The sequence below is a fragment of the Oryctolagus cuniculus genome, chromosome 16 (genome assembly GCF_051225735.1).
Source record: "Oryctolagus cuniculus isolate XC-2025 breed Fujian yellow rabbit chromosome 16, ASM5122573v1, whole genome shotgun sequence".
Taxonomy (NCBI): domain Eukaryota; kingdom Metazoa; phylum Chordata; class Mammalia; order Lagomorpha; family Leporidae; genus Oryctolagus; species Oryctolagus cuniculus.
Genome location: NC_142882.1, coordinates 7589134 through 7733312, shown reverse-complemented (window position 1 = coordinate 7733312; position 144179 = coordinate 7589134). Strand labels below are relative to the sequence as shown.

The 144179-nt window shown below is 39.7% G+C and overlaps 1 protein-coding gene and 3 pseudogenes across 1 annotated transcript; 1 reads left to right on the top strand and 3 right to left on the bottom strand.

Moving 5' to 3' along the window:
• Positions 1-51411: 51411 nt before the first annotated feature.
• Positions 51412-61957, bottom strand: LOC127489292 (vomeronasal type-2 receptor 116-like). The gene is made up of 6 exons (XM_070067595.2): positions 61842-61957; positions 58629-58914; positions 57455-58261; positions 56538-56765; positions 56066-56189; positions 51412-52346 (listed from the first exon to the last, which is right to left on the bottom strand). Exons 1-6 carry the CDS (start codon positions 61955-61957, stop codon positions 51412-51414), a joined length of 2496 nt encoding a protein of 831 aa, XP_069923696.1.
• A 6983-nt stretch (positions 61958-68940) lies between these two features.
• LOC127489058 (vomeronasal type-2 receptor 116-like) lies at positions 68941-69874 on the bottom strand (annotated as a pseudogene).
• Positions 82323-84133, bottom strand: LOC100352373 (selenoprotein T pseudogene; annotated as a pseudogene).
• Positions 84575-122825, top strand: LOC127490092 (mRNA export factor pseudogene; annotated as a pseudogene).
• Positions 122826-144179: the final 21354 nt, after the last annotated feature.

Sequence of the window (144179 nt, the reverse complement as noted above, 5' to 3'; positions counted from 1 at the left end):
AACAGATGGATAGAACAATGGAACAGAATGAAACACCAGAAATCAATCCAAAAAAACTACAGCCCACTTATATTTGATCAAGAATCCAAAACCAATCCCTGAAGTAAGGACAGTCTATTAAATAAATGATGCTGGAAAAATTGGATTTCCACATGCAGAATCATGAAGCAAGACCCCTACCTTTCACCTTACACAAAAATTCAATCAACATGGATTAAAGACCTAAATCTATGACCTGACACCATCAAATTATTAGAGAGCATTTGAAAAACCCTGCAAGATATAGGTACTGACAAAAACTTCTTGGAAAAGACCCGGGAGGCACAGGCAGTCAAAGCTAAAATCAACTGTTGGGATTGCATCAAATTGAGAACTTTCTGTACTGCAAAAGAAACAGTCAGGAAAGTGAAGAGTCAACCGACAGAATGGGAAAAATTATTTGCAAACTATGCAACAGATAAAGGGTTGATAACCAGAATCTACAAAGAGATCAAGAAACTCCACAACAACAGGACAACAGTCCACTTAAGAGATGGGCCAAGGACCTCAATAGACAGTTTCAAAAGAGGAAATCCAAATGGCCAACAGGCACATGAAAAAATGTTCAAGATCACTAGCAATCAGGGAAATGCAAATCAAAACCACAATGAGGTTTCACCTCACCCTGGTTAGAATGGCTCAAATACAGACATCTACAAACAGTGCATGCTGGCGAGGATGTGGGGAAAAAGAGACACTAACCCACTGTTGGCGGGAATGCAAACTGGTTAAGCCACTATGGAAGTCAGTCTGGAGATTCCTCAGAAACCTGAAGATAACCCTGCCATTCAACCCAGCCATCCCACTCCTTGGAATTTACCCAAAGGAAATTAAATCGGCTAACAACAAAGCTGCCTGCACCATAATGTTTATTGCATCTCAATTCACAATAGCTAAGACCTGGAACCAACCGAAAAGCCCATCAACATTAGCCTGGATAAAGAAATTATGGGACATGTACTCTATAGAATACTATACAGCAGTCAAAAACAATGAAATCCAGTCATTTGCAACAAGATGAAGGAATCTGGAAAACATTATGCTGAGTGAATTAAGCCAGTCCCAAGGGGACAAATATCATATATTCTCCCTGATCAGCTACAACTAACTGAGCATCAAAGGGGAAACCTGTTGAAGTGAAATGAACACTATGAGAAATGGTGACTTGATCAGCTCTTGTCCTGATGGTTGATGTACAATGTAATACTTTATCCATTTTAGTATTTTTTTTGTTCTAGTACTATTGGTTGAACTCTGTAATTAACACACAATTATTCTTAGGTGTTTAAATTTTAACTGAAAAGTGATCCCTGTTAGGAATTTGAAAACATTATGCTGAGTGAAATAAACCAATCCCAAAGGGAAAAATATCGTATGTTCTCCCTGATCCATGACAATTAACCGGGCACTGAAAAGGAAACCTGTTAAAGTGAAAGGAACACTATGAGAAACGGTTACTTGATTAGCCCTTGCCCTGACTGTTGATGAACAAGTTAATACGTTACCCCTCTTAGTATTTTTTTGTTTGTTCTACTTAATACTTTTGGTTGAATACTGTAATCAATACACAATTCTTCTTAAGTGCTGAAACTTAACTGAAAAGTAATCCCTGTTAAATATAAGAGTAGGAATAAGAGAGGGAAGAGATGTGTAATTTGGGACATGCTCAAGCTGACTTGCCCCAAACGGTAGAGTTAGAAACATACCAGGGGATTCCAACTCAGTCCCATCAAGGTGGCATGTACCAATGCCATCTCACTAGTCCAAGTGATCAATTTCTATTCACAATTGATCATAATGATAGGACTAAGAGCCAAAGGGATCACATAAACAAGACTAGTGTCTGCTAATACTAACTGATAGAATAAAAAAGGGAGAGAAGGATCCAACATGGGAAGCGAGATACACAGCAGACCCGTAGAATGGCAGATGTCCTAAACAGCACTCTGGCCTCAGAATCAGCCCTTAAGGCATGCGGATCTGGCTGAAAAGCCCATGAGAGTATTTCAGGCATGGAAAGTCAAGACACTCTGGAAAAAAAAAAAAAAAAAAAAAAAAACACCTAAATGAAAGATCTCTATGAGTGAGATCCCAGTGGAAAGAACAGGTCTTCAAAGAAGGAGGTACCTTTCTCTGAAGGGAGGAGAGAACTTCCACTCTGTGTACAACCTTGTCTAAATATGTTCAGATTCGGTGAACTCAAAAGGCTTCCATAGCCTTGCCCACTCATGGCAAGAGCTTAGGGTGATTATTGATGCCATAAACAAGAGTGTCAATTTGTTAAGTCAACAACAGGAGTCACTGTGCACTTACTCCTCATGTAGGATCTCTGTCCTTAATGTGCGGTACATTGTGATTTAATGCTATAACGAGTACTCAAACAGTATTTTTCACTTTGTGTTTCTATGTGGGTGTAAACTGTTGAAATCTCTACTTAATATATGCTAAACTGTTCTTTTGTATATAAAGAGAATTGAAAATGAATCTTGATGTGAATGGAAGGGGGGAAGGAAAGGAAAGTGGAGGGTTGCGGGTGGGAGGGAAGTTATGGGAGGGGAAGCCATTATAATCCATAAGCTGTACTTTGGAAATTTATATTCATTAAATAAAAGTTTTAAAAAAAGAAGAAAATTAGCAGTTTTCAAAAAAGATGTTCAAAGAATAATTATGCCTTCCTACAAGATACAATATTCTGTAGGCATGAAATTTTGATGTGTTTGTGTGTGTGTGTGTGTGTGTGTGTGTGAAACATTTATATTTAGCTAGAAAAAGAAAACCTATTAAGGAGAGATAGAAAAAATAATCCTCCTTATTAAATGTCTATTTTTGTCTAGATAAATAAAGGTGCAGAGACTCAACCTGAATTTTGTATTTTGGAACCATTAGAGTTCACATGGGTCACATTTACCATTAAAAATATATTTAATATTATATTTTTTCAGAGGTGTTGCCCTATGATTACTATTAACTGGTAAAATTTTACTTTCTTATGTATTCTTTCTTCTTCAGGACTGTAGGAGAAATAAAGCATTCTCATGGCCCCAAATCTAGTACATACCAGAAAAGTTTGTGAGCACATGTGGAAGAGCTCATGGTAACCCAGGTTTCTCATTCATTTCAGTGCACTGGTTATGAAAGTCTTCTGATGAGCACAATAGGTCCCTGAGCTGATGAACATGGACGGGGGGACAGGAAGAACACCAACGAGACTCTCCTCTCCTCCTCTGATGAGACAACCTTTTCCTGAACCATTCAGGTGCCAGGAAAAAAGAAAATGTCTTCATCATTCCCCAAATTAATTATCAGCAGTTTCTAGGAGGGACAAAAGATGGACAAGGCAGGGACACAGAGCACATTTTTCCAACCATCTGCAGACCATATAAAAAGCTAATATGTAAATCAAGGAAAAATGATTAAAACCAAGAGAACTTTCCCTTCACATATGAGATTCTTTTTGAAAACATTCATGAATGTATCAGTGAGATATGTGTAAATGGGGAAAAATGCAGCAATCACAGTATCCCCATCCTTGTAAAAATTGCGTTCCACCTTGAGAAAGCAGTTGGGATCATCATGATAAGTCGCAAGGAAAAATACCTGCAGAAAGAGCAACAGAAAAATCAAAGCAAACATCTTAGAAGTTTGTGAAAATCCCTAGGACACAATGGCAGTGGAACATGCAGCACTAGGCAGGAGTATACATGCAGCATATGTCTGGGTGTGTGTGCCTGTGTGGAGTATGCTCTCATCATATGTGTTTGTGACTGAATCAAAGCTACTTTAATATGGCTCCACCTGACTTCTTTCAACAAGCTGTCCATCCATCCATGGGGTTTCTGGAACACTTTCTGCCCTGAGGCTATGCAGCTGAGGTCTGCTGTCCAGCTGAAAATTAAGGAAAATATGTTTGGAAAACATCCTCTTCACCCTCAGGGGCATAATTACCTACAAGTTCATGAATACAAAGACCCAAGTGAGGAACTCCTACTAGTTACATGTGGTCCAAAGGCATTGACAATAAACTCTCCATGAAAACTTTTTCCAATTGTGCATGTGGATTACCACAGAAACACTATGGGAGGCATGAGGTGAAGGTCTGTGATGGCCCATCTCAGGATTCAGACAAGAAAAATCCAGTATCACACACTCCAAAGGCCCAAAGAGGAAGGCAGCATCCTCCCACACCCAGGGTTCATGGCAGCATACACAGCCTTAATGTACGCAGACCCCAAACCAATCCTGTTTACAGAGATACAAGTACGTGTGGGTCAGCAGAGTCCTAGGATGACATTCGCAGTGAATAACACTCTGACATCAGAATTAACCTTTAAGGCTTCCTGGTCAGGCTGAAAGGCCTGCGAGAGCATTTGAGGCATGAAAAGCCAAGACTCTATGACAAAAAATATCCTGCATGGAGGATCTCTGTGAGACCTCATAGGAAAGATAGTGTTGTCAAAGAAGGAGACATTCTTCTCTGAAGGGAGGAGAGAACATCCACTGTGCTTATGGCCGTTTCCAAAGACAAATGGAGTCTATGATCACAAAAGGCTTCCATAGCCTTGGCAGCCCATGGCAAGAGCCTCAGATGATCACTGATGTCATAAAAAGAGTGTTATTTTTTTCTTTTTTTTAACTTTTATTTAATGAATATAAATTTCCAAAGTACGGCTTATGGATTACAATGGCTTCCCCCCATAACGTCCCTCCCACCTGTAACCCTCCCCGTTCCCACTCCCTCTCCCCTTCCATTCACATGAGGATTCATTTTCAATTCTCTTTATATACAGAAGATCAGTTTAGCATACGTTAAGTAAAGATTTCAACAGTTTGCTCCCACACAGAAACATAAAGTGAAAAATAATAGATGATTTTTTAAATGATGATGAAATCAGATCAGACCTATTGTCATGTTTAATCCCAGTGAGAGTCAAGTTGGGAATTGCTAATTTCTTCTTTTTTTTTAACAGAAGATCAGTTTAGTATACATTAAGTAAAGATTTCAACCGTTTGCACCCCCATAGAAACACAAAGTGAAATATACTGTTTGAGTACTCGTTATAGCATTAAGCCTCAGTGTAAAGCACATTAAGGACAGAGATCCTACATGAGGAGTAAGTGCACAGTGAATCCTTTTGTTGACTTTACAAATTGACACTCCTGTCTATGGCATCAGTAATCTCCCTATGCTCCAGTCATGAGTTTCCAAGGCTATGGAAGCCCCTTGAGTTCTCTGACTCTTATCTTGTTTAGACACAGTCATAGTCAAAGTGGAGGTTCTCTCCTCCCTTCAGAGAAAGGTACCTCCTTCTTTGAAGACCTGTTCTTTCTACTGGGATCTCACCCACAGAGATCTTTCATTTAGGTTTTTTTTTTGTTTTTTTTTTTTTTTTTTTTTTTTTTTTTTTGCCAGAGTGTCTTGGCTTTCCATGCCTGAAATACTCTCATGGGCTTTTCAGCCAGATCGGAATGCCTTTAGGGCTGATTCTGAGGCCAGAGTGCTGTTTAGGACATCCGCCATTCTATGAGTCTGCTGAGTATCTCGCTTCCCATGTTGGATCAAAGAGTGTTATTTTTTTAAGGAAAGGTAGTTACTGTGCACTTGCTCCCCATGTAGGACCCCCGTTCCTATTGAAGTATAATATGGGAATCGACTGCAAATTCTCTCCCCAAACTGTATTATTTTTTTGCATTTTTAAAAAATTTTTATTTAATGAATATAAATTTCCAAAGTACGGCTTATGGATTACAATGGCTTCCCCCCCATAATGTCCCTCCCACCCCCAACCCTCCCCTTTCCCACTCCCTCTCCCCTTCCATTCACATCAAGATTCATTTCATTTCTCTTTATATACAGAAGATCAGTTTAGCATACATTAAGTAAAGATTTCGACAGTTTGCTCCCACACAGAAACATAAAGTGAAAATAATAGATGATTTTTTAAATGATGATGAAATCAGATCAGACCTATTGTCATGTTTAATCCCAGTGAGAGTCAAGTTGGGAAATGATAATTTCTTTTTCTTTTTTTTTTTACAGAAGATCAGTTTAGTATACATTAAGTAAAGATTTCAACAGTTTGCACCCCCGTAGAAACACAAAGTGAAATATACTGATTGAGTACTCGTCCCCAAACTGTATTCTATATGTTGTGTGTGAGTGTGGGTGCAAATTGTTGAAGTCTGTGATTAGCATGGAGTTGGTCCTCTGTATATAAAGTCATACAAAAATGCACCATAATGAAGAAGGAGATGGAAGTGGCAGAGGGAGATGGGATGGGAGCTGTGGGGGAGGAGGTATGGGGGAAAGAACCACTATATTCCTTAAGTTGTATCTATGTAAAAATGCATTCATTAAATAAAAATTAAAAAAAACAAGTGTGTGTGGGTTTTAATTACTGTGGAACCAGTAATCACCCTGAATTCTGAGGTTCCCAATCAATATGTCAAATCATTGCTCCTTCAGTTCTAAAACATGAAAAGTTTCCAAACTGCTGTTACCCATGCTAACATTCGTTCTTGCACCTACAGTCTTGATTTATGCTCTTATGAGAACTATGGAATACTTGAGGAACTCTCCCTTTTTAATGGAAAGCAAAAAATGACCTCTAGAAGTGACTTTATTCCCACCACCATAAATACCAAGGGCAGAATGGTGCCTGAGGATACCTTCATTCTTTAATGCAAGCAATTTTCAGTACTACTATGTAGGACATAAGCATGGCAGCTACATACTGTGAAACCTTTCTCAAAACCTGTGGCGAACACAATGTATACTATGTTCTGTACTCAAAAACAATAATCAATATTGATTAATCATTTATGCTACCTAGCATACCAGTATGAGATGTTGCTAATGGAGAACAATCTAACAAAGAGGGAGACAGGAGGGAATATGTGACTATTCTAGTCACAATTTTTCTCAACTCAAACTGCTGTAAATGACATGTCTAATAATTTTAAGCCAAACGTTTTCCATCACCTAGGCAATGCCATTACTGAGCATTTGAATAGTGTCTAGTGCAAATAGAGATGTAGGATAGACACAAAATACATAACAGAATTCAACAACTTCCATAAAAGTGAAAAGATAATGTCGTGAAAACATGATTTAGATCACTAATACAATGAATAAAAATATTATCTATTCAGTTGAATACAAGTAATTCTAAATCAGAGAGTGAGTATCACCTGTTCTTGCTAATGTTAGAAACTGTAGAGTTGATCTGAATGCACACGATGCACTGAGCAAATGCTTGGAAGGGAGAGGATGAACTGCATGCACATAGGGATTATTCAGAAAATTCATGGATACTAGGTATTATGAAAAATTACTCACAGATTTCAAAATACTTTGCACCCAGATACACTCATCATTAATATCTGTTTCCATAGTTTCTGATGTCCTCTGTACACACTCTACACATCGACTGAAATATCACAGCACGATTACTAAGTGTTCATCAGAACTTAATATATGTGTTTCAAAGGGGTTGGCACTGTGGCATAGTGGGCTAGTTCTCCTCCTGTGGCACCAGCACTCCATATGGTCACCCACTCTTGCTCCAGCTGCTCCTCTTCCATTCTAGATCCTTGCTTACAGCCTGGGAAGGCAGTGGAGGATGGCCCAAGTGCTTGTGCCCCTGAGCTTGTGTGGGAGACTCAGGGAAGCTCCAGCTTCTGACTTCGAATCTGCTTTGCTGCAACTACTGCAACCATTTGGGGGTGGAATCGTGGATGGAAGACCGTTGTCCCTGTTTCTTCCTCTTTCTGTCTGTAACTCTGCCTCTCACATAAGTAAATGTAAAAAATCTTTCTAAAACATGTGTAAGGAGATAAAAATGTTAACTTGATTTAAGCATCTGCTAAATACATGCATGTCATGTTTTTCCATGACTGAAGTGGTTCTGTTCATTTAGGAAGTAAGTTCACTGATGTAGACTACATGAACCTAATTTGGTCATGGTATACACTATTTATAGAACATATCTGGAGATGGAATAGGATATGTGAATTTCATTCAGGAAAGGAAACAGTCTGTCAATTTTGTCTTGTAATCATGTGGTCAGATATGGATACAAAAGTTTAGCTATTTTCATGAAAGGAATGTATGTCTTAAAAATTATTTGTTTATTTATTTGAAAGGCAGACATAGAGAGCAAGGGAATGATCTTCCATCTGCTGGATGGAAAGTGGGACAACTGAGACTTAGAGTGGCACCCACATGAGACTCTCATGTCACATACAGTGGCTTATCTCACTACGCCACAACACTCACCCATCAAACGAATTAATTATAACAAAAAATATGGTAAAATGCCTTAAAAATAATCTTGATGAAGAAGTAGAAAGTACACCTGATCTGGAACACAAAACTTTGAAATTTTTCGGTGAGGAAAAAAAAGGAATAAAATGGAAAAATTAAGTGTTGGAAACTTATGGGACATTATCAAATGACTGATACAGGTCTCAGGAACTGAGAGGCGGCGGTGAGGCAAACACAGCTCCCTCCCCGCGGCTGGGCCAGCCCGGCTAGGACCCAGGACCCCATGATGCAGCCTGGAGACCAGAGGAGACCAATGGGGCAGCGCCGCCATTTCCCAGCGCCTCAGCCAACTGCTTTGGATTCATTTCCTGCCTCCCTTCTCTCTCATGAGAAGACTTCAGCACCTCCCAGGCCTTCTGGCATTGGCTGAAGACCCAAACGAGGAGCTACTGATGGCCGGTGTGTGGATATCTGCAAACTCCCAGCATGACAGGGAGGCGCCAACTTGAGAGGCTCCTCAGCAAAGAGTCCCTGGGGGGCCCCTTTGGGCGCCTTCACGCAGTCGCGGGGCCAGATTCCAACCCAGCACCATGGGCGCCCTCTGGCGGCTGTGGACGGCACTGACCCCGACGGAAAGGCAGAAAGGCGGGGACAGGCCTGGCTGAGGCAGAGGTCAGAACCGCAGGAACGTTGCCCTCAGCTGGCGACATTTGTCCCATTTCACTCAGGGGGCTCCTCGGCACCGCTGCGGGGCCCCTGAAGAGGTGAAGCTGAGCAGGACACCTCTGACAAAAGACTGTGTTGGGTGCACCTCAACAGTAGGATCGTGGTGGTTTTCCTCTACAAATCTATCAATTTGGATTTAGTTGCCCTGTGCCTACTACTTGCACCACAAAGGCAGGAAAATGAATTCCACACGGAAAACAAAATAAATGTATGTTTTCATTTAAAAATACGTAGAGGCCTGTGGTAAATGTGAAAAATGATGCGAGGTAATGCACGGAAGAATATATTCTTCAGATAATGCATAAACACTAACAACCCAACTAACAATACTAAATAATATATCATCAAGGAGATACCATTTGCATGTCAAGTCAGGACATTGTATAAAAAGATCAATGTGAAGGGAATAGCATTGTTATCCCCAGGTAGTATCAATTAGTATATTTCCAGAGGGTTCTATGAACATTGCAGCTAACAACCATTATCATATGCATTGCCTTACATCCACACATTGCATTTCTCAGGATATGTTTGCTTTAGTGATGATGAAAAGATCTATATACTAATATGTATCTTCCATCAAGATCTATATACTCAGGGCCAGCGCTGTGGTGTAGCGAGTAAAACCGCCGGCTATACTGCCAGCATCCTATATGGGTGCTGGTTTGAGACTCAGCTGCTCCATCTTCGATCAAGGTCCCTGCTATGGCCTGGAAAAGTAGTAGAAGATGACTCAAGTGTGTGGGCCCCTGCACCTGTGTGGGAGACCCAGAGCAATCACCTAGCTCCTGGCTTTGGATCAGCACAACTCCAGCTATTTTGGCCATTTGGGGAGTTAACCAGCAGATGGTTAACTAACTCTCTCTCTCTCTCTCTCTCTCTCTCACACACACACACACACACACACTCATACTGCCTCTGCCTCTGCCTTTCTGTAACTCTGCCTTTCAAATAAAATAAATAAATCTTCTTAAAAAAGATTTAGTTGTATGTTTTCCTAGACTTAATTTTTTTTAAAATATATACTCTGCTCCTATTTCATGTAACCTGCAAGGAGAAGCCAATCCAAAAATTGGCATCCTTGAAAAAATGATGTATGTATCAAATTTTACTAGACCTACAGGATATACTACTCTGTAGGCCTGAAATCATCATATAACTCTTTACATAGAGAAATATTTATGATATTTTGCTATGGAAGGAAAATATGTTAAAGAGGGTTGGAAAGAGGTTAATTCCACTTTTGAAATATTTTTGTAATTATGTGTAGAAAAAGATATGGTCCACACCTTGAAATTTGTACATGTGAACCATTAATGTGCACCTGGGCTACATCCATCATAAAAATCTATTGAGCATTAGATTTTGCACAGGTGGTGGTATGAAGACATGTATTAGCTTTATTCAGTAACACATCTTCTTTTTGGGAAATTCTTTTATTTTATTTCTAGATGATTTTAGAAGATATAAACAGTTCTCACATACCACTGTACTTTGCAGAAAGTAGGGCAGCACATGCAGAAAAGCTTACCTAACTGCACCTGTTGCAGTGCATAGGCTTGGAGAGAGCCCTTTGCTAAGGCACAGGAGACTACTCTGCTTAAGAACAAGGAGACTGAGGCTGCAATTGTGGTGCAGTGGGTAAAGTTGCTGCCCGTGATGCCAACATTCAAATGGGCACCAGTCTGTGTGCCAGCTGTGACACTTCCAATTAAGCTCCCTACTAGTGGCCTGGAAAAAGCAGTGAAAGATGACCCAAGTGTTTCAGCCCCTGTCACCCACATGTGAGACTCAGATGAAGTCCCTGGCATTTGTCTGGCCCAGTGCTGGCCACTACAGACAGCACGGGAGTGAATTGACAGTAGAACTCTCCTTCTCTGTCTCTCCCTCTTTCTCATTAACTCAGACTTTTGAATAAAATTTAAGAACTTTTTTAAAGATTCAGTTATTTATTTGAAAGTCAGAGCTACACAGGGAGAGAAGGAGAGGCAGAGAGAAAGGTCTTCTATCTGCTGGCTCACTCTCCAATTGATTACAATGGCTGGAGCTGCACTGATCTGAAGCCAGGAGCCAGGAACTTCCTTCGGGTCTCCCATGCGGACGCTGATCCAAAGCCAGAGCCAGGACTCCCATGCAGGTGCAGGAGCCCAAGGACCTGGGCCATCTTCTACTGCTGTCCCAGGCCACAGCGGAGAGCTGGATTGAAGTGGATCAGGCAGTACATGAACTGACATCCATATGGGATGTCAGCAGTGCAGGCAGTAGCTTTACCTGCTACATCACAGTGCCTGCCCCAAGAACTTTTTTTTAAAGAATAAGGAGATTGAAGGACAAGAAGAGAGTGGACTGTCCTCTCATTATAGTCAATCACTCACTCCACCATTGAGAGAGTGAGGCTGAAAGCCCATGAGTGTATTCAGGCATGGCAAGCCAAGACACTGTGGCAAAAAATGACCTAAATGAAGATCTCTGTGAGTGAGATCCTCGGGGAAAGAATAGGCCATCAAAGAAGGAGGTACCTTTCTCTGAAGGGAGGAGAGAACTTCCACTTTGACTATGACCTTGTCTAAATAAGATTGGAGTTGGCAAACTCAAGAGGCTTCCATAGCCTTGGCAACTCATGACAAGAGCCTCGGGTGATTACTGACAGAAATAAGAGTGTCAATTGTTAAATCAACAATAGGAGTCACTGAGCACTTACTCCCCAAACAGTATCTCTGTCCTTAACTTGTTGTACTATGAGAACTAACAGTAAAACTAGTTCTCAAACAGTACCTTATGTGTCTGTGTGGATGCAAACTGTTGAAATCTTTACTTAGTATAGAGTTAGTCTGCTGTATATAAAGATAATTAAAAATGAATCTTAATGAAGAATGGGATGGGAGAGGGAGAAGGAGATGGAATGGTTTGGGGGTGGGAGGGTGGATATGGGGGGAAGAACCATTATGATCCAAAATTCATACTTTCAAAATTTATAGTTATTAAATATGTTTTCTATAAAAATTGGAATTTTTCATTCCCTTTTGGGAAACTTTGGGAGTTTATTAACTTTTACTGAGAAATTGTAAACTTCATCTAGTTTTTAAAATACACTGAAAGATTATTCATATTATATTTGTAAGGTTAAAGTATTTCTTTTCTAAACATTCATTTATTTATTTGAGAGAGTTACAGAGACAGGGAGAGAAAGAGAAAGAGTGATCTTCAATCCACTGGTTCATGCCCAAATGGCCACAATAGCCATAGGTGGGCCAATTTGAAGCCAGGAGCCAGGAGCTTCTTTCAGGTCACCCATGTAGGTGCAGGGACCCAAGGACTTGAGCCACCTTCCACTGATTTCTCAGGCCATTAGAAGGGAGCTGGATAAGAAGTGAAGCAGCCATGATTCAAATCAATACCCATATGGGACACCAGCACCACAGGCAGAGGCTCCTCTTGCGATGCAGCTCTATGCTATGGCCTGGGAAAGCAGTAGATGTCCCAAGTCCTGGAGCCCCTGCACCCACATGGGAGACTGGGAAGAAGCTCCTGGCTCCTGGCTTTGGATTGGCAAAGCTCCAGCCATTGCAGCCATCTAGGGCATAAGCCAGCAAATGGAAGACCTCTCTGTGTCTCTACCTCTCTCTGTAACCCTGTCTTTCAAATAAATAAAATAAATCTTTAAAAAGAAAAAGACATGAACTGGAGTCGGCATGGTGTTATAATGAGTATAATCACCACATGTAACAGCAACATCCACTATGGGTGCCAGTTCATGTTCTGGCTTCTGCATTTCTAACCTGGGAAAATCAGTGGAAGATGGTCTAAGTGTTTGGTCCCCTGCCACCCACCTGGACGCCCAGATGAAGCTCCTTGCTTTGGCCTGAACCAGCACTGGGCCATTGCAGAAATCTTCAGAGGGAATCACCAGATGGAAGATTTATCTCTCTCTTTTCTGTAATCTGCCCTTCAGAATAAACAAATTTTTAAGAAACCTGAAAGTTCTTCAGAGGAGGTTAAATTTATAAGTTACTTTATAACATTAGAATGCACAATCAGGTTTACAAATTTTAGTTTCAAATCATAGAAAGTGAGAGTCTTAAGAGCTACTCTTTAGAACATCTGTTGCCTGGGAAACTATTCTATCCCTTAATCCTTCCAAAGAGTTCTTCTCAGATATAATGAGAATAATGTAGAGCCTTTAAAACCCCCTTTATGGGTTACTGCTCTAGGCTAGGGGAAGATAGTTTTCTAAAAAAAAGTAGAGAGGGATCACATTTCAGTTAATTTTCAACACTTAAGAATAACTGTGTGATAATTACAGAATTAAACCAGTCATATTAAGTATAACAGACAAAAAAAATACTATGAGGGATAATGTATTAAGTTGTCCATTAGCAGTCAGGGCTATGCTGATCAAGTCACCATTTCTCATAGTGTCCATTTCACTTCAGGAGGTTTCCTTTTTGGTGTTCAGTCAGTTGTCACCGATCAGGGAGAACATATGGTATTTGTCCCTTTGGGACTGGCTTACTTCACTCAGCATGATGTGTTCCAGATTCCTCCATTTTGTTGCAAATGACTGGATTTCGTTGTTTCTTACTGCGGTATAGTATTCTAAAGAATACATATCCCATAATTTCTTTATCCAGTCTACCATTGATGGGCATTTAGGTTGGTTCCAGGTCTTGGCTATTGTGAATTGTGCTGCAATAAACATTAGGGTGCAGACCGCTTTTTTTTTTTTATCAATTTAAACTCCTTTGGGTAAATTCCAAGGAGTGGGATGGCTGGGTCGAACGGTAGGGTTATATTCAGGTTTCTGAGGAATCTCCAGACTGATTTCCATAGTGGCTTGACCAGTTTGCATTCCCACCAACAGTGGGCTAGTGTCCCTTTTTCCCCACATCCTCGCCAGCATCTGTTGTTGGTAGATTTCTGTATGTGAGCCATTCTAACCGGGGTGAGGTGAAACCTCAGAGAGTACTTTCTCAGGGGAGAGATAGGGATACTGTTGCAGTGCAAATTCTACAGGAGGAAGTGGGATGCTGTGGACCTACTTAAAGGGTACAGACACACAACACAAGCAGGGACATAACACAAGACCCCAGAAGCCAACATCCTGAGAGTGTTAGCCTTGGAGAGTTAGGTTATTTCAGAGAGCAGAAGCATGTGCTACTGGCAATAGAGCTGGGAGAATAGCTTGGTGTGAGTCTGGCCTGGAGCGCTGGACACAACCAGCACATGCCTCTTGGTATTCCTGAAAGAGCAGACACTTCACTAAGCCAAAGAGACTTAGTCCAAAAACAAAAGCCATCAGAGGAAAAAAATCATGTATTTTCACAAATGCCTAAAAATAAATGCAGAAATTCAAGAAACAAGAATAAGGAAGAAACATGCCAGACCACAAAGGAAGACAGCAATGTTTCAATATTAGAATGTGAAGATGAGAAGATTGTTGAAATGCCTGAAATGGAATTCAAAAGCTTAATTATAAGATTACACAGAAACAATGAGAAGCAAATTCATGAATGACAACTTGAGATTTTGATGCAAAATAAAAATGAAAATTTACAAATGAAAATTCAGTAAGTCAAATAAAAAATACAGTGGAAAGCCTTAACAATAGATTTGATAAGGTAGACAAGAATATCTGAGCTAGAAGACAAGTCTTTGGAAGATTTTTAGTCATACGAAAAAGGGAGAAATTAGAAATATTAAAAAGAGTGTTGGACAGCAGACTTAAAGTAACACTCTAACCTCAGAATCAGCCCTTAAGTTATTTCATATGGCTGAAAGATCATAATGAAAGGACTAAGAGTCAAAGGGAGCACATAAACAAGTCTAGTACCTGCTAACACTAACCGATAGAATAAATAAAGGGGAGAGTGATCCAACATGGGAAGTGAGATACTCAGCAGACTCATAGAATGGTGGATGTCCTAAATAGCACTCTGGCCTCAGAATCAGCCCTAAAGGCACTCGTATCTGGCTGAAAAGCCCATGAGAGTATTTCAGGCATGGAAAGCCAAGACACTCTGGCAAAAAGATCTCTGTGAGTGAGATCCCAGTGGAAAGAACAGGTCTTCAAAGAAGGAGGTACCTTTCTCTGAAGGGAGGAGAGAACCTCCACTTTGACTATGACTGTGTCTAAACAAGATAAGAGTCGGAGAACTCAAGGGGCTTCCATAGCCTTGGAAACTCATGACTGGTGCATAGGGAGATTACTGATGCCATAAACAGGAGTGTCAATTTGTAAAGTCAACAACAGGATTCACTGTGCACTTACTCCTCATGTAGGATCTCTGTCCTTAATGTGCTGTACACTGAGGCTTAATGCTATAACGAGTACTCAAACAGTATATTTCACTTTGTGTTTCTATGGGGGTGCAAACGATTGAAATCTTTACTTAATGTACACTAAACTGATCTTCTGTTAAAAAAAAAAGAAATTATCAATTCCCAACTTGACACTCACTGGGATTAAACATGACAATAGGTCTGATCTGATTTCATCATCATTTAAAAAAATCATCTATTATTTTTCACTTTATGTTTCTGTGTGGGAGCAAACTGTTGAAATCCTTACTTAAGGTATACTAAGCTGATCTTCTGTATATTAAGATAATCGAAAATGAATCTTGATGTGAATGGAAGGGGAGAGGGAGTGGGAAAGGGGAGGGTTGTGGGTGGGAGGGACGGTATGGGGGGGGAAGCCATTGTAACCCATGAGTCGTACTTTGGAAATTTATATTCATTAAATAAAAGATAAAAAAAAATAAAAAAAGAGCGTTGGACAGCAGACTTAAAGTAACACTCTAACCTCAGAATCAGCCCTTAAGGTATTTCATATGGCTGAAAGCCCATGAAAGCAATGCAGGCATGGAAAGCTAAGACACTGTGGCAAAAATATCCTAAATGAAGGATCTCTGTGAATGAGACCCCACTGGAAAGAAGAGGCCATCAAAAAAGGATATACTTTTTTGTGAAGGGAGGAGAGAACTTCCAATTTGACTATGGCCTTGTCTAAATACTGACGGCGTTTGTAGTCACAAAGGCTTCCATAGTCTTGGCAGCTCATGACAAGAGCCTCAGGTGATCATTGATATCATAAATAAGAGTGTCAATTGTTAAATCAACAACAGGAGTCACTGTGCACTTACTCCCCATGTAGGACCTCTGTCCTGAATGAGTTGTACTATCAGAATTAACTGCAAAATTGTTGTTTTCAAACAGTACTTTTACATTGTATGTGTGTATGGGTGCAAACTGTTGAGATCTGTACTTAGTATAGAGTTGCTCTTCTGTATATAAAATTAATTAAAAATGAATTCTAAAGAATGGGATGTGAGAGGGAGTAGGAGCTAGGATGGAAGTTGGAAAGGGAGAGTGTGTATGGGAGGGGAACCACTATAATCTTAAAGTTGTACCTATGAAAATTGCATCCATTAAATAAAAGCTTTAAAATAAAAAAAAGTAGTGTAGATGTATGGGATACTATCAAATGACCCCATGTTGGGTCTTAGAGATTCCTGAAGGTATGCAAAGAGAAAATGGATTAGAAAGCTGATTCACTGAAACAATTACAGAAACCTTCCCCAATTTGGAGAAAGGGACAATCAAGTATACTAGGAACATTGAGCTCCTTATAGACTTGACCAGAAAAAATATTCACCACAACACACTGGAGTCAAATTTTCTTTTTTTAATTAAAAACACTTTTATTTAGTAAATATAATTTTCCAAAGTAGTTTATAGATTACAATGGCTTCCCCTCCCATAACTTCCCTCCCACCTGCAACCCTCCCATCACCCGCTCCCTCTCCCCTTCCATTCACATCAAGATTTATTTTCAAATATCTTTATATACAGAAGATCGATTTAGTATATATTAAGTAAAGATTTCATCAGTTTGCACCCACACAGAACATGAAGTGTAAAATACTGTTTGAGTACTAGTAATAGCATTAATTCACATTGTACAACACATTAAGGACAGAGATCCCACATGAGCAGCAAGTGCACAGTGACTCCTGTTGTTGACTTAAAAAATTGACACTCTTGTTTATGGCATCAATAATCACCCTAAGCTCTTGTCATGAGTTGCCAAGGCTATGGAAGCCTTTTGAGTTCACCGACTCTTATCTTATTTAGACAAGGTCATAGTCAAAGTGGAAGTTCTCTCCTCCCTTCAGAGAAAGGTACCTCCTTCTTTGATGGTCTGCTCTTTCTATTGGGATCTCACTTGCAGAGATCTTTCATTTAGGGTTTTTTTTTTTTTTTTTTTTTTTTTTTTTGCCAGAGTGTCTTGGCTTTCCATGCCTAAAATACTCTCATGGGCTCTTCAGCCAGACTTAATGCCTTAATGGCTGATTCTGAGGCCGGAGTGCTGTTTAGGATAACTGCCATTCTATGAGTCTGCTGTGTATCCTGCTTCCCATGTTAGATCATTTTCTCCTTTTTTTTATTCTATCAGTTAGTATTCGCAGACACTAGTCTTGTTTGTGTGATCCCTTTGATGGAGTCAAATTTTCAATGTAAAAAATTAAAAAAAAAATTCTAAAACCTGCAATAGAGAAACTTCAGGCCGGCGCCGCAGCTCACTAGGCTAATCCTCCACCTGCGGCACCTACAACCAGGGTTTTAGTCCAGGTCTGGGTGCCGGATTCTGTCCCGGTCACTCCTCTTCCTGTCCAGCTCTCTGCTGTGGCCCAGGAGTGCAGTGGAGGATGGCTCAAGTGCTTGGGCCCAGCACAGACATGGGAGACCAGGAGAAGCACCTGGCTCTTGTCTTTGGATCAGCTGCGCTGGCCACAGAGGCACTGGGGGGTGAACCAACGGAAAAGGAAGAACTTTCTCTCTGTCTCTCTTACTGTCCACTCTGCTTGTCAAAAAAATTAAAAAAAAAAAAAAACACGGGCACTTCTCAAACTTGTGAAGGTCATCTCCTCCAGGATGTAGAGATTAGGAAATCTTTCAAATAAAAAAATACATAAAAATGTACAGAAACTTCAGATTACTTTCAGGAAATATCCAATTACATTCACAGCTGACTTATCAGAAACAATACAGGCTCAGAGAGAATGGCAAGACATAGTACAAATGTTAAACAAAAACTGTCAACCCAGAATACTATACTCTGCAAACCACTTTTATTTAAACTTTTATTTAATGAATATAAATTTCCAAAGTACAGCTTATGGATTACAATGGCTCCCCCCCCCAATGACTTCCCTCCTTCCCGAAACTATCCCCTTTCCCGCTCTCTCTCCCCTTCCATTCATGTCAAGATTCATTTTCAATTCTCTTTATATACAGAAGATCAGTTTAGCATATATTAAGTAAAGATTTCAACAGTTTACACACACATAGAAACACAAAGTGAAAAATACTGTTTGAGTACTCGTTATAGCATTAAATCACAATGTACCGCACATTAAGGGCAGAGATCCTACATGAGGAGTAAGTGCACAGTGACTCCTGTTGTTGAATTTACAAATTGACACTCCTGTTTAAGGCATCAGTAATCTCCCATTGCTCCAGTCATGGGTGGGCAAGGCTATGGAAGCCTTTTGAGTTCACCGACTCTTATCTTATTTAGACAAGGTCATAGTCAAAGTGGAAGTTCTCTCCTCCCTTCGGGGAAAGGTACCTCCTTCTTTGAAGACCTGTTCTTTCCAATGGGATCTCACTCGCAGAGATCTTTCATTTAGGTCATTTTTTTGCCAGAATGTCTTGGCTTTCCATGCCTGAAATACTCTTATGGGCATTTCAGCCAGATCCGAATGCCTTTAGGGCTGATTCTGAGGCCAGAGTGCTGTTTAGGATATCTGTCATTCTATGAGTCTGCTGTGTATCTTGCTTCCCATGTTGGATCGTTCTCTCCCTTTTTTATTCTATCGGTTAGTATTAGCAGACACTAGTCTTGTTTATGTGATCCCTTTGACTCTTAGTCGTTTCATTATGATCAATTGTGAATAGTAATTGATCACTTGGACTAGTGAGATGGCATTGTTACATGCCACCTTGATGGGATTGAATTGGAATCCCCTGTTATGTTTCTAACACTACTATTTGGGCAAGTCAGCTTGAGCATGTCCCAAATTGCAAATCTCTTCCCTCTCTTATATTTAACAGGGATCACTTTTCAGTTAAGTTTCAACACTTAAGAATAACTGTGTATTAATTACAGAATTAAACCAATTTTATTAAGTAGAACAGACAAAAAATACTAAGAGGGACAACGTATTAATTTGTTTATCAACAGTCAGGGCCGTGGCTGATCAAGTCACCATTCCTCATAGTGTCCATTTCACTTCAACAGGTTTCCTTTTTGGTGTTTAGTCAGTTTTCACCAATCAGGGAGAACATATATTTGTTCCTTTGGGACTGGCTTATTTCACTCAGCATGATGTGTTCCAGATTCCTCCATCTTTTTGCAAATGACCGTTTTCATTGTTTTTTACTGCTGTATAGTATTCTAAAGAGTACATATCCCATAATTTCTTTATCCATTCTAATGTTGATGGGAATTTAGGTTGGTTCCAGGTCTTAGCTATTGTGAATTGAGATGCAATAAACATTAATGTGCAGACAGCGTTTTTGTTTGCCAATTTCAATTCCTTTGGGTAAATTCCAAGGAGTGGGATGGCTGGATTGTATGGTAGGCTTATCTTCAGGTTTCTGAGGAATCTCCAGACTGACTCTCATAGTGGCTTGACCAGTTTGCATTCCCACCAACAGTGGGTTAGAGTACCTTTTTCCCCACATCATCACCAGCATCTGTTGTTGGTAGATTTCTGAATGTGAGCCATTCTCATCGGCATGAGGTGAAACCTCATTGTGGTTTTGATTTTCATTTCCCTGATTGCTAGTGATCTTGAACATTTTTTCATGTGCCTGTTGGCCATTTGGATTTTCTATTTTGAAAAATGTCTATTGAGGTCCTTGGCCCATCTCTTAAGTGGTTTTTTTTTGATGTTGTAGTTTCTTGATTTCTTTGTAGATTCTGGTTATCAACCCTTTTTCTGTTGCATAGTTTCAAATATTTTTTCCCATTCTCTCAGTTGTCACTTCACTCTCCTGACGGTTTCTTTTGCAGTGCAGAAACTTCTCAATTTGATGCAATCCCATGAGTAAATTTTGGCTTTGACTGCCTGCACCTCCAGGGTTTTTTCCAGGAAGTCTTTGCCTGTGCCAATAATTGAAGGGTTTCTCCAGTGTTCTCTAATAATTTGCTGGTGTTGGGTCTTAGATTTAGGTCTTTAACCCATGTTGAGTGGATTTTGTGTAAGGTGTAAGGTAGGGATCTTGCTTCATGCTTCTGCACACGGAAATCCAGTTTTCCCAGCATGATTTATTGAATGGATTGTCCTTGCTCCAGGAATTGGTTTTAGATCCTTGATCAAATATAAGTTGGCTGTAGATGTTTGGGTTGATTTCTGGTGTTTCATTTCTGTTCCATTGGACTATCCATCTGTTTCTGTACAAGTACCATGCTGTTTTGATTGCAACTGCCCTGTAGTATGTCCTGAAATCTGGTATTGTGATGCCTCCGGCTTTGTTTTTGTTGTACAAGATTGCTTTAGCTATTTGAGGTCTCTTGTGCTTCCGTATGAATTTCAGTATCATTAATTTTTCTAGATCTGCGAAGAATGTCTTCGGTATCTTGATTGGTATTGCATTGAATCTATAAATTGCTTTTGGGAGAATGGACATTTTGATGATATTGATTTTTCCAATCCATGAGCATGGAAGATTTTTCCATTTCTTGGTATCCTCTTCTATTTCTTTCTTTAAGGTTTTGTAATTTTCATCGTAGAGATCTTTAACGTCCTTGGTTAAGTTTATTCCAAGGTATTTGATTATTTTGGTAGCTATTGTGAATGGGATTGATCTTAGAAGTTCTTCATCTGCCATGGCATTGCTTGTGTATACAAAGGCAGTTGGTTTTTGTGCATTGATTTTATACAATGCTACATTGCCAAAATCTTCTATGAGTTCCTATAGACTCTTATTAGAATTCTTTGGATCTCCTAAATAAAGAATCATATCATCTACAAAGAGGGATAGTTTGACTTCTTCCTTCCCAATTTGTATCCCTTTAATTTCTTTTTCTTGCCTAATAGCTCTGGATAGAACTTCCAGAACTATATTGAATAGCAGTGGTGAGAGTGGGCATCCCTGTCTGGTACCAGATCTCAGTGGAAATGCTTCCAGTTTGCTTAGAGTCTTCATCATGTAATGGTGTTGTATTTTATCAAATGCTTTCTCTGCATCAATTGAGATGATCATATGGTTTTTCTTCTGCAGTCTGTTAATGTGGTGTATCACATTGATTGTTTTGCGCACATTAAACCACCCCTGCATACCAGGGATAAATCCCACTTGGTCTGGGTGGATGATTTTTCTGATGTGTTGTTGCATTCTATTGGTGAGAATTTTATTGAGGATTTTTGCATCTATGTTCATCAAGGATATTGGTCTGTAATTCTCTTTCAATGCTGCATCTTTTTCTAGCTTAGGAATTAAGGTGATGCTGCCTTCATAGAAAGAATTTGGGAGGACTCCCTCTTTTTCGATTGCTCTGAACAGTTTGAGAAGAATTGGAGTTAGTTCTTCTTTAAATGTCTGGTAGAATTCAGTAGTGAATCCATCTGGTCCTGGGCTTTTCTTTGTTGGGAGGGCCTTTATTACTGTTTCAATTTCTGTCTCAGTTATGGGTCTGTTTAGGTCTTCTATATTTTCCTGGTTCAATTTAGGTAGGTTGCATTTGTCCAGGAATCTATCCATTTCTGATAGGTTTCCCTGTTTGCCGGCATACAAGTCCTTGTAGTAATTTCTGATGATTCTTTTCATTTCTGTGGTGTTTGTGGTTATGTTTCCTTTTTCATCTCTGATTTTATTGATTTGGGTCTTTTCTCTTCTTTTTTAGTTAGTTGGGCCAATGGGTGTCAATTTTGTTTATTTTTTCAAAACAAACAGCTCCTCGTTTGGCTGATTTTTTTCTAATGTTTTTTTGGATTCAATCCTGTTGATTTCTTCCCTGATTTTCTTTTCTTTTTTTTTATCTTTTATTTAATGAATATAAATTTCCAAAGTACGACTCATGGGTTACAATGGCTTCCCCCCCCATACCGTCCCTCCCACCCACAACCCTCCCCTTTCCCACTCCCTCTCCCCTTCCATTCACATCAAGATTCATTTTCGATTATCTTAATATACAGAAGATCAGCTTAGTATACCTTAAGTAAGGATTTCAACAGTTTGCTCCCACACAGAAACATAAAGTGAAAAATAATAGATGATTTTTTTTAAATGATGATGAAATCAGATCAGACCTATTGTCATGTTTAATCCCAGTGAGTGTCAAGTTGGGAATTGATAATTTCTTTTTTTTTTTTTTTTACAGAAGATCAGTTTAGTATACATTAAGTAAAGATTTCAATCGTTTGCACCCCCATAGAAACACAAAGTGAAATATACTGTTTGAGTACTCGTTATAGCATTAAGCCTCAGTGTACAGCACATTAAGGACAGAGATCCTACATGAGGAGTAAGTGCACAGTGAATCCTGTTGTTGACTTTACAAATTGACACTCCTTTTTATGGCATCAGTAATCTCCCTATGCACCAGTTATGAGTTTCCAAGGCTATGGAAGCCCCTTGAGTTCTCCGACTCTTATCTTGTTTCGACAAGGTCATAGTCAAAGTGTAGGTTCTCTCCTCCCTTCAGAGAAAGGCACCTCCTTCTTTGAAGACCTGTTCTTTCCACTGGGATCTCACTCACAGAGATCTTTTTGCCAGAGTGTCTTGGCTTTCCATGCCTGAAATACTCTCATGGGCTTTTCAGCCAGATACGAGTGCCTTTAGGGCTGATTCTGAGGCCAGAGTGCTATTTAGGACATCCACCATTCTATGAGCCGGCTGAGTATCTCACTTCCCATGTTGGATCACTCTCCCCTTTATTTATTCTATCGGTTGGTGTTAGCAGATACTAGACTTGTTTATGTGCTCCCTTTGACTCTTAGTCCTTTCATTATGATCAATTGTGAACTGAAATTGATCACTTGGAATAGTGAGATGGCATTGGCACATGCCACTTTGATGGGATTGAATTGGAATCCCCTGGTATGTTTCCAAATCTACCAATTGGGGCAAGTCAGCCCGAGTATGCCCCAAATTATACATCTCTTCCCTCTCTTATTCCCACTCTTATGTTTAACAGGGATCACATTTCAGTTAATTTTCAAAACTTAAGAATAACTGAGTGATAATTACAGAATTAAACCAGTCATATTAAGTAGAACAGACAAAAAAAATACTATGAGGGATAATGTATTAAGTTGTCCATTAGCAGTTAGGGCTATGCTGATCTAGTCACCATTTCTCATAGTGTCCATTTCACTTCAGGAGGTTTCCTTTTTGGTGTTCAGTCAGTTGTCACCGATCAGGGAGAACATATGGTATTTGTCCCTTTGGGACTGGCTAACTTCACTCAGCATGATGTGTTCCAGATTCCTCCATTTTGTTGCAAATGACTGGATTTCGTTGTTTCTTACTGCGGTATAGTACTCTAAAGAATATATATCCCATAATTTCTTTATACAGTCTACCATTGATGGGCATTTAGGTTGGTTCCAGGTCTTAGCTATTGTGAATTGTGCTGCAATAAACATTAGGGTACAGACCGCTTTTTTGTTTATCAATTTAAACTCCTTTGGGTAAATTCCAAGGAGTGGGATGGCTGGGTCGAACAGTAGGGTTATATTCAGGTTTCTGAGGAATCTCCAGACTGATTTCCATAGTGGCTTGACCAGTTTGCATTCCCACCAACAGTGGTTTAGTGTCCCTTTTCCCCCACATCCTCACCAGCATCTATTGTTCGTAGATTTCTGTATGTGAGCCATTCTAACTGGGGTGAGGTGAAACTTCATTGTGCTTTTGATTTGCATTTCCCTGATTGCTAGTGACCTTGAAGATTTTTTCATGTGCCTGTTGGCCATTTGGATTTCCTCTTTTGAAAAATATCTATTGAAGTCCTTGGCCCATCTCTTAAGTGGGTTGTTGGTTTTGTTTTTGTGGAGTTTTTTGATCTCTTTGTAGATTCTGGTTATTAACCCTTTATCTGTTGCATAGTTTGCAAATATTTTTTCCCATTCTGTCAGTTGTCTCTTCACTCTCCTGACTGTTTCTTTTGCAGTACAGAAACTTCTCAATTTGATGCAATCCCAATAGTTGATTTTGGCTTTGACTGTCTGTGCCTCCCGGGTCTTTTCCAGAAATTCTTTGCCTGTGCCAATATCTTGAAGGGTTTCTCCAATGTTCTCTAATAACTTAATGGTGTCAGGACGTAGATTTAGGTCTTTAATCCACGTTGAGTGGATTTTTGTGTAAGGTGTAAGGTAGGGGTCTTGCTTCATGCTTCTGCACGTGGAAATCCAGTTTTCCCAGCACCATTTATTGAATAGACTGTCCTTGCTCCAGGGATTGGTTTTAGATCCTTGATCAAATATAAGTTGGCTGTAGATGTTTGGATTGATTTCTGGTGTTTCAATTCTGTTCCATTGGTCTATCCATCTGTTTCTGTACCAGTACCATGCTGTTTTGATTACAACTGCCCTGTAGTATGTCCTGAAATCTGGTATTGTGATGCCTCCGGCTTTGTTTTTGTTGTACAAGATTGCTTTAGCTATTCGAGGTCTCCTGTGCCTCCATATGAATTTCAGCATCATTTTTTCTAGATCTGCGAAGAATGTCTTTGGTATCTTGATTGGGATTGCATTGAATGTATAAATTGCTTTTGGGAGAATGGACATTTTGATGATGTTGATTCTTCCAATCCATGAGCATGGAAGATTTTTTCCATTTTTTGGTATCCTCTTCTATTTCTTTCTTTAAGGTTTTGTAATTTTCATCGTAGAGATCTTTAATGTCCTTGGTTAAATTTATTCCAAGGTATTTGATTGTTTTTGTAGCTATTGTGCATGTGATTGATCTTAGCAGTTCTTTCTCAGTCATGGCATTGCTTGTGTATACAAAGGCTGTTGATTTTTGTGCATTGATTTTATATCCTGCCACTTTGCCAAACTCCTCTATGAGTTCCAATAGTCTCTTAGTAGAGTTCTTTGGATCCTCTAAGTACAGAATCATATCGTCTTCAAAGAGGGATAGTTTGACTTCTTCCTTCTTGATTTGTATTCCTTTGATTTCTTTTTCTTGTCTGATGGCTCTGGCTAAAACTTCCAGAACTATGTTAAATAGCAGTGGTGAGAGTGGGCATCCCTGCCTGGTGCCAGATTTCACTGGAAATGCTTCCAACTTTTCCCCATACAATAGGATGCTGGCTGTGGGTATTTTATAAATTGCTTTGATTATATTGAGGAATGTTCCTTCTATACCCAATTTGCTTAGAGTTTTCATCATGAAAGGGTGGTGAATTTTATCAAATGCTTTCTCTGCATCAATTGAGATGATCATATGGTTTTTCTTCTGCAGTCTGTTAATGTGGTGAATCACATTGATTGTTTTGCAAATGTTGAACCATCCCTGCATACCAGGGATGAATCCCACTTGGTCTGGGTGGATGATTTTCCTGATGTGTTGTTGTATTCTATTGGCCAGAATTTTATTGAGGATTTTTGCGTCTATGTTCATCAAGGATATTGGTCTGTAATTTTCTTTCAGTGCTGCATCTTTCTCTGGCTTAGGGATTAAGGTGATGCTGGCTTCATAGAAAGAATTTGGGAGGATTCCCTCTTTTTCGATTGTTCTGAATAGTTTGAGAAGAATTGGAGTTAGTTCTTCTTTAAATGTCTGGTAGAATTCAGCAGTGAATCCATCTGGTCCTGGGCTTTTCTTTGTTGGGAGGGCCTTTATTACTGTTTCAATTTCTGTTTCAGTTATGGGTCTATTTAGGTTTTCTATGTCTTCATGGTTCAATTTAGGTAGGTTGCATGTGTCCAGGAATCTATCCATTTCTGATAGGTTTTCCTGTTTGCTGGCATACAGGTCCTTGTAGTAATTTCTGATGATTCTTTTTATTTCTGTGGTGTCTGTTGTTACGTTTCCTTTTTCATCTTTGATTTTACTGATTTGGGTCCTCTTCTTTTTTTAGTTAGTTGGGCCAATGGGGTGTCAATTTTGTTTATTTTTTCAAAAAACCAGCTCCTCGCTTGGCTGATTTTTTGTAATGTTTTTTTGGATTCAAGCCTGTTAATTTCTTCTCTGGTTTTAATTATTTCTCTTCTCCTACTAGATTTGGGTTTGGTTTGCTGCAGTTTTTCTAGGTCCTTGAGGTACGCTGAAAGCTCATTTATTTGGTACCTTTCCAATTTCTTGGTATAGGCACCTATTGCTATAAATTTGCCTCTCAATACTGCTTTTGCTGTATCCCATAAGTTTTGATATGTTGTGTTGTTGTCTTCATTTACTTCCAGAAAGTTTTTGATTTCTCTTTTGATTTCTTGAATGACCCAGTGTTCATTCAGGAGCATGTTGTTCAGTCTCCATGTGTTTGCATATGCTCTAGGGATTCCTGAGTTGCTAATTTCCAGCTTCATTCCGCTGTGGTCTGAGAAGCTGCATGGTATGATTCTAATTCTTTTAAATTTGCTGAGACTTGCTTTATGGCCTAGTATGTGATCAATCCTAGAGAAGGTTCCATGCGCTGCTGAGAAGAATGTGAAGTCTGTAGATGTAGGGTTGAAAGTTCTGTAGATATCTGTTAGATCCATTTGGGCAATAGTGTCAATTAAATCTGCTGTTTCCTTGTTGATCTTCTGTCCGGATTATCTGTCTATTTCTGAGAGTGGAGTATTGAAGTCCCCCAGTACTATTGTATTGGAATCTAAATCTCCCTTTAAGTCCCTTAACATATCTTTTAAATAGACTGGTGCCCTGTAATTAGGTGCATATACATTTATAATAGTTACATCTTCCTGTTGAATTGAACCCTTAATCATTATATAGTGTCCCTCTTTGTCTCTCTTAACAGTTTTTGTATTAAAATTTATTTTGTCTGATATTAATATGGCTACACCTGCTTTTTTTTGGTTTCTGTTGGCATGGAATATCTTTTTCCAACCTTTCACTTTCAGTCTGCATGCCTCTTCGTTAGAGAGATGTGTTTCTTGTAGGCAACAAATAGTTAGGTTGTGTTCTGTGAGCCAGTCAGCCAAACGGTGTCTTTTAACTGAAGAATTCAGACCATTAATGTTCAATGTGACTATTGATACTTAGTGACTTTGCCCTGCCATTTCCCGGAGATATTTTCTAGTATATGCTTTGAGCTTCTCATGCTCTTTTACTGGTAGGTGTTCTTCCTTTCCCTTTTTTCATATTGATGGCCGTGTTTCTGTGTTTCTGAATGTAGCACATCTTTAAGTGTCCCTCTTTATCTCTCTTAACAGTTTTTGTGGTAAAGTTTATGTTATCCGATATTGAGATGGCTATGCCCGGTCTTTTTTCATTTCTGTTGGCATGGTATACCTTTTTCCAGCCTTTCACTTTCAGTCTGTATGCATCTTTGTTGGAAAGATGTGTTTCTTGTAAGCAGCAAATAGATGGGTTTTGTTCCTTAACCCAGTCAGCCAATCAGTGTCTTTTAACTGGACAGTTCAGGCCATTAACGTTCAATGTGACTAATGATAAGTAGTAACTTTGCCCTGCCATTTGCCAAAGATAAGTTCTAATATATGCTTTGAATTCCCTGTGATCTTTTGCTGTGAGGTTTTCTTCCTTTACCTTCTTTCATATTGATGACCGTGTTTCTGTGTTTCTGTGTGCAACACATCTTTAAGCATCTGTTGCAGGGATGGACGAGTGGCAACAAATTCTTTCAATTTCTGTTTGCTGTTAAAGGTCTTTATTTCACCTTCATTCACAAATGACAGCTTTGCAGGATATGATATTCTGGGCTGGCAGTTGTTCTCTCTTATTATCTGGGCTATATCTCGCCATTCCCTCCTAGCCTGTAGGGTTTCTGATGAGAAGTCAGCTGTGTGTCTGATTGGAGATCCTCTGAGAGTAATCTGACGTTTCTTTCTTGCACATTTTAGGATCTTTTCTTTATGTTTCACTGTGGTGAGTTGAATTACAACGTTTTGTGGTGGGGATCTCTTTTGGTCGTGTTTATTAGGGGTTCTGTGGGCTTCCTGTACTAGGATTTCTCTGTCCTTCTCCAAACCTGGGAAATTTTCTGCTAATATCTCACTAAAAAGGCCTTCTAATCCTTTATCCCTCTCCATGCCTTCAGGAACTCCTAGAACCTGAATGTTGGTTTTTTTAATAGTATCCTGAAGATTCCCGACAATATGCTTCAGATTTCTAATTTCCTCTTCTTTTCTTTGGTCTGACTGTATCCTTTCCTGTTCTCTATCTTCTAAGTCCGATATTCTCTCTTCTGCTTCACCCATTCTCTTTGTAAGGTTCTCTAATGTGTTTGTCATTTGATCTATTTAATTCTTCACTTCATTATGATTTCTCATCACTATCACAGTTTCCTGTTCTACTAGTTGTTTCATTTCATTTTGATTCCTCCTTAATATTTCATTTTCACAAGAGAGATTTTCTATCTTGTCCATTAAAAGGATTTGTGTAGTTCAAGAATTTGTTTTTGAGAACTTCTTAATGTTCTTATCAATTTTTTGAGATCTGCTTCTTGCATTTCTTCTATCTCATCATCTTCATAATCTTGAATTGGGGTGTTTTTTTTCATTTAGGGGCATCATAGTGACTTCCTTGTTTTTATTACCACGGTTTTTGCGTTTGTTATTTGGCATATTGGAGATATTTGGTTTCTTCACTGTGGTGATTTTTCTTGTTATACTATGACTCTAGATTAAGTGGACTGTCTGTTTTTGATGGAGCCTTAGAGGCTTGAGATGGGTGTGGCCTGAGAGCTCTGTTTGGTGTGCCAAAGGTGACACTCCCAGATTAGGCATGGTAAATCTCTCTCCCTCTCTCTCTTTCTTTTTGATTCAAAAGGGAAGTAATTCCGCACAGCTGATCGAAGTTGGAGGTAGTTAGCAGGCAAATGATATACCCACAGGAGCCAGAGATGGGAAGCTCTTTCATAAGGACCACACAGGGAATCTGTTCTGCCCTCAGAGTGGGCTCAAATTGTCCTTCAGTCTCCCACTGGGTTGCCAAAGTTACCGAATTGTAGTGTCTCTGGAGAGTACTCACGTGAATTCTGTGAGTTCTCTCCCCCACCGTCTCTTTTTTCACAGTCTCAGTTCAGTAGCACCACAAATTCACTAGGTCCTAATCTCCTGTTAATTCTCCCCACCCAGAGTCAGGTTTTTCTGCTAGTCTCAGGGCCGGTGCAGACCTGAGGTCGCTCTACTTATGACGTATGTCCAAGATGGCGCCTGCTCTTTGTCTTGCTCGCCTTTGAGAGGTGAGCGGAGAGAGAGAAACCCGTGTCCATATGAGTCACTTTTTTTTTCTCTCTCTCTCTTCTAGTTAGCCTGGTGAACTTTTCCCCCTGGGGTCGTTCCCTCTAGTCTCCTCTTTCTGCTTACCTGCTGGTGTCTCGGGCTATTGAGGTTCGGCTCACCATACGTTCCAGCGCTGGTGTGTTGAGTCTGCCACTGGTGTCCCGAACTGTGGGCTCCCACACTCTCCACACAGGTCCACTGTGAATCACTTGTTCTGGAAGAGTTTCTTCTGCTGTTTCTCCCCCTACTCTTCCTTGAACCTGCAGTATCTCCACTTTTATTAAACTCTCTCTCCCTGGACTATCAGTGTGCTCCCTTCCTATTCCACCATCTTGCCAACTCCCTCTATTTTTTTTTCTTACCTGTGAACTAGAGAAGAGCATGAAATACAATCTCCTCACTTGGAATATGGTATATCATAAACATGTTTTACACATCAGTAATACATACCAGTAAATCAAACACAACCTTTATAAGCACCTGCTCCACTGAAAAACAGTGCCAGGTCCTGGGAAAATAAGGACTTGTAGTATTTATTTCTTCAATGTGATCTAAATGTAGTTTCACACTAAATGAAAAGTAGATACATATAATACCTGTGTTCACTCCATGATGAAGATGGAACTTAGGAGACTGAGCGGTGGTCAAGAGGAGTTTTATAAAGACAGTAATGCCTGCTGTACGTGTAAAATAATGCCTGAAAACACATATGTCACTGAGTGAATGTTTAGACTATTGGTGAATGCACACCTGTCCCACATTTAAGTAACCGGTTTGATTCCCAGATATGGCTCCTGTTCCAGTTTCCTGTCATTGAGGACCCTGGAAGGCAGGGGTGAAGACTGAAGTGGCAGGGTTCCTAACACACACATGAGAGCTCTGGACTCAGTTCTCAGCTCCTGATTCCAGGAATGGTCCAGCCCTGGCCACTGCAGACATTTTGGAACTGGACCAGAAGATAGGAGATTTGTTTATTTCTGCCTGTCTTGTTCAAGGCAGATGCAAAGTAACATAATAGGGTAAATATTTATAATAATAATTTCATTATTAACTTACAAGTGGAGATCCTTGTCTCTGCAGTTCTCCTCTGGGCCCTTTCCACTTCCTTGGATGGATGGGGGAGAATAAAGGAGAAATGAGGAATTTCTCCAAATAGGTACACTTACCTGTCTGATTGGAAATCTCATTCTCTTGGCATGGAGTACAATGAAAACAACAGGCAGCCATTCCCTCTCAAGGGGTCTTCCTGAATCCAGGGCTACAATTCGCACTGCATATGGACTGGGGAGGCTGAGGACAATCAGATATGTGTTGGTCACTACTGAGAGTACCACCCATTCTTCTACCAACTAGGGTGTTTTACAATACTGAAATCAAAATAAACTTAACTTGCACGTACATCTACATCCAATTTTATGGACTGAATGCCATGTTTATTGTATGCTGTGAAATGTATGAGAATTGAGAAATATTATTGAACAGCTGTGTTCCCTTCATATCCAGCAGAAATACAGTAAGAAAAATCTCTTAGTTGGGAAGGTGTATTGTTAAATGGCATAAATAGCCATTTACTGTGCTATGAGTAAACAGAAACCTCCACAACAAGGTTAATCATTTGGGGCTAGCGATGTAGCATAGTAGGTTAAGCCTCTGCCTGCAGCATCGGCATCCAATATGGGTGCCAGTTCACATCCCTGCTGCTCCTCTTCCAATCAAGCTCCCTGAAATTGGCCTGGGGAAGCATTGGATATTGGCCCAAGTCCTTGGGACCCTGCACCTACGTGGGAAACATGGAAGAAGCTCCTGGTTCCTGCCTTCAAGTAGACCCAGCTCTGGCCATTGTGGCCAATTGGGGAGTGAACCACTGGATGGAAGACCTCCCTCTGTCTCTCCCTCTTTCTGTCTCTAACTCTGCTTTTCAAATAAATAAATCTTTTTAAAAGATATTTTAAAAATATCTTATTATTTTATTTACTAATCTTATTTATTTATTTGAAAGGCAGAGTTAGAGAGAGGCAGAGGCAGAGACAGGTCTTCCATCCACTGGTTAACTCCCCAGTTAACCAGTGGTGCAAGTGCTGGAGCTAGGCTGATCCAAAGCCAGGAGCCAGGAGCTTCTTCCCAGTCTCCCACATGGGTGCAGGGGTCCAAGGACTTGGGACATCTTCTACTGCTTCCCCAGGCCATAACAGAGAGCTGGATCAGAAGTGGAGCAGCTGGGACTCGAACCAGCACCCATATGGGATGCTTGGCACTACAGATGGCAGCTTTACCCACTATGCCACAACACTGGCCCCAGTAAATATTTTTTTGAAGATTGGCTATTTATTAGTAGTGCAAAGAATTATTATTAGTTCCAATACACCTGTTCAATTTTTGTGCCCAGTCTATCAAATCTTCATATAAAGACAGGTGTTGACCATGTGGAGCATATGGAGAAAACTTCCCTACTTTCACCTTAATTCCAACACCATCTGGGAAATTCCAATAGTTGAGAATGTCATACTCTCCATTCAATTTGTGTCCCTGATTGAAATTCACTGTGTCACCAGTAGGATTGTTAAACTGGAGGTTCTTCAGAAAAGGGTGCAGCTAAAAGAGATGCATCATCTGATGCTAAAGGGCATCCCAAGGTTCAGACACAAAGCCTAAATTACTGAAAGTCTCTTATCAATTGAAATGCCTTGCTGAAGATGTCAACGTATTACAGGCACACAAGGGAGTAACAGAAATGAAAGGCCCCAGAAAACTAATCATAATGTTTCTAAAATATCAGTAAGAATCAACAGAAAACTCCCAAACATGCACACCTACACAGTAAGGAGGCTGACTGCTCAGACAAATCTCAGCTATTGAGTCAAACCCACACCCTTTTCCTACTGAAGTATCCAGGACATCAATCTGCAAAGCGAGGTTATCAGTGACTGATTTCTGCTTAGTTACATTATATGATAAGGCTCAACATCTTTTATCAACTTAGAGAACTAATCCTCTTCCTGTTGCGAGGAAAGTACGGTTATCTTTTCAGAACTCTATGAAATATCTGAAATCTGTTCTCTGAAAAATTTTTAAAAGAACTTCACAGGAAACCTCTAGATTTCTTCTATAGAAAGCAGTAGAAGGGCAGGCTGTTGAGGCCTTATATAAAACAAAGCATCAGTCAAATTCACAATGCCTTTCTGCTTGCCCACTTGGCTCCATGCTCTTGACAATCACTTATACCAAGTCTACATTTATGTCCTGGGCAATACATACAGTCATATTCCCCAATGCTTTTGGAGAAGGATTATAAATGATCTGGTTTGCTTAAAACATCTTGGCAACAAGTGACAGTATGTACCATCCAATGGCAGAGCCATTACCTGCCAAGGAGAAAACACCAGTCCTTTTCCATTTCCTCCTGGTGACATTTCTACTCGTTGAAGAATCATCTCATGTATGGCATGAGCCACAGCATACACAGCATTGTATTATTGTAACTCTCTTCTGTCATGGTCATGTCAAAATGGTGCCAAGGCAACCATTCCAAGGATGCACTGGGTGGACAGTTCTCCAAAGCTTTACAGTCAAGTTTAGAAATCGAGCAATTAAAATATGGCAACCACAGGTCAGCAAGGAAAGGGTCCTCTGGGTATCTGGATGGATTGGCTATTCGGGTAAAATCTGTGAAACCAGAAATTTCACCATGGTGATGTGAGAAAATGAGTGCCCCATGGAATGAGTCAAGTAGGCAATGCCTCCTCCCAGTGGTGATATCCCATTATGAAGTTGTGACCAACACTTTCCACATCATTATATGTTCCCTCTTTCCAAAGGTCAGGCCTAAAAAAGATTCATTGTCACCAAAAATAATAACAACATTTGCTGATGATTTCATGATCTTCCATTGATACAATGAGGTTCTTGAGTAATACATCAACACAGAAACAGGGATAATTTTCAAAAAGGCTACACAAACTCCATTCCTGTCCATCTCAGCTCTCAATTATGAGAGAAATTGCATACCTTTCTCATCGTCTGAGATGGCCAGCCCCACCCATGTCCAACCGAAATGAAGCATCAGAGACACCATGCCATGCACCAGAGTCATTTCCTTGGGAGCCATCTGATAGAAGGGAGGAAAATTGCCATTGTCACTCAGAATAGGATCAAAAGGGCCGAAAGTTAGCTAAAGGGAAAATAAAATATGAAGCAACATGAGGAACAGGCTTTCCAAAAATCATAATCTCAGTTCTGACAGGCGTTAATCAAAAGCTGGTCAGAGGGGGCTGGAGCTGTGGTGCAGCGGGTTAATGCACTGGCCTGAAGTGCCAACACATATGGGTGCTGGTTCAAGACTTGGCTGCTCCACTTCCAATCCAGCTTTCTGCTATGGCCCAGGAAAGCAGCAGAAGATGGCCTAAGTCCTTGGGCCCCTGCACTCACATGGGAGATCAGAAGAAGCTCCTGGCTCCTAGCTTCAGATCAGTGCAGCTCTAGCCATTGCAGCCAATTGGGGAGTGAAGCATTGGATTAAAGAATTTCTCTCTCTTCCTCTCTCTCTCTCATTCCCTGTCTCTCCCCTCTCTGTTTAACTCTGACTTGCAAATAAATAAATAAGTCTCTTTAAAAAGCTGGTCATAACTCTTTAATTAACAATTATTCTTAGGTGTTTAAATTTAACTGAAACATGATCCCTGTTAAATAGAAGTGTGGGAATAAGAGATGAAGGAGATGTACAATTTGGGGCATGCTCAATCAGACTTGTCCCAAATGGTAGAGTTAGAAATGTGCCAGGGGATTCCAATGCAATCCCATCAAGGTGGCATGTACCAATGCCATCTCACTAGTCCAAGTGATCAGTTTCAGTTCACAATTCATCATAATGATAGGATTAAGAGTCAAAGGGATCACATAAACAGGACTAGTGTCTGCTAATACTAACTGATAGAATTAAAAAGAGAGAACGATGCAACACTTGAAGCAGAATACACAGCAGACTCATAGAATGCTATGTGTCCTATTGTTAAATAAAAGTAAGAAAAAAAACTGGTCATAGGAAAAAAACAATCAATCATTTATTTTTATTTTTATTTTTTTTGGGGAGACATATTGGTTTTTATTAACATTTATAGCTGAACTAAAGTTACATGATCAAAATGCAATAGAATTCTTTCATTGGCAATAACTGGTTATATTGTATGATTTTTTTTAATTTAAAGATTAACCGTTATGTTCACAAATACTTTCTTTTTTTCAGATTCCATTGATAGATTTATTTTTTCAACTTTCATTTAACTAATCTTTTCTTTTTCTAGTCATCCTCACTCCTTTAGAATATTCTAGGGAAAAATTAACAATATAATAGTTCCAGGAAAAAACTCTGTCTTCTCTCTCTCTCTCTCTCTTCCTGTATTTCAAAAAGAAAATATGGCTTTTCCACCAGTTTCCTGAGTATTTGCCCTTTGAGATTATGTACTTTAACAGATGCTTAAATCCAGTCTCCTCCTCTCACCCTTCAAAGCACCAGAGATTGGCATCAGCCAAAAACAGCTCTCTCTCCTCATGACACCCCGCTCACCTGTGGAAACTTGTAGAGTCCCAGCAGTGTCCCAATTTGGGCAGAAGTTGCCCACATTGTCCCTTTCAGTACTGCTGCAGAACTGCTCTCTCTTCCCTAAGTGTAATTCGGGATGCTCTCAACCATCCCTGAGAACCAAAGGAAGGGAGTCTGTAACATCCTTCGATTACTGTGTAGGACACTGAAGATATCATATCCCAGACATGTTGGGTAGAAGATGTGGGCTCCTGTTGATCACTTCAGTGGTGAAAACCAAAACCAGAACATGCTGATAGGTCTTAGACTCCAACCTGCATACAGGGCACAGGAGTCCTTAGGGAAAAGGCTCCAAATATGAATGGCCTCAAATCCAATTCAGTGACTTGTGTGGCCTGAAAGTTTGTAAGATTCTTTCCAAATACATCATTTATGAAGTTTTCAGTTTGGTGTTTGCCTTTAACTGCATCTTTGCTTTTATGTGGTCTATTTCTATATTTCTTTATATTCTGAGGTGAGTACATTAAATGCCTGCAGGTTTAGGGGTATAATTCCATTTCTTTTTACTTTAATACCAGTTACTTTACTGACACTCAAATTTTAAAGAGCTCAGAAAATAAGTAAATATTATTCAGAATAATCATAAGGGGAGAATACAACTTTCCAAGGGGAAGAAAACAACAGCAATGACTTCTTATGTGCAACATTTTAAACAGATTGGCAATAGTTCCAGAAAACCCTGCAAGATATAGGTACCGGCAATGACTTCTTGGAAAACACCCCAGAAGCACAAGCAGTAAAAGCCAAAATTAACATTTGGGATTGCATCAAATTGAGAAGTTTCTGTACTGCAAATGAAACAGTCAGGAGAGTGAAGAGGCACCCAAGAAAATGGAAAAAAAATTTGCAAACTATGCAACAGATAAAGGGTTGATAACCAGAATCTACAAAGAAATCAAGAAACTCCACAACATCAAAACAAACAACCTGCTTAAGATATGGGCCAAGGACTTCAATACACATTTTTCAAAAGAGAAAATCCAAATGGCCAACAGGCACATGAAAAAATGTTCAAGATCACTAGCAATCAGGGAAATGCAAATCAAAACCACAATGAGGTTTCACCTCACCCCTTTCTGAATGGCTCACATTCAGAAATCTACCAAAACAGATGCTGGTGAGGATGTGGGGAAAAAGGGACACTAACCCACTGTTGGTGGGAATGCAAACTGGTCAAGCCACTATGGAAGTCAGTCTGGAGATTTCTCAGAAACCTGAAGATAACTCTACCATACAATCCAGCCATCCCACTCCTTGGAATTTACCCAAAGGAAATTAAATTGGCAAACAAACAAGCTGTCTGCACATTAATGTTTATTGCAGCTCAATTCACAATAGCTAAGACCTGGAACCAACCCAAATGCCCATCAACAGTAGACTGGATAAAGAAATTATGGGATATGTACTCTTTAGAATACTATACAGCAGTCAAAAAAGGAAACCCAGTCATTTGCAGCAAGATGGAAGAATCTGGAAAACATCATGCTGAGTGAATTAAGCCAGTCCCAAATGGACAAATATCATATGTTCTCCCTGATCAGCGACAACTAACTGAGCACCAAAGGGGAAAGCTGTTGAAGTGAAATTGACACTATGAGAAACAGTGACTTGATCAGCTCTTGTCCTGTTGGTTGATGTACAATGTAATACTTTATCCATTTTAGTACTTTTTTTGTTCTAGTACCATTGTTTGAACTCTGTAATTAACACACAATTATTCTTAGGAGTTTAAATTTTAACTGAAAAGTGATCCCTGTTAGGAATTTGGAAAACATTATGCTGAGTGAAATAAGCCAATCCCAAAGGGACAAATACCACTTATTCTCCTTGATAGGTGACAACTAACTGAGCACCAAAAAGGAAACCTGTTAAAGTGAAATGAACACTATGAGAAATGGTGACTTGATCAGCATAGCCCTGTTGATGAACAACTTGATATGTTATCCCTCTTAGTATTTTTTTTTTGTTTGTTCGACCTAATACTTCGGTTGAATACTGTAATCAATGCACAAGTCTTCTTAAGTGCTGAAAGTTAACTGAAAAGTGATCGCTGTTAAATATAAGAGTGGGAATAAGAGAGGGAAGAGATGTGCAATTCGGGACATGCTCAAGCTGACTTACCTCAAACGGTTGAGTTAGAAACATACCATGGAATTCCAATTCAATCCCATCAAGGTGGCATGTACCAATGCCATCTCACTAGTCCCAGTGATCAATTTCTGTTCACAGTTGATCATAATGATAGGACTAAGAACCAAAGGGATCACATAAACAAGACTACTGTCTGCAAATACTAGCTGATAGAATAAAAAAGGGAGAGAAGGATCCAACATGGGAAGTGAGATACACAGCAGACCCATAGAATGGCAGATGTCCTAAACAGCACTCTGTCCTCAGAATCAGCCCTTAAGGCAAGCGGATCTGGCTGAAAAGCCCATGAGAGTATTTCAGGCATGGAAAGCCAAGACACTCTGGGAAAAAAAAAAAAAACCTAAATGAAAGATCTCTGCAAGTGAGATCCCAGTGGAAAGAACGGGTCATCAAAGAAGGAGGTGCCTTTCTCTGAAGGGAGGAGAGAACTTCCATTTTGACCATGGTCTTGTCTAAATATGATCAGAGTCGGTGAACTCAGAGGGCTTCCATAGCCTTGGCAGCTCATGACAAGAGCCTAGGGTGATTACTGATGCCATAAACAAGAGTGTCAATTTGTTAAGTCAACAACAGGAGTCACTGTGCACTTACTCCTCATGTAGGATCTCTGTCCTTAGTGTGCTGTACATTGAGAGTTAATGCTATAACGAGTACTCAAACAGTATTTTTCACTTTGTGTTTCTATGTGGGAGCAAACTGTTGAAATCTTTACTTAATGTATGCTAAACTGATCTTCTGTATATAAAGAGAATAGAAAATGAATCTTGATGTGAATGGAAGGGGAGAGGGAGTGGGAAAGGGGAGGGTTGCCGGTGGGAGGGACGTAATGTGGGGGAGCCATTGTAATCCATAAGCTGTACTTTGGAAAATTATATTCATTAAATAAACTACCTGAAAATAAAAAAAAAGGCAGAAAGTAGAGGACACAAGATTTTTACATTTTACTCTTCTTTAAAGTTCATGTTTGTTTCTACTGTAAAGATCCCACACTCAACAATATTTAAGATAAGCAGAAACTTCATAATAACATTGCACAAAGTTCTTTAAAAGGGAAATAACAAGTTAAAATTAAGATAAAAATAACAAGAAATCAAAGAATATATGAAGACATGAGGTATACATATGATCAACCTATCTATACCTATCTATCCACAAAAAATACTAATATAAACAATGAGAAACAATTTGTACATGGATAACGAGGAATAAATCCCTCTTTTAAAAGTAAACATGAGTGCCAGTGCCACGGCTCAATAGGCTAATCCTCCAACTGCAGCGCTAGCACACCAGGTTCTAGTCCCGGTTGGGGTGCTGGATTCTGTCCCAGTTGCTCCTCTTCCAGTCCATCTCTCTGCTGTGGCCTGGGAAGGCAGTGGAGGATGGCCCAAGTCTTTGGGCACTGCACTCGCGTGGGAGACCAGGAAAAGCACCTGGCTCCTGGCTTCGGATCAGTGCATTACGCCAGTCGCAGTGCACCAGCCGCAGCGACCATTGGGGGTTGAACCAACGGAAAAGGGACACATTTCTCTCTGTCTCCCTCTCTCACTGCCCACTCTGTTTGTCAAAAAAAGAAAAAAAGTAAACATGAGGGACTGAAACTATGACATAACAGGTAAAGCAGCCATCTGTAGTGCCAGAGTCACATATGGTGCCGGTTCAAGTCCCGGCGGGTCCACTTCTGATCCGGCTTTCTGCTATGGCATGGGATAACAGTGGAGGATGGCCCAAGTCCTTCAGCCCCTGCACACATGTGGGAGACCTGGAGGAAGCTCCAGGATCTTGGCTTCAGATCAGACCAGCTTTGACCATTGTAGCCATTTTGGGAGTGAGGCAGCAGATGGAAGATCTCTTTCTCTCTCTGCATCTGCCTCTCTGTAACTCTGCCTTTCCAATAAATAAAATCTTATAAAAAAGTAAACATGAAGTGGTAATTCTCTTCTGTATAGTTTTTGAAACAGGATATTTCCCTGGGTCAGGGCCAGGGCCAGGGCTAGGGGGTTCTTAGACTATATTCCTCTAACTGCTTTACAATATAGATAACTCTGACTGCAACCAGTGAAAATTGTTGCAGATTAATTAACTTGACTTAATTGTTCTCCACAGTGTGGTCAATTTTACTCTCTAAAAATATGAAATTCTAATTTATCCATGTATAATAAAGTAAAACTAAATATAAATAGCAATGTACTGAGCTAGTTTCCATCTTAGAAATTCATTAGTTTTCAAATTATACTGTAGATCTCTTTGTTATAATCGATCTTCAATCAAAGATCTTTCTACTGGAGCAGGTGTTTATCAAAGTAATTAGGACAATATTGAGATACCCACATCCCAAATTGGAGTGCCTTGGTTCCAGTTTGCTCTACTTCAGTATCTAGTTTCCTTCCAAGGCACACGCTGGGAGGCAGTAGGTGTTGGCTCAAACATTTGGTTCCCTGCCACCCATGCCCATGGGAGACCTGGATGGAATTTCTGGTTCCTTCATTTGGCCTGACCCAGATCTCACTATGTTGCCAATTTGGGGAGTGAACCAGCAGATGGATGATTTCCTTCTCTGTCTCTCTGCTTTTCATATAAAATACCTAATTATAGTACTGCTAATTACAGTACCACAAACTAGGAATGCAATTAGAAAACTTAGAAACACCCAAAAATTGGTGAGAAACTAAAATTATGCTAACCCTACAAAGTAAAGTAATAATAGGTATAAGATATAATTATGTGATCCCACTTGTCATGTCTTAATATTTACATGAAGAAATAGAAAGCATAAGATCAGGGTGATGTGATGATTTTGTGGAACTGAGGCATTTACACTTAGGTAGGCCTCTTTCTCCAATAAAGACAAATTGAAAATTTCATTTCACAAAAGTATTGAACTAAAGACAAATATATTAATTCTGCACATGGAAACATCCTCCCTGTCAAAAAATCCTTCTGTTTCCCTATCTGAATTATAAGGTAACGCATTCTCATGGGCCCATAAAGGCTTCTAGCTATTGGATAACATGGTGTGAACAGGAGGACCTTGTGTAGCTTCAAATCTATGCACTTCAGGCATGGATAGGGCATCCAGCACATGGGTCTGGAGAGAAACACTGGCCCAGGCACCTCGGGCCCCTGAGCTGGGGACAGAGAAAATCAGGACAAGAAGAGCAGGAGGTTCACCGTGGCTATGATGAGAGACAACTGCCCTCTCCAGCACCCTAGGAAACCCTGCCTTCTGCCCTGGCCAAGATTCATTTCATCAAATTTGACTCAGCCTCCCCTGAATTGTTTTCATTTTACTACTTATTTTTATTAATATAAAGAGAACAGATTTAATATAGTTTATCGATAAAATTCTAATATGATACTTCTCACTTCCTCCCTCCCTCCCTCCCTTCCTCTCCATCCCTGATGCTTGTCCTTTTTAATTTTTGTGATAACATTTTTAATTTATTGTACAGTACATGAGGTGTACATAACAGTTTCTATAGGGACATTAGGAATTGTACACTTGATGGAAACAGTCTCAAGATGCTGTGGAAAGAACACTTCTCTGTTCCTCTTAGAAATGAACTCATGCAAATAGACTGCATTGTCATCCTAAGGAGCTTGGTTTGACCTCTGGCAGTGGTGGAGGGTCTAGATGACAGGGTAAGATGTAGAGTGATTGCTCACTCAGACCCAAGCCCTACAAATGGGGAAAAACAAAGTATTCTGCCACCTCCTTTTAACGGTGGAAACACAGTCTGCCAAGGGAGAGAGAGAATACATTATGGACAGATGCTAAAGAGAAGGGCACCAAGAGCACTATTCTATCTAGGATTGAAACATGCAAGAAGGGCATAGGGATCCTTAGGGAAATGTCTCCAACCATGATTATTATCAACTCCAATGTGATAACCTCTATAGAATGAATGATCTCTGCTAATATGCATTGGCTGAGATACTGCTCTTTAGTACGATCATATTTGATGTGGTTTCTGGGAGGTAAGTACAATTTTTTATGACTTACCTAACTACTTTCTTAGAAATTTTCAATATGAGATTGTGCAGTGAGATTGCTACATCTCTCTAACTGGTGAAGATAGTGAGAATAGGAAAGGAAAAATGTCTCTCCTTGAGGCAGGAAATGTGTCTTTCACAGACGCCAACCTCATGTATCTTGATCCTGGTCTTCCCAGACTCAGCAATTCTAAAAAATAAATTCCTGTTGTTAAGTCACAAAGTCATGGTATGTTGTTATGTGGAAACTCTAGGTGACTAACACAACAATGAAATGGGGAAGAATGCAGGTTAATTTCATTTGTGTCAACAGCTGGCTATCCCAAGTCCTTGGATTTTGTATTTTTAGCAAATGGCAGAAAGGCTCTGGAATATTTTGTCTAAATCCCATGAACCCTGAGGAAAAGAAACTGATTTTCAAGGGAAAGCAAAATTAATGGAATAGAAATCAGTCTTTGTTTTTGCACATGTTCTACTCATGACCAAAAATGGTTATTTATATTGGCATACCATTAAATGATTCCCAAAACAGCATCAACATGAACATGACTCAGCACAAGGTCATGGGATTGGTTACCTCACCTGAAGGCTAAGGGGCCAGCAGAGGCAGGATATCTAAGTGTGGAGAATGGTGGAGTGCAAGACTTGGCATTTATAACTCAAGCTTCCTCCTTATCAAACCTGAGCATCAGCTTCCATCCCAAATCAGGAAACTAACTCAAGTTTAAAGCTTAAAGGAAGGAGAATCATGAAAATGTAGAATATTTAGAAGATGTCAGAATCATTTATTGGGGGAATGTCAAGTACTATAGATCAAAAGCATGCCACCTAGTGAAGTTTAATGGCTGTGATCTATTTTTCTTTTTTTTAACTTTTATTTAATAGATATAAATTTCCAAAGTATAACTTTTGGATCACAGTGTCTCCCCCCGCAACTTCCCTCCCATCTCCTGCTCCCTCTCCCATCCCATTCACATCAAGATTCATTTTCAATTATCTTTATATACAGATCAATTTAGTATATATTGAGTAGTTTTCAACAGTTTGCACCCACACAGAAATACAAAGTGTAAAGTACTGTTTGAGTACTACTTATACCATTAATTCATATAGTAAAGCACATTAAGGACAGAGATCCTACATGGGGAGTAAGTGCACAGTGATTCCTGTTTTTGACTTAACAATTGACACTCTTATTTATGACATCAGTAATCACCCTAGGCTCCTGTCATGAGTTGCCAAGGCTATGGAAGCCTTGTGAATTTGCCAACTCCAATCTTATTTAGACAAGGCCATGGTCAAAGTGGAAGTTCTCTCCTCCCTTCATAAAAAGGTACCTCCTTCTTTGATGGCCTGTTCTTTCCACTGGGTTCTCATTCACAGAGATCTTTCATTTAGGTCTTTTTTGTTTTGCCACAGTGTCTTGGCTTTCCATTTCCATCAACAGCAGATGGGATAAAGAAATTATGGGATTTGAAATCTATACAATACTATACAGCAGTAATAAAATGAAATTCAGTGATTTGCAACAAAATGCAGGAATCTGGAAAACATCATGCTGAGGGAAATGAACCAGTCACAAAGGGACACATATCATATGTTCTCCCTGATGGGGGATAACTAACCTAGCACCAAAAAGGAAAACTGGTGAAGTGAAATGGACACTGTGAGAAACAGTGGCTTGATCAGCCCTTGTCCTAACTTTCGAGGAACAGCATACCGTTTTATTGCTATTATTATTTTTGTTCTACTTAATACCATTGGTTGAACTATTTAATTAACACACAATTATTCTTAGGTGTTTAAATTTAACTGAAAAGTGATCTCTGTTAAATATGAGTGGGAATAAGAGAGGGATGAGATGTATAGTTTTGCACATGCTCAATCGGACTTGTCCCAAACAGTAGAGTTAGAAATGTGCCAGGGGATTCCCTTTCAATCCCATCAAGGTGGCTGCTATTTATTTTTCTATGGAAATCTGAAAAGTATGTTCATATAAATAATGCTTATTGGTAGCAGTTCTAACGCCAAATAGGTCTTATTCTCTGAATCGTTCCTTGAGACCTGCATGCAGATAGACTTGCAGGCCAAGAAAAAACACCACACATTTCTACAGGCACTGACAGAAAACTTCCTCAAGGAGGGAACGCAGATGCCCCTTGTATTTCAAGTGTCCCCCGTATTCAGTCATGATGAACTGTCTGCTTCATGTTGATGGCTTGTTCATGCCCACTGTGTGCCAGACAGAAAGAGGCAACTTTCAATTATTGGGTACAGGGTTTTATGTGTTTCCAAGAAATCCAATTGTGCACTTGATTTTTCAAGCATCTTTTTATTACCTATGTTGTTTTCTGGGTGAGATACGTTGAAAATCCTCCTTCTAAGAAAAATATATTTTCTGGGGCTGGCGCTGTGGTGCAGTGGGCTAACACCCTGGCCTGAAGTGCTGGCATCCCATAAGGGCAGTGGTTGGAGATCCAGCTCCTCCACTTCTGATCTAGCTCTCAGCTATGGCCTGGGAAAGCAGCAGCACATGGCCCGAGTCCTTGGTTCCCTGCAACTGCATGGGAGACCTGAAAGAAGCTCTTGGATCCTGGCTTCAGAATGATGCAGGTCCGGCCATTACAGCCAACTGGGGAGTGAACCATTAGATGGAAGTACTCTCTCTCTCTGTCTCTCTCTCTCTCTCTCTCTCTCTCTCTCTGCCTCTCCTCTCTCTGTGAAACTCTTTCATAAATAAATTAATATATTAATATTTTAAAAAAGAAAAAAAATATTTTCTCATGTCTCTATTCTTCCTCTTCTCCTTTGACATTTTCTAGTGTTTCTCTAATCCCTCTGCCCTCTTCATCTCCTCATCCTCATCCTCCACCTCCTCTTCTTTATAAAGCTATATATGATCTCTGCCAAACAGGCTTTTGCAGACAGTTTGCATGTGGATACATTATATAATTCCATCCTTTATCTCTTTGAACAGGTAATCAGTAGTAAGAGATATTCTGATGCTGGGAAATGTAACAGTTGGGAGTTTAGAGTCTAAAGCAGTTATTTTAAATTCAATGTTGTTTTATTCTGCTGTCATCAATAATGGCCTATTTTTCTTCCATGTGTCTAATAAGGCTGCTTTATAAGGTCCTTATTGAATGATTTTTCACCTGTGAAGTACCTGTGTTCTTATCACGGTCTTCTCCTCCACTTAAGAACCATGTTGGTTTCTCCGGATCATGGGATGATCCCATGTTGAATGATTTCATGTTCTTCTTCAGACTCAGTGTTTATCTGGGATTCCACATTAATTTGCTCCAGCTTGATGGGGACCTACACACAAATCTTTTCCTATTTGGATGGCTCTTGGCGTTTGTCTGTTGTTGGTTCATGCAAAAATGGACAAGTGTTAACAACCCACTTCCCTTCTTTCTGGGATTTTCTTCTCAAGCAAATTCAACAAACGAATCAGAATAATATTGTTTGAAAGACCTTGATGTTTTGTTGTAGAAACTCTCATGCTTTATTTGAGAAGAAAGAGAAGGGAATTTCAGATCAATAAACTTGCATTTTTATTTAATGAGGAATAAGGGAAATCCAAAACACAAGGAAGCAGAATTGGGAGAGGCTCCTAGTCACTGCATGTGGAGCTGAATGCCACACACCCCCAGGTCTACCAGATAAGGCATCGCAGAGTGCATCCCAGCAGTGTCCCTGTTTCAGTTAGTGTTCAAGGTGATTCTGAGGGTTGCAGAAACAAGGAAACAAACAAAATTACCCTCCTCTTAAAAAGTTGGCATCTCAGTGAGGTAAGACTTCCTATTCCAGAATTTAAAACTTCCATAATATACTGTTCAAGTAAGATGTAAATTCCTGGCCCAAGGGATACAAGGTGCATTAGAATTATTTTACATTACAGGATTACTAGGTTTCACCAAAACAGTGGGGAAGAAACCAGAAGGACTCGCCCTCCTCACAATTCCCCAGGAGAACCCTCAGAGTCACCAACCCAGCTCCTCTCCAGGTCTCACAACCTGGCACAGAGCCTGGAAGGGTCTGTTGAGCTGCAGAGCAGGGAGGAGCCAACAGGGGGTAGTGGCGGGAACACACTTTGCTCCTCTGCAGCTCGGCCATCAGGGGTCGCACACGTAAAGACCCATATCCTCATATACTGCACCAAAAGAGCAAGGTGGGTTGGGGCCTTTTCTCATTCCTCGTGACACATGACCCATATTCCTGTACAGGACATGGTTCCTGCCTCTGTCCTCTCATGAGAAACTTGTGCTCACAGTGCTGAGCCTCCTGACTTTGGCTGCAGATTGATGTGGGGGTATTCATTATGGCTGATGTGTGGCTCTCTGCGAATTTCAGGTGTTACTCTGGAGGAGCTGACTTGAGAGGTTCTACAAGAAAGAGCCCTATACCCACCCCAAATCACCTCAGTTGCATCACTGCATTCTTGCAGGAATGTTCAAATCCATCCTTGGCCTCAGGTCCCTCTAGTGTTGTGGTCGGTATTGACCTGACTGAAAGGAAGGGAGACCTGGGCATAATAGCAGTAGACAGCTCCAAGTCAAGACTGGGTGAACTGAAACATCCATGTAATGGAAACGATCTCCATGGGAACACCAGATGGCCCTGCAGAAATAAACATGTGTGTGTACAGGAAGTCTGAAAGACTACTTAGATAGGAGCTGCCTCTGAGCAATGGGATTGCAGTTGGTTTTCCTTTCTCCTTTATAAGTGCTTAGATTAATTTGCCTTAAGGATATTATGGAACAGTAACTGAAAACAGGCCAATTTCACATTGAATTCAAAACTGAATGCCAACGTGTTTCATTTTAATGAAATAAACAAGCCTATCATACAACAGACAACTCATGAAAGGTAAGTCAGCATGGAATATGCTACTCAGAAAATACATAAACATATGATCTAGCTATGGATGATAGAATTATAATGAGATATCATTGGCACATTAATTCGGGAATTAGTTTTTACATGCAAAAATATAGAATTTCAATTCCAGTGACCTTGCCTTTACACACACACACATACACACACAATTGTAAAATGCAAGGACTCAGATACCAATTGACTTGGATATTAGGAGACACACATGCTAATGGCTATTCATACACAATTGAGTATGACTCAGGAAGTGTTGCTATGTTCTGAGACAGCCACATAAAGTTATGATAACTCCCACTAAAGTGCTTCTCAGACTATAACTGCTGAAGACACTGATGGAGGTTTTGGGGAGAAAGAAGTAATTCTAAGAAAAACTGATAACTGTACTGGAGAGGATGGGGCCATTTAATTTAAGAAACCTCTATTGGGGTAAAGGCTATCAGAAGATGATTAGAATCCACGTGATCTGGTGCTTCTCCACTTATCTTTAAGAATAATGGAAACTGGAGCTGGGCTGTGGTATAGTATGTTAAGTTTCCACCTTGAGTGCTGGCATCCCACATGTCCCCCCTTGTTCTACACCAAGAACCCTGTAAGGGTGAAAGGAACTCAACAAACTAAACAACAAAAAAAAAACTAAACATCCAGATAAGTAATGGGAAACACCTTCATCATGCATTTTTCAAAAAGAAGAAATTGAAAAGGCCAAAGTCACTTAAAAATTCTCAGGACTACTAGCCATTAGGGAAATGAAATCAAAACCACCATCAGGTTTCACCTTAGCCATCAGAATGGCTCTCATACAGAAATCAACTAACAACCTATTCTGCAGAGGACTCAGGAAAAAAGGTAGGCTAATCCACATTTGGTGAAAATGTAAACTGATGCAGTCATTGTGGAATACAGTATGGAAATTTCTGAGAAAGAAAATAGATCTGCCATGAGACCAAGCCAACTGACTCCTAGAAAGTTACCCAAACTAAATGAAATCAGCATGAAAAGGGGTCATCTGCACCCCCAAGTTCATTGCAGCTCAATTCAAAATAGCTAAGATATGGAATCAACCCAGACATTCATCAACTGATGACTGGATAAAGAAATCCTTGATCAGCATAGCCCTGACTGTTAAAGAACAACTTAATACATTATCCCTCTTAGTAGTTTTTATTTGTCTGTTCTACTTAATATGACTGGTTTAATTCTGTAATTAATATACAGTTATTCTTAAGTGTTGAAATTTAACTGAAATGTGATCCCTGTTAAACATAAGAGTGGGAATAAAAGAGGGAAGAGATGTACAATTTGGGACATACTCAAGCTGACTTGCCCCAAATGGTAGAGTTAGAAACATACCAGGGGACTCTAATTTAATCCCATCGAGGTGGCATGTACCAATGCCATCTCACTAGTCCAAGTGATCAATTTTAGTTCACAATTGATCATAATGAAAGGACTAAGAGTCAAAGGGAGTACATAAACAAGTCTAGTACCTGCTAATACTAACCGATAGAATAAATAAAGGGGAGAGTGATCCAACATGGGAAGCGAGATACTCAGCAGACTCATAGAATTGTGGATGTCCTAAACAGCACTCTGGCCTCAGAATCAGCCCTAAAGGCATTCCAATCCAGCTGAAAAGCCCAAGAGAGTATTTCAGGCATGGAAAGCAAGACACTCTGGCAAAAAAAAACACACACAAAAAACAAACAAACAAACAAACAAACAAAAACACCTAAATGAAAGATCTCTGTGAGTGAGATCCCAGAGGAAAGAACAGTTCTTCAAAGAAGGAGGTACCTTTCTCTGAAGGGAGGAGAGAACCTCCTCTTTGACTATGACCTTGTCGAAACAAGATAAGAGTCGGAGAACTCAAGGGGCTTCCATAGCCTTGGAAACACACGACTGGTGCATAGGGAGATTACTGATGCCATAAACAGGAGTGTTAATTTGTAAAGTCAACAACAGGAGTCACTGTGCACTTACTCCTCATGTAGGATCTCTGTCCTTAATGTGTTGTACATTGAGACTTAATGCTATAACGAGTACTCAAACAGTATATTTCACTTTGTGTTTCTATGGGGGTACAAACGGTTGAAATCTTTACTTAATGTATACTAAACTGATCTTCTGTAAAAAAAAAAAAAAAGAAATTATCAATTCCCAACTTGACTCTCCCTGAGATTAAACATGACAATAGGTCTGATCAGATTTCATCATCATTTAAAAAATCATCTATTATTTTTCACTTTATGTTTCTGTGTGGGAGCAAACTGTTGAAATCTTTACTTAATGTATGCTAAACTGATCTTCTGTATATAAAGAGAATAGAAAATGAATCCTCATGTGAATGGAAGGGGAGAAGGAGTGGGAACGGGGAGGGTTACAGGTGGGAGGGACGTTATGGGGGGAAGCCATTGTAATCCATAAGCCGTACTTTGGAAATTTATATTCATTAAATAAAAGTAAAAAAAAAAAAAAGAAATCCTGGCATATGTACTCTAAGAATGTTGATCAGTAGGAGAAAAAAAAACGAATCCTCTCTTTTGCAACAACATTGATGCAACTGGAATCCATGATACTTAAAGAAATGAGCCAGTATCAGAAAAGACATATGCCATGTGTGTCTAGATAGAATCTAGAAACAACTTAAAACACAAGGTCAATAGTTCTAAGAAAATGGACAGCAGACTGGTTATTGTAAAAAGAAAGAATCATTATTTGACTTACGATATAAAAATGGGATGGTTCAACTATTGCAAATCAATCAATGTGATACACCACATTGACAAGATGCAGAAGAAAAATATATGATTATCTCAATAGATGTAGAGAAAGCATTTGATAAAACACAACACCCTTTCATGATGAAAACTTAGCTAAAGTTTTCATGATGAAAACTCTAAGCAAATTTGGTGTGGAATGAACATTCCTCAACACAATCAAAGCAATTTATGAAAAACCCACAGCCAGAACCTTATTGAATGGGGAAAAGTTGGAATAATTTCCACTGAGATCTGGTACCAGACAGGGATGCCCATTCTCACCACTGCTATTCAATATAGTTCTGGAATTTTTATCCACAGCCATTAGTCAAGAAAAAGAAATTCAAGGGCGTACAAATTGCAAAGGAAGAAGTCCAATTATCCCTCTTCACAGATGATATGACTTTATTTAGGGGATCCAAAGAACTCTATTAAGAGACTATTGGAACTCATAGAAGAGTTTGTCAAAGTAGAAGGATATAAAATCAATGCACAAAAATCAACAGCCTTTGTATAGACAGGCAATGCCATGGCTGAGAAATAAATTATATGATCAATCCCATTCACAATAGCTACAAAAACAATCAAATACCTTGGAATAAACTTAACAAAGGACATCAAAGATCTCTACAATGAGAATTATAAAATCTTTTTTTTTGACAGGCAGTGTGGACAGTGAGAGAGAGAGAGAGACAGAGAGAAAGGTCTTCCTTTTTGCGGTTGGTTCACCCTCCAATGGCTGCTGTGGCCAGCGCGCTGCAGCCGGAGCATTGCGCTGTTCTGAAGCCAGGAGCCAGGTGCTTCTCCTGGTCTCCCATGTGGGTGCAGGGCCAAAACACTTGGACCATCCTCCACTGCACTCCCGGGCCATAGCAGAGACCTGGCCTGGAAGAGGTGCAACTGGAACAGAATCCGGCGCCCCGACTGGGACTAGAACTTGGTGTGCCAGCGCCGCAGGTGGAAGAAGAGCCTATTGAGCCATAGTGCTGGCCAGAGAATTATAAACTCTTAAAGAAAGAAATAGAAGAGGATACCAAAAAATGGAAAAATCCTCCATGTACATGGATTGGAAGAATCAATATCATCAAAATCTCCATTCTCCCAAAAGCAATTTATAGATTCAGTGCGATACCAATCAAAATGCCAAAGAAATTCTTCTCAGATCTTGAAAAAATGATGCTGAAATTCATATGGAAGCATAGGAGACATCAAATAGCTAAAGCAATCTTGTACAACAAAAACAAAGCCAGAGGCACCATAATAGCAGATTTCAAGACTTAGTGCAGTGGGTCTATAATCGAAACAGACTGGTATCAAAATGGATGGGTAGAACAATGGAACAGAATGGAAACACCAGAAATCTATCCAAACATCTACAGCCAATTTATATTTCATCAAGGAGCTAAAACAAATTCCTGAAGAAAGGACAGTCCATTCAACAAATAGTGCTGGCAAAATGGATTACCCATGCAGAAGCATGAAACAAGACCCCTACCTTATATCTTACACAAAAATCCACTCACTATGACCCGGCACTTTGAAATTATTAGAGGGCATCAAAGAAACCCTGCAAGATATAGGCACAGGTAAAGATTTCTTGGAATAGACCCCAGAGGTACAGGAAGTCAAAACCAATATTCACAATTAGATTACATCAAAAATCACTTTCTTATGTCTGGTATTGGCAAAAGTAAATCAAAGCCAGGTTGATAATAAATAGCAATGAACAGATGGAAAAGTAGTTTACAGAATCACTTCTACATATAATGAAAACTTGGTGTGTGATTATCACATCATTTTAAATTCATATGAAATGATATATAATTCAGCATTTTCTTGACAATGAATTACACATTGCAATGATTTAACATGTCTAAAGATTGTGCCGAAGTATTCCAACTATATTAATAAGCTTATTTTAATTTAGACTCTAATGCATGAATAAAAACAGCAAAGAAACGTGTAACTCATTTTATTAAAATATGAATATGACAATGTCAATGAGTTGACATTGAAAATACAGGATTGAAAAGAAATGAAAAGTTTCAAGGGGAGCCTTTATCTGAGATTGGTTTTGTGCTTATGAACATAAAACCCAGACTAAGAAATTAGTTCACAGTATTATTTTGAAGAGAGAAGGAATGGGTCCAGCATGGGGGTATAGTGGCTATAAGTAGCACCTATAACCCCGACATCCCATGTTGATGCCAGTTCATGTTTTGTCCACTCACTTGCAACCCAGCTTTTTGTTAAGATCTAGAAAATGCTTTGGAAGATGGCCTAAGCCTTTCTGTCCCTGACACTCACTTGGAAACCTGAATTAATCTCCTTGCTTTGGCATGAACCAGCACTGGGCCACTACAGATATCTTCAGATGCCACTATCACATGGAAGGTTTCTCCTACTCACTATCTTCATTTTCTGTAAATTGGTCCTTCAGAACAAAAACATATTAAGATAAGTATAAACTGTTCATAAGGAGGGTACATTATGCAAGTGATTTTTTAATATCAGAATGCAAAATCAGTTTTATAATTTTAGATTCTGACCAATAAAAACTGAGAGAGCCTAAGAACTACTCCTGAGAACATCTGTTTCCTTAGAAATTATTCTATCCCTTAATCCTTTCAAAGCATTCTTCTCAGGTCTGAAGAGAATAATGTAGCACTTGGGGACAAAGATGCAGCCCAGGAACCCTGCACCAGAGGCCAAGATGGAGAAGACCTCCACAGCCACCATGACCTTCCCCTTGGTGCTGTGGTAGACAGGCAAGAAGGTCACCCAGACACTGCAGAACACCAGCATGCTGAATGTCAGGAACTTGGCTTCATTGAAGGTGTCAGGCAGATTCCTGGCAAGGAAAGCCACAGTGAAGCTCAGCAGGGCCAAGGAGCCCAGGTAGCCCAGGACACAGTAGAAGGCAGTGATGGAGCCCTTGTTGCACACCAGGATGATGTGGTCATGCTCAGAGTGTGCATCTGTGTCAATAAAGGGAGGAGAAGTCCCAAGCCAGATGGCACAGAGAGCCAGTTGGATGAGGGAGCAGATGGGAATAATGGAGTTAGGTACCCCTGATAGCAGCCAGTGTCTCATCCTTCTCCCTGGGGCAGTGACCTTGAAGGCCAGAACCACAGTGATAGTTTTGGCTAGGATGGTGGAAACAGCCACAGTGAACACCACTCCAAATGTGGTCTGCTGGAGGACACAGGTGGTTGTGTTGGGATGACCAATAAACAGTAAGGAGCAGAGGAAGCAGAAGATGAGGGCAATGAGCAGGATGTAGCTGAGACAACGATTGTTGGCCTTGACTAGGGGAGTGTCTCGGTGCTTCACAAAGACCCCAAGAACCACAGCAGTGAGGACAGAGAAGCACAGAGCTGTGCAGACCAAGGTCATCCCCAGGGGATCTTCAAAAGACAGAAACGTCACTTTTTTGTGGAAGCACTGGTTTCGCTCTGTGCTGGCATACTGATGATCCAGACACTTCATGCACTGGTCCATATCTGGCAAGAAATGTACAAGAACATCATCCTGAGTTCAGTTATTTCTGATTCACAAGGACCTTCTGGAATAACGGACATAGCTAGTTTAGGCAAATAGCCCGTATTTGATGTTGAAATAGCATATAAAATAACATCGAGCAAATTATTGGCCATTATTCATGCCCATCTTCCTCATGTTAGCCAAAGTTATTACTTCATCTCTCTAACTACCTGACATACTGATGAGTACATATTCTTTTTCTCCTAACAAAGCCCTACAGGCTACTCTCTGAAACTACTCCTGGTGCTTTAAATCCTGCCTTTTTTGCCTGTATCATTTTAACACCACAAATTCATTCTTCATGGTTTCTCCACACTGTGAAGTGGTGAGCAAGATTCCAGAGGTTTCCATGTATTATAAAGACTACTCTGACCTTTATATATGGCACATGCTTGCTGCATCCTCACTTTCAACAAGAGCAAGCAGCACTCCTTGTTTTCTTAAGTTTTTATGTAGTGATTGCATTTTTTCATAATTTTTTATTTTAAAGTTTTTATTCAACAAATGCATTTTTCATAGAACTTTAGAAACATTGTTTCTTTCCCCTAAACCCACCCTCCCATCCCAACTCTCATCCCACCTCCCTCACCCTCTCCCATCTCCTTCTTCATTATGTTACATTTTTATTTGATTTTATATACAGAGGACCAACTCCATATAACATATAGATTTCAAGAGTTTGCATCCACACAGACACACTACATATAGAGTACAGTTTGAGAAAAAATTGTAGTCGATTCTCACAGTTCAACTCATTATGGATGGAGTTCCTAAATGGGGAATAAATGCACAGTGAATTCATTGTTCCTTTAACAATTAACACTCATACGTATGATATCAGTGATCACCCAAGGCTCTTGCCATGGGCTGCCAAGGCTATGGAAGTCCTCTGTAACCATAGACTCCATCAGCATTTGGACACTGCCATAAGCAAAGTGGATGTTCTCTCCTCCCTTCTGAGAAGAGTATATCCTTCTTTGACGATCATTTCTTTCCACTGGGGTCTCACAGAGATCCTCCATGTAGGCTATTTTTTGGCCAGAGTCTTGGCTTTGCATGCCTTCAGTGAGCCCTTGTTTTATTGGTGTTATTCCCTCTGTACTCTCATTGCCTAATCAATGACCAAAGGGCCCCAGTCTTTATTTCTAATGAGTGTTTTTATTTATTTATAATTTAATGGAAATGCAGAGTTTCAGAAGGAGGCAGAGAAGTATGAGGGAGAGAGAGGGAGAGGGAGAGAGAGAAGGACAGGAGGGCAGGGAGAAAAAGAGAGGGAGAAAGGAAAAGAGTGAAAAAGAGAAAGAAAGACATCTTCCACCAGTGATTCACACCCCAAATGATGGCAATAAATGGAACTAGGCTGTCTTAAGGCAATAAATGGGAGCTTCTTCTGGGTCTCCTACATGGTGTGGACTCAGAAACTTGGGATGTCTTCTATTGCTTTCCTAATCATCAGCAGAGAGCTGCATTGGAAGTGAAGCAGCTGAGACTGGAACTGCTGCCCAACTGGGATGGTGGCATGCCAGTCAGAGGCTTCAACTACTATGATGTAGCACTGGCCCCAGGTTCCCACTCTTAGTGTCATGCACTGGGAGATTGACTTTGTGAATTTTGGGTGCACAGAAAGCACACAACGATCTCACTAAACCACATCTCTCTAAGGTAGCATCTGGATAGTCATTCTATGGGCAAGCACTGATTGAGAGATCACCATTAGAAAACAGATGATCAAGCTCTAGAGAAACACAGAAGAGTTGTGCACTTGATACCTTCTGGATAAGATGCCACCCTTGAACAGATTTCCACCAAGGAACACACTGGGATGCTGCCTGTAATCAAAGTCAGTCTGGAGATCACCTTGAACCCTACTGGCATATTTCCACTTTGCTGCCTTTTGATTCTTGAACATGAATTTTATCTCCATCTCTGCCAGTATCCCCTTCTTTTTCCATACATTTCTCCATCAATGTCAGTTGTCACAACTTGCAGATGTCTTCCAAAGTTTAGGTGGTCTTATTTTTGGATAGTTCATACTTTTGAGACATTACATCTGCTCATCTTTCAGAGCTTTGTTTTCCAGAATTGATAAGCAAAAATATCTCTTTTTGTATTTAATCTAGTATTCCAGCACTACTTAACTCAATTACTGATTTTTGATTGTATTACATCATCCCAATATCAGTTGAAAATGATGCCATTTGAAATCTTCCTCTATAATAAGTTGAATGGCTTTCATTTTTATTATATGCACAAACAGACCAATGGGTAATTTCCTGCAGAAGTTGCATTCTTTATTCAACTTTGTATCCAATCTTCAGCCATAACTTCCATGTTTTTTAGCATTCTAAAATACACTTTAGGATTGAAAACTGATCCTCCTTTTTGGCATTTTGTGTTGTTTTGTTCTTTTTTTATAATTCTTAGATCACTTAAATTTATTAAATGTTTTTCTTCAGAAATGCTAATTCTTATTACTATTTTTCAAGGATTATAAACTGAATTACACTTTATGCAAGACATTGGGCATGATGTAACCTATTTAAAAATACTGTTGGGTTTACATTGTTTAAAATTTCTATGTGTGAATTTATTTCAACAACAGTGTCTTACAATTTCATTTTGCTGAAATATCTGGCAGTATTTGATCAAACAAGTTAAGATGTTCCTGTAGAAGAAACAGAATTTTTCCTATTCTGTACAGTAGTTGAGAAAGAGTTCCTTTCCTATGTGAACATTTGATAAAGGTGTTTATCACAATAAAAGTATTGGGAATTATTTTAATAACTATGAGGTTACTTGGATTTTTCAAATATTTCTCAAAGTTTTTATAATGTTTCTATCTGGAAATTTCTGAATTTCTTCTATATTCTTCAATCTATCACCATTAAATGATTCACATGTTCTAGTATTAGTATCTTTTATATCTGTGCAGAGATCTCTTCAGCTCTCTTTGTGTAACACACACAGACATTGTAATCTTGTTTTTAGTACTGTTCCAACTGGTTGAGGTTCATAAATTTTACTTGTTTTATGATCACCAACTGTAGGCTTTTCCAATTTTTATTTACTTCAGTTTCCTTATAATGTCCACATCCTATCTTCAAGGGCTTGTGTTGAATTTGCTGTCATTGACCTACCTTGATATGCATACTTTTTACCATGGAAGTCAGCCTGTATTCTTTCAAAATAAATTTTACTCATGAGTGTGTATGAGTGTAAGCATAATACTGTTCCTGAAGATTTATATTTTGATACACAATGATTTTGCTCAAAGGCTAAGGTTAGCTCGTTTATGATATCTGATGAGTATTATCCTCAGCATGATATACTGTATAATTTCTAACACAGTTTTTCAAATTATACACAGTTTGATGAGAGTAGTGCTTTCTCACTCCAAGCATGCTATACTTGAATTAGGTGAAAGCATTTTATCTATTCATGTACAAGGAACACAGACGTGAATTTACCTAAATGATTTTGCAAATACTACATGCAGTAAAGTATAGTGTGCAAATTTTTATCATTTTAAGGGTTATTACTGAATATAAGATTTAACTTCTACCAGAAGGTGAAAAGAATCTTCTGAGCAGTCATACTCCACATCCTTTTCTTTCCATGGAGAAGAGGAATATTTTAAGAAACAGGTGTTAACTTCTCCATGAGGCTGGCATGGACTTACCTGTCTGATTGGAAATCTCATTCTCAGGACAAGGTGTGCAATCAAAACAACAGGTAGGCTTTCCCTCCAGAGGGGTTTTCCTGAATCCAGGGCTACAACTCTCACTGCATACTGAGTGTGGAGTCTGAGAAAAATCAGATGTGTGTTGGTCAGAGATGGGACTATTGCTTATGTTCCATGTAGAGTGTTTTCAAGTCCTGCACAACCTGTTCACTTAAACTGTAAATACCTATTTCTGACACAATGATGGCATGCAAGTTTATTTTCTAAATAAATAGATTCAAAACATGTGGAGGAACAAGTGCATGTAGTGTCCAACCTCAGACACTAAAAACATAAGAAAGCATTTAGATTGGAAGGGGTGTAGTTTAATGTCTCTAAGTGTGTTTTTAATAAGCCAAGTGGCACAAATCCCCATATGAATTGTGGGTAACAATGTGCATTGTGAACCTTATGATCAGCTGCAACTTACCTCTGTAATTCCTGTGGCCCACTCTATCGAATTCTCAGAGAGAGACAACTTCTGGCTCTGTGAGGCATAAGGGGAAAACTGTCCTACTTTAACCTTACGTCCAACACCATAAGGAAAATTCCAAAAGTTGAGAATGTCATATTCAGCTTCCAAATTCCTCAAGTGATTCAAATTCACTAGGTCACCCACAGGATTGGTAAATTGGAGGTTCTTGAGAAACGGGTGCAACTGAAAAAATACATTATATTCACATGAAGACTGCCCAAGCAATAACACATCAAACCCAGTTTAAAGAAAGCCTTTTGTTTGTAATCACAAATAAACAAAGGGAACTTTTTATAGCCACCCAAACTAAAACATGATGAGAACTACATCAAAGTAAGTATGAGTAAGTATGATTTCACTCATTTTCATCTAAAAACTAGGGCAATCAAAAAGATCTAACTGTGAGATTCTGATCATTTCCAACTGTGGAGTCCATGCTACTAACACTCACTTATTTTCTCAGTGTACCTAGGAAAACCATCTGTAGTACAGTTACCAGGATAAAAAATATGCAATTTAATGAGATGTCTTATGTACATTGTGGCTGAACATACTCAACAACATTTGACACTAAAAAGCAATATTTTTTTTACCGTTGAGATAGAAAATGGAATGACACAGTCTAGGTATGCACAAGTCATAATTAAATTGACAGGATGGGAGAGTACTTTTTAAGACACAGCACTGAAGCTTATCCAAGTTACCTTCCCACTTGTCAATGGAACCCTGTGTCTTATGACAAATTACAAGCAGAGGCTCATATATATCTCGTGATTGGAGAAAGGATCCCAAGCTACTTGGTTTGAACACCGGCAGAAGCTGTTAAAGGGATCACTTCAGGAGTACATGTCATGCAATGGAAACCAAATTACCTGCCAGGGAGAAAATGCCACCTTTTCCCCCTTGTTCCCTGGTTGCATTTCTAACAATTGTAGAAGCATCTCATGTATGCTGTGGGCCACAGCATACACGGCATTATATATGTTGTAACTCCCATCACTCATGCTCATATCAAAATGATGCCATGTCAACGATTCCAAGGAGGTATTCAGTGGACAGTTTTTCAAGGTTTTGCAGGATGCCCCAGTAACTGAGCAATCAAAAACCAATGACCAGAATCTTAAGAGGTAAATGTCTTCTGGGTATTTGGAAGGGTTAGCTGTCCGAAGAAAGTTTTTGAAACCAGAGATCTCACTATGGTGGTGTGAAAAAATGAGAGTCCCATGGAATGAGTGGAGCAGAATATGACGCTCATCGCTGGCAAAATCCCATTGTGAGGTGGTGACCCAGACTTTCCATGTCATTACACGTTCCCATGTTGGAAAGCTGATGCCTATGAGTGAATCAGTGTCACAGAAAAGAATCACCACATTTGCTGATGATTTTAGGATCTGGATATGAAACCTATTCTGGAGTGAAATACGAGACTCCTCAGTAACTGGAATCAATTCCACAAAGTCCACACAGATGCCATTCTTCTGCATCTCTACTTTCAAATTGGACATAAACTGAATACCTTTTGGGAGGTCTGAGATGGCCAAACCCACCCAGGTCCAGCTGAAATGAAGCATCAAGGAGACTATGCCATGGGCCAGAGAAGTGTCTTTGGGGGCCATCTGATAGAGGGAAGAAAACTGACCACTGTCACTCAGAAGTGGTTCAAAAGACCCAATTGTCAGCTAAGGGAAAATGCAAGAAATATGTGTAAGTATATTGCCATAGTGTACTATCTTATTCCTGAAGAAATTAAGCAGATGATGGAAGCATCAGAAGATTTTAGAATATTTCATTTTTCTCATCCACCTTGCATGAAAACATCCTAGTTCCTGAGACATTACATTCACAGATTAAGGAAAACATTTCTCCTTTTCACTCGCCAACACTCAGCTTCTGATAATATGTGGCTAATCCACCTAATCTCTATACGCCTTCCCTTTTGATCACAAGCTGTGGCAAGTGTATTTGGTTCTGTCACTTAAATTTTTGGGTCTAAGTCAGGCACCTCAGGTGATGTGTTTTATCCCTCTCTTTCACTTACACACTCACCTGTGGAATTTTGTAGAGTTCCAGCAGTGTCCCTACTTGGACAGCAATGCTTGTTCCTGATATTACAGCTACAGACTTGCTCTGTTTCCTACATGTGTAATTAGGAACATCCTCTTCCAGTCCTGCAAGCCAGATGAAGGGATTCTGCAGCACCATCATGTCACTGTGCATGACATTATAGAGATCAAATCCCAAGGTCACGTTGGGTAAAAGCTGGGGGTTCTTGTTGATCTCCTCAATAGCAAAAACCAAGGCCAGAGCATACTGGTAGTTTTTGGACTGAAACCTGTATGAAATGCACAAGGGTCTTTAAGGGAGAAGCCTCCAATCCAGATTATCATCAATTCTACTGTAATAACTGTAACAGATGGATTGGTCTTGGCCAAAGATTCATATGTTCTAATGATTATCTGCACATTTGCTGAGGACAGCGTGTTAAGAGTGTTGCATTTGCAGGACACATGTCCTCACCAGAACCATAGCTGCTACTCCCTTGATCTCGGTCTCCCAGCCTAAATGATTCTGAAAATAAGATCTGCTTTTACATTATAATGTCTTGGGCATGTTATCACATGGCTGTCCATGCAGCCAAAGAAAATGATCTTATTTTTAATATAAACCTATCAATTTAAATCATCTCTGGCAACAACTACGTCTTCTAAGTTTTTATATTTGATATCTAAATACTATAATATGCTCTGGAATGCCCTTTCGAATGTTTATGCACACCTAGAAAGAACATTCAAGTTTCAAAGAAAACTTGACAAGGAAAGGTGCATCTTTAGCACTGCCTCTACAAATACTCCTATATTTGGAAACTACAATGATGCTTCATCTTATCCCATCATTATATGCTTCTTGAAATAGGAGTCCTATGATCATAAGGCTGCAGGTTGTAATGGGAAAAGAGAGTAACTCAACTGAAGGCTATGTGATCACATAGAAGGATTACGTCAAAGCACTGAGAATGGTAGATCTAAGTCTGGATATATCCTGAAAAATCTCTTCCCCAACAAACTCACCCATCAACCACCATCACAAGCCAGGAAAATGAAATCAGATTCAGAGCTTGAAAGAAGGAAATCAGTGAAAAGGGAGGAACACTTTAGAAAAGCCTGAAACACTCCCAGGTTGGATTTGTAATGCTTTACAACTAAGACAGTCATGCATTTATTTTGAACACTAGGTATATATTAAAGTAAATCATTATCAGTGGTATAAGTATATACTCCAAACTGGCCTTATTCACCCAATTTTCCCTACAGAACCAAACATAAATATCCTTCCATGCAAAGAACATGAAACATTTCTACTTTCCAGGTTCTGACATTTCACAAAGTGTGTAAATGAGGAGCCCCTTGTATGTATTTCAGATTTACTGTGTGTTGAGTCATTATGAATAGACTAGGTCATGTACACTGATATTAAGGGTCACTGTGTGCTCCAGAGGAAGTGAAAGTTTTTCTTTTCTTGGTTCATGTTGCAACATAATATGTATGCATGCATGAATATTATATACATATTCTTCCTATATATTTATATATAGGTATCCATTACCATGTAAAGAGTTGCTCAATATCTATTGTTTTATATAAATCTAATTTCTATAAATATTTGTTATCCAAATATTTCACTCATACTTTGTATATAATGAAGAACTTTAAAAATCCTTGCTAAGAGTATCAAATAATATTCCATTTTGTAGTTCATATTTCTCTGTTCCCCTCCTCATTCTTTACATTTCCATCAATTCCTTAACCTCTCATTTCTTATTCCCGCTGCCATTGGTAGAAAAGGTCTAAAAGATTTTTGGACACACTGGGCATTTGTGAGAGTTGCCTTTTCAATCTGTTTTATGTTGTGTTTCTTATCTCTAAGAACAGTTTATAAATAATTATTGGGTATTCTAAAGTTGTTGAATCTTATATTATATTCCCAAATATCATTAACACAGGCATTTTCTCCTGGGTTTGTTAAGATTTGGTTATGATCTCCAGTTGGCAAGGTATACATCTTGGAGGAACCTGGGCTCTATTCATAAACTCTATTCCTACTACGGGAAATTTACACTCTTCTGGTCTCCATCATTTAGGGTACATGTAAATGATGTACTGCATGCATAACCATGGGAAATACCACTACTACTAATAAATAAATATTTCATAATTGGGATGTCATGTGCACTATCAAAATAGGCAAATTCATAAAAATCATGTGAAGTGAATAATATCATTATACCAAGCTGGTATCCATTAGATTTTTTCTGGATAGAACTTAGGACAAATGCCTAAAATACTTGATCAGTTGTTTCACCTTTGTGGCACCAACTATAGTTCTAAATTCCATTGGCTTTAATGATACTGCAATGATATATGTCCTAATATCTACCTTCTATCAAAGATCTATGTATCATCAACCAACTTTTATAGCTTACAGTAGAAACCAATTAGAAATTAGCACCAAAATAAACAGATGTGAGGAAAACAATTTCACTGTCCTACAAGATACTATATTCTGGAGGCATGAAATATTCATATATAAATATATATGAAACATTTATATTTAGCTACAGGTAGACCGTATCTTAAAGATGGGCAGAGCAGAATAATCCCTCTTCTGAAATGTATTTTTCCAGAAAAAGAATCAGGGGTGCATCCTGAATGTGTAGATTCCAACCATTACAGTTCTTATGGGTATATTCATCATTAACATACAATTATTATACTTGTGGCCTGAGGTTACTTTTACCTAGTAAAATCTTACTTTCTTGAATATCTTTTCTTCTTTTTGACTGTAGAAGAAATGAAGTGAGCTCATGGCCCCAAATCTAATATGTAGCAGAAAAGTTTGTGAGCACATGTGGAAGAGCTCATGTAACTCAGGGTTGTTCATTTCAGTGCATGGGTTCTGTAAGAACCTGCTACTGAGGCACAATAGGCCCCTGAGCTGATGAACGTGGACAGCGAAGGACAAGAAGATCCCAACCAGACTCTCCTTTCTCCTATGATGAGATAACATTTCCCTGAACAATTCAATGTGCCAGGCAGAAAGAAATGTCTTCCACATGCCCCAAGTTAATTATCAGAACTTTTTAGGTGGGACAGAAATGGAAAGGGCAGGGACACACAATGCATGTGTCTATCCATCTGCAGACCCAATAGCAAGCATCTATTATGTAAATCAAGGAAAATGATTATGGCAAAGAGAACTTACCCTTTGAATGTGACATGGTTTTTGAAAATATTAATCATTCTGTCCACAAAGTATATGTAAATGGGGAAAAAAGCAGCGATCTCAATATCTCCACCCTTGTAATAACTCCGTTCCATCTGGAAAAAGCAGTTCTGATCATCATGACAAGTCACAAGGAGACACAATTGCAAAAAGAGCAACAGAAAATTCAAAGGGAACATCTTCAAAGTCTGTGAAAACCCTAGGACACAACCATAGTGGAACTTGAAGGGTCATGCATGTGCATACAAATAGCATGTGTGTGTGTGTGTGTGTGTGTGTGTGTGTGTGATTCCTCGCATCAAGCCATTTTAATACTGCTCAATCTGATTTCTTTCTACCATCTGTCCGTTCTTCCATGTGGGAATCTGGAACCCTTTCTACCCTGAGGCTCTGCAGCTCAGGGCTTCTGTCCTGATAAACAACACAAGAAGGAAAACATGTTTGTGAATCATCCTCTTCACCCCAGGTGCAAGTATTTCCTCCAAGTCCATGGGTACAAAGACTCAAGGGCATAAATTCTATTAGTTACATTTGGTCCATGGGCTTTGTCAATAAACCTCTCCATGAACTTTTGGCAATTATGTACTTGGATTGCATCAGAGGGCATGAAGAGAGGCATCAGGTGAGTTTCTCAGAAAGTTTTCAGACCAGAAAAATCCAGTGTAACACACTTCAAAGACCCAAAGAACAATAGGGCAGCCTCCAGACCCCATGTTCTGGGGAGCCACACATTGCCTTGATGCCACACAGACGCAAAGCAGACCCTGTTTACAAAGATACCCAATAGGCCTTCTGATTCTCAAGCACTGTGGAACCAGTAATCACCCTGAATTCAGGAGTTTCATTCTGTATGTCAAATCATCACATCTTCAGTTGTAAAATATGAAACCCTTCCACATTGCTGTTAACCATGGTAATCTCATGGTAATCTGTTTTCACACTAAAACCTTGGTTAATACTCTCATGAGAACTAGGGACTACTTGAGGACTTCTCACTTTTTACTATAAGGCAGACAATACTAGCTGGAAGTCATCACTTTATTCCCACCACGACAAACACCAAGGGCAGGATGATGCATACAGATACTTGTACTTCTTGAATGTAAATGACTTTAAGGACTGATGTAGGACACCATCAGAGCAGCTACATATCTTTAACACTTTGCACAACCAAGAGACTGCACAACACAACTGAACAAAATGGATAGCATGTCTTGCAAGCAGTAATGATGATCAACACTGACTAATCATTTGTGCTTGCATATCAGTGTGAGGTATCACTAATAGAGTAAATCTAATGAGGAGGGAAACAAGAGAGCATGGAAGAGAACTCTGTTATTCCACTCAGAAGTTTCCTAAACTCAAACTGCTATCAATGAGTTCCCTAATATTTTAAGCAAAACACATTCTCCATTGCCTAGTCACTGCTCTGATGCCATTAGTGAGATTTTGAATACAGGCTCATGCAAATTGAGATAAAGTATAGACACAAAACACAGAAAATTCACTGACTTGCATAAAATTGAAAATATAATGTCTTGATGAGTTAGATTTATTACCAGTACAATGACAAAACTTGTTGTCTATTCAGTTAAACAAGAAAAGTAAATCTAAATCAGAGAGCAAACATCTCCTGTTCTCTCTAATGTGTAGAAACTAAAAGTAGAGTCAATCTGAATGCACAAGATTCACTGAACAAAGGTTGGGACTGGAAAGGATGGATTCCATGCAATGAGAAGGCTTCGAAAATGTATTGAAAATGTGTGTTATGAAGCATTATGCATGAATTTCAAAAAATTTGGCACCCAGATCTATTCATAATTTTTTGCTTAACTATTTCTTTCATATTTATCACATATCTTCTACATTCTTTTTTTATAGAAAACTTTTATTTAACAAATGTAAATTTCAAAAGTACCACTTTTGGATTACAGAGGTTCTTCTTCCCATAACAACCCTCCCAGCGGCATACCATCCATCTCTTAATCCCTCTCCCATCCCATTCTTCACTCAGATTCATTTTGTTATCTTTATATACAGAAGATCAACTCTATACTAAGTAAAATTACAACAGTTTGCACCCACACAGACACACAAAGTATAAAGTCCTGTTTGAAGATTAGTTTTACCGTTAATTCTCATAGTACAACACATTAAGGAGAGGTCCTATATAGAAGCAAGTGTACAGTAACTCCTGTTTTTGATTTAACAATTGGCACTCTTATTTATGATGTCAGTAATCACCTGAGGCTTTCGTCATGAGCTGCCAAGGCTTTGGAGCCTATTTTTTTATGAATAGAGTTAGACAGTGAGAGAGAGAGAGGCAGAGAGAAATGTCTTCCTTTGTTTGTTCACCCCACAAATGGCTGCTGTGGCCGGAACTATGCTGATCTGAAGCCAGGAGCCAGCTTCTTCTTCCTGGTCTCCCATGTGGGTGCAGCCACCCAAGCACTTTTGGCCATCCTCCACTGCCCTCCTGGGCCAGAGCAGAGAGCTCGACTGGAAGAGGAGCAACCGGGACTAGAACCTGGCACCCATATTTGATGCCAGTGCCACAGTGGAGGATTAACTAAGTGAGCCACGGCACTAGCCCCTGGAAGCCTCTTCAGTTCACAAACTCCAATCTTATTTAGACAAGGCCATAATTAAAGGGGAAGATCCCTCCTCCCTTCAGAAAAAGGTACTTCCCTCTTTGATGGCCCATTATTTACGCTGGGATCTCACTGACAGAGATCTTTCCTGTAGGCTTTTTTTTTTTTTTTTTTTTTTGGCTACAGTGTCTTGGCTTTCCATGCTTCCATGCCTCTCATAAGCTTTTCAGCCAAATCCAAATGCCTTGAGGGCTGATCCTGAGGCCAAACTGCTGTTTAGGGCATCTGTAATTCTATGAGTCTGCTGTGTATCCAGCATCCTATGTTGGATTGTTCTCTCCTTTTTAATTCTATCAATTATTATTAGCAGACACTGGTCTTATTTATGTGATCCTTTGACACTTAATCCTATATTTATGATCAATTATGAACTTAAACTGATCACTTTAACTAGTAAGACGGTGTTTATATATGCCAACTTAATGTGATTTTGAGTCCCATGACACATTTTTAGCTTTACCCTTAGGGATAAGTCCGAGGGAGGATGTGCCAAACTGTATATCTCCTCCATCTCTTATTCTCACTCTTATTCTTTTTGAAAGGCTTATTTTATTTATTTGAAAGACAGAGACAGAGTTACAGAGAGAGGTAGAGACAGATAGAAAGGTTTTCCACCCACTGCATCACTTCCCAGATGGCCGCAACGGCCGGGGCTGGACCAATCAGAAGCCAAGAGACAGGAGTTTCTTCCATGTCTCCCACGTGGGTGCAGGGGCCCAACAACTTGGGCCATCTTCTACTGCTATCCCAGGCCATAGAATAGAGATGGATCCAAAGAAGAGCAGCTGGGACTCGAACCGGCACCCATGTGGGATACTGACACTTCAGGCCATGGCTTTAACCTGCTGCACCACAGGTTTGGCCCCTCCCACTCTTATTTTAACAAGGATCAATTTTCAGCTAACTTTAAACACCTAAGGATAATTCAATGTTAATTCAAGAGTTCAACCAATGGTATTAAGTAGAAAAAGAAAATACTAAAAAGAATAAAATAGTAAACTGTTGCTCAAAGCACTAATCAAGTCATTGCTTCTCCTAGTGTCAGTTTCACTTCTACAGGTTTCCTTTTAGGTGCTCAGTTAGTTGTCACAGATCAGGGAGAACATAGGATATTTGTCCCTTTGGGACTGGCTTATTTCACTCAGCATGATGTTTTCCAGATTTCTCCATTTTGTTGCAAATAACCAGATTTCATTTTTTGCTTTTGCCACTTTGTAGTATTCTATAGAGTTCATATCCATAGTTTCTTTATCCATTCTTCCATTGATGGGCATTTAGGTTGATTTCACCTCACCTGTCCGAATGGCTCTCCTACAGAAATCAACAAACAACCTGTGCTGGAGAGGATTTGAAGGAAAATGTACCCTCATCCACAGGTTGTGGGAATATAAACTGATTCAGTCATTGTGAAACACAGTATAGAAACCTATGAGAGCTGAAAATAGATCTGCCATATGACCCATCCAACTGATTCCTAGGAATCTCCTCAAACAAAATGAAATCAACACGAAAAAGTGTCATCTATACCCCCATGCTCATTGCAGCTCAATTCAAAATAGCTAAGAAATGGAATCAACGCAGATATCCATCAATAGCTGACTGGATAAAGAAACCATGGTATATATACTCTAAGAATATTAATCAGCAGGAAAAAAAAAGAAAAGAAATCCTGTCTATCACAACAAAATTGATGCAGCTGAAAACCATGATACTTAAGAGAAATCAGCCAGTATCAAAAACAGACATAAACCATATGTATTCTCTTATCCATCATAACAAGTGCCTAAATGTAATGTTGGAGTAAAATTGACAATTTGAGATTCCATGCTTTTTTTTTATAGCCTTTGTCTTTATTTTGAGGAATAGTGTTGGTTTCTTCATACCGTTTGTAGAACACATTACATATGGTAAGGTTAATCTCCTGAGTATAAAGTAAACCAGAAAACAGTTCTTTGCAAAAATTAAGAGTGGCGATAGGAGAGGGAGGAGGAAGAAGAATAAGATTGGGGCTGGCGCTGTGGAGCAGTGGGATAACACCCTGGTCTGAAGTGCCAGCATCCTATATGGGCACCAGTTTGAGACTCGTTTGTTCCAATTCCTGTCTGGCTCTCTGTGTGGCCTGGGAAGGCAGTGGAGGATGGCCCAAATCATGGGAGACCTGGAAGGAGCTCCTGGCTTTGGATCAGCACAGCTCTGGCCATTGCGGCCAATTGGGGAGTGAATCATCAGATGGAAGACCTCTCTCTCTCTCTCTGCCTCTCCTCTCTCTGTTTAACTCTTTCAAGTAAAATATATAAATCTTTTTTAAAAAAAGAAGCTTCAGATTTTTGTGGACAGGACAAATGGATAGGTGGGAAGTATCTCTGTGATCTAAAACTGTATATATGATATTCATGAAACTTGTATACATCAAGTAAAATTTGAAATATAAACAAATTGAGTAACTTACAAACAAGAAAATATATTTTTAGAAAGCAGAAGTAACAACAAAATATAATTCATGAACAATGGGAATATAATATAATGGATATTTCTGCACAGATAAATAAATGACCAAAGGACATTACAAATGATGCTAATCAGTACTAAGTATGGACAAGCCGTTCCACACCAGAAGGAACCTCTACTTCACAAACACTAACTGGCTATAAAAACTTTCAAAGTTGTCAGGTGTCAGAGATGCCATAGGGAATTTGGAATCTTGAAACCATGCTAGAAAGTTACAACACATATGGTATGGAAGACAGTTGTCACCTCCTTAGCAAATTCAACATAAAATTCATTGATGACCAAAACATCCCACACCTAATGGTACACTCCAAAATTAGAAAATAGGCAAAAATCTCTTGTACATCAATGTGTGTCTCCAAACAGCCAAAGTGAAAAATAACACACAAGTCAGTGTACAGAGACACAAAACTCAATGAATTACTACAAGGAATTATCAGTTTGTCATGAAAAATGTAGATACCCAAAATGATGTGAATGTTCCTTGAAAACACCATGCAAAATCAAAGGCCACCTAAATCCACAGAGTCTAATATTTAATTTATACAAAACACTCAGGACATTAAATCCATGGAAACAGAAACAGACTGGTGGTTGTGTGACTTACAAGAGAAGGAACTGAGAGTGACCATTAATGGATAAGGAACCTGATTTGTAGCAAAGGAAATATTTTTAAAATATGACAGAGATAACAGTTGCACAAGAAAGTGAATGGTCCAAATGCCATTACTTCACTTTAAAATTGTTACTCTTTGTTTAATTATTTTCTGCTGAAGAAGATATAAAAATCACTTTCTTATGTCTCGTATTGGCAAAAGTAAATCTAAAGCCAAATTGATAATAAGCAGAAATGAGCAGATGGAAAAGAAGTTTGTAGAATCAGTTCTACATATAATGAAAACTTGGTGTGTGATTATCACATCATTTCAAATCTATATGAAATGATAACATAACTAAGAATTTCCTGAATAATGCATATACATATTTAAATAATTTAACATGTCTAATGATTACATGAAAATATTCCAAGTATATTATAAATCTGAAGTTAATATAGACTCTGAATGAATGAAAACAGCAAATAAACATGTAACTCATTTTATTAAAATAGGAATATTACGAAATTGACCAGTTGACAATGAAAATGCAGAAATGAAAAGATTCAAGGAGAGCCTTTATCTGAGATGGGTTTCATTTGTGAACTTAAAACCCAGGCTAAGAAATTTGTACACAGTATTATTTTGAAGAAGAGAGGATGATTGCGGCCTGTGTTGGGGTGTAGTGGATATAACCTTCACCTGTAACCCCGACATCCTATGTGGGTGCCAGGCCATGTACCGGTTGTCCACTTGCAATCCAGCTCCCTGCTGATGATCCAGAAAAAGCGGTGGAAGATGGCCTCTTGCAGTCCCTGACACCTACATGGAAACCTAACTGAGCTCTTTTCTTTGGCCTGAACCAGCACTGTACCACTGTGGATATCTTCAGAGTATATCACCAGATGGTTTTTCCCACTATAGCTCTGTTTTGTTATTCGATGTATGAGAATTAAAAAGTTTCTAAGAGAAATGTAAGTTGTTCATAAGGTGATTAAAATGTTCAAGTTATTTTATAGCATCAGAATGCAAAATCAGTTTTGTAAATACTCGTTTCAAATCCTTGAAACCGAGAGAGCCTCAAAGGCTTCTCTTCAGAACCAACGCTGGGCCACTTAGACATCTTCACAATCTATCAGCAGATGGCAGGTTTGTCCCATTCTCCCTTTCTTTTCTGTGAATTGGTCCTTCGGAGCGAAAATATTTTAAGACAAGTATAAATTGTTCATAAGGCCTTTACATTCTGCAAGTTATTTTATAACATCAGAATGCAAAACCAGTTTTTTGAATTTTTGTTTCTAACCATGGAAAACTGCGAGAGCCTTAAGAGCTACTCTTCAGAACATCCATTTCCTTGGAAATTATCCTATCCATTAATCCTTTCAAAGCATCCTTCTCAGGTCTTAGGAGAATAATGTAGCACTTGGGGACAAAGATGCAGCCCAGGAGCCCTGCACTGGAGGCCAAGATGGAGAAGACCTCCACGGCCACCATGACCTTCCCCTTGGTGCTGTGGTAGACAGGCAGGAAGGTCACCCAGACACTGCAGAACACCAGCATGCTGAATGTCAGGAACTTGGCTTCATTGAACTTGTCAGGCAGATTCCTGGCTTGGAAAGCCACAGTGAAGCTTGCCACGGCCAAGGAGACCAGGTAGCCCAGGACACAGTAGAAGGCAGTGACAGAGCCCTTGTTGCACACCAGGATGATGTGGTCATGATCAGAGTATCGTATCTGTGTCAACAAAGGGAGGAGAAGTCCCAAGCCAGATGGCACAGAGAACCAGTTGGATCAGGGAGCAGATGGGAATAATGGAGTTAGGTAACCCTGATATCAGCCACTGTCTCATCCTTCTCCCTGGGGCAGTGACCTTGAAGGCCAGAACCACAGTGGTAGTTTTGGCCAGAACTGTGGAAACAGCCACGGTGAACACCACTCCAAATGTGGTTTGCTGGAGGACACAGGTGGCTGTATTGGGATGACCAATGAAGAGTAAGGAACAGAGGTAGCAGAAGATGAGGGCAATGACCAGGATGTAGCTGAGACAATGATTGTTAGCCTTGACTATGGGAGTGTCTCGGTGCTTCACAAAGACACCAAGAACCCCAGTGGTGAGGACAGAAAAACATAGAGCTGTGCAGACCAGGGTCATTCATAATGGGTCTTCATAAGCCAAGAAGGCCACAGCTTTGTGCAGGCAGCGGTCATGCTCTGTGCTGGCATACTGATGATCCAGACACTTCACACACTGATTCATATCTGGTGAGAAACTTACAGTAACATCATCCCCCGTTCAGTTATTTCTGATTCACAAGGACCTTCTAAAATACCCGACTGAGCTAGTTTAGACAAATACTCATTATTTGTTGTTGATGACAACATATAAAAATGACATCTATGAAATTTTTAGGCATTATTTATGCTTTTCAGGGGCAGGCTAGTGGCTCAGTAGGTTAATCCCTTGTGGGTGCCAATTCTAGCCCTGACTGCTCTTCCAATCTAGCTCTCTGCTATGGCCTGGGAAAGCAGGAGAGTATGGCCCCAGTCCTTGAGCCCCTGAACCCCTGTGGAGATGGGAAGAAATGCCTAGCCCCTGGCTTTGAATAAGCACTGCTCTGATAATTGCGGCCATTTGGGGAGTAAACCAACAGACGGAAACCTTTCTATCTGTCTCTCCCTCTACTGTCTGTTACTCTGTTCTCAAATAAAAAAAAATTATTAAAAATTAAAAATAAAAAATAAATAAAAATTCATGTCCATCTACCTCATATTAGTCAGTTATTACTTACTCTCCCTAAGTACCTTACATACTGATGAGTACATTCTCTTTTTCTAATAACAGAGCCCTAAGACCTACTCTCTGAACCTCTTCATGTTGCTTTAAAAGTATATCTTAATCTGTGCCATTTTAACACCACAAACTCATTCTTCAAGATTTCTTAGGATTGGGAAGTGATGGTCAAGGTACCAGAGGATTCCATGTGTGGTGAGGACTACTCTGCCTTTATACATGGTGCATACTTGCTGTGTCCTCACTTTGAACAAGAGCAAGCAGCAGCCCTTGTTTTAAGGGTGCTATTCACTCAATAATATGACCTACTCAACCAGTCAAGGTTCCTTGTGTTGGTTTTTAGTGAAAGTTAGTTGTTTATTTATTTATTTATTTATTTTTAATTTTTTGACAGGCAGAGTGGACAGTGAGAGAGAGAGACAGAGAGAAAAGTCTTCCTTTGCCGTTGGTTCACCCTCCAATGGCCACCACGGCTGGCGTGCTACTGCCGGCGCACCACGCTGATCCGATGGCAGGTGCCAGGTGTTTCTCCTGGTCTCCGATGGGATGCAGGGCCCAAGGACTTGGGCCGTCCTCCACTGCACTCCCTGGCCACAGCAGAGAGCTGGCCTGGAAGAGGGGCAACTGGGACAGAATCCAGCACCCCGACCGGGACTAGAACCTGGTGTGCCGGCACCGCAAGACAGAGGATTAGCCTAGTGAGCTGTGGCACCGGCTTATTTATTTTCAATTACTTGAAAGGCAGAGTTACAGAAATAGGAGAAGTAGAAGGAGGAAAGAAGAGGGAGAGTGACAGGGGGAGGAGGAGAGGAAAGGAAAAAGAGAGAGAGGAAGAGAAAGGGAGAGAAAATCTTTCACCTGGTGGTTCATACCCCAAAAGACTGCAATGGCTGGAGCTGGGCTGATCTGAAACCAGTAACCAGGAGTTTCTTCTTGATTTCCCAAGTGGGTGTGGGTCCAAAAGCCCAAGCATCTGCAGATAACAGGACTTGAAGTGAAGCAGCTGGGACTGAAACTGGTGCCATCTGGGATGCCTGCATCAGGCAGAGGCTTAACCTGCTATGCCACTCTTAATATCGTGGATTGGAAGTTTGCGAATTTTAGGTGCAGAGAAAGCATCCAGCTATCTCCGTGAAACATAACTCTCTATGGTAGGATCTGGATTAAGTCATTCTAAAGGCAAGCTTCATTTTCCAGAACTGCTAAGTGAAAATAACTTTTCTCTGTGTTTAATCTTGTATTCAAGCACTAATTAATCAATTACTGATACACTGACTTAATTACACAATCCCATTATTATTTTAAAACAATTCCACTTTTATATCTTCATTTCCAATAAGTTCAATGTCCTTATTTTTGGATAATATGCAAATCTGAAAATTGTTCACCACAATAAAACTGTTGGGAATTATTTTAATAACCATGAGTATATTTGGATTTTTAATATATTTCTTATTATGCTTCATAATATTTCCCTCTAAATCTTTGAATTTCTTTTGTATTCTTTTTTTTTGGACAGGCAGAGTGGATAGTGAGAGAGAGAGAGACAGAGAGAAAGGTCTTCCTTTTGCCATTGGTTCACCCTCCAATGGCCACCACAGCTGGTGCACTGCAGCCAGCGCACTGCTCTGATCTGAAGGCAGGAGACAGGTGCTTCTCCTGGTCTCCCATGGGGTGCAGGGCCCAAGCACTTGGGCCATCCTCCACTGCACTCCCTGGCCACAGCAGAAAGCTGGCATGAAGAGGGGCAACCGGGAAAGAATCCGGCACCCGGACCGGGACTGGAACACGGTTTGCCGGTGCCGCTAGGTGGAGGATTAGCCTATTGAGCCACAGCACCGGCCTTCTGTATTCTTCAATGTAGCACCATTTTGTGATTATATTCTGCTATTAGTATTTCTTACATCTGTGCAGAAACCCTTCAACTTTCTTTGTACACACACACTGTAACCAGAGAACTTCCACTTTGATTATGGCCTTGTCTAAATACTGATGGAGTTTGTGGTCACAAAAGTCTTCCATAGCCTTGGCAGCTCATGACAAGAGCCTTGGGTGATCACTGATATCATAAATAAGAGTGTCAATTGTTAAATCAACAACAAAAGTCACTGTGTACTTATTCCCCATGTAGGACCTCTGTCCTCAATGAGTTGTACTGTAAGAATGAACTGCAAAATTGTTGTTTTCAAACAGTACTTTTACACTGTATGTGTGTATGTGTGCAAACTGTTGAAATCTTTCCTTAGTATAGACTTGCTCTTATTAAAAATGAATCTTAAGGAATGGGATGGGAGAGGGAGTAGGAGGTAGGATGGGAGTTGGAAAGGGAGAGTGGGTATGGGAGAGGAACCACTATAATCTTAAAGTTGTACCTATGAAAATTGCATCCATTGAATAAAAGCTTTAAAATAAAAAAAGTGTTGGAGATGTATGGGATACTATCAAATGACCCCATGTTGGGTCTTAGAGATTCCTGAAGGCATGCAAAGAGAAAATGGATTAGAAAGTTGATTCACTGAAATAATTACAGAAACTTTCCCCAATTAGGAGAAAGGGATATTTACGTACACTAGGAACATAGAACTCCTTATAGACATGACCAGAAAAGATATTCACCACAACACACTGTAGTCAAATTTTCAATGTAAAACATTAAAAAAATTCTAAATCCTGCAAGAGAGAAACATCAGATTACTTTCAGGGGATATCCAGTTACGTTCACAGCTGACTTCTCATCAGAAACAATACAGGCTCAGAGAGAATGGTGAGACATAGTCCATATCTTAAAACAAAACTGTCAACCCAGAATACTGTACTGTGCAAACATCTACTTTATGAATGAAGGTGAAATAAAGACCTTCCACAACAAGAGAAATTGAAAGAATTTGTCACCACTCGCCGAACCTTACAAAGATGCTTATGGATGGGATACACAGAAACACAGAAAGATAGCCATCATTATGCAGGAATATCAAGGCAGAAAATCCCCCAATAAAACTACAAAGGAAATCTAAGGCAAACAACAGGAATGTTTACAACAGGAGTGTTTCCAGTGAAGAGGCAAGTCCTAACTTATCAATAGTAACCTTGAATGCAAATGGCCTAAACTCCCCAAGTAAAAGATACTGGGGCCAGTGCTGGCATCCCATGTGGGCAATAACTGGCATCCCATGGGGGCAATCTGATAGAGGGATGGAAACTGACCACTGTCACTCAGAAGAGGTTTAAAAGACCCAAGAGTCAGCTAAGGGAAAATGCAAGAAATCTGTGTACGGCTATTGCCATAGTGTACAGTATTATTCCTGAAGGGAATTAAGCAAATGGTGAAAGTGTCACAGAAAATTGAATATTTCATTTTTATCACCTCCCACTACATAAGAACTTCCTCAGTCATGAGTTTAGCTCAGAGGTTGAGGAAAATGTTTCCATTTTCACTTCACCTGTGATACCTCAGCATCGGAGCAAATGTGGTGACTCCTCCAAATCTCTGCATGCCTGCTCTTTAGATTACACACTATGACTAAAGCTTAAGGTGTCAGTCATTTCAATTTTGGGCACTAAGTAAGGTACTTAAGGTAATGTGCTTTTTCCTTCTATTTCCCATACACACTCATCTGTGAAATTTTGTAGTGTTACAGCAGTGCCACTATTTGGACACCAATATTCATTCCTGAAATTACTGCTACAGATTTGCTGTTTGCTACACATGTAATTAGGAATGCCCCTTTCTGGCCCACAAGCCAGATGAAGGGATTATCCATCACCATCACACCACTGTGCATGACATTATAGAGATCAAATCCCAAGGTCACTTTGGGTAAAAGGTAGGAGTTCTTCTTGAATCCCTCAATAGCAAAAACCAAGGCCAGAACATACTGGTAGTTTTTGGACTGAAACCTGCAGGAAAGGCACACGGATCTTAAAGGGAAAAGCCTCCAATCCAGATTATCATCAATTCTACTCCCATAACTGTTACAATTGCACTGTTCTGGCCAAAATTCCTGAGTTCCAATCATGCTTTTTACAGCTACTGAGGATAGAGTGTGAAGACTGTCGTATTTGCTGCAGGACACATCCTCACAAGAAGCAAAGCTGCTACTACCTTCTCTTGGTCTACCAGTCTAAACGATTCTGAAAATATGCTCTGCTATTACACCATCATGTCTTGGGCATGCTATCACATGGCTGTCCATGCAGCCAAAGAACATGATCTTTTTGTATGCCTACCTCATCAATTTAATTCATTTCTGGCAACATCTACTAACTTATTATATTTGATATCTAAAGTAAATATTACAATATGCTCTGGAATGCCCTCTCTACATTTCTTGCAAATATAGGAAATGGATTCAACTTGTTAATGAACACATGAACAAAGGAATGGCACATCTCTTTAGCACTACCTCTATAGATGTTTCTTATATTCACAAACCACAATGATTCTTTACATTATTACATCATCAAATGCTTCTTGAAACAGTAATCATATACTTCTAAGGGTGCAGTTTGTAATGGGAAGAGAGAGTAACTCAACTGAAGGCTATGTGATCAGAAAGAGAGAAGATGTCAGACTATTGAGAATGGTAGATGGAAGTCTGGACTTCATCCAGAAAAACCTCTTCCCCATAAAACTTGCCCATCAACCACCATCACAAACCAGGAAAATGAAATCAGATTCAGAACTCGAAAGAAGGAGAACAGTGAAAAGAGAAGCCTGAAACACTCACAGGGTGGACTTGAAACACTGGGCTATGAGACCCATGGTGCCTAAAATTAAGACAGATAATCCTTTATTTGGAAAACTAAGCATATGTTAAAGTAAATCATCAGCATTGGTATCAGTACTTACTCCAAACAGGCCTCATTCATTCAATTTTTGTTACAGAATTCAGGATAAATAGCCTTCCATGCAAAGAACACAATGGATTTCTATTTTCTGGGATCTGATATTTCACAAAGAATGAAAATGAGGAGCCCTTTGTATTTATATTAGATGCACTGGGTTTTGAGTATTGATGAGTATACCACGTCATGTTCACTGCTTGTTAATGGTCACTGTGTGCTCCAGAGGAAGTGACAGTTTTTCATTTCTTCATTCCTGTTATTGTATAATATGTATGTGTGTGTATATGATATAAATATTGCCTCTTTCTATATTTATATATGTGTTCTATACCATATATACAGTTGTTTTATCTCTCTATGCTGTTTTTATATATACATATATAGCTTGTATTAATATTTGTTATCCAAATTCCTCATTCATGCTTTCTAGAATGAGGAAATTTGAAAATCCTTGTGAAAAGTATCAAATAATACTCAGTTTTCTACTACATATGTTGCTGGTCTTCTCCTCATTCTTCTACACCTCCATCTATTTCTCTTCTAATTTCTTCCTCCTGCTCCCCCACTGGAATCAAAAGATCTAGAAAGCTAATTGTCACTCTAGGCAATTCTGAGAGTTGCCCTTTTGATCTGTTTTATGCTGTGTTCCTTATTGCTAAGAACAATTTTTCAGCAATTATTATATATTCTAGATTTGGTCAGTATAACATTGGAGGATATAGTGTCTAAATCTATTTTTAGTTCAATATGAATTATTTTTCCAAGTGTCATCAACATAGGTATTTTCTCCTGGATTTGCTGATATTTGATTATGATCTCCAGTTTGCATGGCATTCATCATGGGGGAACCTGGGTACTATTCATAGAATCTACTCTTGATACTGGAAATTCACTATCTCCTGGTGTCCATCATTTCAGGGTACACTTAAATGATGTGCTGCAGGCATAACCATGGGGAATTGTACTACTAGTAATAAGTAAATATTTCATAAATGGGATGTCATGTGCACATATCAAATTAGGACACTTTATATGTGAAGAGAATAATATTACAATACCAAGCTAGTATCCATTAGATTATTTCTTGGAGAGATCTTTGGACAAATGCCTAAAATATATAATCAGTAGCATCACCTTGGTGGCACAAACTATACTTTTCAAATCATTTGGCTTTAATGATAATGCAATGATCTATGACATAATATCGACTTCTATTGAAGATCTATGCAATGGAATCCTACTTCTTGTAGCATTACAGTAGAAACCAGAAAGTTAGCACCTTCATAAACAGGTGTGAAGGAAACAATTATTCTGTCGCACAAGTTACAATATTCTGTAGCATGAAATTATTATATATTTATATGTGTAATATTTACACTTATCTCTAAAAGAAAATATACTAAAGAGGGGCAGAAGCAGAATGATCCCCCTTCTGGGATGTCTGTACTTTTGTTCAGAAAAAGATAGAATCCAGGACACATCCTACATTTTGAAGATTAGAAGCATTAAAGTTCACAAGTGTAATTCACTATTAAAATATAATTATTATTATATATTTGCCTGAATCAAGCCATTTTATTACTGCTCCATTTGACTTCTTTCCACCTGCTGTCCAGCAATCCATGGGGGAACCTGAAAGTTATCTGCCCTGAGGCTCTGCAGCTGAGGTTTTCTGTTCTGATGAATAACACAAAAAGAAAAACATGTTTGTGGTTGATCTTCTCCACCCCAGGTGCCAGGATTTTCTCCTTGTCCATGGATACAAAGACTCAAGGGAGAAGCTCCTGTTGGTAAAATTTGTTGCAAGGGCTTTGTCAAAAAAACATCTCCATGAACTTTTTGCAATTATATACTTTGATTGCATCAGGGGCCTCAAAGGGAGGCATTAGGCAAGTTTCTGAGATGGCCCAACTCATTCAGGTTTCAAACAAGAACACTCTAGGATCACACATTCCAAAGACCCAGAGAGCAAAGGGGCAGCTTCCCACAAACAGTGTCCTGGATAGCACACATTGCCTTGATGCCACAGAGACCCCAAACCAATCCTGTTTACAGAGATATCCACTAGGACATGTGATTTTCAATCACTGTGGAACTTGTAATCACCCTGAATTTGGAAGTTCCCATTCTGTATGTCAGATCACCACATATTCAGTTGTAAATTAGGAAACCTTTCCACATTACTGTCAACCACGCTAATCCTATGATGACTGTTTTTGACCCTACAACCCTGGTCGATGCTCTCATGAGAATTAGGGATTATTTGAATACTTCTCACTTTTTACTATAAAGCAGAAAATACCATCCAGAAGCCATGTATTTATTCTCACCTCCACATACACCAAGGGCAGGATGATGTCTGCAGACATCTGTACTTTTTGAATTCAAGTGACTTTCAGGACTATTATGTAGGACACCCTCAGGGAAGCTACGTACTGTTAAACCTTTGCCAAATGCACAGACTGAACAACATGAAAGTAAACACAATGGATACCATGTCATGTAGGGAATGATGATGAACAACACTGACTCATCATTTGTGCTTGTATATCAGTGTGAGGTATTGCTAACTGAGTAAATCTAATAAGGAAGGAGACAAGAGGGCATTTAAGAGAACTCTATTATTCCATTCAAAAGTTTCTAAATTCAAGTTGCTCTAAATGCGGTGCCTAAAATTTTAAGCAAAACAAATTTTCCATTGCCTAGCCACTGCTCTGATGCCACTAGGGAGATTTTGAATAGTGGCACATGCAAAGTGAGATGCTGAATAGGCACAAAATAAAATGAGAATTCAGTGACTTGCGTGCAATGAAAATAGAATGCCTTGACAAGCTATATTTATTATAAGTACAATGGAGAAACTTATTGTCTATTCAGTCAAACAAGAAAAGTAAATCTGAATCAGAGAGCAAGTATCTCCTGTCTCTCTAATGTGTAGAAACTAAGAGAAGAGTCAATCTGAATGCACACAGTTCACTGAGCAAAGGTTTGGAATGGAGAGAATGAACTTCATACAATGAGAAGGCTTCAGAAAATTCATGGAAAATGAGTGTTATGAAACATTTATGCATAAACTTCAAACATTTTAGCACCCCGATAGATTATCTATGTTACTTTGGTAAGATAAGTTGAAAATGCTCGTTCTAAGCAAAAATTACTTTCTGACCTATATCTATTCTTTCTCTTCTCTCTACCCATCATTCTTCCTGTTTTCATCTAATTCCTCTGCCCTCTTCATCTCCTCCTCCTCCTCTTCTCTAGAAAGCTGTATATGATTTCTGCCAAACAGGCTTTTGCAGACAGCTTGCAAGTGGGTATGACATATAAATCCATCCTTTCTCTTTGAACAGGTAATCAGTAATAAGAAGATATTATGACACTGGGAAAATTAACAGTTGGAGGTTTACAGTCTAATGCAGTTATTTTAAATTTAATATTGTTTTATTCTGCTGTCATCAACAATGGTCTATTTCTCTTTCATGTGTCCAATGAGGCTGCTTTATAAGGCCTTACTGTGTGAATTTTCATCTGTGAGGTTTCTGTGTTCTTAATATAATCTTTTATTCCACTAGAGTCCATATTGATTTCTCCTGGTCATGGGATGATCTCATGTTGAATGATTTCATATTCTTGTCCTTGACTCAGAGTTTATCTGGGATTCCCAGATTAATTTGCCCATTTGATGGGGACATACAGACAAATCTCCTTTTAGGATGGCTCTTTGCCTTTGTCTGTTTTTGGTTTATGCAAAAATATTCAAGTGTTTGCAATCCACTGCCTTTTTCCTTTTCTTTTCTTTTTTTTTTTTTTTGACAGGCAGATTTATACAGTGAGAGACATAGAGAAAGGTCTTGCTTTTCCATTGGTTCACCCCAAAAATGGCTGCTATGGCAGGCGCGTGTGCTGCACTGATCTGAATCCAGGAGCCAGGTGCTTCCTCCTGGTCTCCCATGCAGGTGCAGGACACAAGGACCTGGGCCATCCTCCACTGCACTCCCAGGCCACAGCAGAGAGCTGGACTGGAAGAGGAGCAACTGGGACAGAATCCAGCCCCGACCGGGACTAGAACCCGGGGTGCTGGTGCCGCAGGCGGAGGATTAGCCTAGTGAGCCATGGAGTTGGCCAATCCATTGCCTTTTTCCTGGGGTTTTCTCCTCAAGCAAATGCAGCAAAGTAAACCACACCACACTGTTTGAAAGACCTTGATGTTTTGTGATAGAAAACTCTCATGCTTTCTTTCAGAAAAGAAGGAAATTTCAAATCAGTGAACTTGCTCTTGTGTTAAATGAAGAAGAAGGGAAATCATAAAACACAGGGAAGCAGAATTAGGCATAGGCTCCTATTTACCCTGTGTGGAGCTGAACACCATTGGCCATCTCCAGATCTATCAGGTAAGACATCAGAGTACATTGCAACAACCTCCCTGTTACAGTAAGTTCTCAACATGATTATGAGGCAAGATTTATTTGAAGATATTGATTTAGGAAAAACCCAGCATGTTAACATACACAGAGAGTTCAGGCATTGTCTAAATAATTTCTCTTCATGAGTCCTTCAAAAAATATAACATGCAAACTACCTAAAAGTTAAACTCAGTCTCAAATTATTGGGATTAGGAAGATCACACCATACTCGATCAACTGGATTGCCAGAACAAGGAGAGCAAACAAATTAACTTCCTCATCAAATGCTGAAGTCTGTGTGAGGCAAGACTTTCTGTTCCAAAATAAAAAAGTTCTACAATATACTGTTCAAGTAAGATGTAAATTTCTAGCCCATAGGAGACAAGGTACATCAGAATTATTTTACATTTCAGGATTACTAGTTTCACCAAAATTGTGGGGAAGAAGCCAGGAGGATGCTCCCTTATCATGATTAATCAGGGAACCCACCCCTACCACTGTCATATCATATCACTGCCAAGTGCAGGTGCTCATCCTCTGACCTCCAAAAAGATCTACTGAATGTGAAGGCAGAGAGTGTATCCATCAGCAGTCCTACTGTTTCAATGTACCCTCCTGGCTAATTCTGATGCCAGGTAAGATCTGAAAGCAATGTATAAAGAAATATTAAGGCTATGAAAGTAATCATTGTAAAAGCAGAGTACAGTCATTGTCGAAATATTTTGTTTATGCCCCACTCACAAAATGCAAAATACAAACCACCATAGTTTATAATCAGATAAACTGAAGAGGCAGAATAAAGACAGAGGGGAAAGTGAGTTAAGTTTGTCATCTAACGTTGGGGAGTGAGTGAACAAGACTTGCTATTCTGAATTTTGGATATTTGAAAAATTACAAATTCTCTAACATGGATTATAAATAAGTGGAACTTTCCCACTTAGTGGTGAAAAGTTAAGAAAAATCTGTTTACTTCATAGAGACACTGCATCTGACGAAACCATGAAGCCACACTGACACTGGCCACTAGAAATCCCATGAGGATTCATCATGGTCTTTCCCACAACTTTCCACAGGACTGGGGGAATTCTCTGGGGCTGTCCCTGGGTGGCAGATCTGTGAGGAGCTGAGAGGAGGTGGTGAGAAGAAAGCAGCTCTCTCCCAAGGGTCTGGGGCTGTGCTGCTACATGAGAAGGCAACATGTCTCAAGCACCCCATGCTCTGGATGTGAAGAGGCAAGGCCAAGGGCATTTCCAACCACTGAGGGCTCCTGTGGAGGATGAACCTCCAGCCTCTGCTGTTGCCTGAGAAGCCTCACCTGAGCCTGTGGCACACAGGCTGTTGACTTGGCTGAATTCTCAATCACTAGGACTGCTAGCAGTGGTCATTTGAAGGCCTTCACTAACTCCCAGTGATGCTGCAGCCCCAGAGCTGCACAGTAAAGATCCCTGGGGGTGGCAATGTATTGCAGTAATGTAAGCCTGCGCCTGAGGCACCAGCATCCTAACTGAGTGTCCATTCATGTCCAGCTGCTCCTTTTCTGATTGAGCTCCCTGCTACATCACCTGGGAGAGTAGTGCAGCATGGCCATGTGCTTGGACCCCTACACTCCAGTGGGAGACACAGAGGAATCTCCTGGCTCCTGATCTTGTATCAGCCCCACTCCAGACTTATTGGCCATTTATTAAGTGAACCAGTGGATGCAAGATCTCTCTCCCTCTTTCTACCCCCTCTCTCTTTGCCTTTTAATTATATAAATGAATATAATCTAATAAAACATTAAAGTAGAGCCGTGGTGGCTCCCCCTCCTTGAATTCCTTCTTTCTTGAGAAACTCATTTAACAGTGCCTTTCCCTCCTTCTGTCTCCTATGTGCCCTGGAGAAATAGCTCCTGTCTTGAAACACATAGCCTATTGTCCCATCTTGTGAACAGACCGGCTGGCACACAAGCCTGTCAGTCCAGCGTTAAGTGGCATGGGCCAATAAACACGGGAGACTTGGGTTATTAGAAGCGGGCCAATGGAGGAGCTGTCTCCCAGGCTGGAAGGCGGGACTAGAGAGGGCGGGTTTGAAGGGCTTGAAGAGGCCGCAAAGTCACCTGACCACAGGAGGTTCTGCGCGGGGTATGTGCTGCTTGCAGCAGGCTCCGGGGAGTCGCCATGCCTACAACACAGCAGTCACCTCAGGATGAGCAGGAAAAGCTCTTGGAGAAGCCATACAGGCTGTGAAAGTCCAGTCATTCCAAATGAAGAGATGCCTGGATAAAAACAAGGTCATGGATGCTCTGAAACACGCTTCTAATATGCTTGGTGAACTGCGGACTTCTATGTTATCACCAAAGAGCTACTATGAACGTTATATGGCTATTTCTGATGAACTGTACTACTTAGAGGTCTACCTTACAGATGAGTTTGCCAAAGGAAGAAAAGTGTCAGATCTCTATGAACTTGTACAGTATGCTGGAAACATTATCCCAAGGCTTTATCTGTCGATCACAGTTGGAGTTGTATATGTCAAGTCATTTCCTCAATCCAGAAAAGACATTTTAAAAGATTTGGTAGAAATGTGCCATAGTGTGCAACATCCCTTAAGGGGTTTATTTCTTTGAAATTATCTTCTTCAATGTTTTCCTTAAATTCATTTGTTTCCACTAACAAATCTAGGCCTACCACTGGCTCTACCACTGAATTCCTATTTAGAAGCTGAAGCATGTTATCATTGATGCAATATGACTATTTTTCCAAATTATGGTTGTATTTCTTATAAGTCATTCTTACAGTCTTTTTAAGTTTAGGTTGTTTTAACTGTCTTTTTAGAACATTGAAATGATATTAAATTTAATTTTTTTTCCAATTCTGTTCCTCAAATGCACTTCTGATATATTAGACAAACTATTAGGCAACTAATAACATTGCAAAGAGATTCAATTAAGTAAGTTTCAATTATCCTAAAAATGTAAGTGATTCTAAAGTGTATGCCTTATCAAGTTATCTGAGAGCAAAAAAACAAAAATTTAGAGAGACGATTGTTAAATACAATGTTAACTGATATACTGAACAATAAAATGAAATTTTTTTTATTTAACTGACATCTGCATAGTTTTTTATTTATTTAAGTATAAAGGCCCAGTTAAATCAATTCATTAAATTGGTCAAGGCAAGACACTTGAACTACATAATGGGACTTAAAAAGCAGTTGGTGTTATAGTAGTTCCTTGCTAATCACACACACATATGTGCACACACACATACACATAGATTGGTAGAGTACTCTTGATATTATATTTCCCCTTATAATCTTGTATAGTGCACTGTTCACAATTTGCAGTGTTTTGAAAACTACATAAATTGGACATGGCCAAATTAGAGAGGTCTGACTGAACTCTTATAAGCCATTTGGAAACTTTGGCTACATTCCCAAAAAGACTGGTTTTTAAACCATAAAAAGTGAAAATTCATATAAAAGCACAACAGATTTAACAGACATCTTTAAAATAAATCAAATTGTAACTTTTTCAAATATGTCTATGAAAGTTGCATGTAATGTCTACATTTAAAAAAAACTATTAACTGTGTGAATTTGGGAGAGGAAGGAAAATCATACAGTATTATTGCACTCCATGAAATGTGCACAATTCCAAAATGTGCTAGCACTGAGAAACCTTTTTGCATTCAGTATTCCAAGAGGTACAATGAGCTTGCCAAAAAAGCATCTGGTCTGTATTAACAGCTTGCTGTTTTCAGTACAGGCCTTCATAATGTCAGTCATGCTGCTCTTTCAAAATCCATTAATGTAAAAAAGTTTTCAGTGCTGATACGTGGGGCTCTGACTGATGGTGTGGGATTGAATCCATATGCACAATGAGTTTCATTTCATTGTCAAAAATTTGAACAAGTTGTTGCATGGATGGAAGGTGACCAGATTCCAGTTTAGACCACACAGGTACATCATTTAAAGTTATATCGAATGCACCTGTTGACATACACTGGTTCTCAATCATGTTGCTCATGTTGTTAGCATTAAGAAGAAAACCATGATACATGGATAGACCTTATTTTCCTGGGCCCACTGCCAGATACTAATAGCTGGCATGTCATAGAAAGCAAAAGGATCTTTTCCAACAATTATTAAGCCTATTAATACTAGCTTGAAAACTGACAGAAAAGATGCTTTATGTCTATATGTTTGTTAAGAGAAATAATTGTCTTCTTCAATTGGATGTCTGGGGACCACTGGCTAATAACCCACATGTACCCCTCAAACACACACCTATAACCTCAGGAAACACAAATCTGAAACCTAAGTGGTGGCCCCATAGCATACTGCCTCTTAATCTTTTGCTGGGCATGCTGCCCAGGTTAGCCAAGGTCTCGCCCCAGGCCACCACCAATGCCACCACCAGGAGAAGCAGCAGAAACCTCATTTTAATTGAACCAGCCATTTCAGCTGCCTTTAGAAAGACTGCATCCAGCTCAAAGCCCTGTACATGTCTTTTTTCAAGGCATGTGACACAAAACCCCACAGCAACTGTGGATAACAATGTGTATGTAGTGTGAACTTTAAATTAGGAGCAACTTACCTCTGTAATTCCTGTGGCACACTCTATTACATCCTCAGAGAGAGACAACTGTTGGTTATATGGAGAAAACTCTCCTATTTTCACCTTATGGCCAACACCTTTTGGAAAATTCCAGATGTTGAGAATGTCATACTCAGCATCCAATTTTCTCTTTTGATTCAAATTCACTAGGTCACCAGCAGGATTGGCAAATGGGAGGTCCTTGAAAACAGGTGCAGCTAAAAGAAATGCGTCATCCTCGCATAAGACTGCTCAACAATTTGTACAACAAATTCAAGTTAGAGAAAGTATCTCTTTGTCAATTATCACAGCTACATAAAGGAACATTTTAATAGTGACCCAATGAAGCCAGACAAAGAAAACCTGATAGAGAACTATATCATCGTAAGTCAGATTTCAGTCATTTTCAACCACAAACAAGGACAACCAAAAATCACTAGGTGTGAGATTCAGACAAAACCTACACACACTCTATTATTTTCTCCATTAATCTATGGCAACAAACAGTTAAATAAAGTTACCCACATACAAATGTGTGAAAATCAGATGAAAAGATTCTCCATTACTGTCACTTCACTGTGCATGACATTAGAAAAATCAAATCCCAAGGGCATGTTGGCTAAAATATGGGGATTCTTGTTGATCTCCTCAATAGCAAAAACAAAGGCAAAAACATACTGGTAGTACTTGAACAGAAACCTGCATGAAAGGCACAAGGATCTACAGGAAAAAGCCGCCAATCCAGGTTATCCTCAATTCTACTGTAATTACTCTTACAGATGGATTGGTCATGGCCAAAAAATTCATATGTTCTAATCATTATTTGTACATTTACTGAGGACAGAGTGTGAAGATTTTCATATTTGCAGGACACATGTCCTCACCAGAACCAAAGCTCCTACTAACATTTCCTGGTCGACAAGGCTAAACAGTTCTGAAAAATAAGATCTGCTTTACACCAAATGTCTTGCAATTGTTATCACTTGGATGTCCATGCAGCCAAAGAACTTGATCTTACTTTTGGATGCACACTTCATCAAATTAAATCATCTCTAGCACCAACTACCTCTTCTAAGTTTTTTATTTTTGATATCATTTTAATTATTTAATAAATATAAATTTCCAAAGTACAACTTTTGGATTACAGTGGCTTTTTCCCCCATAACTTCCCTCCCACCCGCAACCCACACATCCTGCTCCCTCTCCCATTCCATTCACATCAAGATTCATTTTCAATTTTCTTTATATACAGAAGATCGATTTAGTATATATTAAGTAAAAATTTCAACAGTTTGCACCCACACAGAAACACAAAGTACAAAGTACTGTTTGAGTACTAGTTATAGCATTAATTCAAAATGTGCAGCACATTAAGGAAAGAGATCCTACATGGGGATTTAGGGCACAGTGACTCCCGTTGTTGATTTAACAATTGATATTCTTGTTTATGGCATCAGTAATCACCTTAGGCTCTTGTCATGAGTTGCCAAGGCTATAGAAGCCTTTTGAGTTTGCCAACTCTGATCTTATTTAGACAAGGTCATGGTCAAAGTGGAAATTCTTTCCTCCTTTCAGAGAAAGGTACCTCCTTCTTTGATGGCCCGTTCTTTCCACTGGGATTCCCCTTGGAAAGATCTTTCATTTAGGTCTTTTTTTGCCAGAGGGTCTTGACTTTCCATGCCTAAAATACTCTCATGGGCTCTTCAGCCAGATCCGAATGCCTTAAGGGCTGATTCTGAGGCCAGAGTGCTGTTTAGGACATCTGCCATTCTATGAGTCTGCTGTGTATCCCACTTCCCATGTTTGATTGTTCTCTCCTTTTTAATTCTATCAGTTAGTATTGTCAAACACTAGTCTTGTTTGTGTGATTCCTTTGACACTTAATCCTATCATTATGATCAATTATGAACTGAAACTTATCATGCTGAAAGTGAGATGGCATTGGTACATGCCACCTTGATGGGACTGAATTGGAATCCCCTGGCACGTTTCTATCTTTACCATTTGGGGCAAGTCTGATAGAGCATGTGCCAAAGTGTATATCTCCTCCCTCTCTTATTGCCTCTCTTATATTTTAACAGGGATCACTTTTCAGTTAAATTTAAACACCTAAGAATAATGGTGTGTTAATTGCAGAATTCAACCAATAGTATTAAGTAGAACAAAAAAATACTAAAAGGGATAAAGTATTAAGTTGTTCATCTTCTGTCAGAACAAGGGCTGATCAAGTCACTGTTTCTTATAGTGTCCATTTTACTTCAACAGGTTTCCTTTTTGGTGCTTGGTTTCTTGTCACTGATCAGGGAGAACATATGATATTTGTCCCTTTGGGACTGGCTTATTTCATTCAGCATGATGTTTTCCAGATTCCTCCATTTTGTTGCAAATGAGCGAATTCCATTGTTTTTATACTGCTGTATAGTATTCTAAAGAGTACATGTCCCATAATTTCTTTATCCAGTCTACTGTTGATGGGCAGTTAGGTTGATTCCAGGTCTTAGCTATTGTGAATTGAGCTGCAATAAACATTAAGGTGCAGACAGTTTTTTTTTTGTTTGCCCATTTAATTTCCTTTGGGTAAATTCCAAGGAGTGGGGTGGCTGGGCTGTATGGTAGGGTTATATTTAGGTTTCTGAGGAATCTCCAGACTGACTTCCATAGTGGCTTGACCAGTTTGCATTCCCACCAACAGTGGGTTAGTGTCCCTTTTTCCCCACATCCCCACCAGCACCTGTTGTTGGTAGATTTCTGTATGTGAGCCATTCTCACCAGGGTGAGGTGAAACCTCATTGTGGTTTTGATTTTCATTTCCCTGATTGCTAGTGATCCTGAACATTTTTTCATGTGCCTGTTGGCCATTTGGATTTTCTCTTTTGAAAAATATCTATTGAGGTCCTTGGCCCATCTCCTAATTGGGTTGTTTGTTGTTGTGGGTTTTCTTTATCTCTTTGTGGATTCTGGTTATTAATCCTTTATCTGTTGCATAGTTTGCAAGTATTTTTCCCATTCTGTTGGTTTCCTCTTCACTTTCCTGGGTATTTCTTTTGCAGTACAGTAGCTTCTCAATTTGATGTAATCCAAATTGTTAAATTTGGCTTTGAATGCCAGTGCCTCCGGGGTCTTTTCCAAGAAGTCTTTGCCAGTACCTATATCTTGCAGGGTTTCGCCAATGTTTCTAATATTTTGATGGTGTCAGGTCATAGATTGAGATCGTTAATCCATGCTGAGTGGATTTTTGTGTAAGGTGTAAGGTAGGGAGGGGTCTTGCTTCATGCTTCTGCACATGGAAATCCAGTTTTCCCAGCACCATTTATTGAATAGACTGTCCTTGTTCCAGGAATTAGTTTTAGATCCTTAATCAAATATAAGTTGGCTGTAGACGTTTGGATTGATTTTTGGTGTTTCTATTCTGTTACATTGGTCTATCCATCTCTTTCTGTACAAGCACCATTCTATTTTGATTACAACTGCCCTGTAGAAGGTACTAAAATCAAGCATTGTGATGCTTCAGGCTTTGTTTTAGTTGTACAAGGTTGCTTTAGCTGTTTGAGCTGTCCTGTGCCTCCATATGATTTTCAGCATCATTTTTCCACATCTGCAAAGAATGTATTTGGTATTTTGATTGGTATCAAATTGAATCTATAAATGGCTTTTGGGAAAATGGACATTTTGATGATATTGATTCTTCCAATCCATGAGCATGGAAGATTTTTCCATATTTTGGTATCCTCTTCTATTTCCTTCTTTAAGATTTTGTATTTCTCATCGTAGAGGTTTTTTAACATTCTTGGTTAATTTTATTCCAAGATATTTAATTGTTTTTGTAGGTATTGTGAATGGGTTTGATCTTAAAAGCTTTTCAGCTGTGGCATTTCCTGGGTATACAAAGACTATTGATTTTTGTGCATTTTTTTTTACAGGCAGAGTGGACAGTAAGAGAGAGACAGAGAGAAAGGTCTTCCTTTGCCATTGGTTCGCCCCCCAATGGCCACCGTGTCTGGCACACTGCAGCTGGTGCACCATGCTGATCCAAAGGCCGGAGCCAGGTGCTTATCCTGCTCTCCCATTTGGGTGCAGGTCCCAAGCACTTGCTCCATCCTCCACTGCACTCCCAGGCCATAGCAGAGAGCTGTCCTGGAAGTGGGGCAACTGGGACAGAATCCGGTGCCCTGACTGGGACTAGAACCCGGTGTGCCAGCACTGCTAGGCTGAGGATTAGCCTATTGAGCCATGGCACCGGCCTTGTGCATTGATTTTATATTCTGCTACTTTCCCAAAATCTTACTTGAGTTCTAATCATCTCTTAGTAGAGTGTTTTTGGATCCCCTAAATACAGAATCCTATCATCTGCAAAGAGGGATAGTTTGAGTTCTTCCTTCCCAATTTGTATCCTTTAACTTCTTTTTCTTGCCTAATGGCTGTGGCTAAAACTTCCAGAACTATATTGAAGAGCAATGGTACATGTTTGGTGCCAGATCTCAGTGGAAATGCTTCCAACTTCTGCCATTCAATAGGATGCTGGTCATTGGTTTTTCATAAATTGCTTTTATTGTATTGAGGAATGTTCCTCAATACCCAATTTGCTAAGAGTTTTCATCATAAAAGGGTGTTGCATAATATTGAATGCTTTCTCTGCATCAATTGAGAAAATCATGTGGTTGTTCTTCTGCAATTTTTTAATGTGTAGTATCACATTGATTGATTTGCAAACATTGAACCATCCATGCATACCAGGGATAAATCGCACTTGTTCTAGGTGTTCTTGCATTCTATTGGCGAGAATTTTATTGAGGATTTTTGCATCTACATTCATCAAGGATATGGGTCTATAATTTTCTTTCAATGCTGCATCTTTTTCCGGCTTAGGGATTAAGGTGATGCTGGCTTCATAGAAAGAATTTGGGAGGATTCCCTCTTCTTCGATTGTTCTGAATAGTTTGAGAAGAATTGGAGTTAGTTCTTCTTTAAATGTCTGGTAGAATTCAGCAGTGAATCCATCTGGTCCTGGGCTTTTCTTTGTTGGGAGGGTCCTTATTACTGATTCATTTTCATTCTCAGTTATGGGTCTGTTTAGGTTTTCTATGTCTTCCTGGTTCAATTTAGGTAGGTTGCATGTGTCGAGGAATCTATCCATTGCTGATAGATTTTCCTGTTTGGTGACATACAACTCTTTGTAGTAATTTCTGATGATTCTTTTTATTTATGTGGTATCTGTTGTTACATTACCTTTTTCATCTCTGATTTTATTGATTTGGGTCTTTTCTTTTTTTAGTTAGTTGGGCCAATGGGGTGTCAATTTTGTTTATTTTTTCAAAAAATCAGCTCTTTGGCTGATCTTTTGTAATTTTTTTATTCAATTCTGTTGATTTCTTCTCTAATTTTAATTATTTCTCTTCTCCTATAATTTGGGTCTGGTTTGCTGCAGTTTTTCTAGATCCATGAGATGCATTGAAAGCTCATTTATTTGGTGCCTTTCCAATGAGTTGATGTAGGTACCTATTGCTATAAACTTTCATCTCAACACTACTTTTGCTGTATCCTAGCAGTTTTGATATATTGTGTTGTTATCCTCATTTACTTCCAGAAAGTTTTTATTTCACTTCTATGACCACGTGTTCATTCAGTAACATGTTGTTCAGTCTCCATGTGTTTCCATATACTCTAGGGATTCCCAAGTTGCTAGTTTCCAGCTTCATTCCACTTTGGTCTCAGAAGCTTCATGGTATGATTCCAATTCTTTTGAATTTGCTGAGACTTGCTTTATGGCCTTGTATGTGGTCAATCCTAGAGTAGGTTCCATGTATTGCTGAATATAATGTAAATTCTTTAAGTGGAAAATGAAAAGTTCTATCGATATCTGTTAGATTCATTTGGGCTATATTGTTGATTAAATCTGCTGTTACCTTGTTGTTTTTCTGTCAGGTTGATCTATTTCTGAAAGCGGAGTATTGAAGTAACCCAATACTATTGTATTAGAGTCTAAGTCTCACTTTAAGTCTCTTAACATATGTTTTAAATAAACTGGTGCCCTATAATTGGGTGCATATACATTTATAATAGTTACATCTTCCTGTTGAATTGATCCCTTAATCATTATATAGTATCCTTCTTTGTCTCTCTTAACATTTTTTATGTTAAAGTTTATTTTGTCTGATATTAAGATGGCTACACTAGCTGTTTTTTGTTTTCTGTTGGCATGGAATATCTTTTTCCAACCTTTCACTTTCAGTCAGCATGCATCTGTGTTGGAAAGATGTGTTTCTTTTAAGCAGAAAATAGATGCGTTTTGTTTTTTATCCATTCAATCAGTCTGTGCCTTTTAACTGGAGAGTTGAGGTTATTAAAATTCAATGTTACTATTGATAAGTAGTAATCTTGCCCTCTCATTTTTCCAAAGATATCTAAAATATGCTTTGAACTTCCTGTGATCTTTTACTAGGATGTTTTCTTCCTTTACCTTCTTTCAAACTGATGGCTGTGTTTCTGTATTTCTGTGTGTAACACATCTTTAAGCATCTGTTGCAGGGCTGGACAAGTCGTGACCAATTCTTTCAATTTCTGTTTGCTATGAAAGGTCTTTATTTCAAATTCATTCACAAGTGAGAGCTTTGCAGGATATGATATTCTGGGCTGGCAGGTTTTTTCTCTTAGTACTTGGGCTATATCTCGCCATTCTCTCCTAGACTGTATTGTTTCTGAAGAGAAGTCAGCTGTGAGTGTAATTGGAGATCCTCAGAGTAATCTGACGTTTCTCTCTTGCACATTTTAGAATCTTTTCTTTATGTTTCACTGTGGTGAGTTTGATTACAATGTGTCATGGTGAGGATCTCTTTTGGTCATGTTTATTGGGAGTTCTATGTGCTTCCTGTACTAGGATGTCTCTGTCCTTCTCCAAACCTGGGACATTTTCTGCTAGCATCTCACTAAAAAGACCTTCTAATCCTTTCTCTCTCTCCATGCCTTCAGTAACTCCTAGAACTCAAATGTTAGGTTTTTTAAATAGCATCCTGTAGATTCCCAACAATATTTTTTAATTTCTAATTTCCTCTTCTTTTCTTTGGTTTGACTTTATACTTTCCTGTGCTTTGTCTTCTAAGTCCAATATTCTCTCTTCTATCTCACTGATTCTGTTTTTAAGGCTCTCTAATGCATTTGTCATTTGATCTATTGAATTCTTCATTTCATTTTGATTTCTCTTCAATATCACAATTTCATGGTCTCCTAGTTTTCCTCATTTCATTTTCATTCCTCCTAAAGATTTCATTTTCAGAGAGAGATTTTCTATCCTATCCAGTAAGGCTTTCTATAGTTCATGAATATGTTTTTGAGAACTTCTAAATGTGCTTATCATAAATTTTTTGAAACCTGAATCTTGCATTTCTTCAATCTCATCTTCTTCATAATCTTGTTTTGGAGTGTCATGTTTATTTTGTGGCATCATAATGTCTTCCTGTTCTAGTTTCCTCAGTGTTGTGGGGAGCAACCCGGACTGGACTGAGTTACTGGAATTAAGACTTATTCTATGCATCTGCTCTCCCACAATATGGCGCTGGGAGAGAAGTAAACAGCTTCCGCACAGCTGCCTCCAGTTCAACCAATAAACTGTAGGACTTGCTATTGATTGGAGGAGAGCAGCGTACTCGGCGTGTGGGCAGCCGAGTTAGGATTGGCGGAGGAGGACTATAAAGGAGGAGAGAGACGGCATGCACCAGGAACATCTATGGGGAACATCTAAGGGAACCTGTGCAGCCCCCGAGAAGAACCGGCCGGCGGTGTGCCGCTCCCCTGCGGAAGTGGGGAATGTGGCCAGGGGGAACTGCCCTTCCACGGAGGTGGAAGGGATAGTAGCCAACCCGGGAAGAACCAGCAGCAAACCCGGGGAGGGCCGAGCAGACGAAAGAACAGCGCAGGGTTTAGTGTCGTTCCTCCACGAAGAGGGGGAGCGACAAGTTTCTGCATTTATTGTTTGGCATTGTGGAGATATCCTTTAGTTTCTTCTTTTTTTCCTCACTGTGGTGGCTTTTCTCATTATACTAAAACTCTAGATTAAGTGGACTGTCTGCATTTGATATATCCTTAGAGGCTTGTTGTGAGTGTGACCAGAGAGCTCTGTTCAGTTCTTTAGGGTTAATGGTGTGCGAAAAGTGACACACCCAGGTTTGATGTGGTAAATCTTCTTATCTCTCTCTTTTTTTTATTCAGAAGGGAACTAATTATGCATAGCTGAGCTATTCTCCTTAAAGGGAACCAGTGCCTGAGTGCTAGCCCCTGTGGATATAATATTCATCCGCTCTGTCACAAGGACAACATGAAGGATCTGTGCAGTCCTCAGTGTAAGCTCAGATCCCCTGCAATCTCCCACTGGGTTGCTAAGGTTACTGAGTTTGTGGCATCTCCTACTGAGGGTAAGTCTCAGGCACTCTGTGAATTCTCCCACACACCCTGCATTTTTTTCACAGTCCCAGTTCATAAGCTCCACACATTCACTAGGTCTTAACCTCCTGTTATTTCTCTCCACCAGAGTCAGATTTTTCTGCTTGGCTGTGGGCAGGACAGTCCTGAGCTGGCACAGCTGTTACATAGTTCCAAAATGGTGTCTGCTCTTAGTCTTGCTCACCTTTGCAAGGTGAGTGGGGAGAGAGAATCGTGTCCAATCCAATCCCTTTTATTTATTTATTTTCTCTTCTCTGGTTATCCTGGTGAAATTTCCCCCACAGGGCTTCAAGCCTCGTTCCCTCTAGGCTCTTTCTGCCACTTTTCCATCAGTGTCTCGGGCTATTGCGGTTTTGCCTCAACTCTATTTCCAGTGCTGATGCGTAGACTCAGCGGCTGGGGTTCCAAGCTGCGGGCTCCCCGTGTCCTCCATGTAGGTCTACCATGTCCCACTAGTTCCAGAAGAGTTTCCTCTCCAATTTTTCCCCTAACTCTTCCCCAAAACTACAGTATCTCCACTTTTATTAAAATATCTTTTCCCAGACGATTGTGCACTCCCTGCCTATTCTGCCATCTTGGAGCCATGCTATATTTGATATCTAAAGTAAATACTACAACAGGCTCTGGAATGCCCTCTCTAAAATTCATGCACAGCTAGGAAGAACATTCAAGTTGTCAAAAAAAGCATGACTAGAAAAGGCACATCATCTTTAGCACTGCATCTAAATGTTTCCAATATTCACAAACTACAATGATTCTTCATCTTATCATATCAGTAAATGTTCTTAAAATAAGAGTCACACATGGGGCAGGCGCTGTGGCTCACTTGGTTAATCCTCCACCTGTGGCACTGGCATCCCATATGGGTGCCAGGTTTTAGTCCCAGTTGCTCCTCTTCCAGTCCAGCTCTCTGCTCTGGCCTAGGAAGGCAGTCGAGGATGGCCAGAGTAGTTGGGCTCTGCACCTGCATGGGAGACTAGGAGGAAGCACCTGGCTCCTGGCTTCGGATTGGTGCAGTGAGCCGGCCATAGTAGGATGCAGAGCTTGAAAGAAGGGAAACACTGAAAAGGGTGAAGCTCTTTAGAGAAGCCTAAAACAATAATAGGATGGACTGGAAACATTGCACTGCAAGACCTGTGATTCTTTACAATTAAGACAGTCATGCATTTGTTTAGAACACTAAGCATATGTTAAAGTAAATCATTACTAATGGTATCAGTATTTATTCAAAACAGGCCTTCTTCATTCAATTTTCCCTACAGAATTGAACATAAATAGCATTGATGTAAAGAATACTATGCATTTCTACTTTCTGGGATCTGACATTTCACAAAGAATGTGAATGACATGTCCCTTGTATTTATTTCTGATGTCCTGTGTGTCGAGTCTTGATGAATAGACCAGATCATGTACGTTTGTTGAAGGTCACTTTGTGCTTCAGAAAAAGTGACAATTTTTTCTTTTCTTGCTTCATGTTGCAACATAATATGTATGTATGAATGTATGTATGTATATTATATACTTATTCTCTCTATATTTATATATATTCTAAAAACTTTTGTACAGTTTCTATATAGTATTTTATTTTATTTTTTTAACTTTTATTTAATGAATATAAATTTCCAAAGTACAGAATATTGATTACAATGCTCCACCCATAACGTCCCTCCAACCCGCAACCTCCCTTTATCCACTCCCTCTCCCCTTCCATTCATATCAAGATTCATTTTTGATTCTCTTTATATAGAGATCAGTTGAGCATACATTAAGTAAAGATTTGAACAGTTTGCTCCCACACATAAACATAAAGTGAAACATACTGTTTGAGTACTAGTTATAGCATTATATCTCAATGTACAGCACACTAAGGACAAAGATCCTACATGAGGAGTAAGTGCACAGTGACTCCTGTTGTTGACTTAACAAATTGACACTCTTGTTTATGGCATCAGTAATCACCCTAGGCTCTTGTCATGAGTTGCCAAGGCTATGGAAGCCCCCTGAGTTCACTGACTCTGATCATTTTTAGACAAGGCCATAGTCAAAGTGGAAGTTCTTTCCTCCCTTCAGAGAAAGGTACCTCCTTCTTTGATGACCCATTCTCTCCACTGGGATCTCACTCGCAGAGATCTTTCATTTAGGTTTTTTTTTTTCCCCCAGAGTGTCTTGGCTTTCCATGCCTGAAATACTCTCATGTGCATTTCAGCCAGATCCGCATGCCTTAAGGGCTGATTATGAGGCCAGAGTGCTGTTAGGACATTTGCCATTCTATAGGTCTGCTGTGTATCTCACTTCCCATATTGGATCATTCTCTCCCTTTTTGATTCTATCAGCTAGTATTTGCAGACACTAGTCTTGTTTATGTGATTCCTTTGGTTCTTAGTCCTATCATTATGATCAATTGTGAACAGAAATTGATCACTGGGACTAGTGAGATGGCATTGGTACATGCCACCTCAATGGGATTGCATTGGAATCCCCTGGTATGTTTCTAACTCTACTGTTTGAGGTAAGTCAGCTTGAGCATGTCCCGAATTGCACATCTCTTCCCTCTCTTATTCCCACTCTTATATTTAACAGTGATCACTTTTCAGTTAAGTTTCAGCACTTAAGAAGACTTGTGTATTGATTACAGTATTCAACCAAAAGTATTAAGTAGAACAAAAAAATACTAAGAGGGATAACATATTAAGCTGCTCATCAACAGTCAGGGTGAGGGCTGATCAAGACACCGTTTCTCATAGTGTTCATTTCACTTTAACAGGTTTCCTTTTTGGTGCTCAGTTTGGTGTCACCTATCAAGGAGAACAAGTGGTATTTTTCCCTTTAGGATTGGCTTATTTCACTCAACATAATGTTTTCCAAATTCCTAACAGGGATCACTTTTCAGTTAAAATTAAAACGCCTAAGAATAATTGTGTGTTAATTACAGAGTTCAACCAATGGTACTAGAACAAAAAAAAATACTAAAATGGATAAAGTATTACATTGTACATCAGCCGTCAGGACAAGAGCTGATCAAGTCGCTGTATAGTATTCTATAGAGTACATGTCCCATAATTTCTTTATCCAGTCTACCGTTGATGGGCATTTAGGTTGGTTCCAGGTCTTGGCTATTGTGAATTGTGCTGCGATAAACATTAGGGTGCAGAACGCTTTTTTGTTTGACAATTTAATTTCCTTTGGGTAAATTCCAAGGAGTGGGGTGGCTGGGTTGAATGGTAGGGTTATATTCAGGTTTCTGAGGAATCTCCAGACTGACTTCCATAGTGGCTTAACCAATTTGCATTCCCACCAACAGTGGGTTAGTGTCCCTTTTTCCCCACATGCTCTCCAGCATCTATTGTTGGTAGATTTCTGAATGTGAGCCATTCTAACTGGGGTGAGGTGGAACCTCATTGTGGTTTTGATTTGCATTTCCCTGATTACTAGTGATCTTGAACATTTTTTCATGTGTCTGTTGGCCATGTGGATTTCCTCTTTGGAAAAATGTCTATTGAGGTCCTTGGCCCATCTCTTAAGTGGGTTGTTTGTTTTGATCTTGTGGAGTTTCTTGATTTCTTTGTAGATTGTGGTTATCAACCCTTTATCTGTTGCATAGATTGCAAATATTTTTCCCATTCTGTCGGTTGTCTCTTCACATTCCTGACTGTTTCTTTTGCAGTACAGAAACTTCTCAATTTGATGCAATCCCAATAGTTAATTTTGGCTTTGACTGCCTGTGCTTCTGGGGTTTTTTCCAAGAAGTCATTGCCGGTACCTATATCTTTCAGGGTTTTTCCAATGCTCTCTAATAATTTGATGGTGTCAGGTCGTAGATTTAAGTCTTTAATCCATGTTGAGTGGACTTTTGTGTAAGGTGAAAGGTAGGGGTCTTGCTTCATGCTTCTGCACATGGAAATCCAATTTTCCCAGCATCATTTATTGAATAGACTGTCCTTACTCCAGGAATTGGTTTTGGACCCTTTATCAAGTATGAGTTGGCTGTAGATGTTTGGATTGATTTCTGGTGTTTCAATTCTGTTCCATTGGTCTATCCATCTGTTTCTGTACCAGTACCATGCTGTTTTGATTACAACTGCCCTGTAGTATGTCCTGAAATCTGGTATATGTGATGCCTCCAGATTCGTTTTTGTTGTACAAGATTGCTTTAGCTATTCGAGGTCTCTTGTGTCTCCATATGAATTTCAGCATCATTTTTTCCAGATCTGAGAAGAAGGTCTTCCGTATCTTGATTGGTATTGCATTGAATCTATAAATTGCTTTTGGGAGAATGGACATTTTGATGATATTGATTCTTCCAATCCATGAGCATGGAAGATTTTTCCATTTCTTGGTATCCTCTTCTATTTCTTCATCCCCCTATTTTATATTACATACTGTTGTGTATATTGTATTTTTCTCCTAACGAAGCCCTAAGACCAATTCTTTGAACCTATTCATGATGCTTCAAACAATACTTTAGTCTGTGTCATTTGTAACACCATAACTTCACTGTCCATGGTTTCTTGAGTTCAGGAAGTGATGATCTAGAGGATTCCATGCATGGTGAAGGCTACTCTGCCTTTGTACATGGCCAATTCTTGCTGCATCTTCTCTTTCAACACTAGATAGCAATGTCCCTCAACTGTTACTTTAATGGTGAGATTTGCTCCCTACTCTCATGGCCTAAAAACTGCCCAAGGCTCACACTATTTGTAAAGATTATTGATTGATTGAGAGATTGATTTAATTTGTTTGAATCACCATGTTACAGATAGAGGAAGAATGACATGGAGACAGTGGGAACTCTTCCATCTGCTGGTTCACACCCTACATGGCTACAACAGCCAGAGATGAGCCAATCTATAGCCAGGAGTCAGGGGTTTCTTCCCAATCTCCCAAGTGGGTAAAGGGGCTCAAGTTCTTGGCCTGTCCTCCACTGGTTTTCCAGGCTATCAGCAGAGAGGTGGAACAGAAGAGTGTCGCTCCCCCATTCGCGGAGGAACAACACTAGACCCTGCGCTGTTCTTTTTGCCTGGCCCTTCCCGGCTTAGCTGCTGTTCGTTCCCTCACTCGTGGAAGAACGACACCATCCCGGGTTAGCTGCCGGCCCCTCCACCTCCGTGGAGGGGCGTCACCCCCCGCCGCTTTCCCCACTTCCACGGAGGAGCGGCACACCACCAGCCGGCTCTCTCAGGGGCTGCTCAGATGTTCCTCAGGTGTTCCCAGTGCATGTTCTCTCTCTCCTCCTTTATAGTCCTCTTCCACCAATCCCAACTCTGCTACCCACACGCCGAGCATGCTGCTCTCCTCCAATCAGGAGCAGGATCAGCTCCTGCAGCTTATCAAACTGATCAGGCAGCTGAGTAGAGGTTGTTTGCTCCCTCAGCGCCATATTGTAGGAGAGCAGATGCATAGAATAAGTCTTAATTCCAGTAACTTAATCTAGTCTCAGTTGCTCCACACAGAAGAGAATCGGGGTCAGAGCAGTGGCATAGTAGATTAACCCACTCTCTATGGCATCAGTATCAAATACAGGTGCTGGTTCCAGTATTAGCTGTTCTGCTTCCATTTCAGCTCTCTGCTATGGTCTGGGAAGCAGTGAAAGATGGCCCAAGCACTAGGGTCCTTGCATCTGCCTGAGAGACCCAGAAGATGCTCCTGGCTTCAGATTTGCAGAACTCCAGCCATTGCGGCCATCTGGGGAATAAAACAGCATATGGAGACTCCTCTCTCTGTTCTCTGCCTCCCTGTAACTCTGTTTTTCAAATGAATTAAAGAATAATTTTAAAAAAATAATATGCACAGAGCAGAGCCCCCTGAGGGCCTCTAGCACAAGTTGTAGTGTACAGCATTCTTGCTTCAACTTTGTTTCCAACCTTCTCACAATTTCCACATTTCTTAAGCAATCTTAATATACCCTTTAGGGCACAAAAGCATTCTTTCTTGCATTTAATGGGTTGTTTTAGTTCTTTGTTTACAAATCACAGATCTCTGTTCATTTTATTAAATGTTTTTCTGCAGTTATGCTAATTACTATCACTAGTAATTCATGGGCTAATAAACTGAATTAGATTTTGTGCACCAATTTGAAAAATAACTGTAGATCAATATCCCTGATGTACATAGACACAATAAACGTAGGCAAAATACTAGCCACCCAAATCCAACAACACATAAGAAAGATCATTCTCCTAGACCAAAGGGGATTTATTTCTCGTATGCAGGGATGGTTCCACATCCAAAAATCAATAAATGTGATATGCCACATTAACAAAGTGAAATCCAAAACCACATCATTATCTCCATAGATGTAGAGAAAGCCTTTGACAAAACTCAGCACCGCTTTATGATGAAAACATTAAGCAATTAGATATAGAAGGAACACTTAACATAATCAAAGCAATTTATAACAAACCCACTTCCAATAACCTACTGAATGGGGAAAAATTGCATGCATACCTATTAAGAACTGTAACCAGACAAGGATGCCCACTCTCACCCTTGCTATTTAATATAGTCCTAAAAGTTTTAGCCAGAGCCATCAGGCAAGAAAAAGAAATAAAACGGATAGAAATAGGGAAGGAAGAATCCAAACTATCCCTATAAGGAACCCAAAACACTCCACAAAGAGATGACTGGAGTTCATAAAAGAGTTTGGTAAAATTGCAGAAAATACAACCAACACACAAAATCAGTAGCCTTTGTAGACACAAACAGCCCCACGGCTGAGAAAGAACTTCTAAGATCAATTCCATTCACAGTAACTACAAAAATTTAAATACCTTGGAATAAAAAAAGGACATTAAAGATGTCTATGATGAAAATTACAAAACATTAAAGAAAGAAATAGAAGAATGCATAAAAAATGGAAACATATTTCATGTTAATGGATTGGAAGAATCAATATCATCAATATATCCATACTACTGAACGCAATTTATAGATTCTGTGCAAACCAATCAAAATACCATGCAACTGGAAATCATTATGTTTAGTTAAATTATCCAGTCACAAAAATATAAATATCATATGGTTTCTGAGTTGTGGTAATTAGTTGAATACCTAAAATGTAATCTATAGGGACAAAACTGACACTTTGTGTACCACCTTCTTGTGTACCTGAGAAGATCACCTGAATGAATGTGAGTTTTCTCTCTCCCCTTCTTACCTAATTTCATCTGTGGTAATTTTTAGAATACAGGAGTGTCCCAATATGAGCAGAAATTCTTGTTCTTGAGAGTACTCCTACAGTAGAGGTATCACTCCCCTCAGCTGTAATGTGGGATGTCTGTCCAGTCCTGAAAGCCAGATGAGGGGACTCTTCCTGTCCTTATCTCACTGTGCATGACATGACAGAGGTCAAATCCCAGAGCCACACTGGGCAAAAGAGAGGGGCTCCAGCTGATGTCCTCAAATTCAGAGTCTGAAAGAAGGAGAATCATGAAAATGCAGAACATTTAGATGTCATAATCACTCACTGGGGAGCCTCAAAGCACTGTAGATCAAAAGGCACTGCACCTAGTGAAGCTGAATGGCTGCCATCTATTTTATATGGAAATCTGAAAAGTATTTTCAAATAAATAATTACTATTGGTAGCAGTTCTAACTCCAAATAGGTCATATTCTCTGAATAGTTTCTCCAGACCTGCATGCAACTAGTCTTGCAGGCCAAGGAAAAATATCATGCATTTCTGCAGGCACTGACACAGAAGTTCCTCAAGGTTAGACTACAGGTACCCCTTGTATTTCAAGTGTCCTGCATATTCAGTCATGATGAACTGTCTATTACATGTTGATGGCTTGTTCACACTCGATTTGTGCCTGACAGGAAGAGGCATCTTTGAATTCTGGGGCACAGGATTTTATATGTTTCCAACATATCAAATTATAAACTGGCTTTTCAAGTATCTTTTTATTATCTATGTTGCTTTCTGTGTGAGATAAGTTGAAAATTGTCCTTGCATGATTTTTTTCACTTGTGAAGTACCTGTGTTCTTATCACAGTCTTTTCCTCCACTTAAGAACCGTGTTGGTTTCTCATGGTCATGGGATGATCTCATTTGAGGTTTTCATTTTCTTCTCCAAGACTCAGCATTTATCTGGGATTCCAACATTAAATTGCCCTAGTTTGATGGTGACCTACACACAAATCTCTCCTATTACAATGGCTCTTGGGCTATGACTATTGTTGCTTCAGGCAAAAATTCTAGGATTTTCTGCTCAAACACATTTTGCAAAGTAATCCAAATGATACTTTTTAAAAAGACATTGATGTTTTGTGATAGAAACTCTTATGCGTTTTTTTTTTTTGAAGACTGAAAAAGGTACTTCAAATCAAAGAACTTGAATTTTTAGTAAATTAAGAATGGAAATCCAAAAACACAAGGAAGCAGAATTGGGCAGAGGCTCCTACTCAATACATGTGGAGCTGAATCCATGGCCACCTCCAGGTCTACTAGATAAGACATTCCAGAGTGCATCCCTACAGTCTTCCTGTATCTATAAGATATCAATGTGATTCTGAGGATTGAAGAACAAGGAAAACAAACAAATTAACTCCCTCTTCAAATGCTGGAGTCTTAGTGAAGTAAGACTTCCTATTCCAGAAAAAAAATATTCCACAATATACTGTGCAAGTTAAGATGTAAATTTCCAGCCCAAGGGAGACAAGGTACATTAGATTTATTTTACACTGCAGGATTACTAGGTTTCACCAAAATGGTGGGGAAGAAGCTAGAAGGATTCTCTCTATTCACGATTCCCCAGGGGAACATTCCACTCACCCATCCCCACTCCTCTCCAGGTCTCACAACTTGGGATAGAACCTGGTAGGGCCTGTTGAGCTGCAGAGCAGTGAGGAGTTGACATGGGGCAGTGGCACAAACACACTTTTCTCCTCTGCAGTTCAGCCCTTGGGAGCAGCACACATAAAGCCCCATAGCCTCATATTCTGCACCAAAGAAGCAAGGCAGGTTGGGGCTTCTTCTCACTCTTCATGCACATGACCCATATTCCTGTACAGGACATGGTTCCTGCCTCTGTCCTCTCATGGGAAACCTGCGCTCGCAGTGCTGAGGCTCCTGACTTTGTGTGAAGATCAATGTGGGGGCACTCGTTATGGCAGATGTGTAGGTCTCTGTGAACCTCAGATGTCATTATGGAGGAGCTGACCTGAGAGATTCCACAATTAGGAGCCCTTGGACCCATCCTCAACCCCCTTAGGTGCATTCACTGCAGTCTTGCAGGCATGTGCAAATCCACCCTTTGCCTCAGGCACCCTCTAATGCCTGAGGGCAGTATTGACCATGACTGAAAGGAAGAAAGACCTGGGTTTAAGAGCAGTAGACAGCTCCAAGTCAAGAGTGGGTGAACTGAAACATTTAAGAATAATGGAAGAGATCTCCATGGGAGCACAAGGTGGCCCTGCAGAAATAAAATTCAATGCCAATATGTTTCTAGCTAATCAAATAAACAAGCCTATCAATACATAAGTAGATGAAACTCTCCATTTTCCTGTTTATCTATTTGTGAACTTAATTCAGTCACATATCCTGTCATTTTAACACAAGCACTTGTACAACTGCCTCAAAGAAGCAACCGGCCCCAGCTTTCATATGTTTCATCCTCTCACTCACTCACCTGTACAGTACAAGCATATTTCAGGCTGCCCTTACATCAGAAGGAATACTGTTGAACACATTCACTGTATGGAACAACCTCCTAATTCTTTGTGTCCTGGAGCCATGGCCTGGATCTTCCCTGTTTCAGAGAATGTCTTCCCAATGTCTGCTTACATGAGCTCACATGAAATTTCCAAAATTCACTGGAACCCTACGCCACCACTCACACTTTCCTTTATACAATCTTGACCACCAATATCTTGCTTCTCAGTTCTGTTTGAATGCTTCATCTTATGTATGTACTGCAGCTTTCCAATCTCTGTGTCGCACAATGTAACACCTTTTTATCACCTCAGAATGCTTTTCCTTCATACCATACAGGTTGATAGGTGCTTCATTGGTAGCATTCACCTTCATCATTCATTTCCTATAAAAGATGTGAGAAAGAGTCAGAAATTTCTCCATGTTGAAAACCTTCCAAAACCTATTTGCCTATTGTCAACATGCATGCATGAAGCACACACACACAATGCATATTTGTTTTCAATCTGTCACATTAAAAGCCATGTTCTATGTCATTATGAAGCCAGATACACAGGTAATAAAAGGAAAATAAGCTAATGGGGTTACATCAAACTAAGGAGCTTTTGAACAGCAAAGGAAACAGCAACATGAAGAAACAACTGATAGAAGCAGAGAAAATATCTGCAAACTAGTCAGCTAATAAAGGATTAGTATGTAGGAGTAATAAGGATCCCATGAAACTCAGTATACAAAAAACAATCAATCCAGTGAAGAAATGGGTAAAGGACATAAATAGGCATTTTTCAAAGGATGAATTACAAAAGGCAAATAGATGACATCAGCATTGTAGTGTAGCAGGTTAAACCTCTGCCTGTGATGCTAGCATCCCATATGCACACAGGTTTGAGACTGAGCTGCTTCACTTCTGATACAGCTCTCTGCTAATGTACCTGGGAAAGCAATAGAAGATCACCCAAGTCCTTGGTCCCCTGCACCCACGTGTGAGATCCAGAAGAAGCTCTAAACTTCTTAGCTTGAGCTAGGAAGTTTATGAACAGCAAAGGAAACACTCGACAAAGAGAAAAGGAATCAGGCTGAATGGTAGAAAATATTTAAAAACTATCCTCCTGATAACCAATTAAGACATAAAACATATAAGGAGCTCAAGAAACTGAACCAGGCCGGCGCCCCAGCTCAATAGGCTAATCCTCCACCTAGCAGCGCTGTCACACCGGGTTCTAGTACAGGTCAGGGCACCGGATTCTTTCCCAGTTGCCCCTCTTCCAGGCCAGCTCTCTGCTGTGGTCCGGGAAGGCAGTGGAGGATAGCCCAAGTACTTGGGCCCTGCACCCCATGGGAGACCAGGAGAAGCACCTGGCTCCTGCTTTAGATTATTGCAGTGTGCCGGCCATGGCACGCCAGCCATGCCGGCCATTGGAGGGTGAACCAATGGCAAAAGGAAGACCTTTCTCTCTGTCTCTCTCTCTCACTATCCACTCTGCCTGTCAAAAAAAAAAAAAAGAAAGAAAAAAGAAAAAAAAAAGAAACTGAACCACAACAAAACAAATAACCCAGTGAATAAATGGGCAAAGGAAATGAAAAGGCATTTTTCAAAGGATGAAATACAACAGACACATGGACAAATGCTCAGGGTCCCTGACCATCATGGAAATGCAAATAAAATTTCATGTGAACTCATGGAAGCAAATATTGAGAAGCCGTCCTCAAATCAGGTTTAAAGGAGGCATCCCATGGAGCTGTACTCAATGAAACAAGTAATTTCTTATCACCTAAGTTAGAATGGCTATCAGCCGGCACCACAGCTCACTAGGCTAATCCTCTGCCTTGCGGTGCCAGCACACCGGGTTCTAGTCCAGGTCGGGGCACCGGATTCTGTCCCGGTTGCCCCTCTTCCAGGCCAGCTCTCTGCTGTGGCCAGGGAGTGCAGTGGGGGATGGCCCAAGTGCTTGGGCCCTGCACGCCATGGGAGACCAGGATAAGTACCTGGCTCCTGCCATCGGATCAGCATGGTGTGCTGGCTGCAGCATGCCGGCCGCAGCGGCCATTGGAGGGTGAACCAATGGCAAAGGAAGACCTTTGTCTCTGTCTCTCTCTCTCACTGTCCACTCTGCCTGTCAAAAAATTTTAAAAAAATTAAAAACAAAAGAATGGATATCAACAAAACTTAAAAGGAAAAAGAAAAAGTGCTTGTGCATATGTGGGAGAAATGGTAACTAGTCCACTGTTGGTTGGAATGTATACTAGTACAGCCATTGTAGAAGACAGTATGGGGATTCTTCAAAAATCTGAAAATAGATCTACCATTTGACCCAGTCATTCCACCCTTGGGAATTTATCCAAAGGAAATGAAATCAACATATGAAAGGGTCATCTGTACCCCCTATTTTAATGTATATGAGTGAAACTGACAGCTTTATATTTGATAATTTTTTAATAATCCTTATCTACTTTTGTACAACAGTGGTCTTTGTATTTTTCTTGTTGAATTCTTAATTAGTGCAGAATTAAACTGATGAGCATGAAGTGAATTGAATGTATGGGGTTCAGTGTTGTGTGGCCACCAGCATCACATATGGGTTCTGGTTAATGTCCTGTGTGCAACAACTGCTAAAGGCCTGGGAAAACCAGCAGAGATTAGCTCAAGTGTTTGGACTGTGATATCCCATGTGGGGGACCTGGATGAAACTCCTGGCTCCTGCATTTGGCATGGCCCAGCCTAGCCATCGTGGCCATCGGGGAAGTGATCCATTAGATGGCAGATCTCTCTTTCTCTCTCTCTTCCTAACTCTTGCTTTCAAAAAATAAATAATATTGAAAGGAAAAAGGCAGGAAGAAGGAGGGAGGGAAAGCAGGAGTCAGTGAAAGTGGGAAGAATCATTGCAATTTTAAAATTGTATATATGAACTAAATGAAATCTGTTCTCTTTCTGAAATAAATATGTTTAAAAAGAGGTTATTTTAATGCTAGTACCAGTACAACTTCTATGAAGGGGTGGGCCAGCTCTGCTTTAATAAACCCCTAAACATCAACTCATGTGTGTCCTTTCTCACTATATACTCCACTTGTTTCTTTCCTCACACAATTGTGAAGAACAAGTATAGTTCAGGATGTACTTATATCAGGAAGGAATGCATTTGAAACATGCATTGTATGGAACAACTCTGATTCTATGCATTGAGTACAGCTCCACGGGATGCCTCCTTTAAACCTGATTTGAGGACAGCTTCCCAACATTTGCTTACATGAGCTCACATGAAATCTTTCAAAACATATTCTACACTCTACTGCACCCACATACTTCTTTTTATTAACCTTCTACCCTGATATCTCACCTATCAGTCTTGTCTTTGGGGACTATAATGTAGCCTTCTGTGTGACATAAGCCTGGTGTCATGTTAGCCTCTATGTTGTAGAGTTGCCCACCTTGGATCCCACCACAGAATACCTTTCCCTCATACCACACAGGTGGGACCTGCTTTATTGCTGATACTCACATGCATCAATAATGGGCTATAAATGATTTGCAGAAGTTACCTTATCTTCAAGTTAGGTACCCATATCCCAAAACCCCTCTGCCTATTGTCAGCATGAGTGCACATACATGCATGCATGCACACGCACACACACACACACATACCCAAACACACACAAATCTAGACTGTTTCCCTTCTGTCAAAACATTGATATCCATTTTATAATGATCTTATTATGCAACAATATAGAGAGCATGATCTTTTCCTGTTCATATTCTCAGTAACTTGGAGTTTTTCACACCCATTCATCTACTCTGCATTACCCTCTGAAATCTTCAATTTCCTTTCTGTTTCTGTGTACTGGATCCCTCTTCATCTGTCATAAAATACCATTAATTAGTGGTATTTCAATGTCCCACACTCAAAAAATGCCATTGATACATTTCAGTATTGATATATTTCATCTGTGCAAACATTCCAAATGATTTTTCCAATATGATTTTGGAACAATCCACATAGAACAGTCCTTTGGCTCTCCATCACTCAGTGTGATTTTCACAACCATTCAATATTCAATGACTCTATTTTCTTTTTGTGTGTGTTTCTGGGAAATTCCATTTCTTTATATTTTGGTGACCTTAGTGGATCCACATACTATGTTTAAAACAGGGCATTTTAAAGGAAACAGCACCAGGACTGCTAGGTAGGAAGGAATAAAACTAGCTTAAAAGCCCTCAAACACTGACCCTAAGCCTGTGCTCCTTCCTCATTATGTACTTGGTAATGCTTTTCCTCACTCGGTTGCAGTGGACATGTTTGATTCCATGTGCCTTTCCATTTGGAAGGAGCACTATTGAACACATTATTTCTCTGGAACAACTATTTCAGAATTCCTTTCTTTGTGTCCAGCCCTGTGGTGTGACATTCTTTCTGCCTTTCTTCCCAAGAACACCTATGCAATGTTTTTATGCTCATGTGGACTTTTCAGAGGGCCAGGTTCACATCTGGCTTATCTTCTTCTGATGCAGACCTCTGACCCGTGTAACATACCTTGAATACTCACATGGAGTTCCAGGCTTCTGGCTTCAGCCTGGCTCGGTCCTAGTTGTCCTTTGGGGGAGAAAATTGGCAACTGGAACTCTCTCTCTGTCTCTTTCTCTACCTCACTGTCAGTTGGTGTTTCAAGGAAATGTAAACAAATAGGCATTTAAAATACCCACTCTGTCCTCTGTTGTCCCTAGTGGCATGTATTTTGTGCACTGTTTTACTGAAAATACCTCCTGTCATGACCTTACTTTGTGACTGAGTGTCCTGTTCCATCCCCTGTCCCATTCCAGCTCTGAACTTACCTGGCACAGTGCCTCAGATTTGACTCTGCCATTGGGCCACTTCAGGATACCACCAGAACAGGGCTTGGGTTGTGTGGCAGAAGCAGGAAGCAGTCACCTGCTGACTGGGCCTCATGTAAGCCAGTCTGCTGAAAAAGATTTTGGAGGAAGTCAAACATCTCACACTTTGAAACAGATGCCCAGAAGATAAACCCTCTGCTTATCTCACACACAAAAATTACATATGACTACATGTTATTTGTTTATATTCCTGCAGGGCTTGGCCATTGGTTGCTGTTCAGCTCTGTCATGTGGAGAATCATTTTATGAACAAGTGAATGGAGGTTATAAGGCTGCTGGGGCTCATTTGAGGACATGGAGAGCTATCATGTGAACACCACCATTGCAACCCAGCATACTACTAATTATTCACAAACGATGACATCCCAAGAAAGATGCCAGATGGCCTTCCTTTCCTCAATACTGGATACAACATATTATATTGGTACAAGTTATTCCTGGGGAGACTCTTGCTATCAACCCTAAAGATGGGAACATTCAGAATATTTAACAGGCTGCCTATGTACCTCTGATGTCACCAAGTGGTACTCTGCCACCTATATACCTTCCTTCTGGTTATATGTCTCAGGTGGTGAAAGACAATGGGATGCATAAAATTCACATTGTGCTGCAGACAATGTCATGTGTCCATACCACTTTGATGCAAGTACCACAGTTCATACTATCATTCTCTCCTATGTATCCACAGACCCTGACTGATGCATTCCTCAAATCAAGGAGAATTTCCCCCACCTTAAGTCCCACAGCCTACACCACAGCAGCTGAGGCCATCACCACCAGCAACAATTTATGTACCAACAGAATAATGGTAGGATATGAAGTTCCTAAATAGCACACACTTTTAGTTTATTAAAATTAACACATTTGGATAATCATTAAAATGTCAAAGTAGGAAAACAATAACATTTCAAGGAATTTGGGGATTTCATGCAGCCATGTCAGGACTGATGATAATCCTTGGGTCTAAGGTTTCTGTTTTGTGCAAAATACAAGTATATATATATATATATATATATATATATATATACACACACACACACACACACACACACTATAGATCAAATAGCAAGAATGTAATGGCTACTAGGAAAAATTTTACTGAGAAGGGGAGGTGCGCTGATCCTATGGGGTTGAACCCACATTTATAGGGGCTTGATTTTTCTAAGTAAATATTTAGTTGCGGCAGTCAAATGCAATGGTCACTAGAATTAATGAAATGTTTACATTAATTAATAAAGCTAGAATTAGGTTAATTACTCTTTTTTGGGTTATACCAAAACTAACTGATTGGAAGTCAGATGTACTAATTAATACTAAAAGAGTAAGACCCTCATCAATAAATTGATACATATAGGAATAGTCAGACTACATCAACAAAATGTATCATGCCACTGCTACAAAGCCAAAGTGACGATTTGATGTGAAGTGGAAATTAAATTGTCATAGGAGGCAAACCATAAGGAAAGTGGACCCAGTAATCACATGAAGGCCGTGAAATCCTGTGGCTCTGAAATTTGTTGAGCCATATACTCCATCTGAAATATTAAATGATGCTTCATAGTATTTGGATGCTTGGAGGAGGGTAAAATAAATGCCTAGAAGGATAGTGATAGCCAAGGAGTGTTGCGTGTTTTCACAATTTCCTTGTATTAAGCTGTGGCAAGCCCAAGTAATTGAAATTCCTGAGGCCAGGCGAACTGAGGTGTTAAGTAGGGGTACTTCAAGGGGGTTCAGGTGGTTAATGCCTGTTGGAGGTAAGCAGCCTCCTAGTTCTGGGGTAGGGGCTAAGCTCGAGTGGTAGAAGGCTCAGAAGAAGCCTGCAAAGAAAAAGACTTCTGAGACAATGAATAGGATCATTCCATATTGTAGGCCTTTTTGTACAATGGGAGTATGATGGCCTTGGAATGTGCCTTCTCATGAGATGTCTAATCATCATTGATATATAGTGAGTGATTTGTTAATAGAGCAATCAGGAGAAGTGTAGGGGAATTAAAGTGAAACCATATGGTTAAGCCTGATGTTGAGAAGGATGGATAGGGCTCTGGTAAGTGGTTATAAGCTTGGTTTAACTATATGATAAGCATGAATTTGGTGTGTCATTAGGTATTATCGTGTAGATATAGGCTTACAAGAAGTGTGAAGACGTAGGCTTGGATCAAGGCTACGGCAGATTCTAGGATTGTGAGGAGGATAAGAATAATAAGGGTGATTTCAGCTGCTGTAGGACTAATTGAGTTAGGGCAAGCGCTGTGCCTCCAATGAGATGTATAAGTAGGTGACCTGCTGCGATGTTAGCTGTAAGTCGTATGGCTAGAACTATTGGTTGAATAAAGAGACTAATTGTTTCAATAATTACTAGTATGGGGATAAGGGGGTAGGGATACGCTGTGGGAGGAAATGAGCTAGTGATGCTTTGGTCTTGTAGTGGAATCCTGTGATTACAGCCCCTGCTGATAGTGGGATAGCCATCCCTAAGTTTATTGACAGCTAGGTCGTTGGTGTAAATGAGTGGGGTAGTAGGCCTAGGAGATTGGTTGAGCCAATAAATATAATTAGAGAAATTAATATTAAGGACCAAGTCTGTCCTTTAGGGGAATGCATTGTTATTATTTGCTTGAGAATTAGTTGGGCTAATCACTGTTGAAATGAAACTAACCAATTATTGATAAGGTGAGTAGGGGTAGGAGATAATAGGGTTGGAAATATAATAATTAGCGCTACGATTGGAACTCCTATTATTGTAGGGGTAATGGGAGAGGAGAATAAATTTTCATTCATTTTGTTTCTCATGGGGAGGGGAAAGAAGTGGACTAAAATGCCTTTAGCACGGGGTTCATAGGGTAGGTGTACTTATGAAACTTAAGTTGGATTAGAGCAAATAGTGAGAGAATTATAGCAATAGTAGTGATTAGTCATGTGGATGTATCAAGTTGTGGCATTTCATTATATATCATTCTCTAGCTTAAAAAGCTAGTGCTAATTTAGCTTCATAATAAGTTTAAATCATAGATAGTGATCAATTTTCAAAGTGTTTTAGTGGAACTATTTCTTTTTTTTAACTTTTATTTAATGAATATAAATTTCCAAAGTACGACTTATGGATTACAATGGCTTCCCCCCATACCGTCCCTCACTCCCACAACCCTCCCCTTTCCCACTCCCTCTCCCCTTCCATTCACATCAAGATTCATTTTCGATTATCTTAATATACAGAACATCAGCTTAGTGTACATTAAGTAAGGATTTCAACAGTTTGCTCACACACAGAAACATAAAGTGAAAAATAATAGATGATTTTTTTAAATGATGATGAAATCAGATCAGACCTATTGTCATGTTTAATCCCAGTGAGTGTCAAGTTGGGAATTGATAATTTCTTTTTTTTTTTTTACAGAAGATCAGTTTAGTATGCATTAAGTAAAGATTTCAACAGTTTGCACCCCCATAGAAACACAAAGTGAAATATATTGTTTGAGTACTTGTTATAGCATTAAATCTCAATGTACAGCACGTTAAGGACAGAGATCCTACATGAGGAGTAAGTGCACAGTGACTCCTGTTGTTGACTTTACCAATTGACACTCCTGTCTATGGCATCAGTAATCTCCCTATGCTCCAGTCATGAGTTTCCAAGGTTATGGAAGCCCTCTGAGTTCTCCGACTCTTATCTTCTTTAGACAAGGTCATAATAAAAATGGAGGTTCTCTCCTCCCTTCAGAGAAAGGTACCTCCTTCTTTGAAGAACTGTTCTTTCCACTGGGATCTCACTCACAGAGATCTTTTTGCCAGAGTGTCTTGGCTTTCCAGGCCTGAAATACTCTCATGGGCTTTTCAGCCAGATCCGAATGCCTTAAGGGCTGATTCTGAGACCAGAGTGCTATTTAGGACATCTGCCATTCTATGAGTCTGCTGAGTATCTCGCTTTCCATGTTGGATCACTCTCCCCTTTATTTATTCTATCGGTTAGTGTTAGCAGGTACTAAACTTGTTTATGTGCTCCCTTTGACTCTTAGTCCTTTCATTATGATCAATTGTGAACTGAAATTGATCACTTGGAATAGTGAGATGGCATTGGTACATGCCACCTTGATGGGATTAAATTGGAATACCCTGGTATGTTTCTAACTCTACCATTTGGGGCAAGTCAGCTTGTGCATGTCCCAAATAATACATCTCTTCCCTCTCTTATTCGCACTCTTATGTTTAACATGGATCACATTTCAGTTAATTTTCAACACTTAAGAATAACTGTGTGATAATTACAGAATTAAACCAGTCATATTAAATAGAACCGACAAAAAAACTACTAAGAGGGATAATGTATTAAGTTGTTCATTAACAGTCAGGGCTATGCTGATCAAGTCACTATTTCTCATAGTGTCCATTTCACTTCAGGATGTTTCCTTTTTGGTGTTCAGTCAGTTGTCACCAATCAGGGAGAACATATGGTATTTGTCCCTTTGGGACTGGCTTACTTCACTCAGCATGATGTGTTCCAGATTCCTCCATTTTATTGCAAATGACTGGATTTCATTGTTTCTTACTGTGGTATAGTATTCTAAAGAATACATATCCCATAATTTCTTTATCCAGTCTAACATTGATGGGCATTTAGGTTGGTTCCAGGTCTTGGCTATTGTGAATTGTGCTGCGATAAACATTAGGGTGCAGACTGCTTTTTTTGTTTGCCAATTTAAACTCTTTGGGTAAATTCCAAGGAGTGGGATGGCTGGGTCGACTGTAGGGTTATATTCAGGTTTCTGAGGAATCTCCAGACTGACTTCCATAGTGGCTTGACCAGTTTGCATTCCCACCAACAGTGGGTTAGTGTCCCTTTTTCCCCACATCCTCGCTAGCATCTGTTGTTGGTAGATTTCTGTATGTGAGCCATTCTAACTGGGGTGAGGTGAAACCTCATTGTGGTTTTGATTAGCATTTCCCTGATTGCTAGTGACCTTGAATATTTTTTCATGTGCCTGTTGGGCATTTGGATTTCCTCTTTTGAAAAATGTCTATTGAGGTCCATGGCCCATCTCTTAAGTGGGTTGTTGGTTTTGTTTTTGTGGATTTTCTTGATCTCTTTGTAGATTCTGGTTATTAACCCTTTATCTGTTGCATAGTTTGTAAATAGTTTTTCGCATTCTGTCGGTTGTCTCTTCACTCTCCTGACTGTTTCTTTTGCAGTACAGAAACTTCTCAATTTGATGCAATCCCAATAGTTGATTTTGGCTTTGACTGTCTGTGCCTCCCGGGTCTTTTCCAGAAATTCTTTGCCTGTGCCAATATCTTCAAGGGTTTCTCCAATGTTCTCTAATAACTTCATGGTGTCAGGACGTAGATTTAGGTCTTTAATCCACGTTGAGTGGATTTTTGTGTAAGGTGTAAGGTAGGGGTCTTGCTTCATGCTTCTGCACGTGGAAATCCAGTTTTCCCAGCACCATTTATTGAATAGACTGTCCTTGCTCCAGGAATTAGTTTTAGATCCTTGATCAAATATAAGTTGGCTGTAGATGTTTGGATTGATTTCTGGTGTTTCAATTCTGTTCCATTGGTCTATCCATCTGTTTCTGTACCAGTACCATGCTGTTTTGATTACAACTGCCCTGTAGTATGTCCTGAAGTCTGGTATTGTGATGCCTCCGGCTTTGTTTTTGTTGTACAAGATTGCTTTAGCTATTCGAGGTCTCTTGTGCCTCCATATGAATTTCAGCATCATTTTTTCTAGATCTGCGAAGAATGTCTTTGGTATCTTGATTGGGATTGCATTGAATCTATAAATTGCTTTTGGGAGAATGGACATTTTGATGATGTTGATTCTTCCAATCCATGAGCATGGAAGTTTTTTTCCATTTTTTGGTATCCTCTTCTATTTCTTTCTTTAAGATTTTGTAATTCTCATCGTAGCGATATTTAACGTCCTTGGTTAAGTTTATTCCAAGGTATTTGATTGTTTTTGTAGGTATTGTGAATGGGATTGATCTTAGCAGTTCCTTCTCAGTCATGGCATTGCTTGTGTATACAAAGGCTGTTGATTTTTGTGCATTGATTTTATATCCTGCCACTTTGTCAAACTCCTCTATGAGTTCCAATAGTCTATTAGTAGAGTTCTTTGGATCCTCTAAGTAAAGAATCATATCGTCTGCAAAGAGGGATAGTTTGACTTCTTCCTTCTCAATTTGTATTCCTTTGATTTCTTTTTCTTGTCTGAAGGCTCTGGCTAAAACTTCCAGAACTATGTTAAATAGCAGTGGTGAGAGTGGGCATCCCTGCCTGGTGCCAGATTTCAGTGGAAATGCTTCCAACTTTTCCCCATTCAATAGGATGCTGGCTGTGGGTTTTTCATAAATTGCTTTGATTATATTGAGGAATGTTCCTTCTATACCCAATTTGCTTAGAGTTGCCTAGTAGTCCTGGCTAGCTTTCATCATGAAAGGGTGTTGAATTTTACCAAATGCTTTCTCTGCATCAATTGAGATAATCATATGGTTTTTCTTCTGCAGTCTGTTAATGTGGTGAATCACATTGATTGATTTGCGAATGTTGAACCATCCCTGCATACCAGGGATGAATCCCACTTGGTCTGGGTGGATTATTTTCCTGATGTGTTGTTGTACTCTATTGGTGAGAATTTTATTGAGGATTTTTGCATCTATGTTCATCAGGGATATTGGTCTATAATTTTCTTTCAGTGCTGCATCTTTCTCTGGCTTAGGGATTAAGGTGATGCTGGCTTCATAGAAAGAATTTGGGAGGATTCCCTCTTTTTTGATTGTTCTGACTAGTTTGAGAAGAATTGGAGTTAGTTCTTCTTTAAATGTCTGGTAGAATTCAGCAGTGAATCCATCCTGTCCTGGGCTTTCTTTGTTGGGAGGTCCTTTATTACTGTTTCAATTTCTGTTTCAGTTATGGGTCTATTTAGTTTTCTATGTCTTCCTGGTTCAATTTTGGTAGATTGCATGTGTCCAGGAATCTATCCATTTCTGACAGATTTTCCTGTTTACTGGCATACAAGTCCTCGTAGTAATTTCTGATGATTCTTTTTATTTCTGTGGTGTCTGTTGTTACATTTCCTTTTTCATCTCTGAGTTTATTGATTTGGGTAATTTCTCTTCTTTTTTTAGTTAGTTGGGCCAATGGGGTGTCAATTTTGTTTATTTTTTCAAAAAACCAGCTTCTCGCTTGGCTGATTTTTTGAAGTGGTTTTTTTTTTTTTTTTGGATTCAATCCTGTTAATTTTTCTCTGGTTTTAATTATTTCTCTTCTACTAGATTTGGGTCTGATTTGCTGCAATTTTTCTAGGTCCTTGAGATGCGCTGAAAGCTCATTTATTTGGTACCTTTCCAATTTCTTGATATAGGCACCTATTGTTATAAATTTGCCTCTCAATACTGCTTTTGCTGTATCCCATAAGTTTTGATATGTTGTGTTGTTATCCTCATTTACTTCCAGAAAGTTTTTGATTTCTCTTTTGATTTCTTGAATGACCCAGTGTTCATTCAGGAGCATGTTGTTCAGTCTCCATGTGTTTGCATACTTTCTAGGGTTACCTGAGTTGCCTATTTCCAGCTTCATTCCGCTGTGGTCTGAGAAGCTGCATGGTATGATTCTAATTCTTTTAAATTTGCTGAGACTTGCTTTATGGCCTAGTATGTGATCAATCCTAGAGAAGGTTCCATGCACTGCTGAGAAGAATGTGAAGTCTGTAGATATAGGGTTGAAAGTTCTGTAGATATCTGTTAGATCCATTTGGGCAATAGTGTCAATTAAATTTGCTGTTTTCTTGTTGATCTTCTGTCCGGATGATCTGTCTATTTCTGAGAGTGAAGTATTAAAGTCCCCCAGTACTATTGTATTGGAATCTAAATCTCCCTTTAAGTCCCTTAACATATCTTTTAAATAGACCGGTGCCCTGTAATTAGGTGCATATACATTTATAATAGTTACATCTTCCTGTTGAATTGAACCCTTAATCATTATATAGTGTCCCTCTTTGTCTCTCCTAACAGTTTTGGTATTAAAGTTTATGTTGTCTGATATTAATATGGCTACACCTGCTTTTTTTGGTTTCTGTTGGCATGGAATATCTTTTTCCAACCTTTCACTTTCAGTCTGCATGCATCTTTGTTAGAGAGATGTGTTTCTTGTAGGCAACAAATAGTTGGGTTGTGTTCTTTGAGCCAATCAGCCAATCGGTGTCTTTTAACTGAAGAATTCAGACCATTAATGTTTAATGTGACTATTGATACTTAGTGACTTTGCCCTGCCATTTTCCCGGAGATATTTTCTAGTATATGCTTTGAGCTTTCCATGCTCTTTTACTGGTAGGTGTTCTTCCTTTCCCTTCTTTCATATTGATGGCCGTGTTTCTGTGTTTCTGAGTGTAGCACATCTTTAAGTATCTTTTGCAGGGCTGGACGAGTGGCCACAAAGTCTTTCAATTTGTGTTTGCTATGAAAGGTCTTTATTTCACCTTCATTCACAAATGAGAGCTTGGCAGGATATAATATTCTGGGCTGGAAATTTTTCTCTCTTAGCACCTGTGCTATGTCTCACCATTCCCTCCTAGCCTGTAGTGTTTCTGATGAGAAGTCTGCTGTGAGTCTGATTGGAGATCCTCTGAGAGTAATCTGACGTTTCTCTCTTGCACATTTTAGGATCTTTTCTTTATGTTTCACTGTGGTAAGTTTAATTACCACGTGTCGTGGTGAGGATCTCTTTTAGCCATGTTTATTGGGGGTTCTATGAGCTTCCTGTACTAGGATGTCTCTGTCCTTCTCCAAACCCGGAAAGTTCTCTGCTAGTATCTCACTAAAAAGGCCTTCTAATCCTTTCTCTCTCTCCATGCCTTCAGGAACTCCTAGAACTCGAATGTTGTTTTTTTTAATAGTATCCTGTAGATTCCCACAATATATTTTAGATTTCTAATTTCCTCTTCTTTTCTTTGGTTTGACTGTATGTTTCCCTGTGCTCTATCTTCTAAGTCCAATATTCTCTCTTCTGCTTCACCCATTCTGTTTTTAAGGCTTTCTAATGTGTTTGTCATTTGATCTATTGAGCTCTTCATTTGATTTTGATTTCTCTTCAGTATCACACTTTCCTGTTCTACTTGTTTCTGAGTTTCATTTTGATTCTTCCTTAAAATTTCATTTTCACGAGAGAGATTTTCAATCCTGTCCAATAAGGATTTCTGTAGTTCAAGGATTTTCTTTTGAAAACTTCTGAATGTTCTTATCATAAATTTTTTGAAATGTGTATCTTGCATTTCTTCTATCTCATCATCTTCATAATCTTGGCTTGGGGTGTTTTGTTTATTTGGAGGCATCATAGTGTCATCGTTGATCTTGTTCCCTCGATTTCTGTGTGTGCTGCTTGGCATAGTTAATTCTTCTTTCATCACTGTGCGTTTTTTTTTATTTTTTTTATTTTATACTATGTCCGTGTTAAGTGGACTGCCTGCTATTGGAGGAGCCTTGGAGGCTTGAGATGGGTGCGGCCTGAGAGCTCTGCTTGGTTCTTCCTGATTAAGGGTGTGCAAACATGACACCCTCATGTTTTGCGTGGTAAATCTTTATTTATTTATTTATTTATTTATTTTATTCAGGGGGTAAGTAATACCGCACAGCAAGGCTGTGCAGAATTGATGGTATTTAGCTTCCAGTCTCTGGCTTCTACCCAAAGAGTCTACGTAGGCTCCTCTGGACTCCCACTGGGTTGCCTAGGCTACTGAATTGTAGTGACTCAGTTCCTTAGCTCTCCCCTGTTGATATGTAAATCCAGAGAGGGGGCCTGCACTTTGTCTTTTGGGAATTCTTCAAGCCTTGCAGCCTTGCAACCTTTGCAAGGTTAGGGGAAAGAGAAACCCCCAAGCTTTTTTTTTTTTTTTTCCTTCTTTCCGGTAGTGAGTTTTCTGCACTTTCCGGCCCCCCTCTAGATTCTAACCCCCGTTTCCCTGCCAATGTCTTGGGTTATTGAGCTCACTTCCCCTTCCAGTGCCAATGTGAGGACTCGGAGCCCTGGACGTCCCAACTCTCCCCGCTGCTCTGTGGAACTATTTCAAGAACAATAGGCATGAAGCTGTGATTTGAGCCACAGATCTCTGAGCATTGGCCATAGAAAAATACTGGACTAGTTGAGATAAGGGTGGCTTGGTTAAGGCATCCAGGGATAGCATCTGTTTTTAGCCCTAGTGAGGGGATGGCTCATGAATGAAACACATCTTCTGATGAGATTAATATATGGATTGGTAATTCCATTGCAATAACAACTCGGTTGTCAACTTCCAGTAGTCATATGTCACCTGGGTTTAAATTGGATGTTGGGATTATATATGAGACGAAGTTCAGGTCTTCATAGTCTGTGTACTCATAACTTCAATATCACTGGTGGCCTATGGTTTTTACTGTCAGGGAGGGGTTATTGATTTCATCTATTATATACAAGATTTGTAGGGAGGGAAGTGCAATTCAAATTAGAATAATAGCTGGGAGAATAGTTCAGATGGTTTCTACATCTTGGGCATCTATTGTGCGTGTGTGGGTAAGTTTTGTAGTCAGTATTAGTGAAATAATATAGAGGGCCAAGGAGTTAATTAGAAAAATGATCATAAGCCTGTGGTCATGGAAGTGGAGTAATTCTTCTATAATAGGAGATGAGGCATCTTGGAAGCCTAGTTGAAATGAATATGCCATAAAGATATATAGGGGTTGAACCTATAAATTAACTTCAACAATGTTATGTAATAGTTTTACTAATATCTTATTGAGAAAGTCAGAATGGTTATGCAGCTGGCATGAAACCAGTCTTAGGGGGTTCGATTCCTTCCTTTCTTGGCCTAGGCTTTTACGTAAGCAGGCTCTTCAAATGTATGATATGGGGGTGGACATCCGTGAAGTCACTCTAGATTTGTACTGGTTAACTCAATAGTTTCTACCTCTCGCTTTGAGGCAAAGGCATCCCAGATTATGAAAATTATTACAATTACAGCAGTGAGGGAGATGAAGGAGCCCATTGATGAAACAGTGTTTCACATTGTATAGGAATCTGGGTAATATGAATATCATAAGGGCATGCCAGAGAGTCCAAGGAAGTGTTGAGGGAAGAAAGTTAAGTTCACTCCTACAAATATTACAGTGAAGTGGATTTTGGCCTAAGTAGGGTCCAGAGTGTAGCCTGAGAACAGAGGGAATCAATGAGTGAACCCCCCCCATAATGGCAAATACAGCTCCCGTGGATAAGACATGGTGGAAGTGGGCTACCATGTAGTACATGTCTTGAAGAACAATATCTAGGGAAGAGTTGGCTAGTACAATTCCTGTAAGACCACCTACTGTAAATAAGAAAATAAACCCCAGAGCTCAAAATATGGCTGGGGATCACTTAATATTTCCACCATGTTGGGTTGCTAATCAAATAAATACCTTTACTCCCATAGGAATGGTAATAATTATAGTAGCTGATGTGAAATAGGCTTGTGTATCCACGTCCATTCCTACTGTGAATATGTGGTGAGCTCAGATGATAAACCCAAGGAAACCAATTGATATCATAGCCCACACTATTCCCATGTAGCCAAATGGTTCTTTTTTGCCAGAATAATGTGTTACAATATGAGAAATTATTCCAAATCCTGGAAGGATAAGAATATATACCTCAGGGTGTCTGAAGAATCTAAATAAGTGTTGATAGAGGATAGGGTCTCCTCCTCCTGCAGGGTCAAAACACGTTGTGTTTAGATTTTGGCCCATTAAGAGTATTGTAATGCCAGCGGCTAGAACTGGCAGGGAAAGAAGAAGAACGGCTGTTATGAGAACAGATCATACGAATAAGGGGGTTTGACACTGAGATATAGCAGGGGGTTTTATATTGATGACAGTTGTGATAAAATTAATGGCCCCTAGAATAGAGGACACCCCAGCCAAGTGAAGAGAGAAAATAGTTAGATCAACCAAGGCTCCTGCATGGGCTAAGTTACCCGCTAGTGGTGGGTAAACAGTTCATCCTGTACCTGCACCGGCTTCTACTATTCATGAAGCTAACAGAAGAAAGGATGGTGGGAGGAGTCAAAAGCTTTTATTGTTTATACGGGGGAAAGCTATATCGAGGGCCCCAGTTATTAGTGGGACTAACCTGTTTCCAAAATAGGTATCACTATGACGAAAATTATTACAAAGGCATGTGCAGTGATGATTACATGATAAATTTGGTCGTCTCTAAGTAAAGTTCCTGGTTGGCTTAATTCTGCTCGAATTAACAGACTAAAGGCTGTTCTTACCATTCCAGCTCAGGATCCAAATAGGAGATAGAGAGTTCCGATGTCTTTATGGTTGGTAGAGAATAATCATCGGTTAATGAACCGAAGCAGGGGTAAAATGGCTGAGTAAGCATTAGATTGTAAATCTAAAAACAGAGGTTGAGCCCTCTTTACCAAGCCCTGAGGTGAAATTTTCATGTTGAATTGCAAATTCAAAGAAGCAGCTTCAATTCTGCCAGGGCTTCTCCCACCTTCTTTTTTTTTTTCTTCTTCTTCTTCTTCTTATGGCAGGAGAAGTAGATTGAAGCCAATTGATTAGGGTATTTAGCTGTTAACTAAAATTTCGTGGGGTTGGATCCCACCAATCTAGGGGGACTTAGCTTAATTAAAGCACCTGATTTGCATTCAGAAGATGTGACGTTAATTTGCAGTCCCTAAGCAGGAGTTAAGAATAATTTACTTCCTTAGAGCTTTGAAGGCTCTGGGTCTATGTAACATAAACTCCTTCTAATCTTAGCTTAGTACTGAAAATATTTGTGTGAGGGGAAGAAATATTGTTGATAAAATGATTAGTGGGGCTATAAATAGTATGTGTTTCATTGATTCGAATTGTCATTTTAGTTTTAAGTTGTTGGTTGTTGGGAATATTGTCAGTGAGGTAGATGAGGCGTAAATAGAAGTATAAATTTAGAAGTGCTAATATAGCCATTGTAGTGGGTATGATGATATTGCCATTTTTTGTTAGCTCTATTCACTTAGGGATAAAGCCTGTTAGTGGGGGTAGGCCTCCTAGTGATATTAAGGTAATTAGGATGGCTGAAACTATTAGTGGGGTTTTATTTCATATTTGTGATAGTGAAAGGGTAGTTGTGCTTGTGTGATGTATAAATATTATGAACATGCGAATTTTTAATAGCATATAAATAGATTGAGAATTATAGTATTTGGATTAAATATAATAATGGCTACCATTCATCCCATGTGGGCAATTGAGGAGTACACTAAGATTTTGTGGAGTTGGGTTTGGTTAAGCCCTCCTCAGCCACTGACTATAATTGATAGGATGGCTACTAACATTGTTAAAGTTGAGTCAATTGATGGTGAGATTTGGTAAAGGATAGATAGGGGTGCTAGTTTTTGTCATGTAAGAAGAATGAGTCCTGATTTTAGGGGGACCCCTTGGGTTACTTCTGGGACTCAGAAGTGAATGGGAGCTATTCCTAATTTAATGATTAATGTTAATATAATTAAGATTGGGGTAAAGTGATTTTGTGGATTATTGTTCATTGGCAAGAGTCAAGAATGTTAAGTGTAATTACTATTATTAAGATTATTGATGCTGTGGTTTGTGTTAAGAAATACTTAGTTTCACCTTCTGTTGATTGTGGTGTGGCTTTGTTAATTAAAATTGGAATAATGGCTAATATATTTATTTCTAGGCCAATTCATATGGTTAATCAGGGGGAGCTAAATACTGTAATTATTGTGCCTAGGAACAGGGAGACTTGAATAATAGTTAGGACTAAGGGGTTAATTAGTATGGGAAGGATATAAACCAACATTTTCGGGGTGTGGGCCTGATAGCTTATTTAGCTGACCTTACTATAGAATTTGGTGTATCAGGTAGCATGAAGAATTTTGAGTTCTTAGGTGTAGGTTCAAGGCCTATAGTTCTAGAAATAAGAGGGCTTAAACCTCTATTATTTACTCTATTAAAGTAACTCTTTTGTCAGACATATTTCTATATGTGAGGGAGAATGCTTGAACGTATAAAGGGTATGGAGATGTGTCATATGCATAGAGCTATTGTAAGAGGTAGGAAACTTTTTCATAGGAGTTGTATGAGTTGGTCATAATGAAATTGAGGGCAGGATGCTCAAATTCATAGGAATGACATTGTTAGTAGGAGGGTTTTTACAGCAAAATTAATTGTAAACATTTCTGGATTAGTGTGGCTGTGAAATGAGCCTAAAAATAGGATGGTTGTGAGAGCATTTATTATAATAATATTAGTATACTCAGCAAGAAAGAATAGAGCAAATGGACCACCTGCATATTCTACATTGTTCCAGGCTACTGGCTTCAGCCAGGCTTGGCCGTAGCTTTTGTACTTTAGGGGAGAAAACTGGCAGCTGGATTTCTCTCTGTCTCTTTCTCTACCTCATTGTTGGTTGGTGTTTCCAGGAAATGTAAACAATAGGCATTAAAAAAAAAAAAAACATTCTGTCTTCTGTAGTCCCTAGTGGCATATATTTTGTGCACTGTTTTACTGAAAATACCTCCTGTCATGACCTTACTTTGTGACTGAGTGTCCCATTCCATTCTCTGTCCCATTACAGCTCTGAACTCACCTGACCCAGCACCTCAGATTTGACTCTGCCACTGGGCCACTTCCGGATACCACCAGAACAGGGCTTGGGTTGTGTGGCAGAAGCAGGAAGTAGTTACCTGCTGACAAGTCCTCATGTAGGCCAATCTGCTGAAAAAGATTTTGGAGGCGTATACATACACACGCGCACACACACACACACACACACATATCAGTGTGTTGCATTTTGATATAGCAGTGTCAAAATTTAGGACCTCAATAACAACCAAGTGCTACAGATTGCACAGCATGATACTCCTGTTGGAAGCAAACATTTCATCAAAGCCCCAGTCTACAGTTGTGTGATGTGTGATGACCAATTGCTTGGATGAGACTCAAGTTTTGGGATGCCTGTTTATCAAATCCTATGATGATGTTGCAACACTATGAAGAGATTTCCTGTACAGATGATACAGTATGACCATGGTAGCAACTGTGGAGACAGGCTGACTATCAATAAGAGAATCAACCTTCTGAATTCAGGGGAATTGAAAACTCCACTGAAACATCAGCCTTGACATGTGGCTACTTTTATAAACAAACAGAACAAGCCAACTGGTTTTGCCCTGGGAACTATTGCAAGGAGAGTTGCTAATCATTATATCAATATTGCAAATCCAGCCAAAGATAACTGCATATCTAAATGTCATCTATCCAATGGAATCAGCACTTCAGTGCCTCAGGTTCTCTATGGAGTAAATGGAATTTCAATCCACTTGAGTTTTGGTACCCTTGCAACTGTGGGGCCTGTTTTGTCAGTTCTGGGACAAAGATGCCAGAAGAAAACTAAAAGCTTCAGAACAGCTCAATCACAGGACAATTTGCTGACACAATAACAATGGAAACAGATTGCCTATCCTTGCAGCTATGACTTGTCCAAGGGACATGCAGTTTTTAATCCCTCAAAGAAAGACTACATTTTCCTGCATAAGGGAGCAGAAGAGTATAGCTTAGAGGTCAGAGGCATCAGAACTGTCCAGAATTTTTCACACCTCTCTGCACACATTTGAGTGCCATGATTGGACAGCTTAAAGGATGGAAATATGGAAATGGAGTTTATCCTGGGAGATAACGATGTCATTGTTCACCAGCCAATCAGTGACTCCTTCTCTCCATTGCACGCCTGCTACAAGGATTTTCTGAAGTTCCAAGGAGATGGAAATTACTATAAAAGTTATATTTCTGTGGGCAATGCCAGAGACTGTGTCATGCTTATTCAACAACATGTATATTCAAGATTATTAGAAAACCGTCTATGGACCCTGTACTTTGTTATAAAACATTTGGGAATTAAAAGGAACAACAAAGTTTGAGCACAACCAGATCAAGTCAACTACAACTACTACCACCCCCCAATTCCAACACCCCCCACCAAACCAACAACAAACAAAAACCACACAGGTCCCCATCTACCTACAGTGGAATCTTCATGCCCTGTAGGTGAGTTCTCAGGGTCCGCATTTCTTTCACTGACTTTACCACAGGGCAACTCAACAGAACTTACCCTCCTGGGGAACAGAGGGGATGAATCTCCCTCAGTCTTCTCTCCATTGTGCTCCTGCAATTTGATCTGCTCTAGCCATGTTGTAAGGTAAAGGCTAATGGAAGCACATTGATCAGGTGGTAGAGGATCTAACTGCCTGTTCAGGGAATAGGAAATAGTTAAAGGTACTCTAGTCTATTAAGAGGAACCAAGTGGGGTGAAAGCAAAGTACTTTAGTCACATAACCAGGATTTGATCATGGAAAAAGGGGCCTGTAATGAACCAAATAGTATTTCAAGCTGAGGGGTGATGTGCCATTGCGCCACACCCTATACCCACCATCCAGTTTCTGGGAGTCCAGTCTTCACAACTGTGAGCTTCACCAAAACCATCACAGTGGGAAGCAAACTTCCTTCCAGGATTATATTTGTGAACCAGTAGGTATGGATAGGGCGACTGGATCACAAGTGGGTGGGGGTCTGTTGGGGTAGAGAAGACTAGTAAGTAGATTTGTTAGGAGGAGTTGGGGATAACATAGAGGCATAACAGGTAGGATAACACAGGGCAATTAGCAGGTTAGGTATTATAGGAACAGAGTCTTGAAGAGCTGGGCATGGAGTAAATGAGGTCAGGTACTGGGAAGGAGTGTCATTTGTCAGGGAAGGAAAAGGGTGACAAAATAAGGAGATCTTGGAGGAGGGTAGATTAGAGGATTATAATTTGATGGGCCTGAGGCATGGCAAGACTGAGGTGAGAGATCATATGAAGGTAAGGACAGTGTGGAAGATCAGGCTGGTGTGGGAAGCAAGTGGGCAGACAGGATGTAGTCACAGAAGGTTGAAGTTGCTATGTAGATATGAGAGGAAGGAGGTGGGGGAAGAGGGAGGTAGAGGAAGAGGAGGGTGAGGCTAGGGAGAAGGGTGAGAAGAACAGTGAGGAGGGAAGGAAGGACTAGAAGCAAGGTCAGGCTGGGATGGGCAAGCAGAAGACAGGTGAGGCAAGCATCGAGGTACAGAGCAAAGGCGAGGATGGCCAGGAGGGTGACAAGCAGGAGCAGCATGAGGCTGAGATGGAGGATAAGGAGGAGGGTGAGGCTGGAATGACATACCGGAAGGAAGGTCAGGCTAGGGTGCAGGGACAGAAGGAACTTGAGGCTGGAGTTGAACATAAAGAGGAGGTGGCTGATAAAGAGAAAGAAAAGGAGGGTGATGCTTGGAAGGAGGACCAGGAGGAGGGTGAGGCTGGAGCAGAGGATCAGAAAGAGGCTGCAGTGGAGAGGGAAGACCAGAACGAGGGTGAAGCTGGTGTAGAGGAAAAGGACAGTGAATACGATGGCAGGGAGAAGGAAAAGGAGGGTGAAGAGGAGGGTCAGAAGGAGGGTGGTGCTGAGTCTGGGAGAGAGGATCAGGAGGAGGGCGAGCCTTGGGGGCAGGATGAGAAGACAGGCGAGGATGGCACAGAAAAGCAGGAGGACACTGAGAGCAGGGTGAGGAACCAGGAGGAGGGCAAGGTTGGTGTACAGGTGCAATGAACAGCTGGCACCATGTTGACTGGACAGAAGGATGGTTGCACTGTGGAGAAAGACTGGAGGAAAGGCCAGACTTATGGAGAGCAGTGACAGGAAGGTGGTGTCTTCATAAAAGGCTAGGAGACAGGTGAGGCTTTTGTTCAAAAAGTGTTAGAAAGCATTTCTGGAGATCATGGCCACAAGGAAAAGGAAGGCTGAGAGGAACATCTGGAGGAGGCTGCGACTTGTGTTTAGATGCAGGAGGGCTAGGCTTGCACTTGGGAGCAGTGGGTGGGTGGGGCTTCTGTTCAGAGACAGAAGAAGGGCAAGGTTGGTGTTTAGGATGAGAAGGGGGATGAGGTTTGAGTGAGGAATTAGTAGTAGGATGAGCCTTTTGTGGAAGCCCAGGAGTGTGAGCAGGAGGTGCAGGAGCAGGAGCAGGACCTGGCTGGGGTGCAGGATCAGAGGGAGAGTAGGGCCAGTATGGAGGAGCAGGAGGAGGAAAAGGCTCAAATACTGAACCCAGAGGAGGGTCCAGGGGGAGAAAAGGAAAGTCAGATATGGGGGGGGGGGGCTCTAGGAGGAGGGTGAGTCCAAGATGCAGGATCTGGGGTTTTTGCCTGGTGTGAAGGGACAGAAGGGATGTAACAATGGTATGGCTGACTTGGATAGTTGGGCTGGAGTGGAGGGCCCGGAGGAGGATGAGGCCAGTATGGAAAAGCAGGATGGTAAGGCTCAAACACAGAGCTAGTAGGGTCAGGCTGGGGTGGAGGACCAGACACATGGCCTGGGCTATAGGATCAGGAGGGTCAGGCTGGAGGGAAGATAAGGAATAAGGGGGAAGATGGCATTGGGAGGCAAGAATTATTTGAGGCTTACCTGTCATGTTCTTAGGAGAGGCTCCTAGCAATCAGAACCAGTGACTGGTAAGGGTCCAGGACTACAGCTGCTTTTATAGGCCAGCCTGTGTCACAGTGCCCCTTATGACATAAGCATGCCCCTCCCACCTGGGCAGTGAGTACAACTTTGGATTGTAGCAAATGGTTTTTCCACACATACCCACACTCCCACCTCCAAAACCATTGCACCTCCACTCCCTCTCCCATCACATGCTAGATTCATTTTTAATTATCGTTATATACAGATCAACTTAGTACATACTAAGTAAAGATTTCAACAGTTTGCACCCACACAGACATACAAAGTATAATGTATTGTTTGAAGACTAGTTCCACAGTTAATTCTCATAGTACAACTCATTGAGGACAGAGGTCCTTCATGGGGAGCAAGTGCACAGTGAATCCTGTTGCTGATTTAACAATTGACACTCTTGTTTATGAGTTCAGTGATCACCTGAGGCTCTTGGTATGAACTGCCAAGGCTATGGAAGCCTCTTGAGTCCACAAATGCAGACATCATTTAGACCAGGCCATAATCAAAGTGGAACTTCTCTCCTCCCTTCAGGGAAAGGTACCTCCTTCTTTGATGGCCCCTTCTTTCCACTGGGATTTCCCTCACAGAGATCTTTCATGTATCTCATTTTTTGCCACAGTGTCTTGGCTTTCCATGCCTAAAATGCTCAGAGCACAACTTTTCTGCAGTGTAGTTTTCAGCCCTTGTGACTCTGTATTTCCTCTTCCTGTGGCCCAGAAACCTAGGGCCATAACTGGTAGGAAGGCACACATTACTTACTATGCATACTAGGTACACACATCTGAGTGTGTGCACTATTGAGTCCACTACCTGAGATGGGTAACCCCATGTTGGTTGACCATTTTTTTTGGCAGTGGCTTCTTTACTCCCTGAAGTCCCCTCTTCCATGCAGAATATTTACAATCTAGGATGGGTGCAGCAACTTTGCCACTAAACTAGAGGCCAGGGAGTGCAATGCTGCTTAGATGCAGATCAGCACAGGGAGGGGTTCCTGGGGAAGGCCCAGGCTGGTGGGGCCTAGGCAGGTCCATGGCTGCTTGGTGTCCAGGAGCAGGAGGATGTCTGCACTCTCTGATTAAGCCTGCAGCCTCTGATAGTTGTGCCTCTGTCTCTGCACCTTCTCCTCCAAGGCAGCCCTGTCAGTTTCTTCTGTAAGTTCTCCTGTAGCTTCCTGAGCATTGTCTCCAGGTGCAACATCTCTGACAGGCTCCCAGGCTCTTGCTCAGCAAGGTTCCCTCAAGGTCTCTGCTCTCTGGGATGGACTGTCCCTCTGAGGCAGTGAGTCCACAATGGAGTAGCAAGTAGAGGTGATCTTGTGAGACACACTTACACTCATCCCCTATGGTCTTGCTGCCTATTTCCAACATGATCTTGCTGATGGAGTTCCTCAGGGACAAGGTTTGTGGTATGAAGGAGGACCTTACCTCAGGGGCTGGATCATCCTTGTCCTCCTGGCCACCAAAGCCAAGCTGTCAGGTGCCAACAAGGAGACATCCCCTATCCAAGATGAGCCAGGCAGCTTTGGTGGCCAGGAAGACAAAGGTATACACAGGTATACACACTTCATGCATTTCATATAAATATAAATTCCCACCTCCAAAACCATTGCACCTCCACTCCCTGTCCCATCACATGCTAGATTCATTTTTACAAATTTAGAAACATAGTGATTCTTCCCCACTGTACTCTCACCCTTCTTCCTCCGACCTCTGCTATTCCCATCTTACTGTGTTTTTGTTATAATCATTCCAAGTGGAACAGCATGATCTCCCACTGTGGTTTTCTAAAAAAAGTATTTAAATATTTGAGATTCTTATGATGGTGGAATAGAGAAAGGACATACCGCTTTGTGCTAGGAAGAAACAGTAGCAAAAAAGTGGAGGAAAGGGCATTCACACAAGAAGAGTTGGAGAGAAACCTGCAGGGGAAATTCTACAGCAGGAAGAAAGATGCCATGGATCCACATGGAAGTTGCAGATGCATCAAGGACATGACCCCTGCAGATAAGAGCTAGAGGAAGCAATAGATTTAGAGAGCAAGGTGAGAACAGACTGTGGGTACCCATGCCATAGGTGATACAGCTGGAGTGACAGCTTGCTGTGAATGTGGCTTGGAGTTAAAACAAGGACAGTGTACCCCTCCCTTAACACAGCAAAAATGGGCACATTTATCTCTCCCCATGCCCCAACAATGGCACCTGGCAACCAGCTGGGAGAAAGCACGATATTGACAAAAGTAGTGGCTATTTAACCTTGGGTACACTCATGTGGCAATGGATGGGGAAAAGCCACTATTCTGAAATCAGTAGCAGCTATGGTGGCTCTTGTGTGTGCTAAGCAACACGCAGGGAAAGATGCCATTTTCAAATGAGTAATGGCTGTATTGTCTCTTGTGCATACGTGTGATCCAGGGATTTTACTAGAGGGAAAAATCCACATTTCCCATTGATTTTCAGTCTAGCTGGGAGGACTGAGAGGGGTTGGGTACTCAGGTGGAATTGTGAGGTGTTCCCAGACTCTACCTACCAGAGGCTCAGGGCTCAAAGTGCCAAGGTGCAGCACCCACAGGCAGCTGGCTCTGGGAACATCTCTTCCACTCCTTGGATGGGACAGGCTAAAAGGGTGCAGCAGATCCTTTGCACCCATGACCATGAGAGACTTGTGTGCAGAGACTGTGGGAATCCTGTGACTACATGTTAGGGCACAGACTGTAACTGGATATCTAAGCAATCACTGAGTGTGGTGCCAAAGGCTCAGAACTCCATGACTTCTGGAGTGGGTCATGATAGTGGGGATCATGTTCACATGAGGACTGCACAGATCCTTTATGCAGTTCTTGTGGCAGTGCAGGTGAGTGCTGCACCCACTGTGGGCTAACCCAGGGCATTTTCCACCTTGGAAGAGAGGAAGTGAGGTTTTGATTATGCCAACAGGGGTGATCAAACCCTCCTTCCTGCTTAAAAGAGGAGATCTACTGCACTCCACTGAGCTCTTGCCACACTTTGTGCACTGACAGAGCTCTGTGACACTACCCAATATATTCCAGTAGGCATTGACTGAAGGAACAGACACTCAACTAAAACACAGATGCATAGTTCAAACACAAAATCTGTCAGAGGAGAAAACTGAGTAATTTTGACCATTGGCAGTTCCAAGCTGGCAGAATAGGGAGAGAGCTTACTGATCTAGTCCAGGAGAAGATAGTTTAATAAAAGTGGAGATAATGTAGTCTCAGGGAAGAATTAGGGGAAAAACAGCAGAGGAAGCTCTTCTGAAATTAGGGAGACATGGTAGACCTATGTGGAGGGCATGTGTGCCCACAGCTCAGGACACCAGCAGCCGAGAGCCTCCACACTAGCACTGCAAAGTGAGGTGAGATGAGTCCACAGTAGCTGAGACACTGGCAGAAATGTGGTAGGAAGAGCCTAGACGGAATGATGCTTGAAGCCCTGTGAGAAAAAGAACGCCAGCCTTACTAGAGGAGAGAAAAAATAAAAGGGCACAGACATGTTTCTCTCTCCAATCACATAAGGTGTATGAGCCAATAGAATGGGAACCATTTTGGACATACATAACAGCTGCACCAGCTAGTATCTGCACCCAGAAATCAGCTGAGCAGAAATATGGGAATAATAACAGGAGACTAAGACCTACTGAATGTGTGAAACTTCTGAACAGAGACTGCGAAAAACAAACAAACAAAAAACTGTGATTATGTGGGAGAACTCATGCTGTGGATGAGACTTGGAGCAGTCTCAGTGGGAGGCACCACAAGCTTGGGTGGCCCTGGCTACCTGGTGAGAGACATTGCAGAGGAATCTGAACTTACACTGAGGACTGAACAGATCATTTGTATGGTCCTTAGGACAGAGCAGAAAAATATTATACCAACTGGGGATAGTGCTCAGGCACTGATCGCCATCAAGGATAACAATTCAGCTGAGGAGAATTACTTCCCTTCTGATTAAAAAAGAGATTAACCATGCCACATCTGAGTGTGTCATCTTAGGCACACCATAACCATGAAGAACTGAACAAAGCTCTCTGGCAACACTCACCACAAGCCTCTAGAGATTCAGTGAAAGCAGATAGTCCATTTCTCTCCAGAGTTATAGTACAATGAGAAAAGCTACCACAGTGAAAATCACAAAAGAAGAAGAAACCAATGAATATCTCCACAAATGCTGAACAAAAGCAATGATCCAAAAAAAAAAAGAAAGAAAAAAAGAAGACAACATGATTCTCCCAAAAGAACATGACACTTAAGAACAAGATTATGAAGATGATGAGAGAGAAGAAATACAAGATATGGATTTCAAAAAATTTATGATAAGAATACTTAGAAGTAATCAAATGCAAACACACGATATACTGAAATCCATGTAGGACATGAAAGAAAATCTCTCTCATTAAAACAAAATGTTAAGGAATAAATAAAAAGAAATGAAGAATTCAACAGAACATGAAATTGAGAAAATGAAGAGAAATCAAAATGAAATAACGAGTTCAATAGGACAAATAAAAAACACAGTTGAGAGCCTTAAAAATAGAATAAGTAAGGTGGAAAAGAGAATATTGGACTTAGAAGACAGAGCACAGGAAAGTATACAGTCAGACCAAGATGAGGAAATTAGAAATATAAAAAATATTGTTAGGAATATACAGGATACTATTAAAGAACCCAACATTCGAGTTCTTGGAGTTCCTGAAGGCATGGAGATAAAGAATTAGAAGGCCTTTTTAGTGAGATACTAGCAGAAAATTTCCCATATTTGGAGAAGGACAGAGACATCCAAACACAGGAAGCTCATAAAACCCCCAATAAACATGACCGAAAGAGATCCCCACCACAACACATTGTAATCAAACTCACCACAGTGAAACATAGAGAAAAGATTCTAAAACGTGCATGAGAGAAACACCAGATTACTATCAGAGGATCTCCAATTAGACTCACAGCAGACTTCTAATCAGAAACCCTACAGGCTAGGAGGGAAGGGTGAGATATATTCCAAGTACTAAGAGAAAAAACCTGCCATCCCAGAATATTATATCTTGCCAAGCTCTCATTTGTGAATGAAGGTGAAATACAGACCTTTCATAGCAAACAGAAATTGAAAGAATTTCTTACCACTCATTCAGCCTGCAAAAGATGCTTACAGATATGTTACACGCAGAAACACGGTCATCAGTATGAAAGAAGAAAAAGGAAGAAAAACTCTAATAAAATATCACAGGAAGTTCAAAGTATATATTAGAAGTATCTTTGCAAAATGGCAAGGCAAAGTCACTATTTATCAATAAGCACACTGAATGAAAATGGCCTCAACTCTCCAGTTAAATGACACAGACTAGCTGAATGGATTAAAAAATAAAAACTATCTATTTGCTGCTTAGAAGAAACACATCTTTCCAACAAAGGAGCATGCAGACTGAAAGTGAAAGGTCGGAAAAAGATATTCCATTCCAACAGAAACCAAAAATAGCTCATGTAGCCATCTTAATATCAGACAAAATGGACCTTAACAGAAAAACTGTTACAGGAGACAAAGAGGGGCACTATATAATTATATATAATGATTAGGGGATCAATTCAACAGGAAGATGTAACTATTATAAATGTATATGCACCTAATTACAGGGCACTGGGCTATTTCAAAGATATATGAAGGGACTTAAAGAGAGACTTAGACTCCAATACAATAGTATTGGCAGACTTCAATACTCCACTTTCAGCAATTGACAGATCGACCAGACAGAAAATCAACAAGAAAACAGCAGATTTAATCGACACTTTACACCAAATGGATCCAATAGATATCTACATAACTTGTCATCCTACACTTGAAGAATACACATTCTTCGGCAATGCATGGAACTTTTTCTAGGATTGACCACATACTAAGCCATAAAGCAAGTCTCAGCAAATTCAAAAGAATCGAAATCATACCATGCACCTTATCAGAGCACAATGGATTTAAGCTGGAAATTAGCAACTCAGGAATTACTAGAGCATATGCAAACACATGGAGACTAAACAAAATGCTCAAGAATGAACAGTGGGTCATAGAAGAAATCAAAAGAGAAATAAAAAACTTTCTGAAAGCAAACACAACATTTCAGAAATTATGGGATACAGCTAAAGCAGTTTTCAGAGGAAAGTTTATAGCAATAGGTGCCTACATAAATAAATTGGAAAGGCACCCAATTAAAGAGCTGTCAATGCAATTGAAAATAAATCTTGATGTGAATGGAAGGGGAGAGTGAGTGGGAAAAGGGAGGGTTGTGGGTGGGAGGGACGGTATGGGGGGGAAGCCATTGTAATCCATAAATCGTACTTTGGAAATTTATATTCATTAAATAAAAGTTAAAAAAAAGCTATCAATGCAAATCAAGGACTATAAAAACTACAGCAAACAAAACCCAAAACTAGTAGGAAAACAGAAATAATTGAAAGTATAGAGAAATCAACAGAATTGAATAAAAAAATTACAAAAGATTAGCTAAATGAAGAGCTGGTTTTTTGAAAAAAATAAACAAAATTGACACACCATTGGCTCAACTAAGCAAAAAAAGGAGAGAGAAGAGCCAAATCAATACAATCAGAGATGAAGAAAAGAATATGACAACAGACTCCAGAGAAATAAAAAGAGTCATCAGAAAATCCACAAAGAGTTGTATACCAGCACACTGGGGAATCTATAAAAAAAATGGATAGCTTTCTGGACACATCCAACCTACCTAAATTGAACCATCAAGTCACAGAAAACCTAAAAAGACCCACAGCCAAGTCAGAAATTGAATTAATAGAAAGTCCCTCCCAATAAGGAAAAGCCTAGGAACAGATGTATTCACTATTGAATTCTACCAGACATTTAAAGAACTAACTCCAAATCTTCCCAAACTATTCAAAACAATAAAGGGAGGAATCCTCCTAATTATTTCTATGAATCCAGCATCAGCTAAATTTCTAAACCTGAAAACTATGCAGCAGAGAAAGAGAATTACAGACCAATTTCCTTGACGAACATAGACACAAAAGACCTCAATAAAATTCTGGCCAATAGAATGCAACAAGAGATCAGAAAGATCATCCACCCAGACCAAGTGGGATTTATCCCTTGTATGCAGGGGTGGTTCAATGTGTGCAAAACAATCAATGTGATACACCACATTAACCCATTGCAGAAGAAAAACCATATGATTATCTCAATAGATGCAGAGAAAGCATTTGATAAAATTCAACACCCTTTCATGAAGCAAACTCTAAGCAAACTGGGTATGAAAGAAACATTCCTCAATACAGTCAAACCAATTTATGAAAAACCCATGACCAGCATCCTATTGAATGGAGAAAAGTTGAAAGCATTTCCACTGAGATCTGGTAGCAGACAGGGATGTACACTCTCACCACTGCTATTCAATATAGTTCTGGAAGTTTTAGCCAGAGCTAGTAGGCAAGAAAATGTAATTAAAGGGATACAAATGGGGAAGGAAGAACTCAAACTATCCCTCTTTGCAGATGATATGATTCTTTATTTAGGGGATCCAAAGAACTCTACTAAGAGACTATCGGAACTCACAGAAGAGTTTGGCAAAGTAGCAGGATATAAAATCAATGCAGAAAAATCAACAGCCTTTGTATATACAGGCAATGTCATGGCTGAGAAAGAACTTCTAAGATCGATCCCATTCACAATAGCTACAAAAACAACCGAATACCTTGGAATAAACTTAACCAAGAATGTCAAAGACCTCTGTGATGAAAATTACAAGATCTTAATGAAAGAAATAGAAGAAGATACCAAAAATGGAAAAACCTTCCATGCTCATGGATTGGAAGAATCAATATCATCAAAATGTCCATTCTCCCAAAAGCAATTTATAGATTCAATGTGATACCAATCAAAATACAAAAGACATTCTTCTCAGATCTGGAAAAAATGATGCTGAAATTCATATGGGGCACAGGAGACCTCGAATAGCTAAAGCAATCTTGTACAACAAAAACAAAGCCGGAGGCATCACAATAGCAGATTTCAGGATATACTACAGGGCAGTTGTTATCAAAAAGGCATGGTACTGGCACAGAAACAGATGGATAGAACAATGGAACAGAATTGAAACACCAGAAATCAACCCAAACATCTACAGCCAACTTATATTTGATCAAAGATCCAAAACCAATCCCTGGAGTAAGGAGAGTCTATTCAATAAATGGTGCTGGTAAAATTGGATTTCCATGTGCAGAAGCATGAAGCAAGACCCCTACCTTTCACCTTACACAAAAATGCACTCAACATGGATCAAAGACATAAGTCTATGAACCAACACCATCAAATTATTAGAGAACATTGTAGAAACCCTACCAGATGGGCCAAGGACCTCAATAGACATTTTTCAAAACAGGAAATCCAAATGGCCAACAGACACATGAAAAAAATGTTCAGGATCACTAGCCATCAGGGAATTGCAAATCAAAACCACAATGAGGTTTCACCTCACCCCAGGTAAAATGGCTCACATTCAGAAATCTACCAACAACAAATGCTGGTGAGGATGTGGGGAAAAAGGGACACTCACCCACTGTTGGTGGGAATGCAAACTGGTCAAGCCACTATGGAAGTCAGTTGGAGATTCCTCACAAATCTGAATATAACCCTACCATACAACCCAGCCATCCCACTCCTTGGAATTTACCCAAAGGAAATTAAATTGGCAAATAAAAGAGCTGTCTGCACCTCAATGTTTATTGCAGCTCAATTCACAATAGCTAAGACGTGGAATCAAAATAATTGCCCATCAACAGTAGATTGGATAAAGAAATTATGGGACATGTACTCTATAGAATCCTATACAGCAGTATAAAAACAATGAAATCCAGTCATTTGCAACAAAATGGAAAGGAATCTGGAAAACATCATGCTGAGTGAAATAAGCCAGTCCCAAAGGACAAATATCATATATTCTCCCTGATTGGTGAAAACTAGCTCTGCAACTGAAAGGAAAACTTTTGGAGTGAAATGGATACTATGAGAAACAGTGGTGTTATCAGCCCTTGTCCTGATTGTCAAGGAACAACTTATTACTTTATTCCTTGTAGTATTTTTTTGTTCTACTTAATACCATTGTATGAACTCCTTAATTAACACACAATTATTTTTAGATGGTTAAATTTAACTGAAAAGAGGGAATAAGAATGATAATACGAGAAGGAGGAGATATACAGTTTGGCACATACTCACTCAGACTTGCCCATAATGGTAGAGTTCAAAACATTCCAGAGGATTCCAATTCAGTCCCATCAAGGTGGCATTTAACAATGCCATCTCACTAGTCCAAGTGATCAGTTTCAGTTCATAATTTATCATAATGATAGGACTAAGAGTCAAAGGGATCACATAAACAAGACTAGTGTCTGCTAATATTAACTGATAGAACTAAAAAGGAGAGAACGACCCAACATGGGAAGCGGGATACACAGCAGACTCATAGAATGGCAGTTTCCTAAACAACACTCTAGCCTCAGAATCAGCCTTAAGGCATTCAGATCTGGCTAAAAGTCCCATGAGAGTATTTCAGGCATGGAAAGCCAAGACACTTTGGCAAAAAAAAAAAAAAATGACCTAAATGAAAGTTCTCTGCGAGTGAGATGCCAGTGGAAAGAATGGGCCATCAAAGAAGGAGGTACCTTTCTCTGAAGGAAGGAGAGAACTTCCACTTTTACTATGGCTTTGTATAAATAAGATAGGAGTTCGTGAACTCATGAGGATTCTTAAGCCTTGGCAGCTCATGACAAGAGCCTCGGGTGATTACTGACATCATAGTTAACAGTGTCAATTATTAAATCAACAACAGGAGTCACTGTGCACTTACTCCCCAAGTAGGATCTCTGTCCTTAATATGTTGTACTATGTGAATTCACGGTATAACTAGTACTCAAACAGTACTTTATACTTTGTGTTTCTGTGTGGGTGCAAAGTGTTCAAATCTTTACTTAGTATATACTAAATTGATCTTCTGTATATAAAGATAACTGAAAATGAATCTGGATGTGAATGGGATGGGAGAGGGAGTGGAAGATGGGATGGTTGTGTGTTGGAGGCTGGTTATGGGGGGGGCAATATAATCCAAAGTTGTATTTTGGAAATTTATATTTGCTAAATAAAAGTTAAAAAAATAGCACCCACACAGATTCATCATTTTTTTTGCTTAAATATTTCTCTCATATTTACCACTTTTATCTTCTACATTCTTAATGCTCAATTTGATGAGTTTTTTTTATAGTTTGTTGTGAATTCTCCAAATGTAGAACTTCAGTTTTTTATAGGAAAGTATATATTATATTTGCAAAAAAGTATATAGAATCTGAGATTATACATTTCTGTCTTAATTGAATTTTACCAACACACCCTTAGAAGTGGATATTTTTCTATTTGAGACTTTTTATAATTGCTATTAAAGTCCAATAACATCTAGCTTACTGTAAAGCAATTTTGAAAAATAAAAATGTGGATATTTGAGTTGGTACGTACAGAGTTCTCTGTGTGTACAGGGAACACACACAAAGCTTACACTCAGTCTGCATCATGAACATTGCCCCCAATGGACTCTGTCCTAGACTGTCTTCTCAGGCTCAACACACTTCAAATCAAATGTAGAAATAAATATAAGCATGTTGTAGGATTAATGTCATAGCAAGCAGAAAAAAGTTAAGGAAATCCACAGCACAGAGGTGATCTAGCATGTCAGCACTGACCATATAAATTCTCAGTAGCACCAAATTAAATACGCTGGTATGTAAAGCCTACAATAGTGCATTTTTGTTATCCTTTCTGTATTTTGTCCCAAACAAGAAGCTCCACATCATCCATCGTCCAGCCATACAGAATCTTATGTAGCTTGTCTGAATATAACAGAACATGAACTTTGCTAGTTTGGCCACATATGGAAATCTACCAAGAATCTGTTTCTACCATTATCCATCTAACCTAGGACTAATATTGCTGATTACTGGGAAGAGTCCAAGATGGTTGAATAGGAAAGGGCTTACTGTTCTAGGCTAGGTGTAAACAGTAAAAGTAAAAGTGGAAGGAATACATTCTCAGGGGAGAGTTAGAGTGAAAATTGCAGTGGAAATTCTATGGAAGGAAGAAGAATGCTGTGAATCAGTGTGGAAGGTGCAGATGTGCATTACGATCAAGGACACAACACAGAATCCCAGCAGCCAAGAGCCGGAGAAAGCATCAGCTTAGGAAGGGAGGGGAGATTAGACTACAGTGCCCTGAGCTACTGCATGCATAACTGGAAGGAGAGCTCTCAAGAATCAAACACCTGAAAAATGGGAAATATGGCTACATATCCTTCCAGAAACATTTTACAACTTACATTTTAAAAAGCAGAAGGAACAATAAAAATATCATCAAGAATGTGTTGAGGAATTAAACAGACATTCCTATACAAATAGATGATGAAAAGACCTTACCAAGGATGCTAATCATCAATGAACTTGGAATAGTATTCAAAGCCACACAGAGATAGCACCTCAATCTGCTTCATTGGCTACAATAGTTTTTGTTTTTAAAGATCACATTTGAAAGGCAGAGTAACAGAAAGATAGATAGAGAGAGAGAGAGAGAAAGTGTCTTCCATCCCCTGGATCAATCTCCAAATGGCCACAATGGCCAGAGTTGAGCCAATCAAATGCAGGAGCCAGGAGCTTCTTCCAGGTCTCCAATGAGGTGCAGGTTCCCAAGTTTTTGGGCCATCTTCTTCTGCTTACCAAGACAATAGCAGACCTGGATTGGAAATGGAACAGCCAGAGCTGGAACCAGTGTCCATATGGGAGGCTGGCACTAGAGGCAGAGGCTTTACCTGTTAAGCCACAAAACCAGCCCAATAATAGTTTTTTACATGAAGTCTGTATACCTTAAGCAAAAAGATAAATAACAGAAAGTGAAAAAAGTAAAAAAAAAATTAAGGTGTTGCAGGATACCCCCAGAAACTGAGCAAGGAGAAACGTCAACCAGAATCTAGTGAGGTAAATGTATTCTGGATATGTGGAGGGGTTAGCTTTCTATAAAGTTTCAAAACCAGCAAATGAGTGGAACAGAAAATGGAATGGCATGGGCAGGAAATGGAATGAGTGGAGCAGGAAATGTGTTTCACTGTTGTCAAAATCCCACTGGGAGATGGGGACCCAGATTTTCCATGCCATTAAGTGTTCTCATGTTTGAAAACTCATGACTATCAGACATTTGCTTTCAAAGCAAAGATTAACCACATTTGATGATGATGTCCTGATCAGTATATGACATGGCCAGGCTGTTGCATAATTTGTCTTCTTGGTCACTGGGATCAATGCCACAAAGGCTACACAGATGCCATTCTTGTATATCTCTAACTTTGAAATCTGAAATAAATTGAATACCTCTCAGGTGATCAACTGGGCTGAAATGAAGCATCTAGGAGACCATGCAAGTGTCAGAGGTGTGTTCTTCAATGTCATCTGAATGAGAGAATGAAAACTGAATGGTCACAGAGGACAGACTCAAAATGCCCAAAGGTCAGCTACAAGGGGAGAGAAAATGGCATGCAGCATAAGACAATAGCCATAATGTATAATCTCAACCTTGAAAGTTATTAACCAGGCTTGAAAGTGGTGGAAGACTAGAATATTCCATTTTCCTAATAATCTCCCACAGTTTGAGAGATTGTAGATCATAATTCTTCTGACACAAATGTCCAGGAAGCTCCCTTTTTCCTTTTGCATTTCCTCCTCTCTACTTAGAACAATGAAAATATGGCCACTAAAATCTCTAAGTACTTCCTCTTTAGATTATACTTTTAGACTAAGAAAATCTCCAATTTTTCTTTTTTTAACTTTTATTTAATGAATATAAATTTCCAAAGTACAGCTTATGGATTACAATGGCTTCCCCCCCATAACGTCCCTTCCATGTGCCAGCCTCCCCTTTCCCACTCCCTCTCTCCTTCCATTCACATCAAGATTCATTTTCAATTATCTTTATATACAGAAGATCGATTTAGTATATATTAAGTGAAGATTTCATCAGTTTTCACCCACACAGAAACACAAAGTGTAAAATACTGTTTGAGTACTAGTTATAGCATTACTTCACATTGGACAATGCATTAAGGGCAGATCCCACATGACAAGTAAGTACACAGTGACACCTGTTGTTGACTTATCAATTTGACACTCTTGTTTATGGCGTCAGTAATCTCCCTAGGCTCTAGTCATAAGTTGCCAAGGCTATGGAAGCCTTCTGAATTCATTGACTTCAATCTTATTCCAACAGGGTCATAGTCAAAGTGGAAGTTCTCTCCTCCCTTCAGAGAAAGGTACCTCCTCCTTTGATGGCCCCATTTTTTCCACTGGGATCTCACTTGCAGAGATCTTTTATTTAGGTCATCTTTTTCTTCCCAGAGTGTCTTGGCTTTCCATGCCTAAAATACTCTCATGGGCTCTTCAGCCATATCCGAATGCCTTAAGGGCTGATTCTGAGGCCAGAGTGCTGTTAAGGACATCTGCCATTCTATGAGTCTGCTGTGTATCCTGCTTCCCATGTTGGATCGTTCTCTCCCTTTTTGATTCTATCAGTTAGCATTAGCAGACACTAGTCTTGTTTGTGTGATCCCTTTGACTCTTAAACCTATCAGTGTCATCAATTGTGAACTGAAATTGATCAGGTGGACTAGGGTAATGGCATTGGTACATGCCACCTTCATGGGATTGTATTGGAATCCCCTGGCACGTTTCTAAATCCACCATTTGAGGCAAGTCCAATTGAGCCTGTCCCAGATTGTACATCTCTTCCCTCTTTTATTCCCACTCTTATATTTAACAGGGGTCACTTTTCAGTAAAAATTTAAACACCTAAGAATAACTGTGTGTTAATTACAGAGTTCAACCAATAGTACTAGGACAAAAAATATACTAAAAGGGATAAAGTATTACATTTGCATCAACAGTCAAGATAAGGGCTGATCAAGTCACTGTTTCTCATAGTGTCCATTTTACTTCAACAGGTTTCCTTTTTGGTGCTGGGTTTGTTATCACTGATCAGGGAGAACATATGATATTTGTTCCTTTGGGACTGGCTTATTTCAATCAGCATGATGTTTTCCAGATTCCTTCATTTTGTTGCAAATGAAGGAATTCCATTGTTCATTTGTTTTTTACTGCTACATAGCATTCTATAGAGTATATGTCCCATAATTTCTTTATCAAATCTACTGTTGATGGGCAATTAGTTTGAATCCAGGTCTTAGCTATTGTAAATTGAGCTGCAATAAACCTTAATGTGCAGACAGCTTGTTTGTTTGCCAATTTCATTTCCTTTGGGTAAATTCCAAGGAGTGGGATGGCTGGGTTGTATGGTAGGGTTATATTCACGTTTCTGAGGAATCTCCAGACTGATTTCCATAGTGGCTTTACCAGTTTGCATTCCCACCAACAGTAGGTTAGTGTCTCCTCTTTCCCCACATCCCTACCAGCATCTGTTGTTGGTAGATTTCTGTATGTGAGCCATTCTAACTGGGGTGAGGTGAAATCTCATTGTGGTTTTGATTTGCATTTCCCTGATTGATAGTGATCCTGAACATTTTTTTCATGTGTCTGTTGGCCATTTGGATTTCCTGTTTTGAAAAATGTCTATTGAGGTCCTTGGCCCATCTCTTAAGTGGGTTGTTTGTTTTGATGTTATGGAGTTTTTTAATCTCTTTTGTAGATTCTGGTTATTAACCCTTTATCTGTGGCATAGTTTGCAAATATGTTTCCCATTCTGTCCGTTGCTTCTTCACTTTCCTGACTATTTCTTTTGCGGTACAGAAACTTCTCAATTTGATTCAATTTCAAATGGTAATTTTGGCTTTGACTCCCTGTGCTTCTGGGGTCTTTTCCAAGAAGACTTTGTCAGTACCTATATCGTGCAGGGTTTCTCCAAATTTCTCTAATAATTTGATGGTGTTGGTTCATAGATTTAAGTCTGATCCATGCTGAGAGGTTTTTTGTGTAAGGTGAAAGGTAGGGGTCTTGCTTCATGCTTCTGCACATGGAAATCCAATTTTACCAGCACCATTTATTGAATAGACTCTCCTTACTCCAGGGATTGGTTTTGGATCTTTGATCAAATATAAGTTGGCTGTAGATGTTTGGGTTGATTTCTGGTGTTTCAATTCTGTTCCATTGTTCTATCCATCTGTTTCTGTACCAATACCATGCCTTTTTGATAACAACTGCCCTGTAGTATGTCCTGAAATCTGGTATTGTGATGCCTCCGGCTTTGTTTTTGTTGTACAAGATTGCTTTAGCTATTGGAGGTCTCCTGTGCCCCATATGAATTTCAGCATCATTTTTTTCCAGATCCGAGAAGAATGTCTTGGGTATTTTTTTTCATTTCTTAAAGTTTGTTGTCATTTTAATGACAATTAATCTAAACTATGTAAACATTTACTTCATAAGAACAGAAATTTATATATTACAGTTGCAATGCATGTGACATTTACACTTTTTTAAAACTTTTATTTAATGAATATAATTTTCCAAAGTACGGCTTATGGTATTTTGATTGGTATCACATGAATCTATAAAGTGCTTTTGGAAGAATGGAGATTTGGATGATATTGATTCTTCCAATCCATGAGTATGGAAGATTTTTCCATTTCTTGGTATCTTCTTCTATTTCTTTCTTTAAGGTCTTGTAATTTTCATCATAGAGGTCTTTGACATTCTTGGTTAAGTTTATTCCAAGGTATTTGGTTGTTTTTGTAGCTATTGTGAATGGGATCGATCTTAGAAGTTCTTTCTCAGCCATGGCATTGCCTGTATATACAAAGGCTGTTGATTTTTCTGCATTGATTTTATATCCTGCTACTTTGCCAAACTCTTCTGTGAATTCCAATAGTCTCTTAGTAGAGTTCTTCGGATCCCCTAAATAAAGAATCATATCATCTGCAAAGAGGGATAGTTTGACTTCTTCCTTCTCAATTTGTATTCCTTTGATTGCTTTTTCTTGCCTAATGGCTCTGGGTAAAACTTCCAGTACTATGTTGAATAGCAGTGGTGAGAGTGGACATCCCTGTCTGGTACCAGATCTCATTGGAAATGCTTCCAACTTTTCCCCATTCAATAGGATGCTGGCTGTGGGTTTTTCATAAATCGCTTTGATTGTATTGAGGAATGTTCCTTCTATACCCAGTTTACTTAGAGTTTTCATCATGAACGGGTGTTGTATTTTATCAAATGTTTTCTCTGCATCTATTGAGATAATCATATGTTTTTTCTTCTGCAGTCTGTTAATGTGGTGTATCACATTGATTGTTTTGCGCACATTGAACCATCCCTGCATAACAGGGATAAATCCCACTTGGTCTGGGTGGATGATCTTTCTGATCTCTTGTTGCATTCTCTTGGCCGTAATTTTATTGAGGATTTTTGTGTCTATGTTCATCAAGGAAATTAGTCTGTAATTTTCTTCAATGCTGCATCTTTTTCCAGCTTAGGAATTATGGTGATGCTGGCTTCATGGAAAGAATTTGGGAGGATTCCCTCTTTTTTGATTGTTCTGAATAGTTTGCATTTGAGAAGAATTGGATTCAGTTCTTCTTTAAATGTCTGGTAGAATTCAACAGTGAATCCATCTGGTCCTGGGCTTTTCTTTGTTGGGAGGGCCCTTATTACTGTTTCAATTTCTGTCTCAGTTATGGGTGTGTTTAGGTTTTCTATGTCTTCCTGTTCAATTTAGGTAGGTTGGATGTGTCCAGGAATCTATCCGTTTCTTATGGATTTCCCTGTTTGCTGGCATACAAGTCCTTGTAGTAATTTCTGATGATTCTTTTTATTTCTGTTGTGTCTGTTTTTATGTTTCCTTTTTCATCTCTGATTTTATCCATTTGGGTCTTTCCTTTTTTTTAGTTAGTTAGGCCAATGGTGTGTCAATTTTGTGTATTTTTTCAAAAAATAGCTCTTCGTTTGGCTAATTTTTTGTAATTTTTTTGATTCAATCCTATTGATTTTTTCTCTGATTTTAATTATTTCTCTTCTCCTACTAGATTTGGGCCTGGTTTGCTGCAGTTTTTCTAGATCCTTGAGATGCATTGAAAGCTCATTTATTTGGTGCCTTTCCAATTTCTTGATGTAGGCACTGATTGTTATAAATTTTCCTCTTAATGGTGCTTTTGCTGTATCCCATAAGATTTGGTATGTTGTGTTGTCATCCTCATTTACTTCCAGAATTTTTTTATTTCTCTTTTGATTACTTCTATGACTCAGTGTTCATTCAGGAGCATGTTGTTCAATCTCCATGTGTTTGCATATGCTCTAGGGATTCCTGAGTTGCTAATTTCCAACTTCATTCCCCTATGGTCTGAGAAGCTGCATCGTATGATTCTAATTCTATTGAATTTGCTGCGTCTTGCTTTATGGCCTAAGGTGTGGTCAATCCTAGAGTAGGTTCCATGATCTGCTGAGAAGAATGTAAATTCTTTATGTGTAGGATGAAAAGTTCTGTAGATATCTGTTAGACCCATTTAGGCTATAGAGTCATTTAAATCTACTGTCTCCTTATTGATCTTCTGTCCTGTTGATCTGTCTATTTCTGAGAATGGAGTATTGAAGTCCCCCAGTACTATTGTATTGGAGTCTAAGTCTCTCTTTATGTCCTTTAACAAATCCTTTAAATAAACCAGCGCCATGTAATTAGGTGCATATACATTGATATTCATTATATCTTCCTGTTGAATTGATCTCTTAGTCATTATATAATGCCCATTTTGTCTGTCTTAACTGTTTTTTTTTAAGTTTATTTTGTCTGATATTAAGATGGATATGGCCTCTCTTTTTTTTTTCATTTCTGTTGGCATGGTATATGTTTTTCCAGCCTTTTACTTTCAGTCTGTATACATCTTTGTTGGAAAGATGTGTTTTTTGTAAGAAGCAAATAGATGGGTATTGTGCCTTAACCCATTCAGCCAATCTGTGTCTTTTAACTGGACAGTTCAGGCCATTAATGTTCAATGTGACTATTGATAAGTAGTAACTTTGCCCTGCCATTTTCCCAAAGATATTCACCATAAAACATTCAGAAGTCCTACTATTTCCATTCAGGAAATCTTGCAGTTTGTTGTTTTATTTAACAGTATTAAGTGACTTTGTATATTTGATTTTAATGTTATTCGTGAATATTGAATGTTTGGGGTGTTATTTTAATTTTCCATGATACTGAAGTTTCAACAAAAAATGTTCTGGAAGAAAGATATTCATGCTATAATGGTGAATAGGCCCATTTTAGCTTTTCATATGTGTAAGCTGGTTTTATGTTAAAACCGGTAGCCTAACAAACTGCTATTTCCAACCGATAGGCATGTATTAATATTGTAGTTTGAAGGTTATACATATTATGTAAAATTAAAAAAAAAC

Bases quoted from the DNA above. Each gene is read 5' to 3' on its own strand.
- LOC127489292 (XM_070067595.2), bottom strand. From the start codon at position 61,957: ATGGAACGGAGTTATTACAAGGGTGGAGATATTGAGATCGCTGCTTTT. The intron at 56,766-57,454 runs GTAATTTGGTTT...GTATTTTTTCAG, and splicing joins TGGCATTTTCTCCCTGGCAG to TTGCACCCGTTTCTCAAGAA. The intron at 56,190-56,537 runs GTAAGTTGCAGC...GATTTTTCTCAG, and splicing joins GGGCCACAGGAATTACAGAG to ACTCCACACTCAGTATGCAG.